Raw genomic sequence first — 144179 nt, 5'->3', positions numbered from 1 at the left:
GATGATTGTGGCATCATTGAAGAAAACACCTGCCAATACCCAGGATATTTGGAAGCAAGCTGAAAGGTCTGTTACAGCTGCTGTCTGTTCCCACCATGGATGCTCAGTGACATAAGCAGCTGCATCCCTCGTTCACGTTCAGGGGCCGCCTTCAAAGGATCTTGGAGCCCCTGAAGCCCCTCTATGGACAACAGTGAGCTTTGGTTTGGGCTAACAGCCATTCCACCCCCCAAAAGTTGTATTTCTGTTGCCTCTTTTTTTTTAGGAATTATTTAGCTGTTAAACATAGCTGTTCTATGTTAAACATAGGACACCCATGGATTCATTTCTCAAAGGTGCTGAGCACCTGCAATGTCAGTGGAAATTGGAATAAACTAGCATCACTAATAATCAGGCCCCTGAAATATAATTGCATATTTATGATTTAAAAAATGGAGGTTCTGTAAATTAAGACCCATATTTTCAAAGTGTGGGCTTTGACCTTTCATGCAGAGAAAATATACTTGACCTGGTTTTGTATGTACAATAAGCAAAGAAAAATAGAGTTGGGCAGAGTGGTCGCTATTTAAAAAACACCAGCTATTCTATAATTTTATTTTGAATACTGAATGGTTCCCTGTCCTTGCAATAGAAACCAACTCTGGCAATATCTAGCAGATCCTGAATGCCCACAAGTCAATGTAGAAGCATGGTAGAAAAGTAGGAGACTAAGCATGGCTGGCAGTGCAACACAGTTTGAAACCACAGCTCTGTCTTGAGTGGGAGTAAGAATGTATACCTAGACAAAAACTGTAGACAGATCAAGTCCTAGGTGTGTAGAATAGCATCAGAAGTAGGTGAACAGCATCTCATTATGTCTTGCTGCTGTAAGAAAACAGTATCTGGGAGAATCAGGATACAGATCCTGTATCATAAGAATTTTGAGCATATTATAAAGTGTTATTGGCCAACTATTCAGGAAAAGATATCAAAGTGTACTTTGGGGGAGATCAAGAACCTAGACCTATGAAAGGAGTGATAAAGGGGGATGTTAAATGCCTGCATGCAGACTGATCACATCTCTTTTGGAAAAGGTCTGAGAATCATTTTGATGTATTACTTGGCTGCTTTCTGGAGCAGCTGGTTTGAGAGCAAGAGATTTTTCCCACAAGAAATTCAGGAAGTACCTATAGTTGGTGCATTACATATATTGAAAACAATAAATAATCGGTGCCTCTTTACGTATTTATCAAAAGGAACAAATAACTATTTGCAATGAGAAATGTTGTTTGCAAATGGACAACATCTTTTTAATAGGACAATACCACAGGAAGCCGCTTTAGGAAAACAGTTTGATAACGTCAGTGATAAATTTGGAAAAACAAAATTTTCAGACACAGTATATTGCATGCTATAAAATTAAGTCCTAATACAGGAGATTGTTGCACATTAGCAAGAAGTCATGTAACTAGAATGGCATTAGGCAACAGGACTACTCAAAAGCATGTGAAATTCAATGTTTAAAAATAGGTTACTGCAGATAATGGTGCATTACTATAATTGGGAAGGATAATTTTAAATAATATTTGAATTTCATGAGTTTTTGAATGCTATTTTGAAAGCAGTGGTTTACCATCTCTAGACTACCACTAAGCCAAACTAAATGTGGCATTGAAAGAGATGTGCAATGAAAATAGATAAGACCTCTCAATCTCTGCTTATAAAGAGGAGACTAGAAGGAAGGAACGTGCTTTCTATATAATAAATAAAAAATAGTATAGGGAAGATAAGTCAGGCATGCTTATCTCCCCCTGCCTCTCAGTACAAGAATAATGGGACACCCAAGAAACTTGAAAGGCCATGTGTTTTGAAATACTTTTTTTTGTACATAAGGAGATTACCCCATACAACTGGCTGCTGCTGGTTTCTTGAAACCAAGAATATACAGGTCCTTTTAATGGATCAGAAATCTGAATGAACAGTGAGGATATCTGTTTTAACATTAGGTGGATGATGAAAGATGAGGGGATGCAAGTCTTCATGGTTTAGGGAATCAGCCAAGTGCACAGTGCTTGAGCTCGGATAGGAGGGGTGCTTGAATAAAAGCATCCTCTGTGATGCTTTATTCTGAACTGTCCCTTCTGAAGGCTCATGAGCCTTCCCTGACGCACATGGGGCACCTGAGCGGATGCCGTGGGGTTGCAGGCATTTGTGGGCTCGGTGGAGCAGTCCCAGGCCCTGGAGCCTTGCCGTGTTGCCGTTACTGTGAAGTGGTGTCTGGTGAGCAGAAAGGAGGAGATGTGCAATAAAAAGTATGATCAGAAGTCAGGTGTTCCTCCCATGAAAATATGACCACATAGGTTTTATTCAATCATTACTTGTCTCTGTAGCACAGTCTTATATAGCTCCAGTTGAAATCATACAGGACTTTTTGTGAATAAAGACTGAAACTATGAAAGTAGAGCCATCAGCAGTTTATTTTACCTAAGTTATATATTCCTGTTTCTTCTGAGGAGTAACTGGACCCTTAACTTTACAGTAACCATTTCTTTGAAACCAAGTTGCCATTGCACTAAAAATGTCCATGCTGAAGTTTATTTACAAAATTGTTGTAGATCTTATAAACCTGACGAGCAGAAGAAACAGATGCATATTTTGCTGTGTTACACGGACCTCCTGTAGAAGAGAAGAAGAAAATACTGAATGTAGGTTAGGTGAAACTGTATTACAATTAATTAGTGTAAAACTGCTGTGATGCAAACTAATTCAGTGCTATTGAAAGGGTAAGGGGAGATTTTCCAGGGGAGGTTTTTCAAAGGGCTTGAGAGGGTAAAACTCCTGTAAAAACAATCAAACTACCATCAACTGCCTTTTGAGGAAATTGCCCTCACCTCCTCAAACCTGTTGTTTTGCACTCTACAAATTCCAAGGCAATTTTTACAAATTCTTATTGACACACTAAATACTTAACTGGACAAGGTAGTGGTAGGACTTTCTATTAATTAATTTTAAAGTTCATTTTCAAGGTAACTCAGGTGGAGGGGACCTTTATGTCCCAGAACTAGTCAAACTGTTTAGTTTTTATCTCTTTAGTTTTTATCCGATACTATTTCTATATAAAATTCTTAGGAACAGATGCATATTTAAGGGCTTCATCAAATTACTAGTGTAGAGTAATTCTGATGATGACCACAAGATTACTTTTTTTTCCCTCGGTAGTAAGAGAAGTAAATCTGGCACAGTCCTCTATGTTTAAAGAACCTGCCTTTCAGCAGTAGTATTCTCTCTCATAAGTACATTGTTGCATCCTTATATGTAAGCTTATATACTAATATTTTAATAGATTCTATTCAGTAGACCAAAAAAAAGGAAAAAAAGAAGAATGCTTTCTGCAAGCTCCCCAAATATATCTTTTAACTAAACATCTAGAAAATCTTTGGTAACTCCATGTCTTTATAGTTTGTTACTTTCAAAAAGATCTGCAGCATTTTTTTTTTTTTCATTTAATTTCTTTGATGAGCATTTGCTTTACACTGAAAATTTTTCTCATCCATTTGCAGGAAAAAAAAAGCAAGTAAATTGCTGCTGGTATACTGGTGATATCTTTTTATCCTCAAATCGTTTAGTCCTGGCCATGTGATATACCATCATGTTTAGGTACAGACCTAGTCCTGGTTTCTCAAGAAGGGAAGCCAATACTAACTGCAAATGCTGAAGACTCCATCCTGCAGAGATGGAGGAGCCTTGCACTTTTGAGGAATAGACTGCAACAAATAAGATTTAAAATAATATGTATAAACCGTTATCATAAGCTCTCATCATAGTTCTTAAAAGGAAATAAGGTTTAAGGCAGAGAACTTAGGTAGTAATTATATTACATGCTAAGTGGAGAGAAAAACAGTGTCCTAGAACTGTATAGTACCCCATCAATTTAAGTATTATGAGAAACCATAATTAAATATCATTAAATATCATACATAATTATGATTATTTAATATACATAGTAAATATGATGTGTTGAATATCATACTCTAAGCATGCAATGTTGTAATGGTCAAAGTGTAGCTACTTTGCTGAGGCAGAGTGAGAGGAAGATGAATTCTCATATCTTTAAGTTGGGCAAATCCCACTACCAACTTTGGAATTACAGGAGCATCTTGTATGGGCACATCTCAGAATACAAAAAGGATGTATATCACTAACATGAGCCTATATAATAATTATATATTCCTATGCATACTGTTCTCATTTCTCTCTCTCTCTCTCTCTCTCTCTCTCTCTCTCAGGTGCTTTGATAACAGGACTCCACAGATCATGGGTCTAAACAGGAGTCCACATACTCCTGTGACACAGGTGCACATTTAGCATTGGCTGATGCTAATCTGGAGGATATTGCAGTATCTAAGAATTTCTATACGTTTATTTTTTAAAAGACATGCCAAATATACATTTGCTTCAGGAGGACACTCTAGGGAAAGAGAGAGGACCTATAAGATTTGGAGCCAAGATATAGAGATTTTAATGCATGGATTTACACCTAGTCCCCACAGAAGTTTCCCCTTAGAAGTTCAACATTTCTAAGATCAAACCCACCAAAACAATATGGAATTCAGTTTCTGCTGCTTTCAGGGAAGAGATATTTTTCAGCATGTAAATAGATGCAGCATGACCTGGCGCTCTTAAAATGGTTATATTGTGCCCTGAAAGGGATGTTGTGTTGCATCCCCGTGGGGCTCAGGGAGTCTGTGTGCACCATCCATTGGTTTTTGTGCTGCTCTTTGGTTCCCTTCTGACAACTTACTCCCTTGATATCTGAGCAACCTTCAGTCTACCCCACCCCAGGGGCTGACAAGAAAATGTCAGCACTGAGGTAAGGAGCAGCATGGAGGTCAGGCTTTTCTAGCAGTGTTAATTCCAGGGTCAAAGCATGGGGGTTTTGAAAGGAAGCTCTGCTTTCAGCAGAGATCCTTCTGCAGACTAGGTAGAAAATAACAGGCCTGCTTCAATCATATTTCAACTGAATTTCTTCTCCTTTGTTTTTCAATTCCCTGTTGATGTTAGCAGAGGCTGCCTTTAGGCTGGGAGGAGGGGAATAACTCGGTGCTGAGAGTTAGCGCATTCAAGTATGCAGCTTTTTACACAGCAGCTGTCCCAGAGCACGGTGGTTAAACATACAGTAGTCTGCTTCTGAACTCAGCTTGGTCCCACAGGTAAAATGTATAGGAGCGAGATGTGGTTTTCCAGAATTTGGAAACAATGTGAGTGATTTGTGCCAAAAGTGTGCAATGGATATTGCAGCTGAAGAGGCAGGTAACTTGCGTAGATTACATATACATCAAAATGTTCAGGCAGTCTCTAGCCCTGCTTGCCTGTGCTCAAATATATTTTGGATTGAAGCCGATAGCCCACGTATGTGCTGAGGAGGAGAATATGGGCTCTTCTGTTGGGCCTCAGCCAGAGCCCACTGAAGGAAATGGACTTTCTTCTTTTTGTCACTATTTCTAGAAGAAGCTGCATTAGATCTCTATCCATTTTGTATGCCTGCATCTCTTTAAGTAATTTAGGGCTAAAATCTACAGTAGTGTTGTCCTTTGTTTGGTCTCAGCTTTATTGTCACAGCCAAAACTTACAAAAGTTGATTGTGAATGTGCTTATAAATGAAAAGAAATTTTGTAGAATAAAAATGTTATAACTGTGCCTCTGAAATAAAGCTATAAAATTGTGTATTTAGCTCCAGACCATGAAATTAGAATACCCTGGACTAGTAGAACAATTTATAATTTTCTAGACTTACTAACCAGACCTTTACATTCTTTTTATTGCCAAATACAGTCAGGTATCACCTATGATTTATCATGGACATCTCCTCATGGAGTTCTCGGAGAGAACTTTTCCTAGGAAGCATCATACAATTCATGTAAACTCTTGATACTACTGACTGCTGTGTGGTCCCATCCTGAATTCCAAAATGTTTAGCAAAAGCAGCTGCATGGGGATAGTTTTCGCGCTACACATCTCATTAGGAGCCAGACAGCTTTAAACCAGGAATTTGAATTCTGCATGTAGTGCTTTTCATATAAGAACCAGTTACTGATTTAGAAGGTCAAGGCCTGTGGTTATTTCTTATACTAACTATTTAGGGTTTTTTTCACTTAACTGTGGTTGGAGTTTGAACCATAGCTTACCAGTATATAAAGTAATTTTAAAAGGAAGTGAAATATCTTTGCCTCAATTTCCCTTAAGATTAAGGCTTTGGATTGCAACTACAGAGCTTCTTGTTGTACACAAGATCATCATTTAATGCACTTTATTTAAAAAAAAGGCACAAATTATATTGTTTATAAAATGTTACAATTGCACTATGCTGTAAGAATCAGTTACTAAATATAAACTGTACAGTTTTGTAGTCAGCATTGTGTTTAGTCATAAATGATTGAAACAATTACATGTTTCAGTTAAATGTTAGTTTTATATGTGGTATATGTAACTATAAATAAATTTTCCTTTCTAAAAAAGAATGGTTGTCCATTTCATTCCATTGACTTTCACATTCTATTTCAAATAAGAAAACAGTATTCTTTTTTAAAAAATAAAATTAAATATGTTCCAGTGCAAAGAAGTGGCAAAAGACGCTAACTAAATGCTGGGGATTAAATTCAGATATGCAAGTTCAGCTGAACTTCTATAGATGTGCTGCATCCACTAACACCACAGAAGGACATCCCAGGCAGTATAATTTTCTACCAAAAGTCTGAAAGAAGAGTTAACACAAATTCTTGAATGTAGAGTTGTAAGTAAAAGTCAGAGTACTCTTCCAAATCCATATTTCTTATTGAAATTAATTTTCCTCCACTGCATTTCTCTTCTGACACACTGCCATGCATTGTCACTGTAAATGCTCATATTTGGTGAACAAATTTCAAGGGGGATATACAAGAGGGTCTAGATGGGTCTTGGAAAATGTTAATACTTAAGTCTGAGTTGATCATATTAACTGGGAGAGGTAAGAGTCAAAAGAAACTAAGTTAACTTAGTCTTTTTCTTGGCTAAGTTTGGTTCTCATCCTACAATTAAGTAACCGCAAAATCAGTTGCATGATCAGAGTTCTGTGTTTCAAATTTGACTGTATTATAAAGAGGCTAAAAGAAAAAAAACTGACTGATTTTCCTAATTAAATTTTAAAAACTGTTGTGTATTTTAATTCTTTTGAATGATTTTCTTGAATACTCAGCTTATTTTCTAGGCACATAAATTGATGGCAAGTGCTACATCTGTAACCCTAAAACTGACGGTTCTGTACTGTGGTCAGTGAAAACATGACTTCTGAAAGAAGTTGGCCAGTGACCGACAGATACCCAGGTAAGTAATGGAGATCAAGGCTGTTTCCTTTATAACTGTAGTCCTGCAGCTCAGGTGCATGCTGTGCCTACTTAGCTGGAGAAAATCCTCATGACCTTTACTTTACCCAGATACAGCTGTCCTCTCCACCTCTCACATCAGACTTACAGGCACCAGATACTTAATCTAGAGATGAAGAAAGTGGTATCATCGATCAGGGCTAGTGTCAGTTTGTCTTTCTGCAATAACACTACAGCCAAAAGGTTACACAATGGACTTGGTGATCAGGATGTACTTGATAAATGGTTTTTGCTTAACTAAATATGAACTGCAACTACACAGTATATACCCTTAAAATCTACCAGCCATCCAATCTACCGAACTGGAAACTGAATAAGAAATAATGGGAAGAAATACCAAAGGAGGGGAAGACATGCTCCATCAAACAGAGAAGTCACAACATGTTATAAAGCACATTACGGTGACTAGAAAAAACAATATACTAATATAGTAAACTGGATTTACTACTCCCATATCAGACATGCATTCTGTAAAGACTTGGTTCTTGATAATTTCATGCTGCTTTGCATATTTTTATCTTTCATAATGCTGACAGAGACAACAGGACAGGGAAAAGGGCTGTGATTCAACATATAACTATCCAATAAACACTCTGTAATAATGACTATTATTTATTCAAATTCAGCACTTGTAAAAGAAGAAAAGCTGTAATACCCACTACAACAGGTGTAATGTTAGAAAGGGTAACAACATAAAGATGAATACTGCTTCCACTAAAAGGAGCAGCTAAAAGAGTGAAATACTGGCAGGCAGCTAGGAGATTCTTTAAGGACCCCCCCAGTAAGATATGTAAAATAAATGTACTCTTCCCATCAAAAAAGCCCCTGAAAGGATCTCAAAAAGAGTGTGAGATTAGATAAGAGATGAAGAAGTTTATTAGAAACAGAGAAATTGTGTCCAAAATGAAAAGAACTTTGACTAGTTAAATGTATAGTCATAATAAGGCAAACTGGAGAATGCTTTGAGGGGCAGCTTGTGAAAGCATAAAAAACCTCTGATACAAACTGTCACAAGCAGGAAACTTGTTTTGAAATGATCTAGGACCATATGGATCTAAATAAAATTTTCTCTAGAATTGCTTTTAAGTCTAGCAGCTCAAACCCAATGCTTTTTTTGTTTTGTTTAGGATTGAAAGCTCATCCTCAGGAAAAAAAAAATGCCCCCTGGGGCTGTTACTCTTTGCATTCCACTGACGCTGGGCAAACTCAGTGTTGTAAAGCTTGTAACATCCACACCTTAATGGTACTTTGTTATTGAATACAAATCAGCTCTTACTTCAGCATGCTCTTCTGGTTGGGGGTTTTATTGGGTTTTTGTGGGGGTTTATGGGGGTTTTTGTTTTTTCATATCTGCCAAACTGTTTCATCCCCCCCATTTTGTGCTAAATGTTAAGATAGTGCCCTTTCAACTCTGGACATCCTTTATCTGAGAACAAAGGGGGTTGTTCATGTACCAGGACACTGTCTTCCCATCAGTGGCCTAGCAGAGCTAGTTTCATCTTTATCATGATGTGTGGGTCTAAATGATGCTTGACAGAGTCTCTATATAAATGTGTTTTTAAGATGCCTTGAGTTTGTCATCATCATCATTTTGAGTTGTCAGGCTCAAAAGCATTCTCTTATGATTTGCAGGCCAATGATCATCACAATCCAAATCATTCAGTTTACAGGGACTGTGCAGGACAGGCACGTGGAAGATGCAGAGGAGGTGGCAGGCTGTAGCTGCGTTAGGGTAGGAGAGAGCCATTACTCCCAACCCCTATGTCTCAGCCATTAGGTGGGTCTAATCCCACCTAACTCTAAAAATCTCCTCCAACTAACCTGAGACTCATGTCTTGCACCTCTGGGTGTTCTTACACTTTCCCCTTAACAAAAGAGAGGTGATAAAGCAGTGGCTGCTGTTTAGGAAACCTTCAGGTTTCCCCCATTCTCTCTTAAATATCTTCATCACTGCAGTTTCCTGTTCCCTTTTACCTGTTTCAAAGAGGTGGCCTTTATTGGTGGTGCTGCTGGCTGTGCAGGGCAAACATGTCCCTACAAATTACTATGTTCTAAATCCCCATCCTGTTAGCTGAATTGTGCATCTCAAAAGGTGTCAGGCAGGGGAGGGAAGCATTTGCTATTTGCCAGTTTGACCCAATGAAAAATTAGTTCCTTCCTGACACCAAAGGAAGCAGTCAGATAGACCCACTGCTCTAGAGAGAAAGAAGCAAGATCTAGCTTCTGCTTTGCTCACAGTGACCAAAAAAAGGGGAGACAATCAGAAAGGAGGGGCCAGTCCCTGCACGCCCTGCCGGGCCCTTCGTTGGCACTATTACATTGCAGATGTGGTTGAGTTTACTGCCTGGCAAGGTAGTATATGCTGTGCTGAGCCAAGGCCATGCAGCAGCAGATCCTGCCTTACTTGATGCTTTGGCTCCGTCTGCAGCCTAGTTTCATATTGAAATGGATTCCAGGATTTATTGCTGATGCTGGATTTCCAGTCCCTTCAGACAGCTTTCTATGAGAACTAATAAAGCATATCTGATTTTTTTTTTTTTTTAATTATTTTCAGTATTTGGAGTTCTCTGCACTACAGGTTTTGTTTTTTGGGTTTTTTTTTCCTTCTAGGGAGAAGTCACAGAAAAATGTTACGGCTTCTTAATGCTGGGTCCGTTTCATTCATCATGTTCTTTCTGGACAGTGCTAGTTTGCCTTCAGCACAGCATGGCTTTTACAGAACTACAGCCACCCTTGCCAATAGATGTCTCTGGCCTTAGATCACTGCAGACCCATGTGTCTTCTGCCACAGCTTTTACAGGATAGTTCAGGCTGGCCCCATTTCAGTAGCTGCATGGGCTGCATGTCAGTTTTGGGACCTCTCGCAAGCTGCCTGCTTTCCCCAGAACAGCAGCAGCCCTCCACTGGCAGCAGCAACCTCTCTCTACCCTCTGCAGAGGATTTGCTAAACTTGGCGTTTCTATGAGCAGAGTGGGGCTGAGAGGACGTTCCTGGGATGTGGGTTACTGGCACTGTGGTCACAGCTTCCCTTGGGCCCAGGGAGCACGGGGAGTGTGGGACAGAGAGGCTGATCTTCCTTCCCTTGCGATACCAAGCTGTGAACGAGTGCAGGAATAACTTTTACCTGCCCGGGTTATGTTTGTTGCTCAGACAACTATGCTGTATGTCCTGGAGGGAAAAGTTGTCAGGCTAGATGGACATGTGTCATAGGCTTTTCTCGTGGACATGCAGCTAGACTATGCTGGTAGGACCCTCAGCAGCTTTTCGGTTTCTGACTCTGGTCAATTCAGTATCATCTTCACATTTATACTTAACTTGTCTTACTAGGGAATGTTGTCATCTTCAGAAATGAGATAAAGTGTTAGTCAGAGCCCAGTAATTTTCCCTATTCTGTTTAGCATTTTTGTGCTTCTGCTTGATTCTATTAAAGGTTGTTTTAATGAGCACTCATTAAATATACGCGTCTCTCTCCAGAGATCTAAGCAGCAGAATCTCCATCATTTCCACTGCTTCACAAAATGATACAACGCTTTATTCTAGTCAAGTTAAAAGCAGAACAAAATGCTGCTGTTTCCCTTTCAATCTTCTTACCTTCAGTAGCGATTTGCAAGACTGTTGCTTTTTCTCCACTTAGAAGTTATTTTTTACATCATTTAAATGACAGCTTAATCATATGATAAAGGACTTTCCTAAGTGCAAGTCTTTTCCACGTGTCAAAGTATCTGTGGATGCCATATTTAACATCAGACACAGCTGTGTTGAAGCAGTAGGTGAAGTTTCCCCTGTGAATAGCTTGCATGATATTATATCACTGTGGAGAGCACTTCCTTTTAGAAAGCTGTTCTGAGATAAAAACAGGGCTCTGATCCCCACAGTGTAATCAGCAACAAAAATCCTAAACAGCAGCTCAGTACCTTTAAGGATGTCAGTGTATTTATAGAAAGGTAAGGCCATATTTAGAATAATTCAGTCCATTTATGGTAAGGTAGCAATATTGTTTTCAAAGATATGGAAACCCTAGTAGATGCATGTATAATGCTTGGTAGCAAATGGTGATGTGACTGGAAAGAGGTCATATCAAGTATGCAGAAAATACTGGTATCTGCTGCTCTTCTTTCTTGCTTCCCTGCATAAATGCTCACTATGAGAATGTGGTGGGTAAGAATAGCACTCTGTCACTGTGTGTTTGTGGCATGAGTGCCTTAGAGAAACTATCACATTGAATTTAACATCTATTTTAAAGCTTTGAATGATTTCCAGTCCTGCAAAAAGACAGGTTTCATCACGGTACCTTTATGCCTCCCTGTCAGTAGCTTACATAATTTAGCAGGGCACACCACCACATAGTAGTCATAAAACTTAACAACTTACTGTGTTGTCAAGCTTACGGTGTAAAACAGGCTGGCATCAACCTTCTGGTGATGCAGAAGCAAATGTCAGTGTAAAAAAAGTGTCAGTAACTTGAAAGGCTTCCAGTAATAAGGTTTGAGAAAAATACTGATGCTTCACAGATTCTGTAAAGTTTGGGGGGGGGGGGGGTCTGTGCACCACACCCGCTGTGCACTATAGACATGCCTCAAGTCTGAACTAGTGAAAATCCAAGTCACAGCAGTTGGGAGTTTCCAGTCAGTGAATCAGGTTAAAGACCGTAAGAGACCTATGTTTTACATTGACCAATTATATAAAAATTACAAGAAGCCTTGTCTCCAGTAAGGTTTTGCCAGATGCTTGCTAAAGCGGATGAAGAATGGCTTAATTTTTTCCTGGTGAGCCCAAGAGGTATCTTGCAAACAATTGATTCAGCTGCAGCAGAAGTAACATTTCCAGTAGAAAGGTCACAGGCCATTTACAGCTTTCTGAGTCAAAAATAATCCCTAAAACCCCAGCTAAAGCCCAACTAGCAACTGTGTAAAATGCTGTAATTGCACCTGGCTTGCAACAGCTAACTATAGGAACCAGAGCTGGAAACAAAATCCTGCTCAGGAGAGAGTGCGGGTTTGTTTCTGATGGTAAAACCAAAAGTCCAGAACCTGACCTCAGGCTGTTTTTGGCTCAGTGAAATTCCACTGCCGTTCAGAGAGCAACTGCATGAGTGGAAGGGCAGGACTGTACCCAAGTGCCTACATTATTGTGGCTAGACTTTTATGATATGGAGTTCAGAAATAAATGGGGTTATTAGCAAGTGTGTGTATTATGTGAGAGCCTGTCCTCTCAACAGCAAGCATCACAGAAGAAATCAGGAAATAACTTGGAAACCTCTTGAAAGCTCTGCTTTCACTGTAGTTCTCCATCAGGAGGCACAGAGGTCTGGGTAGCTTGTGAAGTACAATGATGGCATGTGAGCTGGCTGAGGTGAGAAGATGGGAAGTCGCCAGGGCAGCTGGGAGGGAGCCAGCTTCGACTAGAGGAGAGGAATTTGGTCTTGACACCTGTGCTTTAAGCTGGAGGGAGGGCAGAGGGATGGTGAGAAGGGGGCACAGTCCTGGATGTGCCAGTTGCCCCAAGGCACCATCTTACAAGTGTATAGATTCAAATTTAGCAGCAGAGAGGAATAGAGAGGAACTAATGGGGAGCTTTGACATTTGTATAAAATATACAGACCTCTGTGCTTTATTATGCAAAGGCTTTATAATACCTGAATTTTCACCAAGATAGTTGAGATCAGAATCTGATCAATAGATCAACATCTCATTGTACTGTCTTTTTGTGTGAGGGAGTTCATTTTGTAAATACACGAACATACAAGAAGTTTAATAGTACAGGTGAGTAACAGATGGTTCCTGTTAGCAGTGACTGAAGGAGCTGGGCTTGTTCAGCAGGAAGATGAGAGATAACAGGCACAAGTGAAACAAGAGAGTGTCAGACTAGACATAAGGAGAAGATAACTTTTTTCTCCCATGAGTTCAGTTAAGCATTTGCACAGGTTGCCTAGAGAGGTTGTGCAGTTTCCATCCTTGGAGGTATTCAAGACCCAACAAGATCAAGCCTTGAGTAACCATATCAGATCTTATAGCTGACCTTGTTTGAGCAGGACTAGAGACCTCCTGAGGTCCCTACCGACCCAAACTATCCTATGGTTCTTATGGAGAGTGAGGCACACCTGCGGCTGTCCAACCATCTGACCCATCAGGCTGTGATAGCCAGACTGAAGTATAAAATAGGAGAGGAGGCATCCTGAGTCATCTTTCTGGCAGATCTGACCGAAGCTGTCCCATGATGCACTAGTAATCATGAGTCAGAGACCCGGAAGATCTAGACCATGGCAGAGCAGTAGTTCATAACAAGGAGGAAGAGAGCAAATATGTCCAAGAGGCAACCTCAATAGCACTGGTTACAGCATCATAGAAATATTTAGATTGGAAGGGACCTGTGGTGGTCATCTAGTCCAACCCCTTGCTCCAAAGTTTGCACTAGGTCAGGTTGCTCAGGGCTGTTCCCAGTTGTTTTGAGATATTGACATACTGGAGTGAGCCCAGGGAGGGCCAGCAAGGTGGTTGGGGGCTGGAGCACAGGATGAACAAGGAAAGGCAGAGAGAGGTGAGTTTATTTAACCTTGAGAACAGGAGGCTAAGGGGGGAATCTGCTTACTATCTTCAACAGCCCAAAGGAGTTTAGAGAAGATGGAGCCAGACACCTCTCAGAGGTGGATAGTAGGAGGATGAGAGGCAACAGACACAAGCTGGAACACAGAAAATTTCAACTTGATATAAGGAAAAATTTTTTTTTAGGGTGAGGGTGATCAAGGACTGCCATAGGTTGCCCAGAAAGGTGGTGAAATCTCTAGCCTTGGTGACATTCAGACTTGACACAGCCCTGAGCAACCTGCTGTAACTGGAGCTGCTTTGAGCACAGGTTGAGCTAGATACCTCCAGAGGGCCCTTTCAAACAATGTGATTCTGTGAAAATCACCAAGGACAGAGACTCCACAGGCTGTCAGGGTGGCCAGTTCCAATAAAATTATTTTCCTTTACCCAGTCAGAATTTCCCTTGTTACAACTTGTGACCATTGCTTCTTGTCCTTTTTCTGTGCACGTCTGAGAAGAGTTTGTCTCTATCTTCTCTGTAACCGCATTTTCTTAGTGAAAGAAAGCAATTAGATCCTCCCTTACCCTTCAGGCTGAACAAACCCAGTTCTCTTAGCCTCTTTTCACGCATGCTACAGCCTTCTAAACATCTCAGTGGCCCTCTGCTGGTCCCTCTCCAGTTTGTCAACCTGTCTTACCTGGGCAGCCAAGGACTGGACGCAGTACTCCAGATGCATTTTCATGCATGCTAAATAGAGGAGAATAATCGCTGCCCTCAGCCTGCTGACTGTGCTCTTTCTAATGCGGTCTGCTATGTTGTTAACCTTCATCGCTTCAACTTGCTGTCCACCAAGACCTTTTCTGCAGAGCTGCTTTCCAGCCAGCCAGCACCCCCCTGATGCATGGGGCTATTTTACCCCACACGTAACACTCTGCACGTGTCTTTGGTGAACCTCCTGAGGTTTCTGTCAACCCATTCCTCCAGCTTACCAAGAAAGATCCCTGTGAATGGTAGCCCTGCCCTCTAGCATATCCATAGCCAGCTGCTCCCAGTTTGGTATCAGCTTTGAGCTTACATGTATCCTGTCCCATCGTCCAGGGTGTTGGTGAAGATGATATGCACTAATGGCCTCAGTATCAGCCTCCGAGGAAAAACACTTGTCATTAGCTATAAGCTGGACTTTGACCAATCACTCTTTGAGCCTGGCAGTCTTCCCATTTTTTTCACCCCTTACTCACCACCTTGTAAGTAAGTCCACCCACCCATTAATCCCTCCAGTGTGGCTACTAGTATCCCATGGGGAAACCACACAGAAAGCCTTACTAAAGTCAAGGTAAACAATACCTACTGCTCTTCCTTGTCCACAGAGCCAGTTACTTCATCACAGGTCAGGCACTATTCGACCTTGGAAAATACCCAGTCACCTTGTCTTTCATGGGCCTGGAAATGGTTTACAGGAGGACTTGTTTCATAACCTTCCTGGGGTCTGAGTCTGTAGCTCCCCATATTCTCGCCCTTTTTGAAAATGGGCATAAAAAATGTCTTTTTGTAGTCACTGGAAACCTCCCTTGATTGTCATGGCTTTACAAAGATGGTAGAGAGAAGCCTTACAGTAGCAATGGCCAGCTTCCTTGGCACCCTTGGGTGTATGCTGGCTGGGCCCATGGACTTCTGTATAACTAATTACTTAAGGAGTCTCTTAATTCAGAGTCGGTGCGAGGACAAGCATGGCAAATAAAAATGGCGCCACTGGGCACAGAGTGCCAGATCGATGGCATGCAGATAACTAGCAAGTTTCTGTGCTACCCATATGACTGCAGGGTGTGAGCTAGCTCATGGCCCATGTCTGTGCCTCCTGAAGAGCATGAGCAGCTTGAGAAGCAAAGCTGTGTAATGCCTGCAGGTTCCCCTGGGGTGCCTGATAGACACAGCTGATCAGCTGATCAGACCCCGCTCTTCCCACCACGCTTTAAAGTCAGCTTTCCCTGAAAGTGTGAGGATGCAGAAACCAGCCCTGGGAACAAGTAAAACCAAAGGCTTTTATCTTGAAGGCACATTTTGAGATTAAGAGCCCCATGGACTCATAATGGAGCAATGCTTTGGTCTGATCCGATACTCATTTTCCAGACAAACACAAAAAACCTCTACCCCATAAACTAGCTGAAGTGATCACCAGTGAGTAATATAGCATCACCAGACTCTGCCAGATAGGCTGCTGCCCAGACAAAGCTGCCTCAGAGCTGCCATATATCACAGCACCAGCTGCATAACACCTTCTGCCCCCTGCTCTAAGCCAACTCTTTGGAGCTAAGTCTGTAACACAGAGCCTTTCAAAGAGGTTTTATAATCTGGGAGTGACCTTCAGCATAAATAAGTCTCTCTTCTCTCTTTCTATTTGCCCAGCACAGCTGCCCAGCCTTGACAGGAGGTGTTTCTGGTTAAGATGATCCCCAGTCTGCACATTTGGTGCAGTTCTCTTGCTCTTTTAGGGCAAAATCCAATAAGGCTCTTGAAGAATTTTATTGCCCCACATCATTAAAAATTCAGCAAAATTTTGGACAAGCTGTCTCAACAGAAATACAGGGGAGACCTGGCCCATTCATTTTTACCCTGTTCATCACCAGAGGCTGGAGCGCTGCCAGGCCACCCTCACACAGTGGTGCTGTGGGCTGTCTGACCAACGTTCACCAGCGCCTCTCACTGCTTGCTTTCCGTTTCACCAACCAGTGCAAACAGAGGAGACCTCAGTTTGGGGCTGTAAGTCTAACTCACATAGCAGTATTCAAAGAAGGACAAACCTTGGGAATTCTTGGTTTGGGAGCTCAGACTGCTTTTTCATAAATTTAATCCTCAAATGAGAGGTGCAGCAAGTGGAGCTGGGAGACAATTTTTACCTTTCTGTGCATCTCAGGTAAGATTAGCACAGGAACATTGCATCCCAGTCTGTTTTCATGATTATAGAGGTATGCTGAAGAACTGAAGAGGACACAGGAAAGAGTCTGAAAAAGAATTCTTATGGACAATGGGAAGCTTAAAAGTGCAAGTTATTTTGCTTACCCAAAGAAACCTAAAAGGTGAAGTAGCAACTCATTTATCAGTGTCCAGATTATTGTATTAAATCATTTGCTAGGAACCCTATTCACAAAATGCTTTTGTATCCTATTTTAGGTGCTTGTCCTGTTGAAAAGTTTCTGTGGAAGCCTTGAACCTGCAACAAGAAATAGTTTGTGACTTATGCTTTAGATGCATTCTTTTAAATTTTCACACTCAAAAATGTCCCATTGAAATCGCTATATAAACCATCTGGATTGATTACAGTAGACCCACCACCACCTTGCCTGGCCAAAACCTGCTCAGACAGAGCAGCTTCTATTGCCATCAGCCTTGGAGAAAAACATTTTCCCAGTTCTTTTACCCAGTCCCAGGCATTGGAAACCCTAAATACTAACTCCTGAACAACATAATAGATCATTTTGATCCCTTCACCAACGTCTCAGCAACTTGCTTGTGGAAGGGTGTGTGGCTGCTCATGCAGGTTTACCAGTTCACTAGTTCAGTGTGAATAAAGCCGGAGGAAGGCTTGTCCTAAGGAGAATATGGATTATAAACGATGTGAAGTTTCACTTTAAAAGAAAAATATTATTTCCTAACTTTTTATGTTACCTCCCTTGGGGGGTAATGCAGGGACTGGTTGACACAGATCACTTCCCTCTCTGCTGGGCAGGAAGAAATGGGTCAGGCCAAGGCAGCCTCCCTGAGGTGTCAGCACATTGCAAGGGTCAGGCTGTCCATGCACAGGAAAGCATTGCATGTAGGACAGCAAGCAGTGAACCTGGTGGTATCTTGGCCACAAAATTGAATTATTGTGCCCAACTGTTACTCCTCATTAGCCTCTACTTTCAAAAGTACCATTGCCAACATAGTTTGATGATCAGCAGGGGATGCTTTTTGGCCTCTCTGCCATTACATTTAATTAGAAGACATGATTGTTTGCTTTGTTTCCACTCTCCTGCATGACAGAGTGATTTGCATTTCACAGGCAATTCTCAGACCTTGTTGTACATCTTCTACCTTAAGTGTGCAGCACAGAGAATCAAGCTGAACTACTTGGCAGCAGCAGCTGTGGCACAGCCAGAGTCAACAGCTGGAGCAACACCTGGAAAGCCCACAAGATGATTAAAGAGTTAACAAAAAAGGCAAAATACCAAACATACTGCTTATGAAGATCTAGGCTTGAGCTGTCAAATGTCAGTTCCCAGATCCAGAGAGCATCATGACTAGATGGCACACATTCAGAAAGGTGCACAGTCTCACACTGAGATATGGTAGAGATAGGGACCTTCAGTTGCTTTAAAATCGCCTGACACCACTCATCAGCAGTAGTATTTGCTCTTTCAAAGCACTGGACACTATTAACTTCTATGGGAGGCTTGGGTTTGATGCACACTGCCATTAGGACATACGTGGATATGCTGAATGCACAACTGTCCCATCCACACATTTCACACTGTGCTCACTGTTCAAGGTCCCATATGCGCTCTTCAAGCCAACCAAATCCCTCAACTCCTCTCCAATTTAGAGCAATAAGACTTTAATACCAGTTGTACACATCTATGGTCTTTGCTCACTGTTATGTATATCCCTGAAATAACAATTGACAGGGAATAAGGTTCTTAAATAATCATCTCTTCTTTGAAGAGAGCAGCAGTTGGACGGCAATTCAATATGCCTACCCCTTCCTTGTCCAACTGCACCAGTGCTGGTAACCAGAGCGAGACCTGCTACCAGATCTAGTGTTGGCCTTTCATGTGTGGCTGTATGGCTATTACAGGTGTATTCCAGGGAGGCATCAACCTGGTTTTCTAATAAAAAATACTGGGCATTGAAGATAAGTCTGCTCTGTGAAAGTGGAAAAAGACTAAAAAAAATAAGAGTCAACTATTACTACACGTGTGTGTAATGATCCAACCTAAAAACACCAGTCATGAATCTAAGGTAGATTAGACTCCTTCATTGACTATGGTGGTCCTTTAGAATGATCTACTCTTGTTCTGTTTGGTCATCAGAGATCAAAATGGCAACTTCATTTCTATTCATGAACATACCAGTATTAAAAAATACTCATCATTCTTTTTACTTTTGCTTAGTATTTGCATCACCAACATCATAACAAATCTTCTGCTCTTAGAGACTAGATAGTTTTGCAATACCATGCCCCTTACCAGCAAGTTAATAACACAGCAACTGTTAGGTCCTCAAACGAAGAAGATGACAGTTGAAAAGCTTTTGTAACATATGAAGTGAATCCAAAATTTTAGCAGTTATAAATGATGCAAGATTTATAGAAAAAGGTGACATTTTACTAAACAGACATATCTGGAAAAAAACAGACAAGCTTTGATCTACACAAGCTTTTCTTCTGGTCCATTCTTAAATCAATCCTGAACTAATAAGATTATTAGTGGGCCAGGAACAATTGCTATGGATGTATAAAATGTACTCTGCGCTAACCAGGCATATGTGTGTTTATGCAGTGTCCAGCACAGGGAAGCCTCTCTCATCAGAGAAAGTGGATTTTCTCTATAAAGTAATGAAAATGCACCAAAGCATGTACACTCTTGGCAGCAGCAAACCCTAAAAAAGATCCATTATTGGCAAGATAATATAGAAACAGAATGATGAAAAAAAGCCCGTTTTCTGCATTTTTGCCACCTGTCCACATGGGGGTTTTGGTCTATTTCACTTAAAGAAAGTGCAGTTATCTCACAGAGCTGAAATGCAAACATAAATTAAAATGTCAGCACTTTAATTTGTTTTGGCTAAAGATCTACAGAGATAGGAAGATAAGATAATTGTACAATTTACACAGTCTAAGCACTTCAATGGAATTATCTGTGAATAAAATGAAGTAAATTGCCTTGAAAGAAATCGTTCATTGAAATAAGTAATTAAATGGGCTGCATCCTTTAAAAAAGTATCAGAATCCACTCACTCTTCTGCAAAACATCAATCTATTTAATGGCATTTGCAGTAACTAAAGCTTTTTTCTGTATTTTATTTGTCTAGATAGGGCACAACCAAAGAAATCAAACAAACAACTTTCCCACAACAGCATGAGAAACAAGGAATGCAAAGTCAAAAAATAGTCTTTAAATGTTGCAGAATGGAAAGTTTTACACAAGAAATAGCCTGCCTATGCATGTACCTACTGCACACGCAGAAGCTGCATTACAGATGGTTGTTAACTGAGCTGGCTCAACACTGTTCTGCAAAAAGTTCTAGAGAGAAAACCATAGTCCAGAAAGGTCATAATTTTGAGCACTTAATTTGACAGCTATTATAATGTACTCTGAAAGAGGTAATTTCTCAAGCTGTTAAAACAGCCAGCATTTTTCCTTTGCCTGCCTTCTCCCAATCACGCTTGCTCCACTTGGGGCTTGTCCTTAAGTTGACTGTTTGTACCAGCTTTCTCCACTTTTGATACCAGCAATCCTACCTTCATCCTTTCAAATTCCCCCGGCGCCTTCTCTGCCAGCTGTAGTCCCCTTGCCTAGCTGTTCCCCGTCCCCGTCTTCTTGAGCAACCAACCCTATTTCTCCTGTCATATCATGGCTTCTCAATACATTTTCTCCTATTTGCCTTTCACCCACACGCATTTGCCATCTTCCTCCCTCCTTCAGTGTTCTTGCACCTGCTGGTTCTTCTTTCATCCTTGTAGGTTAAAGTATGGCAGATTAAGACAGACCTAACTTGGTTGTACAAAGCTGACCAAAATGAGAGGAGCAAAAAATGATGTAAAGAGTCCAGATACAGTTCATGCTGGGCTATTGACTGTATTCAGATACAAAGTCAGAGAGAGTGTCTGGTGAAAAAACAAAAAGTGAACTGAAATGGCAACTCTGACTTGGGGAATTCAGTCGCAGGGTGGCAATACTCTGCCACACCACGTTCACTCTGCTCTGCTATTGTGAATCATCATAAACGGCACAGTACACGATTTTATGCACCAACTGTGGGTGTTCAGTCAATTTTAATTGTATTTCATGTTGTGACAAGCCTTTGCAAAGAGACATTGTTCTGATGAAAATGTTTTCTTTCATTGTCACCTTTTCCTTCTATTCAAGATCAAAGCAAATTGTTGGAAAATAGAGCCTAAAGAACAGAACCATTGAAGCAATTGTTATATGGCTCCTGTCAGCTCTAAAGCAAAGAACAACAAAATCAAGAGAAAGCAATTCCTTTCCAAGACATGGTGGAGACTGATTCTGTGGTTATTTTGTGGTCAGATCCAGACCAGACTCTACTAGGAATCACAGCATTATGCTATATGAATGCATTGACAACATGGTCTTTGTGGAAATGAATTTGTTTTAATCTGAATCCACCCCCTACTCAATATTATTATACCATCACATTTGGTATAGTTTGGTCTATGGCAAATCTCTCTGTTCATAGGGAAGGCCCTTTGATTAAGAAATGGCCTAGGCTCCTGCTCAAGTAACTGTCAATTATCTCTCCAATTCAAGTTAGATTGCCAGAATCATCTTTTCTTTCTGTGTTTATGCAATACCTGGCATCATGAGCTGCTAGTCATAACTTCAAATACTAACAAAATGACAGTGTGTGCAACACAGACATTGTTCTGAAACAAAACACCTTAAAAACACCATTTGGAAACTGCAGATATATCAAGTTTATTGAGGAAGGAAAACCTGATCCTTTTTATGCTGTTAGCACTATTGACTTGTAATCTCTTGAAGCAGCTTAGTTATTATGGAGTTCCAGATTTAATATTCTGCCCAGAGGATGATATAAAAGCCACTATTGATTTCCATTCACCATAAGCAGGCTTCATCTTTATGTAAATTAAAGATTCTATAATATATTTTACAATATAGACTAGCTGTCATTCAAGTGTTGATCTATTCTTATACCAACAGGCTGATTTATTGACAACCTCCAGACAGTAACACACCTAAGGAAATCTAGTTAGGCCTTTGTGCATTAACATATGCATCTATTGACACATCATCAAATAGCCTAAGGAAAATCTGGGACAGATTTTTCACCAGAGAAAGAGTGACGCTGCAAATAGCATAAATCACCTTATTGTTTCAGGCTATGATGTATCCCCTTTCTTTTCAATAGGAGGTAGGGGGAAGATGCCCAAATGTCTTCATCTACCAACTTTTCAAGTCCTTTAAATATTTGGAAAAATTCCAAAAGAGAGAAAGAAAGAAAAACGCATTAAGATCTTTTGCACAAAACAAATCAAAGTATGCTTTAGAAGACATCCCAACTTGCTTCATTGGTGACAGCATGGCCTGGGGAGCAGGGAACTGTCACTCCGCCAAAAGCTCCGAGTGCCCCTGAGAGACAGTGAGTTTCCCATATGCACTGCCTTTGGAGACCCTGAAACATTCTGCTTTCTCTTTTTCAGGATGATGGTGGAGACAGTGGCAGGATGTAGAGGCATCCACAACTAATCAGTCGCTGCACTTTGAGAAGGGAAAGCTCAGTCCCATCTTGAAGATCCTTGTGACACTGGAAAAAAATTCTTACTGGAGGCACCACAGATGGGATCAAGCCCTGAGCACCCTGGTCTGATCTCACAGCTGACCCTGCTGTGAGCAGGAGCTGGACTAGATACCTCCAACCTGAATTCCCCTGTGACCTGATGAAAGAGGAAAGGCTCTCTGCTAGGACTCACTTCCACCACACAAAGAGATGCTGGAATTGAAGGGAACAGAGAGCATTAACTCCTGCTGTTAAGACATAGTTCCTTTCTTGGCTAAGAGATGGGTTCCCAACTACCTCTCCCTCCAAAACTGTGCTTGCTCAGTAAAGAAAGGGGAAATTAGACCAGCCAAACTTCACTCTGCCCCTCAAATCCTTTTCTAAAAGGCATCCATGAAACTCTCTTCCTCCTTGAAAAATAGTCTTGTCAAGTTGAACAAAGCCTCTCAGGATATTTCTCAACAGGCTGCCAATGGGAATCAGAAGATCTCTCAGCATGGCAAGATTCGCAACATATCTCCCAAGCCAGGCTGGAGAGGAATAACCAAGGTTTTCTCATTTGGGCATCTTAGGCTCAAGCATAAGCCCATCAAAAGTCTGACAATGATGAGACCTGCTCTGCAAATGCAGTCTGTACAACTGTAATTATTTTAATGAGGATTGTGATTTTTATTACCTGGTAGCTGAGAAACAGAACAACATATCCATTGCCAGCCATGCAGATTTCCCCAGTAAAAAGAGGGACTTCTACCATTTCCAACTCAAGCACCATGTTTACAGCAACACACTCTGTGAGCATAGATGCTCAGCTTCCCAAGAACTCAGACACACAAATTAATGAAAAGCTTAAAATGTTCAAAACTAAGCTGTTGTAGTTAACCCCACCCTCACCCCCAACTCTGAGGTAAAACACTTTAGCTTAAGTCTCTTTCATGGGGGTCTTCTCTTCATGGGTGACCAAAGTCACATCACCTCACAACTGGGGCAGGCTCAGAGTGTTTGTAAGGACATCTACTGGCAGGAGCTCAGCAAAGTTGCAGTAACTTCTTCAGCTGCCATATCTTGTCACTTCAGAGCTTTTAGCTTCATTCCTAGTTTACTTTCAGAGATGGCATCTGGCTTGTATTAGCTTCATCACAGGCCAGAGGTCTCTGAGCCTCCAGAAGCCAGCACAGCTGCACGTGCACTGAGATTCTGCCATTTCTTTGCATGCACACTTTTATCACAATACCTACTCAGTTAGGTATTAGGTTAGACAGGATGAAACAGTTAAAATCATCTCCTGATGACAGTTCCCAGTGTCTCTTTCTTTATCTTCTTAGAGCTATCAAATTAGTTGAGCATAGCTCACAATAGATCATGTCTTAATAGCTGTATTTTTCTTATTTCAGAAAGCTTTTCTGTGCTGGTCAGTGCTTCCACAAAAGACAGAGTTCCTCAGGGGGAAAGAAGTTAGAGAGATGCTGTTTTGTTGAGACAATCAGCAATTTTGAAGACACTGAAATCTCACGAAGTTATGTAGGAATAGGTACTGTCTGGTTGTATAGTAAAATTCAATAGACATTGAGAGTCTGGGGAGTTCTGAAGTGCATGGATCTCCATATCTTCAATTTCTTCATCTCTTTTCTGGATTCTCACATGGCTAAATTTTAATTAGAATAAACTTTTATGATTGCCCCATTTGTCCACTGGAGGTCAGTATCTTTTTACAGAAATACAGTTCCTCTCACCTGCTGTGATTGCAGGGGATGGTACTCTTACAGCAGCACCTGATCTTCCTGTCACAGAATTTAAGGCTTCTGGTACAATGGGCTGAAGACAGATGACTGGTACAAGTCTACCACAACCCAAGGAAGACCTGCCATCACATATCCATTCCCAACTAAGCTAAGGACTTAATGAGGTCACATGAAGAATTGAAAGAGCCTCAAATTCAGTGTTCTCCCAGACATTAAGCAAGCTCCAGCAAGCAGGGCAAAGGCTCCCCTCCCTCAGCCTTCCTGCCACCGTTGTAGAGCTGTAAATACCTTTCAGGAGTCAAATGTCTAGCTCCACTCTCCGGTAACACAATATCTACTTGAACAGGGAATTCCATAAGTGATGAATAAATGTGCTCAAGTATTTCCATGCCTACTGCAATATCTAGCCTTGTATTTTAATCAAATACTAAAGTGTAATTGCTAATGTTAGATTTTCCCTATCTAGTTAATCCTACTTGGCTCATTTTCTAGGATTAGTTCCAGAGAAGCTGCCTGTTTAGGCTGCTACACAAATTGTGTAGGAGAGCTGTGCTGCACTGCTCTGCTTTTGGAAACATTCACTCATTAGTAATATTTCTTCATCAAATGCCAGTTTGTGAGACATCCAGCACAACATCTACAGCTCTGTGCCTCTCCCCTAGTGATATATGACGGCCAAAGAATGACATAGTAGTGGACGAGAGTGAATGAGTGATTCTGTAGGTGGAAGGGTAAACAGATGCAAAATCAGAGGTATTTGGTAAAGTCACACATTTATCATGGTTTAATTATTCCTCCTAATCAGTGCCCATATCACCATTTAAGTTCAAATCAGAATACGCTTTTGAAGCAAATCTCCTGCTCATTCCCACTTGCCATGCTTTAACTTGCATCATGGAGCAATCTCAGAGTGCCTGAACTGGTTTCCTTTCAGAAGAAACTAAATGGAAGATACGTTCCCACTCTGAACGGTCATTTAGTTCCCAGGACCAGATTAAAGCCAGCACAAGGCATAACCCCTGAAACGTGGACAGTGGCAATCAGCACTCGCTGCTGCGTTCAACAGACTCACTATCTCCCTCTGAGGTGCACTTCTTGCTAACACAGACATGGTCTGATCTACTAGCTGACACCATGGCTGTTTAGACAGCGGTTTCACTATTTCCAGTAGCGCACTGGTCTTCCATATATCTCAAAGCAATTCCAGTGGAAGGAAAATAACATTATAAGCAACTCTTTTTGCCTTTGTCTCTCCAGTTTGGGTACAAAATGGAAAACCTGAGTTATGAAGTCTGATTAGGTGAGACAGTCCCCGTGACACATATCTAAAGACCTGGGACTTTCCAAATCTACATTATTTTCCTTAGCTTCTGTGGTAACAAATTAGTGACGACACCAATAACTTCAGTTCTATCCTGCCAAAAAGACAGATATTCTAGGGGGTAAATTTTGGCTCTTAGCTTCCCAGAACATTTCTGTTTCCATTCCACATATGCTTCTTGAGTCAACTAATTTTCCTATATTTTCTCTCTTGTACAGCACTGGGATCCCTGTTAGCATTCAGTAAACAGATGGGTGAGAATAAATGGTTGCCCTGAAAAAACAGGGAGAAGGAATACCTGCAGCAGGCTGGTAATTACAGCAACTGTGCAAAGTTCACACTTGGAAGCCTTAAAATAGAGCTGCAGTTAACAAGTATGCTTTACCCATATATTCCTTAAATCTTCCACTATCCAGAATATCCATGTTTTATTTTCTGAGCAGAAGACATTTCCAGTTTACTAAATTCCTTATTAAAATTCATGAATACAAGAAATATTAAAAAGATCAATGCACTATTTAAATGTCAACATAAGTCTATTCATCCTAATCAGGAAGCAAGGCCAGCAGCACCGCCAGTGCCATTTGTACTCTCACGTCTCTTCTGATCAGTGAAGGAAATACCAGCTGAAACAGGCAGATGGCTGAATGGAAAAGAAAGGTCATTGCATACTGGAACTGATAAGGTGAAGAGAATAAAATAGGGAAGATGATCTTCAGGAAGAAGACTAAAACTTAGCCTCACCACTCAAGAGGGTATCTCTGTATACAGATAAAATAAAGCATAAATACAAAGTGAAGTATCATCAGTTATTCACTGAAACACTTTCTCCTATTGTTTAGCACAGTAAAAAAACTGGCCTTTCTCATCTTTCCCATCTCTGTCCTAAGGTCTCTATTTTCCTACCTCCCATGTATTAAAGAGACAAAAGAACTCCACAGATCTGTGCTGTTATTCTCTCCATTTAAGTGAGTGTACTTAAATGGCTTTTCTCAGGTAATACAATAAGCAAGAAGCAATGTTACAGCTAGACAAGCCCCATATCTCTTATCTCAAATAATTCTAGTGGTTAGCAGCTGCCTCACAATTTGGTATGTTTTAACTAGATTTGAAAATCCCTAAAGTGAGGATTTATCATCTCTCTCAGCACAGTACGAAGTAAATCTATCATACCGCATAAATGATTCATATAAATCCTAGAAACGTAGCAAGGAATATAGGTCAAGAGGGGCACCACAGGAGAGGGACGGAACTTCCTTTACTTAAAGCATGTGGTGGACCTGAATTCAGTTTCTTAGACAAACTATGTCAATTTAAAGAATGAAGATGGCTCTTTAAATCATTTATAAAGCAAAGAGTGACTTGACAGTCACTGGAGGTTTTGAACAGAATACAGATCGGATGAACCAAAACATGATAGCTATTTTTTTTTTTCAGATAAGAATGTCTTACGTAAGTTAGCTGGATACAAAAAAGGGCAAAATAAAGGGCAAGATAAAAACAAAACAACCTTGTGAAAAGAAATGTAGTAGTGATTTTCAACAGTCAAGGCAAATCAGTAATCCATTACTGGGAGAAGCAATGAGCTAAAAGCAGGATCTACAGATTTAAGTACACTCCAAACATTCCCAGGAACTGCTGACATTTTATAAATAATCAAGAGCTGGGTATATGTCAGTATTTCAATGTAAACATTGAAACACAGCACTTAATACATTACATACCTTAATGCAGAGAAGTTCTATAGTCATAGTCAGATCAAATATTTTGATGCACCTATTCCAGAGATCTCAGCAATCTAAAAATTCACTAACTGCTGTAAGCACACTTTCAATTTGCTATAAACAGAAATCTCATTAAAATAAATTTGACAGAGCTTCTCTAGCCAGCCTAGAAAGTGTTACTTTGGTGGTCATTCTGAAAATACAAAGCACACAAAAGAACATCCTTCATACTCAAATAAGCAAAAAATATAATGGCAATCAGAAGTAGTTTGAAGGGACCTTAAGAAAAAGAAATTTTGCAAAAGTACACCAAATTTGGAAGGAAAACCAAAAACAGAAAACTGAGCCAATCCAGGTTTGGAAATGCCACCAAAACAGACCAGAGGAAAAGAATACAAAGAAATCTGAAAGAATGTCCCAGGTGAAGTCAGGGTAAGGCCTCACATTGTTGGAATGAACTTTGGAAAGATTTATGTTTCATCACTAAGTTAAGCCTGGGCTAATTTATCCTACTACTACAGCAATCATCCTTCCCAGTGGAGGAAAAAGACCCTTGTAGCTAGAAAGGGCATTCCTTGTAACATCCACTGTTATCAGCACAGCCACAGAACAAGAACCCATTCAAGGGAAGAAACCACAACCAACCAACCATACTAAACTGAAAACCCTGCTGAAGCAGTAAATGGGAAAATCCTTGGGTGGTAACATGCAAACTATCTATTTAAAAAAAAAAAAAAAAAAAAGGAAGTAAGAGAACCAAAAGAGATTGATGCAACAGGACAGGCTGCAGCTGACAAAAATCAGCATTGGGTTCTGGACCTCAGAAGAGCAAAGGCATTTTTACAGTGACTGGTGACTGCATCTAATTTGTAAAGATAAAAGGCAACGGACCCAGGCAATTTAACAAATTAGAAAAGGGTCATTAATAAAGAACTAGGAAGTTACATTTGCTAGAGAAATAGAACACTAACAGTAGAATTACTCAAAAAACTGAATAAGGAAGTCATCAACACTGACTGACATTAAGAGACTGTCCAATTTTTAAGAGAAATGGAGAAGACCTATTTAGATGAGTTCTGCCATCTCCCCCAGTAATACCTGGTAGGATTCCAGTTTACTAGTGTTCTTTCAAAGACAGACTGACAGATCGTCTAATATTAATTAGCATTAGGGTAACTCTGACAGATCTTTAGCCCTCTCTTCCTTCCTCTAACACATACAATGCATTGGCACGAGTGACTGCTGAATGTGGCAGACACATATGCTGCCTTTCCGAGTCACTCAGCATTTTCGAACACTGCCACGCTGTCATACCACATAAAAACAGAGATGAGCTGCTGAGACATCTCAGAAACAGTTGCCCTCAGCTCTAATCTCCAAAGCACTTTGCATATGACCACTAACCAAGAGAAAAGCACAGAAGTACTCCCAGCTCCAGCTAATCAGATAAGAACATTCTTATTTAACTCCAACATTAAGAATTAATCTCCAAAGAGACTACTATATTTAGCTAAGAATCTCCTGGAGGCTACTTGTTTCCTTAGGTAGCTGAAAAAAAGCCCAGTCCAGCACAAACATATGAGAGGGCTTTCCACACATATGAGCATTTACCTATGTCACCCACAGACATGAACACATTTCTCCAAAGAAATCTACAGATATGTGACAGAACATGCAAAACCATGCTTTGCTTCTTCCTATTCTTAGAGAAGGCAAAATACAAAAATCCTTCTCCATGTTTTGTACTTAAAGGACATTTTTCTTCAGGGTTCCCATTCTTTCTGCTCTCCTCTCTAATAAAAGACAATGGCTGATTGGAAACCTAAAGTCCTTCCAGGGTTCCCACACTTCTTTAAAAGGCCAAGAGAATTGAGCTTGTCATTGAACAACCTTCACAAATCACTCCTGTTTTGTGGCAGATGCCACAGCCCGAGGGATTCTAGCAGGGATTGTCATTTATTTCCATTCCCCCTACATCACTGAGCACATTGAGAGTGCTTAAGAACATGATTACAAAGCTGCATCAAGCTGCTGAAATCCTTGCGCTTGTGTGCACTGTTTTATATATATATATATGTACTGGTACGAGAAGTACTTAAAAATTCAGACTTATAATTAACAATGCAGTCAGGTTGACTGCCCTCCACGGGACAAGAAACTTTTCCCAAAGTAGACTAGACCAAATTGAACTCTTGTTTGTTTCCTTGTTTTAAGGAGGAAGAAGTACAATGTCATCTTTAAAAATCTCTGTCAAAGACATCTTTGGATAAGCTGTTCTAATATTTATTTTACCCCACTGCTAGGAAATAGTATCTGAGTCCAAGATTGAATCTGTGTAACTTCAGCTTCTAGCCCCAAGATTTTCACAAAATTTCCATTATTATCATATTTATATTCAGTGCAGTTTAATAGTGATATTTTAAACATTTTTGGAAGTACACATCTGTCATAACTTAAGCTGCATAGCTTCAAGCGAAAGGCAACATCTCTTTATTATTAACACACAATGCCTAGCACAACAGAGAAATAACCCTGCAAAATACTTCACAAGAACAGATTTCCAACAAAGAATAATTTCCTGTCCTCTCAACCTCATTTGCAAAGTGCAAAACCTAGTTCAATTTTGAGCTTGTTCTGAATAGCATACCCCTCTTGTTACAGTAAGATTTTTTTCTTCTTCATTCGGTTCATCTTAGTTAATAAGAAGAAATACCTAAAAATAAATACCTAAAATCCAACTGACATGTCAGTGTAGTCATATGGAAATAGATTCTTTAACATTCAAGAAAATAACCATTAAAGCTGTAGAAGGTAGTATGCTGAGTGATGTCTTCAGTATGATCACCAATCCTAACTCCAAGCCCAAATGATGAATGAGCATTTACATTGCTAAAAAGAAGAGACCAGCTTGCTTTACCATAAAATAGCCTTTGAACAAAAATTGCCAGTTCATTTATTCAGTCTGTATTTAGAATTGGTGTCTTTGTTCTAAATTACCTGAATTACATTCAAATCACAGATGGAAAATTTCAGTGAAATAAGAGCTGCGTGCCAGAGGGACAGAAATTTTCAGTTTAACAGAATAAAGATGAATTCATTTTCCCAGGGAACAACCAAGCCCATCTAAGGTGCATAAGTAACTCTGTTAAGTTACAACTGATTTGTGAGTTCTTCCCAGTATGATGAAAAGCCTCTTCTGTTACCACATGAGGTTTTAGCCTAGGCTTTGCCACTCTTGCCATGTTTTGCAAATAAGGTTAATTAAAAGATTTTTGTAGTGAACAGATAGACATGAGCTTGCATTTTACAAAACTGTGCTTGGTGTCATTAACCTACAAACGCCTCTTTCTTAAAAAGAAAAAGGGGCAGGGGGGAGCTTATCAGCTAATACAGCTGATAAATAATTTTTCAGTGAAACACATTAAACAACATCTTGGCTCCCAGAAAGAACTGGGCAGAATTTAAAACTACCCGTAGGGAAATTAATATCTGTTTACACCAACCAACTTCAACTTAGAGCTTGAATCAAGGTTGCAAAAGAAACAAGAACGAAGGAGGATGCAGGCTAAGAGGAGCTGCTACAGAAGTCTGGTTATGCAGACTCCAGCCAATGCCACAGTAAAATGGTGTTTCCTGGGGTCACAGATAACATTTGGAAGTGTTACATTTTCGTTTCTTTTATTTACCAATAAGGGGTAAAGAGTAATGACAAAATCTTACTAATTTAAGGAAAGAAAGACAGGCTCAAAAATGAGTTTTTATTCATATTTGTTACTTATTCACAACCCAAAGTAAGATTAAACTGATAAAATGGCCTAGAATAATGTTAGTTTACATCACTAAATTCAATTCACATTTTTATTGATAAAATACTGAAAGGAAAATGACAACAATCCAGGTTCAGAAAAACAGATTGGCTACTATGACTGAAAAATCTACACTATCTTAGCTGGTCACAACTGATCACTTGTTTTATGTTTATTATTTAAAATTAATGCAGATTACAAAATTTCAGATACACTCAGCTTCTGTGCTCATAAAATATATCTTCTAACCTATCAAATTTCAGTAGAATGGAAAGAATTTTCTGCTGGGATATTTCATTTCAGCATGTATCAAAAGGATACTGAGAGTACTCTCCCCACCTATCTAGCGATGTAACACTGCAGAGTTGCACTTTTATCTGACTTATCCAACAAATCCTTTTGGAAGCCAGTGTGTGAGTGTATCCTTATGACCAAAGCAAACCATCTCTCATACATTAATGAAAGCCATCATCAAGTTATAGCCTAAATCCTGTCCTTTGCTGTGGATACACATATTTCAGACTCCAGCGCACAAAATAAAGCAGAATTTAGCTCTGTATTTTAAGGCAAAGACAAAAACAGATCAAACTGAAAAGGAGATGAGCACCTTTAGCTGCCACTCATTAACGAGAGCTGCAGCTGCTCACCATCATGCAGAGATCGGTTGCACTTCATATGATAGATCATTAACACAAACATTGAGGTAAGCGTTTTGCCACACTACCAGAAAAACAACTGTCATAGATTGAAATAACATATGCAGATTAAACAGCAATAAAGTAGCCAATAGTTTGCATGCAAATATTGCATTAGACTGGTTATATTCTCAGGACTAAAACTGTTTACTGTGTAAACACAGGTTAGATCTTCCATTCCTTTTTTTATGTAATATATTTTTTAAAAACAGACAGGCCTTACAGAACAAAGGAGCTTTACCAAATGTTAGACCTGGAATTACACAGACCTCTGTTACAAAGATTAAAACTGTAATCTGGTAAGGAAAGAGCTCTTCTCCCTCTTATGAATACATTTTTAAAAGCCTCATTAGGCAAAGCAGCAGCCTGACTCACAGTCAAGAAGAAAAAAGAACATTTTAATACTGCACTGCAAAAAAATTATGACTTTTTTTTAAAGGAAAACAGAGATGATAGAAAAAGCAGACTGTATGGCAGCAACTTTTGCTAGAGAAAGAGAGAAAAGAGTGTGTGTATACATACATACATATATATATACACACACACATACATACACACACACATACATATATGGCATAGTACCTAAACAGCCGTTAAATTGTTTTAACTGCCAGTGTTACATAAATGGGAGGTACCGGGAGAGGAAAAACATTCAAAGTAATGGTAATTCGAGTAAGTATGCTACCAGAAACTGAAAATGATCTTTCATGACTTTATATATACACAAATCAATCAAAAACTTATTCAGAAACAATACTTGTTTAATACTTGTGAAATTTATCTGACTGCTAGACCTGTACTGACGTGGTTTCATTCTTTAGTAATAGCAGAGTAACTTCTCTACACTGCTATGATGGTATGGCTTCAGTCAGATCTACCATGAAGTCTCTGAATCTAGCTGATCCCTATCATAAAACTGAAAAGCTGTACAGGGATTTTAACTTTCATTTGTAATATGGACATGTATTGACTACCTACCTGAGACCTCCCAGGATTCTACCCAATAAGCAGCCAGCAACCAAGAGCTATTACTGCTACAAACTTTTCCAGTCTGCTCAAAAAATTAACTACAGGATCATGTGGATTCAGTTCTCAAAGCATACATTTCATCATCTGCTACATTTTTAAGGAAAAAAGAAAGGTTAAATTCTACAAATCCAAACCTATTTGCTAAGCTAAGCTAAAAAGCTAAGCCCAGATGTGATTAAAAATAGAGTAAATAGATATTTAGTTGCTATCTACTGTATTTTAAGGTGGGCATAATTAGCATCTAAAAAAATAAAGCTAAAAATCATATATTTATGCATCTCAACACTTCACTTAGTCACATAGTTAACTCTCCTCAAAGACTAACAACCAGACCACTTCACAAAGTAACCTAAGTTGTTTGCAAAATTTAAAGAATAAGATGCAAAGTCAAAAAAATATACTTTACACCTTGTAGACCAGGAAAGTAAAATAAAATGCTGGTTCTGTAACAGTGCAACAACTGCAGCATATTTTGCATGCAGCACATGATTTGCTACATTTAGTGGCACTTAAGTATTATGTGGTAATAAGTATTATGTGGTAAGACAAGTTTCAGATCTGCACAAGCATAATCACATCATTATTACCAGAGCTGCTAAGCTACAGCATTCTGAATAATATCAACTCAATTTTAATGCTTTAGTCACTAGCCTTAATGCAAGTCAACATCCTGCTTTACATTTTGCTAAGAAAGTGATCACTGAAGCCACATTTCATGAACTTGCCACTGTGCTTGTACTAGGCTTCAATCTGACCAATCATTTTCATCAAATTCTGAGTCATCATCAGAATCACTGTATTCCACAGCAATGCGTCTTGAAAGGATGGTGGCCACATCATTTCCAACAGGTTCTCGCTTTGCTTCTTGCTCGCGTTGCTCTTGCACCTTTTTCAGCTGAATTCCTGTAGAGACAGTTATTGTCACACAAAGTTCTCTGTACAAAAAAATTTTCATTCCACATTGTTGTGAGTTTTATATTCTAGCAATATATCCAGGAAGAAAAAAAAGAATCCTGAGCAACGAAGAGCAGTAAAGAGAAACAGACAAAAAATAAAGTAGATTGGAATTCATACTCAGAGACTAAGTGCTTCTAGTCTTCTAAAATTACCAACAATAGTTAAAACTAAACATTGAAGACTGTACAAGTGCTTTTGATCTGAAGAAGGAGGACTTCAAAATTGTGTCTGGAAACACTATAAGAACTACAGCTCTAGAGTCTAAGCAAAGTAAGAAATAGCCATTAGTCCCTGATTAAGAATGGCTTTCAAAGCTACATTCACTGGGCTGAAACCTGGTTTTGGATAACTCAGTTCTTCTGAAGAAACCAAGAATCCATGTACTTCTAATGAAGACTCCATATAATGAAATTAAGTACTGTTTCATTTGATTATGTTCACACAAACACTAGAATATATTTAACAAAGTTCTACATCTGGGAACATGAGGCTTCAGGAATAGGTCTGAAGTCAGGGTGGACAAGGGTTAGTACCCTGAAAAGCAGAAAGTGTTAGAATATGTCTGTGGTACCTGTGGTTAACTAATTCTCACACTGAAATTCTGCCTAGCTGGGAACAGGACCCCTGAACTCACATCTCTTGAAAATACAGTTCTTACACTGAAGAAAAGGAATTGCTAAAACTCCATGTCCACTTACCCATACGAATGGCAGCAAGAAGATCACTTCGCGCATCACTTATTGGTGGCTGTGCAGGTTCATGCCGCTTTGTCTCAGCAACTGGAGGAGCATGCATCGGGGAGGAAGAGAGGGATGAACCTGCAGCAGGGGGGCCTGGAGGGGGAGGAGGTGGGCCAGGAGGAGGAGGAGCCGTGACAACAAGCGCACTAGAAGGAGGAGGATGAGTAGCAACATATGTGGAGCCAGTCACCAGTCCAGAATGGGAAGCTGGCACAGGGAGCTGGAGAGGACTAACAAATGCAGTTTGTGCTGAAGGAATCATAGGGGGAGGGGGAGGAGGAGGAGGACCTGTAGGATTGTAATAATCCACCATCTGAGCTGGAAGCATCCTAGGTAAAAGAGAATAAAAAAATTTGTTGCATTGAAAGTTAGGACTTACAGAATCACCATCCCTTTAAACTGTTCTCCAACCTCAGCTAAAACAAAAACTGAAAGGAATTTAAACTGATGCGTTAAATACACAAATGATTATAAATATATGAAATACCAAATATTGAGGTAATATATTCTTATTTAAGGCAGATGACATATTTAAGGACAATCCCTTTTCAGCCCTATTCATATCAAACTACTCCACAAACAAAGTAAGATTCATCTTACTATTCCTACCCAGTTAAGTATACGGCCATATGTTACTAAACATTACTGTGTGAGAATAATAAGCACAGTACCTATGACTAAGAAGGGAGCAATAAAACTATTAGACTATGAGTATCACTTACACAGAACACAGGGCTTTAGAACAAATGTTAAGAAATAATAAAAGACAGGCATGGAGGAAAAGGGAAAGTAGGAATGGAAGGATTTACCCAAAGGTATATCATGCATCTCATGTGCTTCTTTAATCAAGTTTGTCAATTCAAATATTATTTAATTAAATTGATAAATTTGAATGATACTTCAAAAGAATAGGGAAGATCTAATTTACTTGGTAAAATGTCATTAACAGAATTGTTAAAAAGGAGAAAGGAGAATTAGAATAGGAATTCTGAAATAGGTAAAGACCTGTATAAAGGGGAGAGGGGTTATAGGGAAGTTACTAATGACATTCAGTGATACAAAGTGAATGGTCATGTACCTGGGGACTAATCACAAGAATTTCTGTTATAACCCGGGAAATGACTAGCTGGAAATAACTGAGAGAAAAAGCAGACTGGCACAGTCCATCATAGCATACCTGTGAGTCATCTACAGCATGATACAGTCATGAAAAGGGCAAATGCTATCCCAGGATGCACCATGTGAAGGTGAAAAGGCTTGGCTAGCCCAGCTTAACAAAACACAGGCAAGAATGGATACAACTGCACTGGGGTTACAACCAGAAAGTTTTAAGCTATTTAAGCAAAAGGACAATGTTGGCACAAGAATGAATAGGTACAGACTGGTTAGAAATAGATTCAGGATGGAAAAGAAATGATTTCTTCCTATCAGAGAACCAATGCTATGAAGCAAAACTTCCTTCAAAATTTCAGGCAAAACGTCTACATGGTAATCTGATAAATGTGTAAATGGAATTATGGAGATGTCTGTGGCAGCAGGGAACTAGAGTCAGTGTCTGAGGAGATCCCTTCCTATCCCATTATAAGCTCCTTTCCAAACCATTTCAGGGATGCAACACAGAGATTGCCACATCAATCACATTCAAAGATCCTTTTTCTGCACCTTTCTTGCAGTTTGAAATATTATTCAATTAACTATGCTGTAATTACTTTTCATTATAAAGGAAAACTGTCCCCTTTTTAATATTACATTAGGAATCTTTAATATTTTACAAGCATATTGATTTCAGTACATTCAATACACAGTTCATGATTTCTGCTTTCACCATTTCCTCATCCAAGTTCAGTTTATACATAAAGATTATATTAAATTTCCTCCGTCCTCCTCAGTGAGATAACTAGAGGGATTTGTTATTTTTGTACAATGTATGCACTACACGTTATGATGGCTATGAAAAACATGCATCCCTCTAGTTTTGTCAAGAATACACTGGAGTAAATCAGGAGTTTTACCCATATTCTGCTGGTACCACAGGTACTGAACTGTGCTGGCCATCTGAAGGCTGGGGTGGAGGTGGAGGTGGCTGCTGAGGTCTGTTTAAAGTAGCATGTCGTACTGTGGTAGAAGGAGGTCTGTATTCATGCTCATGGCTTTGGGGTACTCCCATATACTGTGGACCATCTCCTGTTCCATATGAAGGCATTGCTATCTGCTGATGGAGGGAATGATTCGGAGTAGCAGGATAAGAATAATCTGTAACATCAGATGCATGGGACCTAAAATTAAAGTAAATGGATGCAGAAGAACACATTATATGAGTGTGGTAGAATATTGTCTAAATAGCTCACCAGTAAAGCTAAAAATTGAATCATTTTTCTTACAACATTGCTCCCTAATTATGAAGCACCATTCCCTTGTCAGCCCATCAAAGACACAAAAACAAAAGCAACAAAAAATCATGGTTCAGTTTCACATGACTTGAAAATAAATTAGTCAGACAAATTGGCATAGGAGGACTAAAATTGAACAACTGCAATATTTTGGCATGTTAACTCTGCAGCAGAATGTCCTCTTATAGCGCAAACTTTAAAAAAGAAAAAAAATTAGAAAGAGCTTTCTCTGGGTTTGAGAGTTCTTTAGTAGCCACGAGGAAGCATACTGTTTTGGGGGATGGTTTTGACAGACCATTGTTTGAAATGATAACATTTATCACGTTGGCCTTAAGTTAACAACGGCAGCAGAAAAATGAAAGCCACATTGCAAGCACTCACGATTATGCAGAAGATTATATTTCACCAAAGCAGAGAGAACCAATTCCACCAAAGCAGAGAGAACCAATTTCAAAAGTTAGAAAATGCTTTTTATTTTGTTTGCACGAATAGTTTTGTTGGAAAAGCTTAGAGAAACTGAGAAATGTAAATATTAGTTGAGCAGAGAGTTCATAAAGATACAAAGTCTAGGATGCTCTGTCAAATAAGCCCAAGAGAGGGAGCAAAAGGATCTCTTCATCCCATTACTGCACAAAGCTGTATTGTATTAGTAATGAACAACCGTGCAGCCTGGCTTTTAGTGAACAGAGTAAACTGATGCACTTATCTCTAAGACTGGAAGCAAGGCAAGCAACAAAAAGCCAGGGCTTTGAGTAGAACAAAATGACAAACCCTTTGGGCATTTTGTCCTCTTTCATGCTTCCTGCCTGCTCCATTTTCTTTGCGTCACTCATGAACTCAATGCCCATTTTCCTTCTCTCCCACTCTTCTTTTCTTGTTCTTACTTTTCTCACATTAATTTGCTGGTTTCTGTTTGGATTCAGCTTGTGTTTCTCTCTCTGAAGTGCAAGTATAACAAATACATTGTAAATTGCCAGTCTGGAAACTTAGATTTCAACCTTTAATGCTTAAGTTCTACAATTATCAAACTAGGAGGAATATGAGCATTTTTTATTTGAACATAAAAAATCACGATATAACTACAAACATTTCCTTAGGACCTTATTTAAAACACAATGCTCACACAGTAGCTGTCAGCATAAGAATGTCTCTGAAAACAAGACCTCCTTCTACACGGACCATGCTCTTTAGGCTTTTTATAGCTTAGCTCCTACAATTAAGACTACACCAAGATAAAAACAGAAAACTTTCTCTCCACTAGTCACAAAATTAAGAACTCTTGATGCATGTAAAATAAAGACTTCAGGGTTCAATCCCTGGTATCTGATCCACTGAAATTTAAAATTCCTCACATATATAAACCTTTTAAGTTTTATAATAAGTACAATATGTCTGTCATACCGTAAAATCCATAGCTAACATAATGATGCATCTTTACAATTTCTGCTTAATGAAATGTCACAAATTGCAACTATTATGGGTATCTGCAAGTAATCAAACACATTTTGACACTGCGGGGAGATAAAAAGACAAATCGTTTCAATGTGACTCTACACGCAGGAATCCTGGAAGCAAAGTGTTAAGGCCAGAAAAAGACTTGAAATGTTTCAAAGACAGAGATCAGAAATGAAAAAAAAAATCCACATCTGGCATTTGATAGCTGGACACCAATGTCATCTTAGCAGATCAACCTTTGGAAAGCAGTCTTAATGAAACATTACAGACTGACAAAAAGGAGATTTGCATTAGATAATATAGCTCACTAAAAAAACCTGATGGTAAAGTACTTTAGATTGGGGGGGGGGGGGTCTGGACATATTACTGAAAGAGCAGTAGCAATTTCCCTGAAATTTTTTGTTTCAGTTACAAGACAATTACTGTTCACTGAGACCGAAACATTAGTTATACAAAGTTCTGAGCAGATTTTTTCAATAATCTCAGCTGGACAGTAGACTAAAGATATCAGTCTGCTCTTTTGCAATGGTGGCTGTTTCCTTATCCTAATTATTCAACAATTTAAATAAAACTAAATTGTGAAACAGTTTTTCACTAGATTTTGTTTATTCCTTACACTTCAGCTAGCAATTAACTATAACAAACAGAGAAAACAAAATAAGAGGGAAAATTCTCTAGTGAGACCAAGTTAGTGACCAGACTCAGATGTGCTGTGCACACCAAGACAGTGTATCTCCCACCAAGCTCAAAGAGAATCTCATACACATTTGGGGAGAAGAACAATGAAGACCAATTCTGCTGTGTGTCTCTAAGCAGCGATTTTCACTCAAAGTGATCTATTTCAAGCAATAATTTTGCATCTGGATTTGTAGCTTGCTTTATAGACAAGCAGAACACTGACAAAGCAGAACTGTTCCCTCTATGCCTGACTGAGTTGATTACCTGAATTATTTCTTGTGCGTTTCTTGTGTAAAGAAAAAAATATTTGAAGATCTCCAAGAGGCTAAATCCTGAAATGATTATGTCATTGTTTACAGAAAAATATTTATTAAGCTATCAGCAGCATAACATATGACAAACCATTGTTGAAAGAAGAGGTATTGATATTATCTAGTAAAGACAGATTTAAATACTATTGCATCTACAGCTACTCAAGATCAAATACAAAGCATATGTCATACACTATAGTGAAATAACTTTTTGCTAAATTATGATGACAAAATGCTCGTCTGAGGTAGAGGAAGAAAATTTTGATTAATTCTATAATTCGTTATATTATATATGCTTTAAGAGAATTTTGAGAAGAGCTGTAAAACATTTATTGTATATTTTGTCTATTATAACTGTTACATTCCCAACCTATAAAAACACCTAAATCTACTCAGTATTTCTGAATGTACAACTGCGGTATAACAAATGGCTTTATTGTAAACAGACCTAGTATCTGGGGACAGTGATCCCTCGGAAGATGCTCCATGGTACACATTTTGAGATAACCTGTTGTCAGGTCTAAGCTCTTTGTCATATGCCATCATATTCCACTCCTGGCGTCTGTTCCTGGCTTTTCTAACCTTTTTCACCTCACGAGTGGTGCCATCTATACGCTTTTGCTCCTAATGTTCAAACAAAAGAAATACAGCATGCAAAGAGAGAAAAAAAGGAAAGGAAAAAGCAGGTTAAAATGCAGTTAGAGCGCATGAAAATAAGACTAGGCTTACGGATGAAGACAAGTTTACATAAAATTTCTCTGCACTAAAGATGACTCCTTAAGCTATGACCTTCATTCGGAAGTAAGAATATTGCCTTGGCCTCTTTCCGTAAGATGTAGATGCTAGTGTGATACTGATCTACTATTTTTCCCCAATACAGACAGAACTCATTGATTTTAAAAGCTAGAAAGCTTCTCCTGACATTGTGTTTTTTATTTAGACCATCCTGAAGTGCTTTTAATTTCTTTCTCCTGTAAACCAATATTATGAGAATATGTTGAATTTGCTCAGGCCTTAGAAAAATATGGAAGAAATGGTAACACTATCCAATTCATTTCACATTCTATGCGAAATGAGTTTCGCTGTTCTAACTTACTCTCCCTTCTTAGATCTGATTGATAAACAAACCACCACAATTCCTCCCAGTTTCTCCTCACTCTTGCTTCCCGTTATCTTCTACAAAATGAATGACACTAATCCTCTCTGCAATGTGTCAGTAATATTCAGGTGATATATTACAGCTTAGTAGCTTCACGACAAATCAGTTGGTTTAGTTTTTGAAATCTTTCAATAAAATTTCAGGCCCAATGAATGCCAGTGTTTATATATCACTTAGATCTTCTAATACTGGGGTTCAATGCTTTCGCACCTCTGAAATGTCTCCCTCACCTCACCCTCACTACTCAGTACAAATAAAATCATACTGATGCTTCAGTATGACAATAGGCAAGTTTGCACTATCCAAACTCAAAAAGATATTCATGTCCTACTCCTTTTCACAATATTTACAAGAGTCTTGGATTTTCTGTTGGCTCTAGAACCCATGCCTTACAATACTACTTCATAAATAGGTTAAAGATGGTTTTTCTATCAATAATTTGGTATTAGACTTTTGGCTGTTAGAAAAATACAGTTTCTTGGAAAAGAATTATATTCCTATCTAAGAACTGCAGTAATATTCAATTGTATTGAGCAAGGAGTCCAGTAAAATGTCAATATCTAATCTTTTCCTTGTTGAATCTCTACCTTTATAGCAAGGCATGATAGCTGGAAAGCCACACAGTCCCACCCAAAATGAGGAGGAAAAAGGTATGTCACATGGATGAACATGCATATTTTCCTGCAACCATCAAATTGCACTGATAAATAATACTGATACAGTTTATTTGGCTTTACACCACTAACAACTATCAAATGGCTTGCTTGCCCTCTTTTTGGATCTCTTGCTTGTCCCATGCATGTCCCTATGAGGGACCTGCTGATCCACATCTGTTAGCATTAAGAATGACAGAAAAGCTTTTTGAAGTTAAACATCCAAATGTTGCTAACAACGCTTGTTGATTCCTGGACCCTGCAGTGAATAGATTTTTGATGCGATGAATGTCAAATAAGAGTCATTACTCCGGTTCTTAATTGCCATCTATTAATTCTTTCTCTTCCCCAAACTTCTTTTAGAATCACCCTCTTCTGTGCTCAGGTTATGTAGTGTTTTACTGTCTCCTTTAATATAATTTCTTCATACCAGAATTTCCCAATGTAGGAAGTGGAGCAGAAGGGAAACAGATTCAGTCATGCTTTATTTTGAATATATGAAGCTTTGCTAATTTCCATTGCTGAATATATGCCTGCTAAATGCTTTACATCTTTTTCATTTGATCACTGCAAAATTTAATTTGTTTTAATTTCCGACTTTTATCCTGGTTCATTTATTTAGATTTTGTTACCTATTCATAATAGATTTGAGAGGAAAGTACTAAAAATCCTTTAAGTTAATTGAAAGTATGCTTTAGTTTTTTCTTCTCACAGATTAATAACTCCATCCTCTAAGATTCATTAGTATCATGTATTTCTTGTAAGTTTTCAGAAAAAAGAAATATCGGCCTTTTGAACAATGTACTGCTCTCTGGAAGATAATGATTTCGATACAACTATGGCACAGTCAGGAGTGCTTATGTGACTGTTTATATGTAATCACCTATTTAAGATATTTTTAAGCAATCATTATGTTTTTATGGAAAAGATAAATACATATATCTATATATGTATGTATAAATAAATAAAACCATGTAGGTATGCAAATGAATAAAAATGTCCTTTTTACTTGAACAGTACTTAACTCTACTTTTTTATTTATTTTTAATCTACTTTTTAAAATTATTTTTAAACTACTTTTTCTTTGGTTAAATATTATAGAAACACATCTCTAAAACATTTCATTTCTTCCAAATTAATGAGGCAGGCCTATTACTAGCAGCAGAAAAAAACACACAAGCCTGTAACAAGGTAGTTTTATCTTGTTTCAGTAACAGTGAAGGTTTTTATTAGCACTTGTATACTGGACAAATAATTTCATCACCTTGGCAAACAACAGTGACAGCTCTAGTTTTAAGTACTTAGGGCAATGACAACAGAGTTCTGGGGGAGCTGAAGCCTTTAAAAATAACTACGATTAGAAATATCTTTCTCAGGAAAGCTAAGTATAAAACATTTACTTCTTTATAACTGACAGGTAGTAGAAACTGCGGTAGACAAATGGATGCTGTAGGTTAGGCTAGAAAACAGGAACACCGTTCAGCTATTGGCAGGAAATGATTTCAGTAAACGCAGCAAACAGAGTTAGAGCCATCAAACGGGTAAGTTTATTTTATTTTTACACTGGCATCAAGAGTTAGCAAATGATATTTAAAGCATTTTAATAAAGAACAAGAGCTGATAACAGAAAGTAGCTTCAGCAAGTATTTGCAATACTTTCAAAAAACTGGAAGTGTGAGTCTAGTGTATTTTCTTGACTTTCCAAATTTCCCATTCTACCAGTCACAAGTCATCAAGAATGATTTTTGAAATGCAAGTATACAAAAGCCAAAAATTAAAAAAATTCTAACTATTTAAATAACTGTAATCATTCCTCAGGAAAAAAAAAGGTGAACAAAAAAAAGCAAAGTAGAACAACTTTGTTTTGGTTAACAACTGGTCTAAGGTTATCCAGTTCAGAATACTGCTGATATATGTAAAAGTTAAAACCAGCCACACTGAAGTCTTACCCACAGACCTACTGAAAGCTTACCAGTAAAGAACAGGAGACTATCCCATAGTTTTTAAATTTACAAAGAATTAAAATTACAATGTCTTTGGAGAAAATGTTCATCTGAAAGACCCAAATCAGAGAAAGTCTGTATTAAATTTCTCCGGTTAAACTGAATACTGAAACAATAAATAAATATGATACTTAAAGGTAAGAGAATGAAACACCTCACAAATTTCCTGTTGCTCAAACGTGTAAGGCAAATGAGCAAAATGACACCAGAAAACAAATCCTCTGAGGCAAGGAATATTCTTAATCTTCACTGACCACACAAGCAGTTGAAGCTAAAAACCAGCTATATTTGGTCAGCTGAGTAGGACTGCATCTGGATATCTAGTTTATAACACTCTAAACAATACAGATTACTTCATCTGCCCACAGTCTCTCAATGACTTGTGTATTCTGTGCTTCTGTAAAACACAAATTTTTTGAGGAATTCTCAGTTAGTAGATTCAAAATGTAACTTCAGCCACAAAAAACCATAATAGATGCCCTGGATTCATTACCAGGCAATGCTATTGTAAGGACAAGAACAAAAGAAAATGAGAGTCCGTTAAGCAGCCTATGAAACTAACAGTGTCCCTGGGACGTTTCATCCACCTCCCTCCAGCTCTCTCAAGCTTCCAGACGCAAGCTTGCACACCAGCGTCTGCAGAGCTAAAAGACAGATTTCCACCTATCACATAAAGTCACACCAACCTATGCAAATTCTGTTCTTGTTAGGTGTTTTTTTCATATTTAACCAAATTCTATACGATTGGGATTAAGAATATTTTCTATCTATTTTGTATACCATGATAAAATGATTAAAATCTACACAAAATATACCACGGACGGAAACAAGTGAGATGTATTATCTAAAATATAGTCTGAAAACAAGTTTATAAAAAAGTGGTTTTATGAAAATCTTTCTAACACTATCAACATTTTTTCAAGTGAAACTTGGTTCCAGAGGTGGTCTTTAAAAAACAGTTTTCCAATTTTTCCCTAGCTCTTTTGCTTTCTAATATCAAACCAGAATGAAGAATTTAGTTCTTCAGTTGATAGTTTCTTTTTATTCCTCTCCCTAGTGACAAGCTCTAAATTGGAAAGGAAAAAAAAAGGCTGCGGAGAAAAAAAAAAAAACAAAGCTGTAATTGTTTACATTTTTTTTTTCCACAGAGAAACGCTGAATGACATTAATAAAGGAACAACTAAACTGGAGAATGAAAGCTGCTTTAAAATTTGTCATAATTGTTTTCCTATCTTTCAGTCACCTCTGTGACTTATGATACTGAGAATATAGTGGGATTATAACTTTGCGTACAAATTTGTACACAATTATACCAAAAAACAAATGAATATTTCCCAATATTTTCCTTCAGACTGAGTTTCTTCTGCTGAAAATGCTTACTCAGCTTTTTCAGCTCTATTTCGTATTTCAATACTGAGACACCTGTCAAAACAGAAAACCTTTTTGAATCGGAGTCCGATCAGGAAGATCTGAATTAATTTTTCCAAAACTTTTTAAAACGTGAATCCACTAAATGCTTTGGTTAAACCAAATCTTCATCTTTTGCTTAAAAATGTTGTAGGCAGAAAGTTTTGTCTAGCAACAGGAACAAGGAACAAATTTCACTTAATAAAATCAGAATATTAAAGCTTCCCAGGCATGTTCTGTATTTTGATTTCTAAGCTGGTATTGTATACATTAGCATATTTATATTTAGTGTCTACCACAAAACTATCTTCTAATTCCTTTAAGCAACCTGTTCACCTTGTTTGGAATCCTTTTATTTTTAAATCCTTTACTTCTCACCAAACCTATCTAGAAGGGCAGCTACCTGCCAGATAAGATAGACAGTTGTTGCTTCATCAAGCTTTCCTTCTTCCCTTTTTCTTAGGATTATCTTCAAGAATCTTATGACTCTGTAAGATTTGATCAAAAAAAAAAAAAAGACAGCAAAAAAAGCTGCAGAAGTACACAGAAACAAATTTTTTATTCAAAATTAAAATCCACTTTTAAAGTATCTTGAGAGCATCAGAATATACATCTCTGATCAAACTGCTGAACAGACTGCAGAAGGACTAAAGACACTTTTCTATGAAAAAACCTTAATTTTCTTTTGTTTTTTAAACTTTGAGGAAACAAAGAATATTTCTCCTAAAGTACATCTGCTCCCATTGCTGAACTGCAGAATAAATTTATTATCTGTTATCTATTACTAACTTCTAACAGGTTTAGAAAAGCAGAGAGTTACTATAAAGGAATTAAAACCCCAACAGAATATGCATTGCTGAATAAGTCCACGTTTTGCTACAGGAGTTGATGCTGCTGGATAAAAAAATTATGAAAATAAAGAAAACTGTAATTCAAATTCCTTTTTTCTCTAAATCATACAGTTTTTTCTTTGAAGTAGAGCAGGGCTATTTTGCTAAGTATTAATAAGCAGATACTGGCAAGGGATTAAAGAAGTTATGTTGAAAAATAACTACAGTTATCCTAACATTCAATTTGCCAGCTTCTTAAAATAGACAGCATGAACTATAAAAACTGAACCAACTCTAAATCTACAGCCACGTCTAAAGAGGAACTGCCTTTCCACACATATAAACTAAGTAGGACCTAGCAATTTTTATGTCTGGACAAGTGTACATGAAAGTATAATATATATTTCTTCTGTTATGTTTTTGCTTTTACCTTCTGTCTCCTCTTCTCTTTTCGCTTATCTTCAGTATCTTGTAACATTTTTTCTTTCCAAAGATCAAAAAAATAGGAGGGATCAGTATAGAACTTTAATCCATCTTTCTTATCATCCCTGCAAATACAGTAGAACACAAGCTAAAATGATATGAATTAGTATTTTTAAACTAACAAAGCTCACCTTTGAGGATTGTTTAAGCTTAATCTTTTTGCGCTATAGGATGACAGCATGGCAAGTGTACTATACACCACTCTTGGTAATTACAGTTTGTAGTTTGCTTGGTTCGTGCCAAGGATTTCAGGGAAAAGGGGTGGAATCTGCTGCCTTTAGGGAGGCATGCTTTCAGACTGTGCCTCGGCAGACCTCAGCAGGAGCTGTCTGGGCTCCCGCACTGGAGTGAAATTCCCTGATGTTGCAAGAAGATCAGTCTCGAGACAGGATGTGCAGGGGACAGAGCAGCCTCAGTTATGAATGCAACCAACTGATTCAGAAGGACTAGAAGAGGAGGATTTGGCTAAATCCAGACAGGGTTTAGGATCTGAATTTGGGAACAGGGTAGGCCTGAGAACCTTCGTCCTTATGACAGGAAGAACAGGACAGCACTACTCAAAATGGGCTCTTCCAGCTCAAGAGGAGGGCTAGGAAGGGGGTGGAGAACAGAAGACTGAATTCCACTGCACTGTCCTAGGAGGGTTTGTGATTGAGCTGATTTGGGCTTGCTGGCTGCACTTGGCAGCAGGGAACCACCTGGAACCAGGGTCACCTAGGCTAAGGAGCCACTGAAAGGGTATGCTATCAAATTGGAGTGGAATAAATACTTGATGCCATGGTGTGAAAATAGGGAATCTTCTGAAATCCTACATGTTCAGGAAGGAATGGGGGCAGAGGGATTCAACACAGCAGGGCAGCTGGCATGGTCCAAACAGCATATGACAGTGATCCCAGTCTAACTTCTTAAATTGGTGTCCTTCAGTGTCCCTTTTAGCTGTGGATCCTAATTTCTTCCTACACAAATTCTGGTGGCAGCTGAACCCAAATTTCTTCTTGCAGGATCAACAGTGATGGAGATCCAACACAGGGAGACTGTGCAACTGCTGTCTGATGATACAGCCCTAAGTCCCTTACATTTGGGTGTTAGATCTCTTTTCTACAAAGGTCTGAGCTATTGAAGGGGTTATTCTTCTACCCCTCCAGCTTTGGTCAGACTATAGTTTGAGTTTAGTTTAAACTTAGTACTTTTTTCATCATAATAGTGGCAGGGCAAATACAAATAATTTAACTTCAACAGATCTAAAAGATTTATCAAGAAATATAATTTAAGTATATTTCACTAGTGCATCCCTAATAAAACTGGAAAAACACAATAAATCTCACTGTTACTGTCATCCAGATACATATTAGGACATAACTGTGCAGAACAGTTGACTGACTCGTATTAACTGGCCACCCATAAAAAAACAATCAAACACGGTTGTATGTAGCAGTAGGGAGAAAAGTATACTTCAGCTATAAATCTAACAATTTTACCTTCCAAGTAAAAGCTTGCAGAAAAATACTCTGCAAACACATTCCTATGTCATTCCTAAAAAATTTTACACATAAGTTACCGCAAATTGAGTCCATGCTTTACACAGATACCTCATGAGATAAATATTAGGCTTCCTATTAAAGCCGTAACCGATGTTAATTATATTGAACTATCTTCCTTAGTCTTGTAATCTAGTACCTCCCCAAATTTAAGGGACACAGTGAAACACGTTGTTCACACCCTTAAAAAAAGACAAATGAGACTAATTTTGCAAACAATTATAAATTTAACAGAAACTAGAAAATGAAGTCCTGCTTGCTGCTGTTTTCTTCACCAGTCAGTAGCCAGGAAAAAGAAAGGTAAAATGTAGGTGTGGGTGCGGGTGTGCGCAAGCACAGGGGAGGAGGGAAGAAAAAGGAATAAAATCCAGCTTTCAAGATAAATAAACCAAAGACAGTGTTATTTATTGTATTATTAATTTTCTTTACACTTTTCACATAATCAATGGCACTTGCCTTCAGCTCCCATGCTGCCATGTAATATTATTATGCTGAAATATGATGATTTTTGTTAGATTGCAGGGTTAGGTACAACTTACAACTGTAAGTGTGATAACAGCATTTGTTTTCATGAACAGAGAAATCACTGAAATATTCAACAAAGCAAATCTCAATAACTAATACAGCTTTTTCCCTTCTGCTGTAATCATTCTCCACACACAACTAAGACATAAATAGCAAAGTACAAGAACGTATGCAATTAACGTTTCCATACCTATAAGGCGAAAGAATATTCAGAGGAGGTGGTTTGTCACTCTGATTATAAATATCAGCCACTGGGTTAGGAATACTGTTCTTTGAAACTACCTGCTGATCTTGAATCGTTGAACTCTTGAATGCCTTTTTCATGTTGATATCTTGTAATGATACTATTAGAAATAAAAATAGATTTCTCATAGGTCATACTTTTCACAAATGAAAACTAAAATCCATTCTATGCTAGTTATTTGAAATGTTTTCAGCAAACTATATAAGTAAAACCGAAATATTTATTTTAGCTTTCATAGATAATCATGATATTTAAGCACAACAGCATATATATATATATATTTCAATAACATATTTTTATTATATGTGTTCATGTACATGATTCTGGGACAAACAATGCCAGTCTGTTCAATCTTTCTTCTCAAATGAAAGATTTAAGTTACTTTTAACTGTTTCTGACAATTTTAGCTAGTCTTTCTTTCATTTTTAATATAATTTTCCTGAAATGGAGTGATCATTGCTAAAAGAAGATCCAGATAATGTTAATCACTGATTTAAAAGTGGCAGTAAGCTCTCCATGCTCTCTTCCATTTTTAGGCAACCTGCATGGGTTCTTGAGTGCAGGTGAACAAAGAGCTGAAGCCTTCGCTGCCTTGTCTACAATTTCTTGAACTGTTACAACTCTTCTGGAACACTGTAAGTCATAGGAGTAGCACAAACATTTTCCTCCCAAATGCCCTGCATTGCTTGTTTTCTTTTTATATCTATTGACATTTCATCTAATATTACTTGCCCAATCATCTAACTTATCAAGTCTCCAGAACAAACTGTGAGAATTTAGCATATTAACTGAACAATAACGGCAAAAAGTTAATGTATAGATGATGTGTAAAAGGAAAAGGCACCAAGTTTTATGTACAAGTTTTATGTTATCCTTTGTCATGATGAAAGCTGAATCCCACTGAGACTACCCTCCCAAATATGTTTTAGATCTGTGGTGAGGCCCTGTCTCTCATTCCAAAACCACTTAGATTCTTCAGTAGCCTTTAAAATGATTAAGAATTAGAAATAGAGTATTTCATTCCAAGTCCTCCTTTCCCTGTTTAGTTTCTCTGAAGTATGAAAACGCCATTTTTGACAAGTAATTTCTGTTTAAACCTGACTGTAAGTGAACCAATAAGATAAATTCAGGCAGTTTTTCAAATGTACATGTTTGAATTGTTACATTTTTGTTTGAAGGAATACATTCAAAAGAGCATAGATTCCACATTTAAGGGAGCTTACGAGTGTAAGTTTTTTATATGCTTTTGAGATCTTAACTTCAATTATTTATTTTAAAATATTTTTTTTCAACTGCAGTATTAGTTACATGAATTTGCTAAGAATGTTGGAAAACACTGATGCAATTAAATCTAAAGGTTTTTTAAATTGGCCTAGCAAATTATTTTTTACTTAAATGACTAAGCTACCCAGAAATATAAATTCAGAATTACTGACAACCAACTTACAGTGAGTTATTATAAAAATTTCAATTTCTAGAGCCAAATAGCTAATTAGATTTCCTACTGACAGTAAAGTCACATCAGTTTGTCTATATATAGCTTATTAATTTGAAAGACAATTAGCAATACAGGAATAATAACTGAGGTCAATTTAAAATAAAATCTTATGAAAAACTCAGTCCCTACACACATTTCCCCTTTCAAAAGACTGTTTTTAATAACTCACTGAAATCTAGAAAATAACCAGAAAGTATTCCATAATACAAATGAGATGTTAAAAAAACAAACCACAGAAAACCCTCTACTGGGTTTCTACATTTCCAAAAATGTTCTATTTCAAAATCAGGAAGACTGACTTCATCCATCTCAGCATGGAACAAGTCCAGTAGGAATATCATCTATTTTGCTCATGTTACCACCACAATGTGCCTCAAAACCTAAGCTGAACAGCAACCCAATAATAGCTTAGTTTCTGTTCCCATATAGTTCTTGGTGTCTTTTCTAAGGTGGCAAAAAAAGGTGCTAGTATCAACCGTGGCACTGTACACTACATCAGCTCAGAATTACTTTGAAAAGTCAGAGATTGCTGTGTAATTAAATACTGTGGTCTTGTCAACATCACTTCTGGCTCAATGCTTTCATGCAATTACCTACCCTCTTCTACGGTTGAATCCAGCTGGGTAACTTTGACAGCAAGGCGATCAATTCTGTCTTGAAGAGAATTTGCTCTGATGTAGAAGCTGTTGGCCTCATTAAACAACTCGCCAAATATGTCTTCAGCATGTTTGCCTATGGAGGAAAACAGACAGTGAAATCCCTTTGTTAAAGACTTACAAACACACAAAAAATGACTTCAGTATCATGAAGTTATAATAAAACACACTACATAACGGATTATAACAACACTGCTCTTCATTCAGCAAAATTTGGGGCAATAGATTCAGACAAAATCTCAATGTATACCCTAAATTCTGACTCAAAGCTATTTCCCTGAACATCTTGGTTGGTCTTCTACTTAAAAACAGGGAGACTTTCAAGTTTTAATCCTTAATTAGCTGAGCTGCTGCCAACAGACCTCCATCATTAAAACCAACCTCAATGACTAAAATAAAGACTCATCAAAGTTACTGCTATCTTTAACAGCTTCTGAAGTTAATTCTGAAAACTAAAATCTAACTATCCATAGTTGCTAAGATTTATTTAATTATAGGCTTGAACATAAGCCAACACCAAAATGAAGACAATGTGAAACAGGCAATAAAAAAATGGATCCTCACAACAGACTGCCCACTTATATCTCTACAAATGCTCAGTAGAGACGTTGCTCTGTCCCTGAAGTCATTTGTGAGATTGGGTAAGACCACACTCATCACTTTTGCCCAGGGCCACTCTGGACATGACATAGCACTGAAGAGGAGCCTACAGCCTTTTCAGCCTCCCTTTCAGCAGTCATATTTTCATAATCACTGCAAGGGTGGACAGTCCAGTGCAACAGCAGCCTCAAATCATAGTCAAAAGGACTAGAATGGACAAGAGTGACACATGACAAACCCAATCCCCTCTTGGTCCAGAGATCCTTGTGCCTGCCCATTCCCTCCCTACAACTCCCTCTTCCCAAAGTACACGGCACTCTCATCCATCTCTCCATCTGTCGTAGGCTGAATCTCTCAACCACCACAAATGAGAACCCCCAATTTAATACCTCTCCTGTCCCAGAACTTCCCCTACAAATTTCAAATTCCACACAAATTCATTGCTTTTGGTCACTAAAATCACAGTACCTGCACCTACTTGCATCTCGGTCACTCCTTCTACTCTACCTAAATGTTGTTGCTGCTGACTTCATTTAAGATCTCTCCCTCCACAAATGCTCTGCTTCCTGTAGCCAACATCCCTCTCACAACATCTACGCGCCATTAACTCTCTATGCAAAAGTAAAATCCTTCCTCCTGCATCTAACCAAGCTTTTAAAACAAAAACAAATTTAAAAAAACTGCATATGATTTAAACTTATTTTGGTATATGAACTGTAAAGAGATGAGCCTGAAGAGCAGAAATGGAGGAGAGGGGGAAAGCGAACCTTGTCTGATATTTGGAACAATATGGAATTATCTATTAACCACCTAAATGACAGTGAACTCCAAAAGAATAATATTTATGTTGGAATTTTAAATTGAGTCCTGTAACCAACCTTAACACTTTAGATGGAAAAGTACAGACATTGTTATGGAAAATTAGGCTCGCCGGCCTCCATAACAGGGTCTGACCCTAGGTTCCTGCTGAGGCAGAAGTTCAAAGTCAGATTGGAGAGAAATAAAATTTAATGATACACGTGTGGTAATTACAGCTCAAGCTGGGTGCCTCCGAAGAGGGACCCCGAACAAAGAAATTCCTGGACAATTATACCCTTACAATCTAAATTCCCCACCCCTTAAGCGATAGTTTGGACCAATAGTAATAGTTAGGTCTGGGGTCTTCCCCTTCTTCACTGGGCCCCTCCATTGTCTCTAGGCAGGCTGCTTCTTTTCTTATCTTCAAGGCTGGCTGCTCCTGCTGTCCATGTAATTTCTTTATCCCTCCAGCTTGAACCGGCTCTGGGGCCCCCTTTTACTTATCTAAGTAAAAGTTCACAGCCTGAGGCCTAAGGCTTCAGCAAATTTAGCTACTAATGCTAAGCAAGTTATGCTAAGCGATTAATTCTAGACAGCTTCAGTCCGATATTCTCTAACAGACATAATGAAAATTTCAGTCAAAATCACACCCTTTGAATATCTGGAGATCACAATACAAAGTAAAAAATACCCATATTTGGGAATGTAACAGGATATTCCCCCTTCCTGGATCATTTATTTGGGAAAAACATCCACTAAAAGAGCATCTGAAAACACTGTTTCTGAATTAGGAATGAAAGAACATTCATTTTAAATTTGATTTGATTTTCTTACTTTGAGTGGAGGACTTTTCCAGCAAGGGATTCTTCACTAAATGTAAAATCAAGCTGATAACTAATCCAACAGGTTAGATGCTTTGGTACATCTAAGCTCTGCTTCATACATATGTGGAAGGTAGAAGGGAAGGGTGTGCTGCCCATTTCCTCCTGACCTCCTGCCCCTCAAAAACAGTAGTCACTGACCGGGATTCAGTTATAATCCCTATTTGATTTAGCTGCTACGAATGAAGAGGCTACTGCCTCCGAGCCATGGAACAAGCAAGCTCTTTAATTCTTCAGCTAAATCAAGCAGGTATTACATTCTTCAGGCACCAATGTTCAGAGCTCAACAAATTTTAATGGATTTTAGTTTATGTTAATATATTGCGATCAGCATGCCGAGCCCAGGACTGCTGCAATCTAGGATGAAACACATTACCCTTAGAGAAATTACGCAGTGCAGAAAGGTGCTTGTCAATTATCCTACAAAAGGCAAAATAAGTCATTAAAGTTGATTTGTGAATATACTTCTTTTAATAGGTTTTTTTTTTTTTGAAAACAACACTGGCTAAAACAAGTGAAAGACGGATTGTTAATTTCCTGTCAGTAAAAGAAACAATGACATGGTATAGCCAAGCTATTCAGATTAACATGAGCATTTAAATTTTAGAAAAAAGTAATGTTCTCTAGTGTTCTGAGTATTATTACCTTTTAAATTAGTTTTTTAACAATGCAGAAACAAGCAGAAAAACTATTTGAAGTTACAAGATAATATCTTTCAACTTACAGAATGATTTTGATACAATAAGACAGCCATTTAAACAAAAAAAATCAGCTGCTGCCCAACATATAGGCAATCTAAATATTCATTTAAAACCACCGAAGGAATTATGCATTTCAGTATTCTAAGAGTCAAGCTCCAATCTCCTATTCCACAGTTGTTACATTTGGATCAAAGTTTTTATAAGCAAAGGCGATATAACAGTTTTTCATTCTAAAACTCCCTCCACCAACATAAATAGTTGAGGGAAATCTGGTCATGATCCTGTCTCCCCAAATCCCTGTCCCAAATAGGTTTGGGTATCAATTAACAGCAACACATCTATCTAGCACTTCCACAGATCACCTTCACAGGACTCTACGTCTGATTGCTTGCAAAATCCATTTCCAAGCATTGTGAGACATTTCTGGAGATAGTATTTCACAAACAACTGAAATCATAATACCTCTGCTCAAGCTCTACAGTAAATACATGGAACATCATATTGCAGCATCACTTACAGCATGCCTAGTAGAGACTAGACACAATCTGAATTAATTACAATTGATTTTCACATACTGCACAAAAAGATCTGCATGAACACACTGAACACATTGCCCCAAAGCTATCTTTTGTCAATAGTCAAAACACTCTGTGCTGTAACAAGAGAAATCAAACAATGGTGCTGTTTTTTTCTGAAGACCAGAAACCTAACTGTTTATTACACTGACTATCTCCTTTTAGCATATTTGAGTCTTAAAAGCACAGCATTCCTTTGCATCTGTTAAGGATCCTGGCATAGCACAAGTACATGGAAGAAGAATTTGAAGTTATAGAAAGATTTACAGTGCATTAAAAGGGCTACAACTTTTCTCACCATGAACATTCATTATCAAAGATAAAGGTAAGCAATGCCAATACCTGGCATTCAGGTGTCAGCTTTAAAAGACACTGAAAGAAAGATGACACTAGGGCTGTCCCCAAGTGAGTCAGTGCTGCATTAATGCTCTCCTCGGGATCCAAGATAAGGCTCTGAATGGCCCCACAGAGCCAGCTGATGTTTTGTAAGTTGGAATTCATCCAGGACATGACCATTTCATCAAAATATGGAGTAGGAAACAGTGATCCAACCACCCATTTGTAACTGGATTAATCGGCATCAGAACCATGCTGTGGGGTTTGTTTGTTTGCTAGATCATCAGCAAAAGCGGTAGGCTATTACCAACCAGGTCTTGATTATTACCGACCTCACAGCACCTACAGTATTGAACCAATGCCAAAAAAACTAACTTTATAACTTGGTCCAATTTAGCTGCAGTAAAGAGCAGAGTCACACAAAGCAGGATACAGTATGCTCAGACCTGTGTGTAAGCTAGGGAAACTCTGAGTTGATGGCCAACCCACTGAAGAAAGTTGATGGACATGGCTCTCTGCATGAAAGAAACAGACTTCCAAATCCTCACATATCATGCTTCCTCCCTTTTTATGCTGAACAGTCACTAGCGGTGCAAAAGACTTTTGGTATCACTTGCATGTGAGTCAAACAAAGGTGCTCTGTACACACATACTGGACACAGTTTATGTCCATCTAGAAATAAGATTTTAGCCTGACAGCTAGGATCTAAATCAATGGATGAGAAGCCACAAAGAAATAAACATATGAAAGGTAAGAAGTCAAGGACTGGTTCATTCAACAATTTGAAATGATGAGTACGTTAATGTACAGGGAGCATGTTAATGTACAGGCTGAAATCAGTTTAGGAAACAACCAATACAGCAGTGCATTCACAGCTTTTAAAATTTAATTTTCAAAGATAATCAGATGCAAGTTATTGTTTTTTCCCCATATATATACATATGCAAAACTCAGGAAAACAATATGGTGCCATAAATCCTGTTGCAGAGACCATCTTTTTTAATTGGCTAGGGGCCTGCTGTCATCAGACTGAACTCCACTGCCAAAAGTTAGGGAGTATTTGTGGAAGCTGTTGCTTCAAAGCCTTTGTTCCACAAGTGTGTTCAGCACGTAAAGCATCACGATACTTACAAATAAGGGATGAAAAAGCTCCCAGGCTTCCCACACTCTAGAGTCTCTTCTTCTAAGTGGAGGTAAAGCCCCAGTTAATATTTGCTTTATATAAAAGTGTGGTAGGTCTGCACAATTTCATACAAATCTCTGCTCACTCTGCCTGTGCTACAAGCCAGCTGGCTGTGAACAAACTCAAATCTAAAGACATGGCCAAAAATAAAAACCCACTGACAGCACATTCCATTTGGAGAGGAACTTGCTCATGTCTCCTGAAAAGAGAGCAGAGACAGAAGCAAGCCAAATTTGTATGCAAGTCAGATTTGCCAGTTTCAAAATCCACACCAGACTTACAATGCAACATTAAAAACCCGTATGACTACAAGACAGACCTGTGCTTGCTCTCTCTGTGCTTCAAGCTGTGGGAACACCAGCCAGCTCTGATGCTCTCAGCAGGACATACTACATTAGCTAAAGCACAGCATTTCTCTATTGCAATTCCTTGCTTCCAGTTGGCTTGAAACACAGGCAAAACAAGAGCTGTCTGCAAAAGCTGTGCAAACATGACAGTTTTTACTGATAGACTATGGACAAGTCTGCTGGCAGACTTCACTCATGTTAAAACCACATATACAAATGTTAAAACAAAGGACACATCATTTATTTGCACAGATCTTTAACTTGGCACTAACATAGTACATTAGGGTTGTCTAAAGAGACTTCTGATGACCTGCAAAATCTGCTACAGGAAAATAGTAGGACATAAATTGAGTAAGTAGCCAGTTCCTCAGCAACAGTCACAAGAGAATCTGAATATGCAAGGTAATACACATATTTGCCCCAAGACCCAACCCGGAGAAAGGAGAGCTAGGCCTTCCTAGCAAGATTTTATAGGTCAAAAAAAGTCAAAGTTGTACTATCCATACTTTGGTAAATGTTGTATAATAGCAAAAAGATGTTTTATCAGGTATTCTTGGCTGAATGTAAGCAGGAGATATTAGCCATGCTTCTCACAACTTCCTGAAACTTGAAGAAGGATGTCAGTACTGAGCAACTGACTGACAAAATGGCAATTGAAATTCAATGACACAAAGTCATACACATGAACTACAAATATCTTTAGATTCTAAATTAGCTACTCAAGAAAGAGCTGAGAATCACCTGGAAACTTCTCTGAAAGTGTCAACTCAGTATCTAGCAGTAATCAAAATTTTATAAATTCTTAGGTAACTAATGATAAAACAGAAAATGTCACTGTGACAATATATTTTGATTATGATGTGAAGTCCTCAAGACTCCACCTAAAAAAAAAAAAAAAACCCTCTGACTTAAAGATCCAATGCAGAAATAACAATGATCAGAAACACAAAATGGTTTCTATCCAAAAGAGAGTTTTAATAGATCGGGACACTCCAGCCTGGAAAAGATATTGCTAGTAGGACATGATAATGATTTATAAAATCACAGATAATATGGAGAAATGCAGAAGGAAACCACCTTTCATTATTTTTCGTACACAAGAACTAGAAGGAATCTAAAGGAAGAAACAGAACAACTTACGTTGAGGGACACTCTGCCACCAAGTGGCTATCAGCACAGACAACGACGGCTGATTGTTCAACACTGAGGAAATCCCTCTTCTTATTCACTGAGAAATATTACTTTTCTTGCAGGCACCCCCAGCCTGTTTCTAGACTGCTAGTTGTTCAATCTATCAAAATGCGTACCACTGAGGCTGTTTCGTAAGGAGCACTCAGGTGCCAAACGCCACTGATACCAACAGTATCACTGATGCTGAAGCTGCCACCATACCAGATCCACCAGAACCTCATAATTTCCAAAAATAGAGAGCCACAGCAGGAGCTGGCCCTGTGCAATGTCTTTTCAGGTGAACCACGTTGCTGGTGATGATACTCAACTAGGCTCCTGAACTGCACCACAGAACTGGGCTGATTAGCTTCAAAACAGGGTCTCATCTAAACTAGACATGAATATTGCTTTAGTTTGCATACCAATGACACACTGATTCTCAGCTAAATAAATACAGATACATATATTGCATTTTGGAAAGTCTCTCCCTCTTATTAAGAGGAATAACCCAACAACACAAAAATTATCCTGGAAAACTTTGCTTGCCCAGCATACACAAATTTTAAAAACAGTCGTCAAATATGAGCTTTGAACAAGGCAAAACCAAAGACAGTCTAGGTATAAGCAGTTATTTGTAAACTGACAACTAATATTTCTAACAGCCTTAATATATGCAAAAAACAACATAGCATAGAGTCTCAAAGGAGATTCTTTAGACAAAAGGAAGACAGCAACAGCTTTACTGATGCACACCCTAACCAAATATCCAAAAAACAACTAACGCTGAGTCTATCCCTCAAACGGAGAGATACGTACTGAAGAATCTTATACTCAAAAATGCCCTATAAGCAAGTGGCATGGTATTGCATAGTTCATGGGTCAAGTTGTTTTGTGGGAAGATGAGAGGATAAAGCAAGTTTTCCTAGGCAATTTCGCGTTCTATTCGTCTGTTGGCCAAAAACCACTCTGTGCTGACTTAACAGCCTGAACAGGTGTGGTTTTTGGCTAGCTGGCTACTGCCAACCACTGTGTTAACAGCTAAGTTATGCCTATCTTTTCTTCAGCATGAATATTAATTTAATCTCTGCCACTCTACCTACTGGCAATTTTCTCAAAATTTAAAATAAATAATTATCTTTGAGACTTTTATCCCTCTTTTAAACATGGTTGAAACTGGCCACTGGGAGACAGAGCAGTCACAGGAGATTTGTTTCCCAAAAACAGAGGAAAAAAACTCTGAAACACCAGGCAGTTTTGACATCTCCTCTGATGTCAATAAAAGAACTAAATTGGTTCAGATATCCAGTCCTTCACACAGAACCAATGATATTGCCCTAGCATTAGGATATTTGCAAAAAAACACCTCTTTCTATCAAAGGCCAAAGTAATAACCCTATGAAAAAACCTGCAGAGCATATTACACATTTTTTTCACTTAACAAAAGCGTAGAAATACACTACACTGTTCAAGACTAGCCTCCAATAAATAACTTTTAACGCCTTAGTGTTCATTAAGTTCAAGTTACTTTTACGGAAAAGTCAATTTCCCTGCTAAATTCACTTTGATGTATGTGCTTAATTTCATTCATATTAATGGGTCACACGTATATGAAGAAAATGATCAAGAAACAATAACATCTTAAGACAAACTGAAATTATTTCAGTCAAATGTGTCATTTGATGCCAAGAGGCAGAAGAGCTTGACTCATCTCGTACTGAAAGGCAAGAACCCACAACTCAAGTGCTAGTCTTGTTTCCTGCACCAATTACTCTCACCTTAGAAAAATCACTGAAGTTTTCTATGCCACAGTTTCAACCCCTGCAAATCTTAGAGAATCTCTGCTTGTTTAAACTACTAAATACAGAATAGCACAAAAAAAATGAAGTAGCATTATATTAGCATATGACATAAGTGGCAGTGTCCTGTACCATATTTTGTTTGTTAAAAAACAGCCATCTTAAAGCCTTTCATTTATTCAGTTTTTCATTAATAAACAAGCATTTGCAGGAAGTTGCAGGTACTTACTTAAGCTGCTTAGTTGGCGTATGATAGCAGCAAGGGTACTATTAGTTACACATTCCAGCTCACTGGTAATTCCCTCAGGCAGAGCTCCTCGGCAGAGGTGCCTCGGTTCAATGTTCCTTTTCACCAAAGGCATGGCTCACAACCTGGAATTCAGAGAAAAATGTGTTATATTTACAACAACAGAATGAGAGCTATAAATCTGTACAGAACATGTTCATTTATTTGCTACAAAAAATACTTCACTGTCTTTATTTTCAAACAGTTGCTTCAGTCTCCCTGTCATAAGATATTACACAGTTTCTACAGAGGCACTGGAGCCGTTTGCCCAAGCCAGGATATGACAAGATTTGTAAGCACTGCAGATGAGCGCAGAAGATATGGTTGATGTAGGTATGTGCACCAAGTCCAAGGCAAAACGTGTTGTTTTACCGCGTACCCAGATCTGTTGTATAGCGTACCTGTGCTGTACAGGATCACTGGACTTCAGTGCACATTTGCATTTATTTAGAGATGCCAAGTCCCAAGGGGGCCGCAGGGAAGCACCCTGCCTGGAACAAGGTGGGTCACTGCCTTGGCAAGGGGGTCTGATCACAGCCACAGGCCAATTCCCCTTGCATTACAGTCCCATAACTACGTCAGGTATTGACCGATCCTTGCTCCAACGAGTTTTCCATCAAAATGGTAACTCGTCCAACAAATAAGGGGCTAGCATCTAACCAGTATGATGGAGGAGAGAAGGGAACAAGTTACAAACTCAGTATTGCACAAGTGATTAGTTGAAGGCATTAGTACCTGCACACCCAGAAAGACCAAGTTTCAATGGGGCTTGTTGTTGTTTTTTTTAATGGTGTGAAGAAGACGGTTTCCCAGAGATGTTGGTGAATGACAATCTGAATTAGGTAAGAGCGTATATTTAACATATTTTGCAAACATATGCCAAACTTAGGAAGAGATATTCATCACAGAAAACTAAACGCTGTTAGGACTGGTATTCTTGGAAAAATAAAGACTATGATGGGGAAAACAAATACATAAAGAGAACTTAATGGATAACAAATGGGAGATAATGGCATTGAAAAAACTACCCTGAAGAAATCAGCTTTGGAAGCAAGGATGCCAAGTTTGGTTAGAATTCTCCAAAAAATGAAATAAAATTGTATAATATAAACACTTTTTAATGCCATTTAAAAAGAAAACTGCTTAACACAGTTATGAGACAACTAGATTAGGGTTTTTTTTTGAACATTGACAATTCAAATGCATAGACTATTTGAGAATAATAAACTGTTTAAAGACATTGCAGCACCAATATATCCTGGAATGACAAATTCACAGTGTTGGCATTCAGAAGACTTAATTGAAAATTTCTTTTTAATTGCATTAAAACAATTAAAGTAACCTTTCAATTTCTCTAATTAAAATCATATTAGTAAATTAAAAAGACCTTTTTGCTTTTCAGATGTTATATAATAATTTTAGTACTGACTTTTTCCTGAAGGTTTAAAGCATTTTCTTCTCAAGAATAATTCTAAAGAATATTCGTGAACTCTTAACTGGCTACTAAAAAAGCAAATTAAGATGATTTCAGAATAGGCCAGGGAGAAATGGGCTCACAACTTCTGAACAGTAGACTTGAATTTTACTTTATACCTTTCTTAATATGAGACAGTTTATTTGAATATGTCATACTTTAAAGCCAGTTGAGTCTGATGATCTTTAAATAATCATCAGAGGTAATACAGGAAAACATTTTTTTCTTCTGCAGTAGACCACTAAACATACCTTTTATTTCTGTTTTTTTGTATTCCTCTACAAACAGATACATTTAAAAAATATTACACAGTATCCAATGCAGTCAGTTTTTTTGAACTTGACCAAAAAATAGGTAACAATTGAAAATTTATAATTATTAAAGTGTACACTGTCAACAGGGTACAGCATTGCAATTATGGAGGAGATAAAAGTTATTATGAGGAATTATTTAACTGTGCAAAGAAATGCCCATAAGCATAATTAGGGAGAAGTAAATCAATAGCAGCATAAATCAGCGCTATAACAGCCAATTCCAAATCTTAGTATTAGTCCAACACACAGGATACAATTTTTATTTTTCTCTGTAACAACATTAATAACACCACCATAAAACTAAAGAGATAAATACTCCCCCATAATTATGACAATAAAATTTCTGAAATATTGATAGGCGATTTAATATACCTCATAAAATTGTCTTTCCTAACATGCAATTCATCAGTATAATGCTTTAGTGAACACAGCAACCATTCCACTTTTTTTTTTTTTTCTTTTAGGGAAAAACCAGGAACCACTAGGAATTTGTTTTGCTACACATTTGTTTCTCACTCAATTTCTTCTTTTAACTGAGCTTACTTAAATGACTGTATGAAAAGATGAGATCACCAGCAGGATAAAATCTGCTGTCCTGCGGCTTTCTGCCTAGCATCCTGCGAGCTGGGCGCCCGCCTCCCCTCTTGCAGGGCACCCAGCTTTTCCCGCTGCCCCGTGCAACACGCTGCGGCCAGCCGAAGCCGCGGGCCCACCGGCGCCAGCTGCCTGCCACCTCCTGAAATACCTACCGCGCTGAAGATAATCAAAATCCCTTCCACCAGGAGCACGGATTTGAGTCCCTTCTCCCCATCAGGTTCCTCCCACCCTCTAAACCAGACTCCAGTTTGCAGAAAACATACACGGGTAGTCTGAGTGTTCCCTTTTCTCCTCAGTTCTATACAAATTGTCCGATGTGTTCAAAAGCTAACAGGGTAGAGACAGAGCGACCCAAGAGATTTCATTTCCTTAACAACACAGGCTAAAACGCAGACTAGTTCTAAGAGTGTGGAAAAAACAAGTTCCATTTTTGAATGCGTGATTTAAATTATTAATTACGCATCCACCTCATATCAGTGTGAAGTTAAATTCCAAAATGTAAACTTGACACTGATCATTAAATATATTCAACAGATTAAGCAACGCATTATGATTTAATGCTTCAAAATCAGAAAAAAAGGCATGAAATGGAGATTATAATTTCCTCTAATTCAAAACCTACAGCTGTTTGAATCAGCACTCACAAAGTTATTCAGCTTTAAAGTACACATACCATATTTTTTAAACTTCTGACCTTAACTACCAGATAGCAATAGTAGCAGTTATCACCGTGTTACAAACTTTTCTACTGGCCTACTAGAAACACATCTGACCTTCACATTTATTTACCATCTTAAATAAAAGTGAGGTAACAGACAACCCATTGGTAAGTAAAAAATCTCTTTTATTATTTCCTTGCCATTAAAGCACTACCGTCCTTTTCTCCACTGTACACAACTCAAAGAACAGTCTAAAGAAAATCTTACAAATTCATCAGAAATGGGGCTACAATCTTTTCAAAATACATATAACAGGAGGTGGAAGACAAAATAAGACTCTGAATTACAGGGGCTCAATTCAGACTGGGGTGACAAGTATGTTGCCAGGTACAGAAAGAAAACAAAAGCATTTCAGCAATCATGTAACTAATTATTTAATGCAGAATGCCAGGTCTTTCCATAAACAGAACTGGTACAGCACCATCCTCAAACCAAAAAGAATAACCCGATGGGAGATAGGGATTCAAAGATAAGGCATTTTCTTTAGCTCTATTTTATTGTAGATTCCAACCAGCTAGAATAAAGCTTGCTGGTAACTCTTTTTACACTTAACAGAATTAGTCATTGTATCCAAACAGTAACAAGATTATTCCTTACTAATTTGTATATTAGGAGTCACTAAGCAGGCTAGGATATCACATTTCCCAGGAAACGGAAACCACACAGAGGGATTCCTTAAAAAAACATATCAGGGAATTAAAAAGAAACTTCCTTTGGTCTGTGTTACGCAGTGAATTAGGTGGTTATGACGATAGCTCTAGTCTTACAGTTTCTTAGGTCTTATGAGCTGTCTTCAGCCGTGTTCCACATTTCTCTTTTACTTAAGTCACTCTACAGCCTCAGCTTATTAGTAGTAGCAAAGACTTCCCTAATGAAGCCGACACTCTCTGTCCCTGTATTAAATACACTCATTCAGATTTTTGATAAATCTTAAGATTCTGCCACATGGAGCTTCTTCCCTCCCATCCCCAAACAAGCAGAAAAAGCAACCATTAGTCATGCATTTATGGTTACTTTCAAAACCTGCACCAGTTCACAAGACTGTGATCAGTCACAGCTGACCAACGTCTTATGTATTTTACTCTGGCTAAATAGATAGTATGATCATAGACTTACAGACAGGATGAATAGGTCAAAGCTTCAGTCCGACATCATACAGTTCCTAATTCAGAAAAATAGCAGCATGTCTGAACTGTGCATACAATGTTAGTCACACTGAAGACATGAGTTTACACATCTGCTTCAAGCTAAGCCCCCAGGAGTAGCCACGGGAGAATGGGACAGGCTAAGCAGAGGCACAGCAACACTCAGACACTCGGGCAGACGCTCCTAGGCCAGGCCACATGTGAAGAATCTCTCGGGTGTCCAGGCACAAGGGCCACTGCATCCAAAGGCTGTGGTCACACCGGGCAGGCGGCTGCATCCTGCAATCGGTCATTTCCAGGGTGGAACCATATATGCCAGGCGCAGCTGGCCTGAAAGCCACCAGCTACATCTGGCACAAGAGATTAATGGTCTGGAAAGAAGCTGTAGGACTGCACCAGAAACGAAGCAGCTGTGGTGCTAACACAAGAAAAGCGGGAGCAGGAGTCAAGGGTGGGGGAAGAAAATGAAGAGGGTTAGATGTCACCTAGCACCTCACTAAATGCATGTGCCCTATGTGTAATGGTGTGTGGGACCAGGTGCAACATCTTGCTGCACTGAATTGTGATGCTCTGGAGGCTGGTTTGGAGCACAAATGGATGCTGCTTTCCAAACCTTACAGACATCAGCAAGTGCACAGTTAATTATACATATTTTGAATTTCCATGCACATTCTAAAAGGACAGAACATCCAAAACTGGAATTAGCCTACACCAGTCCATTAAAAAAAAAAAATCACATTAGGTGTGTTCCCTCACTATTCTCACTTCCCTTTTTCTTTTTTTTTTATAACAATTTGCATAACTGCCTTTTGTTTAAAATTAGAAGGCACTTATCCAGCAGTTATTGCTTTAATATAAGAATGGTAGAGAAAGAGATAACTGATGAATTTTTGCTTTTCTTCCTATGCTTTTCCTGCTGTTTTAGGAGTATCATTCCAGAACAGCTCAGACCACCTTTCTGTGGGTAACTGTAAAGTATGCAGACAGTTAAACTACATGTAAGAAGTATGACATTGCCTTGGCAAGCCAGATTTAAAAATCAAGCAGAAAGCAGATGTGCAGTAACAAACAGGGAAGAAGCTGAACACAATGTCAACTTTTCTAAAAAACAGTAGGCCATGGCTATTATACAAGGCAAGCTGAGTTTTCAAGGATTTTCAAGTATTTGAACAACTGGCAAAAACTCTGATCAGCAGCTGCTCCTAAAACCAGCCTTTTGCCCTTCACCTCCCCCCAAAAGGCGCTATAATTTACACTAAAAACATTCCTCTAGCATTAAAAATATATAGCTAAATTTCACAATTTTTATAACATTAGAGTTCTTTACACACTCACTAATACTACAAAATGAATTCCAATTCATTACACAGCCCCCTATCATGAATGTTTCCTTATGACATTTGCTCAAAGATTTTGTTCAATCCCTTTTTTAAACCCTCAAGAGGAAGTTTTGTCTGTATATCCCCTAGCAGAATATAACAAAGCTAAACAGATTTACCACAAACCAGAGCTTTCCATATATTCACCTCAAATTCTCTCTGTATACTCTATTATTTTCAGGGTGCTTTAGAGTTTTTTATGGATGAATCTCAAAGACCTCTGTAAAAAAGAATAACTATCATAATTCTCTTTTTACAGAGAAAAGAAACAAGAGAGAGAGATTAAACATGTGACTTGTCAGAAGTGATGTACTGAATGGGATGTCATTCAAAATTTAAACACCTAAATTTACATAACTACACAAAAATGAGTTTGGTGTCCCTCATGAGAGCTCAGTAGAAGCCAAGAGAGCAACAAAAACACTCTATCTATTGACTGCCTCTGTAAGAACAGTAAGAGGAGCTCAAATTCTTAGGTCATGTGCAAGCACCCTTATGCATTTTCCCAAATGTAGAAGTCTGAATCTAGAAGCGAATTCCATCTCATTAAAGAGGGAGAAATGTTACTGGTCTCCCTACTCCTAGTTCCAAAATCAAATTACACTACCTCCCACTAAGGATACTGTCTTTTTACCTGAGGTATTTCACTCCTGCAAATTTTTGCAGACAGTTAAATTTTCCCATACCTGATGTCTTAACACTCCTGTCAACACCCTATATTTTCATCTCTGAACCACACCCACTTTGGTAATACTGCCCATTTTTCTACTCAAGCTTGTAATTCTAGACACTCTGGAATCATCCCACATTCAATGTATATGTATGCAGTGAACAGAAAGGGAAAGGAAAGGTAAAGCAAGAAGATGGAAACACCCAAAACCCTGATTTCACAGATGCTCTTCATCCCCATTTTTTATTTTTATGGAGTCACCATCAGCTCAGATCTTCCTCTTCTCCAAAGGGCCTTCCTCCTTCACTGCAGGGCACAAGGAACGGGGTGCATGGACAGCAGACACTGCTATCTTCTTAGCTCAAGGGAGGGAAAGGAAAAAATGACCCTTTATGCACATCCATTTGCATTTTTTCTTTGTCCTAGAAAATGATGATTAGGAATCTGATGTTTGGGAATCTTTCCTATTTATTATCGTCTCTGAAAGTCATCTACTTCTATCTCAATACGGAAGACCTTAAAAGCAAATAAAAAACTTGAACTAGCACAGAATCTGGAAATCATTATTTTAAGTTCATGATCTGTATAATGTCATTCATCTGTACTTATAAGGCTTTTTTAAACTGGTTTCATTCTAAGCCAAGTTTGAATCAACATTTCACATACTGCAAAAGAATATAAAATATTTAACATCCAATTAGTATATATCACTCCCTTAAGCATCTAAAAAGCATATAAAATATTATCCGGAGTTGTCTTATTTTGATAGCATCTTCTAGTTGTTCACAGTTCTAACAAGCATGCAACTATTCTCTTATCCATGTTATTATGGAAAAAAATAAAATAAAATAAAATAATAAATTGTTTTACTAAGCTTCATTACTAAACTTCTATTAGAGATATCAATTTATAGTTTAAGGAAAAACAGGGTATTTATTTTTAAACTGGAGCTTATTGTATTAGTTAGTATACGGTTTCCTCATATTTCACCTATTTTTTAATTAAACTCCCACAGATTTTTATACTGAATTTTTTGAAAAAAGGGCAGGCCTTTGTTAAATATATGTACAATGTCTAATATAATTGTGTTCCTAAAGGATAAGTAAAAATCAAGAACAACCAGAATTCTTTTCTTATCCCCAGCAAGCCACATCTTTCAGCAAGACAGTACATGTCCAGAGAAATGCCTAAAAAATGTTTGTCTCAAAAGAATAGGTAGGTAAAAATTAATATCTAATCAACTCTTTATCAACAGCATTTCCACAGATCTTCCTCCTGACTGACAAATCTGCCTGAAAAGAAAGGCATGACCGTCAAGGCTGGAATGAAAACAGGTTTTTTCTTCTTAGCATCACACCAACATTTCTGAACTTCCTCTCATTTCATATCAATCTGAATATTAGTCTTTATGAAATTAGCACTGATATCCCTAAAGCAATTTTGTTTCTTTAGTAGTGGTCTTATGTTAATTTCTGTTGAGATAAACTATTTCTGAAAGTTTACAGACTTAGACTTTTTTTTTTTAATTTGGCTGGGTTTTTGTTTCTCCTTGAGCTTTTCAAGGTGGATTTTACGGTACAGTGATATTATGAAGGAAATCAAGACATTAAGTAATGCACAAGAGAAAAGAGAACATGGGAGGGGGTGTTGTCTGATTTGGGTTTTCTTCGCAACATAAATATGTTTTATGCGCTCAGGTTTCCCTAGCCAACCCTCTGCATCTCCAAAAATCCCATGAAAAGTTTAACAAAAAATGTGAGCCAGTAGTTACTCCTACTAACACTGTAGGTCAGCGACACAAAAACTTTACAAAACCATTAATAAAGGTGAACACATTAACTCAGAAACTTCCTCTTATTAAAAAGTCTGGGGAGAAAAGCATAAATGGGTCTCCACAGTGCTGAACAGTTTATGCAATTAGTTAAATAAACTTAGTTCTCCTGAGAATTTCATACTACCATTAATTCTAAAGAAGTGCAAACAGATGACATTCACTTACACAGGAAACAAAAGCCCTAAGAGTGATTTAACCTGAAATTTATTAGATAGTGTTTCCTTCCATGAAAGCATAGATTATAATATAAAAGAGGTTTCAAAACACTAGCAACAACTCTGAAGACAAGTTAAAAGCCTGCCTTATTTTCTCTCATGTGTGTCAGACAATATTTTTTCTGCCTTTGTTCTAAAACCCCATTTTTGCATTACCTGTTGACTGTGGTTCAAAAAGATATTTAAATAAGTGCCATTCTGTAACAGTGGCAAAAGGCTCATCAGCTTCCAGCTACCTGCTGGGGTTGGCAGCTGCGCACTGGAGAAGCACGCCGCGCGGCCCGAGCGGCACGGCGTGGGACTGCTCCCCTCGGCTCTCCTGCCCGACGGAGGCTCAACGTTCCAGAGCTCCTGCCCTCACATTGCCTTTTCTCCATCACAACCTTTGCCTCTTCCCCAGCACTTTCCAAGGACATAAAAATCATATATCTTTATGAAGTACACACAGAGTTTATGATAAAGATTAATCTTTTGCTCCAAAAAAGGGTAATATAAATCTCATTCAATTAAACTATTTCACCACTACTAAAGGAAGAAATAGAAGTTACTTCTTGCTCTCCGTTAACTAAGGCACCGTACAGACGATGACTAGTGTAACTGGGGCCAGTGCACTGTTTATCTCCATTGCTGCAGACCACCACGACAGTTCTTCTCAGACTCATAGAACATTTTTATGGAATATCACTATTTCTGTATTAAGTTTTCTCATTGTCCACATTAAAGAATTTCACAACTTATGTATTTATATCTGTAATTTTGTCACTGACCCATACACAAAATACTTTGCTAGTAAATTAGTTCAGATTATTTTTCTCTTAAATCTTTCTAAAGACGCTTTATTATTCCTGTGAAAATATAGAAAAATACATACACACTATTTTTTCATGTTGAAGTAGTTATTTTTACAAATTTAATACTGCAACCATTTCAGAGACCTTAATTTCATCATTCCCTTCATTTCTGCAGGGATCAACTTTCCCCAGAATATCTGTGAACATCCCTCAACTAGTTTTAACCTTTCCTTTTCTTGCATGCTTATCTTTCCTCTGAAAGCTATCCCAGGTATTTGTTTCGTTGTGTCACCTCCTCCTGATTCACACTGTCACCTACAGTAGCAGTTTGGGGCTTTAAACCTCTAATTTTCAAGCAGCCTCCCTGCAACTAATGTCAGATTCCTGTGCCTAACAGTCTGCTCACAAAAAGAAATAAAACAACTGAGGAAACATACTGTGGTCCCATTGAAGGCAGTTGTTAAACTTTTAAAAATATTAAGATTTGTCTTTCATGAATGCATTTTAATCTTTCTTGTTACACTCAACGTTACTAAAATGTCTATTTAGGAAAAAAAATTGCTTACCTGCAATTTAATATAGCTTCACAAATTGCACACTAGCTTGCTGTACTGAATGCCATCGCTCTGCCAGTATGCTTTCCACCCTCCCCTTTCCCCTCATCCCGTATCAGAAAACAGATGATCCAGGACACCTTCACACCTGACTAGAGTCTCTCATTTCTAGATCATAAGCTGTCCTTTCTCTAATGGACCTCTTATTCATTAAGCCAAATTCTTTCTCTCAAAAGAAAAAAGACTAGAAGGTACTAAAGAAATCAAACCAATTAAGCTGGGGGGCATCTACATGGGGTATATTTGTTGCTGGGAAAAAATCAGGTTAAAAAAATAAACCTGCGACACAGGACGCCAAGAGTGTGCACTAAAAACCTCCAGAAAAATGCAGAGAGAGGCTTTTGCTGAACAGGTGAATTCAAGTCTGATTTAACAGAACAATATGCTACTTGACAGAGTGCTTAAGGGTGACAGGTTGCCATCGCTTCACTGTAGTATGCTGGAGGGGAAAAAAGTCAAACTGTGCCTGCATGGGCTCAAATACAGATTGACCGTCATTAAATTTATTAACTGCTCTATACACAATGTGATTACTCTTCTGTCTTCTTTCCCTGTGCACATGTAGAGTTGCACACAACAGCAACACACCTTGTAGCTCCCTCCCGAACAAAAGGAGACCAGTTTAAAGTGCCCCCATGTTAACCTTGCCCTTCCTGCGATGGCTGCTCACCCCGCGCGCAGTCCCCCCAGATGGCTCAGGGTGGAAGGGAACGGTTGGTGGAGGCAAGACAGAATACGCCATACTGTTCCGAACATCTGTTCAACTGACTTTATACATTAAAACACATGCACCCTTTAAGGCCACTATCAATTTTGCTATACCAACCTAACAGTACTATGCTAACACCAAATACAGTATAAATGTTGTGAGAATACGAGAGAAAGAAAAAATGTCTTTTCAAATAACATAATAGCATTCGTTTAGTTTTTGCTATCTTAAAAATGGACTTGTTTCAATAGCAAGTACTTGCACTGTGCTGAAAACTGTTTTCTTTCCTATGACCTTTCTCAAAATCTTTATTACATTCCAAGAATTTATTATTGTCCCTTCTCCTACTCAAACAAACAGAACTGAACTCAGTCACCATTTGTTTTCCTTTGTTTTTATTTCTGTTTGTCTTTACTGAAAAGATACACACTATGCATCTGCTGGAGTTTGTTCAAATTCTATTCCAGCAGTTTTGTATAGTAGCTCAAAATACTTTCTTTGTGCATCTGCAAAAACAGTGGCAGCTTTCTGTTTTTTAAGCACAGAGTTGAAGGAAATAAATGCAAAGATAAACACCCTATTATCATATACAGTCAACATCTCAAATAGCACTGACCCTTTAAAAACACCATGACTTCAAAAAGAGTGCTCAGCCATAACAAGGAGAAGGAACTCCAGACTGTGCTAAGCAGCGGAAGAAGTGCTTTGTCCTACACCACAGGAAAAAAGACTTAGACTGATAATCTCTCCCCTTTTGTATCATCTTTACATGTGTGAACTATACTGCTGCTGAATTCAAGTTATTCAGTTCTCTTCTGACTTTGAATAACCAATGATTACATATATGAAAATTCAGAATTACTGAAAAGAACATTGATTTTAAAAACAGTATCTTGTAAAATCTAATTTTATTTTAGCCTTTATATGGTATTCTGTTAATTCTAGAAGGGTGATATTCAGTGAAGGGTATAAACTGGATGAGGTCAGAAAAAGCAAAATCATAAAGCAGGGGAGAGCTAGCTATAAAGCCAAGCTAATTAGGTCACGAATAGTCACTAACAGGTCAAAATTGTTTTCACATGTCATCAGGCTTGGATCTCATTGCGTTAGAGCAGAGTTAACTGCAGATACAGCTGCACAGTTCACACTCCACTGTCGAATGCAGCAGCCCAGATTTCTGGAGAAGTGACTATACCCCCTTCTTCTTTCCCTAGCAACCAGCAGAAGTATTCCCATGAAACAGCTAAGATGAATCTAGCCTTAAGGCAAGGTATGGTTCAAACACCTTGCAGCGTACTTACACTAATGATTCCCACTTACCCAGTACCTCTCAATTTCTCTAGCATATGCTGTTTCTCTTAGTACAATAGGGCAGTACATTGAAAAACTGACAAAAAAGAGAACTGCTATTTAACTAATGCTATTATTTACCTAAGTCGAGCATACCAGGAAATTTTCCACTTAGAGGAAGTTCCTTTCTTGTTCAGACACAGTCCTAGCACCACCTGCCTATCGCAGGACCTGACAAGACTACAATCCAAAAAGCATCATTACAAACACACAAATTCCCACCTCATCAGTCTGAGGATTAAAATAAGAGCGCATACAGAGTGGTTTATCTCTTTCCAGTTTAAGAGGCTGTTATAATAGTCTTTCAATAAACTGTCTTGAATGATGGACGTACACATCTTAGGCATCCAAAACAGATTCAAAGCAAGCACTCTAATGTATACCCTAGTAGTTTAGCTCAAATTATGAAAAGTTAACTTTTTATCTACACTACAGAAATGCAGTAATTTTCAATACAATACAACGTAATACAAGAACATAAGTAACATCATTACTGTATGGTACATGTTTTATGCTACATTAGACAATTTGATGCTATAACAACTTCTGTGACAGAGAATATTAAAAGTCTGCAACTTTAAACACCTTTTCTTAATGTTTAAACTACAATAATATAGACAGCGTCTTCCTTATAGCTTTTAGAGACCATTTAGAATGCATTTACAACAGTTTTCCTCCTTCACAAACAGTAAGTGTATCAGAAGCCAAAATCCCCGATTATTTAAAAAAATGTAAATTGCAGTTACGCCTTGCTGACTTACATTGATCCCATTTAACAGAGCCTTATTGGATTTAAAGTGCTTGAAATATCTGTCTGGGTCACAGCCCATGTGACAACTGCCAATTGTTAAGGCCTTCAGGATCCAGCCTGCGGTAAGAATATGCGGTTCAAATCCTCAAGTAACCTTAAGCTAAAACAGAAGCAAATTCAGTAATTTGTTTCTTGGAACTCCAATTAACCTTGAATTGGAGGGAAAAGTAAGAAAGTGATGAAGGATCCCCTTTGTGTCCAATAATATCAATTTTGTGGTAGTGCACAGTATTCCCCGTTTCTCTTGCCATCTAATATTTATTCACAGTTAAAATCCCTTCAGAACACTATTTTTCCAAAAAATATGTGTTCTTAAACTCTTTTTTTTCCTTCAGCAACTAATCTAATATCTAAAGTGTCATGGGGAGGGGAAGCATTAAGTTTTCTCACAGCTCTCCATAACAACACAAAAAATAAAAAAAATCCTATATTATTTATATACACATATACACACTCACACGCACGTGTGTGCGTGTGTGTGTGTGTGTATAAACATATTATATATATAACATTCAGGGATGATGGAAGAGAGCAATAGTGAAGTCAAACCCCAAAAGAAAAACATTTTCTTTGAAGACAACTCAACATTAATCTTTGTCTGCCTAAACTCCTAACGTGCCTGCTGGACTCCCAGTTCAGGTGTCCTCATTCTTCTCACCAGGACAGACTTTCCCACTGGGAAACAACTGTAATGATACTTTGTCAGATTTGTCATGGTTGGGCTACCACAGTATATCACTATCCATAAAATACCTTGCAGTCAAGCAACTTTAATGCCTGCCTGAGCAGCTAGGTTCTTTGCGACAGAGGCATAAATTTCTTGGCACATGTCCCCAGCACACAGACAGCCTGTAAAGATTTAAGTAAAGCCAAAATAAATTGACATCCCTGAAATTCTTCAAGTTGGCGCTTCCCCCATCCCCAGTGAATTACAGCACTAAATTCAGGATTCCCCCGAGTCTCCTGTTTATGAAGCTTATGTCAACATTTTATTTTCCCTATACATCAGAAAGCTGGAAGAGGGAGCTAGTCCACATGGAAAAAAACACATATATTTTGCCTGCATTTTAAGGAGAAAATGAACAAAATATTTTGTGTTTGTACCCAAGTATTAACAGCTGAGTCTAAATGAACCAACATAAAGCTTCCCAACTACTGTCAGCCTGAGCCAAGCAGGCCATCTGTTCCCGTGAAGTCCATCTTCTGGTGACTAACGTACTACAGCATCCCACGACGTGCCACGTGACCAAGGACCGGTACCCATATCAGCAAAGCCCTTGGGAGTGATGGAAGTACAACGGTCACACAACAGTGGCAAAAATAGAGATGCAAGCAGTCCGCTAGAGCACCCAAACTGATGCAGCCAGGCATCCTGCAGGTTCATGTGCTGTGATTATTTCACTTTGGTGTCTAAGGAGGCCTGAGCTCCAATTAAAAACCTTCCTGGAAGGAGGATACATATAGGAAAGAACTATAAAAAGCATTTGCCATGTTTGGCAACTTAGGCACCAATGCTGAACTTGCTCTCCATCAGGCCACCTCCCTCTCTCTTACACCTGGCTACCATCTTCAAGATAATCAGAGAATCCAATCCTCTTTAATGCACAAAAAACTAGAAATTTAAGATTTTAACTCGTTTAATGGTTGCATACAAAACTAAATTCCTGAGACATTAACACGTCTTCTTTTTTGTGGCTGGCTTTCTCTAGTGAAAAAACTTAGGCGTTTGTGAATTTTCAATACTCTCTCCTCCTCTTCCTATTTTGTCCTCTCCTATTCACAATTACGAATTTGGCAGAAACTAGGTAAAAGTAGCAAAAGAATAGAGGTGACCTGACAACCATCTAAATCAGTTTTTCAAAATATTCAAAATGTCCTTACGCATGTAGTTGAAGATACTGGAGTAAGTAGCAGGACTATTTATTTTTACATTTTCATTCTAAGAATGTAAAGCTCTGCTTTTAAAATTTTAATAAATAATAAAAAATTAAATTTACATTTACTTTTAAAGTACAGCTAAAAGTAGTCAATTTTCTTAGAAAGCTAATTATGCAGTCATTCTGTATTTTTTTACACTAAGTGTAGTGTACTCTTTAAATATTTCCCAATTTAACATAACCTCTAGGTAGCATGATAAAGTGTTTGCAAAACTCACAAAACATCCCGCAAAGAAGAAGTATTTAATCCAAGCACAACCAGTGAAATAAGTTGTATATTAAAAAGTCTACTAACGGTCTTCATGACTCAAACACATTTCCAGTTTGTAAGCAGTTTCAGTACAGTTCTGTGAAGTCCGTATCTATTACGAAATTAGGAAAAAAAGGAAGATAAACTAGGCAAAGTCAGTATCCAAGAAGCGGAGAATAGAGACAAACATCTCTTAAAACTGTTTACATACCAAATCATTCAAGATGGAAATTATATCAACTCAATTAAAATAGTAATAGTTACAGATGACATGGCAGAATATCAGTTATCAGAAGCACATGAGCTCCACATACCCTTAGAATTCAATTATGAGCAAATAACAGACACAGGGTCCAACAGAAATCAAACTGGATAATGCTCCCTTCCTCGCCTCATCAGTACTCAAGACATTTTTCAAAATTACATTGTTCAGTTACGTGATAAAAGCTCAGCTCCACGAGCGCAAAGGAGCACAGCGAGACAACGGCAGGTGGAGGAACCTGAACAGCACCTGCCCCGGCTGCTCCCAGCCCAGGAGAGCGCAGCCCAGCAAGGGCTCATCCCCGCAAGTGCGGAGGCACATGGGGGAACCCGAATTACCTACTCGGAGGAACAGGCACCATGTCTGGTCCCCTCCCAGGACTGTCCCAAGTGAGCATCACCCCCTGGGCCAGGTCTGACACCCAGCATGATGAGTCAACGGGGGCAGCTCTCCAGGGCACCGTTCACACACTGAGGCAGGGGTATTGCCTGGGGGTGCAGGACACACTGCGGGATGCTGGGGAACAGCCTTTAGGGATTGCACAAGACTTGCCATGGGATGTTTAGGGAAGGAATCATGTGGAGAAAGGGAGGATCTGAGTGATTTGGGGAGGAACAAATGTGGGAAACTAGAGAGATAAAAAGGATCAGTGGCATGTAAGCAGGGCTGGCCAGTAGGCTTGTCTGTGCCTGACCACACAGTCTGCCCTGTCTTCTTATTAAAATCCTTTCCAACTATTTTCCTGGGTGAGGGCTCTCTATTCTCTGCATGTGCACGTGTATGCATGCATGGAGGTCTAAGTGTCAGCAACTGGAGTCAGACCACAGGTGAGAGGGCCCATGTGTCTGTGGTATCAGCAACCAGAGTGAGTGAGGGTGTGCAAGGGAGTGTGTGATCGCTAGCAAACATCAAGCCAAACTAGCCGGCCAGCAGGTGAAATGACTTGGGAACGAGGCACGTGTGCGTGTGTCACTAAGGGTGAGACCCCAGGGGAGCTGGCTACAGAGAGACCAGGGAGTCCCGGCTCATGGCCACAGAGACTGTGGGGTCTGGGCCTCAACTGAGACCCACTTGTACATGTGTGCCTCTAGGGGTGAGGGACCTTGAAGATCGAGGATCCAGGACCAGCTACAACATGGACTGCGTGTCCAAGGCCAGCTGCTGGGGGAGCCACAGGGTGTCTCGGGCAGTGTCTGCACCAGCAACAGGAATGGGGCTGCAGGCCCCAGGGGCTCATATGTGCAGTTGCCAGCAACGGGGGAGACTAGGGTTGGCAGGCCGGTTACTGGTTGGACTGAATGTCTAAGCCCAGCTGCTGGACGGATCCACATTGTACTTATGTATATATGTCCCACTAATGGATCTTTCTCCTGATCAGCCAGAGAGGGGAAGAGGATGAGGCCATTGATGGTAGTCGTGCGAGTGCTGAGTGTGTCTGTCCGTACTGATTTGTGTGGCCAGCTGTGTATATGGATGTTGTATATGTGTGTTTGCGGGGGTACCTACTGGGAAAACATTCTCAGCCTTACTGCTGGTTGGGCCTGGGGACACAGAGCTGCAGCAGCTTCACCCCATCAGGCCACCAGGTTCAGCCTCCTTAGCTAACATAAGTCACACGGACAGATACTCATTTATATCTTTCAGCAGGAAAAGAAAACCATGAGAAATAAAACTGCAGTAAAATACAAAAAACCTTCTGAAAACATTTGAAATATTATTATTTCATTAATATATGAAGCATAAGACTGAAAGCAGCTACATCTCTCCAACTATAAAACGTTACTTTCCCTTGGTATTTCTGGTTTGTTTTGTCATAGATTCTCCCTTTTACTAGCATCCCAAATTCAGACATCAGAAAGTTTTGCCCAATCTACAATCCTTGTCTCAGAAGTTTTTGAAAATAAAACCTAAAATGAATGTCAGGCATTAGTAAAAGTAACATGTTTTGATATCATAGTATTGGCTTACAATGCCCCATTTGCAGCATTTAAGAGATTTCAGCATTACAAAGACAGTAACTCCCATTATGAGACAAACAAGCTTCTATAAAACCATAGTAAGTCTCCGACTGAATACAGCAGTTAGTCTTCTCTAAAAATCCCCTTTCAAAACTTGAAGTCTGAAAAGCTTTGTTCCATGAAATCTGGGATTGTATCAACAGCTCTCCATGGAGCTGGCAGGGTAGAAGTGTTCCAGAAACCAGCTTCAAGGGGGGGGGGGGGGGGGGGGAAGGCATTCTCACCATATATATTCAATCACTAAAGAGAGGTTTAAGCAACTTTTTTCCAGTTAAGATCATTAAATCTTAGCTGAGATTACTGGAGATGCACAGCTTACCAATGATAACACTGAAAATTTAAAAAGTCAACTTTCTTCTAGCATTTCAAATAAGTGAATTTAAACATCCTTTGCAGAACATTTTTAGATACATGAGTAAAATCTTCTCTTTTTTAAAATCAGTTTTGAAAAAGTAAACATTGTTTTTTAAGAGTCTGTGAAATTTCAGAACCTAACACTGAGGATTTGGAAGCATCATACTGATTTACAGCTATCCCTATAATTCTGCTCTTTCAGTCAATGCCAAGTGCAGGTAACTTGGAAGGAAAAGAGAACAGTAGAAAATCAAATAAAAGCAGAACTGAACTAATTAGATGGACTCCACAAGAAAGAAAACATCACCATCCATCAGTGGTTTTCCACTTTTGGACCACCAGGGATGTTCACAGACTTCAAAAGGAATTAGCAAAACAGTAATTATGGCTAATACTACATTAGCAAATTCTGTAGTACAATGGGAGCAGACAGACCTGTAGAGCAAAATAGTTGATGCTGATGATCCTGTGTCAGTATCATGCATGTTTTTTGGAAGGTGAGGGAGGAATTTATTCCAAATTAGCTCTAGTCTGGCCTCATGAACTGAATGCCTATTAGATGCCGAACACCGTCAGGTATGCTCGTAGAGAGCACCATTTGGTTTCAGATTCACCGAAACAGAAAACAGTTCATGTACTTGACAATTGGGAGATCTACATCATAAACATACTCCTGATCCAAACTACGCTAATAGTGTAATGCACCCTAAAAAGCCTTAGTATGTTTTAATTCAGTACATAAAAGTCTGAAAAGAAGTGTTTTATTTTGTTTTGGTATTTTGGGGACAAGGTAGAGGAAAGATTGGTTGAAAACCCCCATCTTCTCAAAGGCTGAAAACCTGTCACAAACTACCTTTGAATTACGGCTTCCTCCAACATTTGTGGATCAAGGCTCCACAGGAAGGGAGGGAATAAAGACACTCTACTCTATGCACAAGAGTCACAGCTTCATCTATCTGCTCTTTTCCTACAGCATACTCAGCCACCAAATACTTAGGGAAGAATATATAGCTAAGATCTCATCTTCTCCACTGGCTGGCACCCATCTTGGCAACACGGCCAGTGAAAACACACTGAAGCAGCAGTGGCTTGCCAAGCCTAACAGGGTTACTATTGCAAAACAGCATCAGAACACCTACTATAGTCAGATTGCATAGCACCGGTGTTACTCCAGTATGTGTACACTTAGACATTACATTTACCCTCCAAACTTGACAAAGGAAAGTAACATCTCAATTTTATAGTTGCGAGGCACAAAGTTCTTGTAATCATGCTTAAAGGCACACAAAGCCTGTAGAAGGACCAGAAATTGGACCTAGATCACACCAATATTTAGCAACAAATGCTTCAACCACAACATGAGTTATGTTTCCTTCTCGGAAGCAAAACCCAGCTATTGCCTTAGGATCCACTCACAAAGCTGTGCTTTTTAACTTAGCTGTAAGCCAACAACTCCTTGATGCAATTAAATGGATTCTTTTCCCCATTCCCTGCTTCAGCATTTCTGCTATTATAGCTGGTCCTGGCTGAAGTACTTCCAGGACTGGAATAAGTTGTAAATGAGCAGAAATATAATCCTGAGGAAATAATTCAAAGTTTTTTAAGGAATTACTGCCCTTGTAAGTGAGACCATGTAAGTGATAGTGAAAGCATTCAATCTGCTTCAATACAACAGAAAAACAATGGTGATTCAAGCTAACCCCTCACTTCATACTGAAGTAGAATAGAGGCATTCAAATGGTCAGTTATAACCTTTAGTTGTCTGGGTGACCAGCAAGCTAAGCAAAAGAAATTACTTAAAATGAGGTAACAAGATCTGAAAGATACATTGGCCTGGGAGATTAATAGCAGCTTTCTACCAGAAAGAAACAGCATCAATACTGTTGCATGAAGAGGCTTTAGGTCTAGTCCATCTCATGGGTAAGAATACAAAACTATGCTAAAAACAGTTCATGGTCATTGCAGTTTTCTTTGTCATCCTCCCCAAAATTGCCAAAAAAACCCAGTAAACTCAGAAAAGGCCTATCAATCTCATAAAACAAAACAAAGACATTTCTTATCTATTTATTACTCAGGCACAAAGGCATCTGTCATGTTTTAAGGACTATATTACATGACATTTCTCATGCATGCATTACAAATTCTAGTTACCTTGTTAGCCACATTTTTATGACTGCATCATTTTCATCTTTTTCATAAAAATAGATGCTTTTGGTGAATGCTAAGTTGGTATATATCAGTTTCTGTGGTTTCCTTTCAAAGGGAAAAAGCAGCATATACAAATGTTTAAGATTAATTTTAGTCAATTAAAAAAGCGTAAAGTATTAAAATTAATTTTTACAATACATAGTATTCTGAAAGAGGAGGGAGATAGAAACAGCAGAAACTGTGATGCTCTGCTCCTCAGAAACAACATGTCACTGGCAAGATGAAAGGCAGCATCACATCCCAAGAAGGTCTTTTTTTTCCTTTTCAAATGAGAAAGATTGAATCAATGATAAACCATACCAAAAAAAAAAAAAAAAATCAAAGAGAACCCACTTTCTACATGTTTCTAGATACATAATTTCTCAAAACTCTTAATTCTTACAATTCATAGAGAACAGAATATTTTACATATATTCCTACGCATAACTTGTTTCCCATTATTTTAACTTTAAATGTCTTAAAATAGTATATGAATGTATTAAATTTTGAACTGATCGCATCTTTCATATTCTATACTTTTAGAGGGAAGCGCCCATCTATCCAAATTCAGTAACTGAACAACTGAGAAGAGAAGCCAATCAGTTTTATACTAGTTCCTGAACTTACGATGCCCTGGCCCACATTTTAAAGTAATAGCACAACTTTTCCTCCCTTATAGGAGCTCTACTGACAGCTCTTTCTCTTCTCCTTCACTTCTAGGACCACTGCCTTCTTTCTGCGTGCCTACTCCAGTTTCCAATACAAGAAAGGCTGCTGTTGTGCCCTACAGCTTCTTCGCTCTACCCGGCAGAGTTTACTAGCTCAGACCGTGCTTTGCATGCCTCACTGTTGGCAATGTCATCTCTCACTACTGCTTTAGAAGTTGTTGTCTGGTCTCAGCTGATGTTATCGGAGGGGAGAGGTATAACTAATGATTCTCCCTATCCTCCCTTCCTCTGGCTCTTTCTTAAGTATTTTTATACTCCAATGTTTGCCTGCGAGGCCTATTTGGTTCAAAATCTTGTTCTTTGCACTGTATCTGACTAATTTTTATTACAAATGTTTACTAATCATAGACTGATTCTAAAGACTGTTTCTCATATTAAAAAAAAATTACATAGGTAGTTGCTCCTCCCCTTCTCTTTTCTATCCCCTCCCCATACCCTTCTCGAACTCCCCTTAGACCATCTAGGATAAAATATCTTGTTCAAATACCACATTCTTATTTAAACACAAAATCCCCTCAAATAGGCCATGTAGTATATGCCATCTCTTTTCACAGAAGAGAAAAGGAAGAGAAAGCAGAAGTAGATGCAGCCTCTCCCCAAAGCATGGGCATATGAACCCAGCTAACTGAATACTGGCAGACTTCAGTTCAGGCAGCTGCCTGGAAAGATTTTCAGTGCTAAATTAATCCTTTTTTTAAGGTCTCATTAATGCCTATTTTTGAAGTGTTTTAATGTATAGCTGAGGCTGCTACATAAAGAAGCTTTCTGGTCACAGCCAGCTCAACAACAGAGTTTAAGAGTATCAGTTTAATCCTATAACACACAAACTGCACAGAAAAAAAGAGGAAGTTTTACAAGCTAATGTTTTATCCACAAGAAAAGACATCTGACTGCAATGAATTCCGATGAAACACGTTTTAATTTTACACTTTGCTCCTGAAGTTAAAAAGGAAAGAGCAACCATCTAGATCTTAAAAATCACTGCAGACTCTTGAGAACTTAAAGAAAGCAGTTTAAAATTAATTTTGAACAGCAATCTGCAAGAAAACTGTCTGATTACCTTTTCCCACTCCAGTTCCACTGCGGTTAGTTCCAAAGTTTGCCATGAATTTGCTTCAAAATATTTTCCTTATTAGACCAAAACATTTTTGATACTGTTCTGACATTTAATTGTTTTAAACAGAAGAGTTTTCCTATAAACAAATGTTCATTCTTAACACCAGTAAGTAGATTATTTTGAATCTAAACATGCTGAAGTGACACACTGAAAAAACAAAGAAATCAAATTCTACAGTGTTGATGTCTAGGACATTTTTGTTTTTCTTAAACCACCACACTGTAAAAAACAAAAACAAAGGAAGATACAGAATCCTGAAGTGTGCTTGCTATAAACTTGGCCTTTAAAACTTTTTTCCCCTGATAGTTAACCACTTCTTCATTTTACAGAAAATGCTCTCATTTAAGATGTTTAATGACTTTAATTTGATTTGCAACATCAACAGAAGTTTGACTGTTCTGTGCTTATGAGCTGATGCAGATTTGGGCATTACAGTAGAGATTGCCTCTGTGTAGCTTTATGAAAAAAGTGAATATATATACACACTAACAGACACACATTCACTGGAGTGCCTATCAAATTCTCTACTTCTAATATCTCGAAACACCTGAAAATTAGGTATGTCTTCAGTACTCAATACTGCAAGCAGTGAGACAAACTTTTTTAAATGTGCATTAAGATTTTATATTGTATTAATTTTCCGATAAACAAAACATAACTAGCACTTAAATAGCAATTTAAGACTTGTGAAAAAATACAGTTAATGGAAAATACTAGTATTTCTGTAAGTCTAAGCTTCATATTATCCTACAGTTTTCTTCTCACAGCCCAGAAATATTTAATCTCTACTCAATCATATCTGATATGATATATCACAGCTTTCCTTTACTCAGCTGACCTCCTATGGCTTGCATCACTATATAAATCCCATAACAGAAAATTTGTGATTAAGGTGTAGAAATAGTTTCCCCTTAAAAGTGAAATGCATGCCTTCTAAAACAAAAGTTTCTCAAAAATGATGCAACATGATAATCAGCACTTTCCCCACCCTTTTCTTCTTTTTGTATACCATGGGCAATCATCTCTATTTTTTAACTGTATTGTGCATCTATGCTCACTTCCCCCAAACTCTATTCTCTCATCTTGCCCGCATTTCTAAACAGCTGCTTTCAGTCACTGCTTGTAATAGCAGTACATTTCCACCTTCACCACCTGGGTAAAACACATTTTACAAACTTCATGTCTTGCAACCCCATTAGAGATTTCAGCCTTCCACTCTCCTTCCAACTATTTAAAAAAATAAAAAAAAGCATGAACAGTTCTAGGAACAGAGGGCAGAGGCCAGGACTCCCCTCATCAACAGGCAGTAGAGTCAGGTCCTCCTCTTTCCCTTCAGCCAACGCATTCCTGACTTCTCAGCCTCAAAGTCTGGAGAGTGCCCCCCTCCCAGCACTGCTGTTACCCTGCTGAGTAACATAATTTTCCCATGGGAAATGCTCTATTAGTTTAAATCCCACTGAATTGGAGAGGCCCCACAATCCAAGAGGAAGAGATTTCGGGACAGTGGCTCCAAGCAGCTGGCTGCTGAGGAGTAGGACAACTGCTGCAGCCGCACCTGTGACGAGGCGCCGCGAGGCACCGCTGTGCTTTGCGGGCACCCTGCCTAGGATCCTGTTTGAGAGTCACACCAAACTGAGCAAAACTTGTGCACTGGTGACCAGAGTTTTTGTGGACTGCTACATTAACATTAGGCACATACAGGCATTGACCCTGATTCTCAGAGAATGTAATTTAAATAAAGTTATCTAAAATTACATGCACCTTCCCCACTCCCCTCCAAATTATGTAACAAATCAATCAATACTTACATTGCTTTAAATTACACTTTAAAATAGTCAGTCAATGTAATCTACAGAGACTACATGCTGCATGTATGGAAAATCAAACCATTAGAGACTAATCTACATGCAGTTCAAAAAGCAATTTGACTACATCAGTTAAATTTAGAAACTGATTTAGTTAATCATTGCAGGCAACCAAGACTTAAACCTCATCTTCAAACAGATCCCTACACACTAACTGCATAATTCAGTAGGGAAATCAGTACTATGCCAATCACAGTCTCAGAAAAAGCCCAGTTAAGAGGCCAATGACTGTGTTTAGTTGCAGTATCAAAGTGGAATTGAATTGCCCACGTAGCTTCAGACAGTCATAATAAAGAATATTTCTGCATGTGTTTCTATTGCTATTTTGAAAAGGATGGGCATAATAAATCTCTCACTGCATAGATGCCAGATTTACCAAATTACTCCTCCTTGTGTACTAACATCAAATCCATTTCGTCAGGCTGCGATTTAAAACTTTGAAGCCACTCAACTCCAAGCATCAAAATTAAAGGCAGACTGAACAGAGTTCTCATCCAATATAGCCAATAGTTGAACCCAAATACTCAGTCTCTTCTAATATGAAAATCGGACAGGAAACAAAGGACGCTCAAGGAAAATGCATGCACCTCTCAAATAAGACTAGAATCAGAGATTAGGCTTCTCCATCAAATTTTGAGTCAGTCTCTCCCAAAATCAGCTCCACCGCATTTTGACTTTAACATTTGTACAATGCAAGGATCCCGGGATACTTTCTCTCTCATGTGGCTTTTATTTTATTTTATTTTTTAAGCCAGAACACCATTTGGGATACCCTGTTCTGCTTCTTCCACCCACTCCCATGAAATTAGTGCTCTTCAGCTTTTGGATGGCTGAATAGTCCAAAAGCCTCCTAACCATTCTCTAGAAGTCTGTTTCTCTCTCCTGCCTCACCTTTCTTTCACATTCATTCTCTCCAATTCTGAAAGGCTTCTCTCCCCTTCTGAGAAAATCCAAACTTTAGTCCTCAGAAGAAAATTTGAAGGAAATGTTTCTTAATTGTTTGTTTTAAATCAAGGATGCAAGTTAATGAATCATTCTATGGATCTGCCAGCCACTAAGGATACAGGTTATATGATTAAACAGTCACATAACACAGGCAAAAAGTATACAAATAAATTTGGCTTAACCATGACTAAAGATATCTAATTTGCTTTCATGACAGAAATATTTCTAAAGACTGGAACAGTTTTATCCACACAGCAACCACAAATTTAGATTTAACTGAATATGTGACATTTGGCGCTTACAGGTAGAGTCAAACTGTAACCACGTATTCCTTCAAATTGCTTATGTACGATGACAAAGGAGCTCTTCAGCCAGTCTAGTACATTGACATTTCAGGCTGGTAAACATCAAGGTGCTTTTCCAAGCCCTAATATTTGATATTTCTTTCCTGACTACATGCTAACATTCTTTGAGGTAGACGTTTGTTGTCTAGTACTGTATGGTTACAATAAAGGTTTAGAAAAAGTAGTGCAGAACTTCAAGCCTGGCTATCTGGCTATATAGACAACAATCAAGTTATCTTACTATTTAACTATATAAATGCATACACACACACACACACGCACACACACACTCTCACTGTATAATTACAGAGTGAGCAAGAGAGTAAATGGGTTTTCTTCCATCCTTTTCCTTCCACAGCTGTTGTCCACATGACTCTTCATGTGCCATATTGTTTTCTCATACCTTCACCCCTCAAAATAAAGTTTCTTTCAGCATGCCCACAAAAACAGTTACTTGACATTGTAAATACATGCACATATAGAAGAGTTTTCCAGAACTCCTTTCTTTCGAGTTTTTCCTAATTTAAGCTGCAACTTCTTTCAGGACATACGTTGATTTGCAACTGGAAAATCATCAAGCATACGATCAGAACTCAATATCAAAATAAGCAGATGTGAATTTCTAAGACAGCTGAGGGGACAGAGTGCGCCAAAGGGGTCATAGCCAGGGTCTGCTCTCGAACACCACCAAAGACAACAGCATCTTAAAGCAGTACTGCATACTTGGCTTATTTCGGAGACCTTGAAAGTAAGGCTGGCTGCTGTTGCTGCCAAGGAAGGCACTGTAGTGCAGTGCAGAAGGAAAGCGGTTCCTCCCACAAGTAGCTAATACTACTTTTAACCTTCTCATCCTCTCAGGAGCAAGAACAGCAAACCTGCTCTTCAGGTTCTCCCCTGCTCACAACGTTTCTCTCCTTCCCTTTGCAGAAGAGGACAAGACCCAGTCCTTTATGTTCAGTGGAAGGGGGGGGGGGAAAGCTTTACTAATGCTAACTAACTAAATTGTCTGAACTTTGGCAGTAGCCCTCCATTAACACCATCTAGTGCAATGCACATCTTTTATCACGTGATGATGGGAGCACTAAATAGCTGTTCTCACTCTCCCACCAACACAAGAGTTATTCCTCCATCTAGAAATCTCTGGGGTGTGTGTGTGGCAGCACAGTGGGAAGAGTAAGGGGCCAAGGGAAAACTTGCCCACACAGAGCTTCTTCCTAATCACTGATTTCATATCAATAAACATAAGAAGTATAACTGATAAGAAGAGGTTTGAGGCAAACAGTCAAACATTTAACCTCAGCAGATTTAGTTTAAATCTCTAAGAAGACATGTCAGCAAAGTACAGATTACACAGGACAAAAGTAATTAACAGATGCAGATTTTAAATCCAGTGTATTATGGACATCCAGAAATAAAACAAATTTATTTCTGTTTTCTGCACAATAAGATTAGTGTTTAAATGGATACTGGTCTCCTGGTCCAGCAGAGATTCTGACATTGGTTTCAGGGCCTAAAACAGAAAATCTTCAACTTCAGAGAAATAGAATTCTCCTTCCAAATCTTAACTCAAAACTTCTGGACAGTTTCCAAACTTCATCATTTAGTCTTCAGTTTAAGGACTTACCACAATTTTCAAAGTTATTTGTGAGAGATTCACAAACATGAACTAAATGACAAGGTACGTTCAATAAGAATAGGAGTTCCATTGAACAACTTACCATTAAAAAGATCAGGGAGGAGAGAATATCCTTCCTGTTTACAAGTTTGAGAAGACAGCTGATCTAAAACTTGCCAGCACGCTCAAGTGGCCTTACCTGCAATCAGAAAAACAAAATCATCAATATAGATTTTTCAGCTTAGCTCTTCAATAATAGAATGGCAAGCTAAAGAAATGCAAAGAAAAAAAATCAGGATCAGTGGCCAGTTAAAAGAAAAAAACCACTAAAAACATGCAAGAATTTGTACACATACTTTAAACTGTTTGGAGCTAGAAATTAATACCGTGTTAGAGCTTAATTACAGTTTTTGAAGACAAGCAAGAAGCTTATGTAATTTTAAGTAAATGCCCGTGCTTTTAACTGGAAATATCTGCAGATAAGGTAACACTCACCCACTTAAAAACTGCGGGAGGGGAAAACACAAGACAATGGCCTATAGTAAAGCATAATAAAACACCAGGTTTGAGTCCCACTGAGATACTTCACAACAGATCAAGTTTTACTAAACACCACAAAACAAACCCACTAAAAAAAATAAACAGAATCTCTGGCAAAAATTAAGTTTTGAGGCAAGTTTCCATAAAAATATTACAGCTCTTAGGTGTAATATATGTAATCAAGAGAATAATTATTTTTAATTTAGAGATGAATACTTAGTCATATATATTGTTTTAAAACAAAGTCCATGTAGTAGATTTAAATACAGCAGTCCTTTCTGCAAGAATTTGCACAAAGATGATCTCCAAAATACATGCTGTTTGACCATGATAGACTAACAGTACAGCCATATTTTAAAAGGCTGCAGCTATACGTTCCTTGACAGGACATGACTAGAGTCTGCTTTGGTTAACACAAATTTACAAGAGAGGTTAAAAAAAAGTCTCTGCTATTGCAAGGACACGTTTATTAAACAGGCTTTTAAACAAAGTCAAGGCATCTAGAAGAATAAGACACTTTAAAGTCACCACACAGGGACTTCTCAAAGGAAAACATCAAGGTCCTAAACAACACCTCGTCAGCTGTCACCACTCTCCCTAAATTTCCTTTATCCTCCATCAAGAGATCAGAACTCTAACATCACTGCGTCCCCACCCCAACTGCAGAAAGCTTTCATGCAGTGGTCACCTATCCCAAACACAATACTGCCCTCAAATTAGTATGCCACCAAGCTTTACCAATTGGTCTAGGGCTTTCTCACTTAACTGCTTGCATAAGGAATTGCTAAGGAACATTTTAAGAGGCTCAGGTACATTAGTTCATTCACACTCAGTGCTCTGCCTCTCCTATCAGCAGGACAGGTGCACCGTGCAAGGAAGATGGCATCTTCCAAACACAGCTTTACAATACTGACTAAAACTATGTCAGACATGATCCTATTAACATAAGTGATTTGAATTAAGGCTCTGATTTCTTCAGTCATACCTGTGGCTCAAGAAACAGTAAATCTACTTTAGCATAATTAGTACTATATCAAAAATACTATAAAACAGGTATCGTAGAGCATTAACCTAGTACAAGGTGGCTGGAACCTTATAAAGACAGACCCTTAGTAGCATGCTATCAAGATGCTGAGGATATATTTACATATTACATTAGTCTTGGCAGCAAAGGTAGCTTATGAATTTCTCAGTTCACCACCTCCATGAATTACATAAACACAACTACAGTGCTGCACTATACAATAGCTATCCTAGATGTATAGGACCACTGAACCTATCCTGTGATGAAGAAACTCCAAAAGAGACACTTACTCTTAACTCAGATCAGTAACATGTATGACCTGTACAGGGATGGGGAGAAGTCACGAATTGCAGCATGGATGAGAATCTTGGACAGTTTTGGTGGTGAAATGAGATTAATTACCCTGACATATATTCCTGGGATTAATACAAATCCTTACGTGGCATCAAGACATGGCCAATATCAAGATATTAAGCAGCTTTATACATTTTTTTCTTGAAAGTAAAATATTAAATAAAGACCATGGATAAGCCAGAGAACACGGAGAGGGAATGAAAAGAGAAATGCTGAACTGTCCCACCACATGTTCTATATTTAAGACACACAATTATGATGAAAAATATATTGCAGATGCATGCAACATGAGATACAGACAAAGGAAAATAAAATTTCAGTTCACCATTAACACCCAAGCAATGTCTATTTATTGGCATAACTGTGAATATACACATTCCCTTTAGAATGGATTCCTCCTTTCCCATAACATATTCATGGGGAAAGAAACCTCAACAAAAGTCATAATAAAAAAATTCTCACTTGTTACCTAGTATATCACTGACTCCTCTGCCAAGTGCCCCATTTGACTCATAGTCACTGATTAAACTACAGGAAGCACTAAACAGTTTCCACAGGATAAGATTGCAGAAAAGCAGAGAGTATAACACTCACTTCTGGTTAAAAATGTATAGCCAGCTGAGTTTTGTTTAAAATCAATGTTTTGAAACTTTCTAAACAAGATTCCTAGAAAGGAGATGCTATGAAAGCAAATTAACAAACAAGCTATCTGGCATACAGATGATTACTTCAGAAATCCACAGGAGAAAGAAATACAGGATTCAGTGCAAGACATAACTTTTAGACAGACTGAGGATTAAAAATATCCAAATAGGCATTCTTCATCAAAATATTGAAAAAAAGACTTTACTTATTTGAAAGTCTGCTTTCTCAGGTTGGGGGAGGGTTTTTAAAACATGGTTTCAGATACGGAGATCCAAAGCTTACTATTATTGTAGTTTGAATTAAAAATAGTAACTCTTATCATACATACACACAAAAAAAGGAAGCATTTTAAACCTCCAATACTGATTTGCCCTGTTACCTTCCTGAATACATTCAACCTCAAAAGCATGATACTAAAATCTTGCACACTACTGTAGTACTACAGCAGTAATTCAGGGAACACAAAGCTGGAGTCTTTGAAGAGCAGAACCATGTGCCAGTTATCCCTTAGGTCCCACTTGCAATCTTAGGTACTTCTGTAGTGGGACAAGGGGCTTTTGGAACACCCTTTTCTGTAAAAGGGTCATAAATCAATTACTCAGAACCATTGGGCTTCTTGGTAGTCCCTCCTCAGCAGCTGAAGAAACTGAATCCAGGCTTGGGTAGACCATCTACAGGTATGGTCTGTCTTCCTAAATCTAGTGGAAGAACAAAAATGGGTAGCAAAAACAGTAGTCAGCATGTCTAAAAGACTTGGTCTGGTCTGACACAAACTTTCATGGATTGAGCAAAACAACTAGAAAGATCCTGATCTCTAGACTTGGCCTGTTCCAGATCTCAGGCTTCAACTTTGACATATCACAGTAGCAATGCAAAGGAACACATAGCAGCTCTTGTTTTCCAAGTGCTTCTTCATGCAAGATTCTTTTTCTCTTGTCCAGTCCAAACTCTGAGGCTCCACAGACATGCAGAGATGCAGACTTAGCTAGGACATACATCGTCCTTGGAGTGCGGAGAGCAATCTGCCCTCTCCTTCCACTGTTCCGAGCTCTCAAAGGAAAACTGCGTACTCTGCACTCTTCAGAGAACCACTTTGACGGTCAGAGACCTGGTGACAGCATCCAGTGTGTCCATTGACACCAATTCCTTACAGAAAAGTTTAAATTCCTGCAATTCTTCGTTAAAACACAGGAAGACAACTAAGTGTAAAAATATCCAATCTCTTCTGGAACACTTGGCATCTCTTTTATTCATTTTCACTCTTTGGATTATGGTACAAATATTTGCAGTCTGAGTATACTAGTCCTTCACTCTTGGATTGAGGAGATCTGTTTAAACTGGAGACTGGCACAAAGCTAGACAGTTTGTGGAATCCATCTGAGGTTAAATTCTCCATCTCCAGAGATTCCAGTCTACAAAAGACAGCCCACCAAGGCTATGAAACCATCCCATAAGAGCCCTGGTATGCCAGATATTCTTGGTGTTAAGCATACTAGTATTGATCTCCCCCAAATCTCACCTCTTTGGTACTCAATGGTAAGGGACAAGGACAACATTCTCTTCCTTAACGGTCAACACTAATGCTTTGCTGCAGATGAAGCCAAGTCTAACCATAATGCTATACCACAAACAGGAGTGTCTTCTAGGTCTTTTACTAGAGTAGTACCAATCGCAATAGGCAGGAAGTAGCTCTTTTACTCTACCAGCTTAGTTCTAAAAAGAAAGTATTCTCCAGTCACTGACAAAGAAATAAGCCTAACACCTCTAAGAAGGAACAATTTCAGCTGGGATGTCAATATTAAGATGTTTTCAAACACTCAAAGTCTTTACTGGCAATATTTACTGTCCCTAAATCTTCACAGGTAAAAATCCTGATCTCACAGTACAAGTCGTCTGTACTATAGCCTGCTCCTTCCCTCAATACAGCCAACACTCTTCTCCAGAGAATTTGTAGTATGTATCTTTATGGAAAAACAGAGTCCCCTCTAAGCGCCACACTCAGTGCCCAGAGATGTCTCCCTAGTGCTCTGCTTAAAAGAACGGTGCTGGCTTTACATCACTCTGGAGACCCACTTGACTGACAACACTGATCATGGATCTTCCTCAGCAGTCTGCTTCTCCGTATTACCAGCTGTTGCCAGTCCATCCAGTGAGGGTGTTACATAGCACACTGTGTCTGTTAATAAGATTTTAGAACATGATCCCTAAAATCAAAAAGTCCCGTGAAATTCTGCTTTCTGGAGCGTTCAGCTTCATATCTTGTGGTTAGCAAATATTGCTACAAAGCATGAACATCCAGAGGGATGCTTGGTACACTTAAGAACCCCAGCCAGAAAGGAAACCTGTGGGATCATTGCAGAGATTACTCCAAGGCTGTCTGGGAAAGACAAGAGTAGGAGTCTAAGTTTTAAATCCACCATTAAAGTAGTAATGGATATGGTGACATGAGTAACACAAAACAGTCAGATATCTAACAGTCAGCATTCAAAGCAAATAGCAGATTTTTTTTCCCCACCAAAACTAAGATTTTGTTTAGATCAAACTCCTCCATAAGTAGCAGCGGGTCACGCAGCTGGTAACCCATTGCTACATAACATTAGAGAGAAGTGACAGAAAACACAAAGCATGAAGCAGCACAGGACACAGCGCCCCACTGAAAAATGCTAGTCAAAAATATGATGACACGAACACATGTGCACCCCTAAAATGAGATCCCTCACAAATAAGAATGCTAGATGAAATGCAGAAGGCTGCAGAATGTCTAAGAAACAAAATGAACAAATCCCCCCCAAAACAGAACTGATATAATATTTAAAAGTGAAAAATAAATAAAATGTATGAAGAAATGCAGCAGGAAAGGAGACAGCAACAGGGTCTTACTAAATGGTATCTTACTCAACATGGCCCTGGAAGATAGCCTGTTCCAACTCCACGGAATCAGGATTATGCAGGTGGTTACAGGCTGCATCAGGAAAGCAGCTGTTCTCCCTAGCATGCCCCATCCAGGAGCAAGACATATTCTTACATCTGAATTTGGCTAAAAGTTACTGCTCATATCACTCCATGGCTAATTCTCCCACAGTCTGGAAATAAGAGAAGTGGAAAAAAACAGAAAAGCGTACAGACTTCAGCAATGTTTGGAATATAGGAGACACACCCTTCCCCCTAGCAGGCAAAAAAGTTATCCACACAAACCTCACAGCTGCGTTTATCACCAATATGAGTATACTAGAGAAGAGACCAGAAGAATAAGCAAGTTTTCTTTTTTTAAAAAAAAAACCTACTCATTACTTTTCTTCTTTTCTATATATAAGTGCCTTCTAAAACACTTTATGCTTGATAAAGAAATCTCTGGAAATTCCTTCACTACATTTATTCCACAATTTTAGTAACAGTTCACATTATTTAGAATCCAAATTAGTCACACTGGAAGATATCTGAAAAGCGTAGTTGTTTCTTTTTCAGTTTGCAAATTTCAAAAAAATCTTCACTGCTTTTAGACAGACTTATGCATCATACTGATTAATCAGTAAAGAGCCACCATTTATAAGATTGTATCTCAGCAGAATAAAATGGTTAGTGCTTCATCAGAGTTGAGCTATGAGGATCAAGTAAGGGCATTACTATGTAAAGCAATAAGGTGGGGGGAGGAGGGAGGGAGGGAGGAAGGAAGAGGAATGAAAGCATTTAATAGGTGAAATATTTGGATATTTAACTTTTCTTTTTACACCCTAGCTAGAGAGCTATTCTTGAGAGACAGATTAGCACACCCTAATATTAACTATGATTCAAGTTCATCCTCATTTCTCGAGGTTTTTTTTTCTTCCTACTACCGTTTTTAAAGGGTCAGATGAACCATGGCTTTTGTTTGCTTCTGTTGGGTCCTTTTTCTATCAATATTTCTGCTTATAAGCCTGTTAAACTAAAGCCATTTTGCATGGATCTATGCCATCATGAGCCTCACTGAATGCAGAGGAGTTTAGCAGTTCATGAAGATCACACAAGTCACAGAAATTCAGAAGTATTTGAGGTGAAGTCCATTTTTTCCTTCAATAAGATGGCTGAAATGGCTTCATAAACCATGTATGCTGTTACCATAAGATTTTATGGTTTTAATAAAAACCTGTTTTCATGAAGATGAATTTTAAACTATTTCTGCTTTACACTGCTTAAAGTAGGATAAGAACAGAAAAGAAAGCCTGTGAACTTCATTATCCTAATCACCAAATCCCTCCAGGTTCTCTGATGCTTGAACATCAGCCTCAACACCAACTAGTTCTCTTCCAAATACTAACCCATGAGATTAGATTTTCGTGTTCCCCCTGAGTATCTTCATAAGCTCAGTAAACTAAGTTTTATTAGTATCATTTTCACAACGCTTAGTATTTTCTATTCCGTTATCATCACCAGCAGGAAGGAGACAGTCCATGCTGACACCAAATCGCCGTGATTTTTATCTGAAAGCCAGTGTGCACAAACTGCTTACAAGTTTGCACACACTTTTAATCTTGTATTTCACTGATGACATTCATAATAGATACATTGTCCAACTGTCTACATTTACTGAGTGCTTACATGCTTCAGGTTCCTCTATGTCTAATTAGCCTTAAGAACGTGCAGTCCAGAAGCGATTTCTTAGTTTCTATAGAGTAACTGCCAAGAATTTTATTTTGGAGGTTTAGGCATTTTTTTAATTTTACTTCAGAAGTAAACAAAACCATTCCCTTCACCAAATTCTACTTCCTGGCAGGGTCTACAGACAGTATTGCTGAAAAGTTTGTGTAAAAGATATTTACTCCAGATTTCCAAGACAGCACTTGCAAATAATCAGATTCTTGATACAAACAAAGAGCGCAGCTAACAGAGGCAGCGAACAGACACAGCAGTTTGCACAGCAGTTTGCGCAGAAGGGTGCACGAAGGTACCTTCGTTCCTGTTCCCTGTGGTGTACGCTTCCTCAAGTATGGTTGTGACACGCCGCACAGCGCGTTCCCCAGTGGCTGTTGGAGTTGCTGTGTCAGAGGCTGGGACCCAGACCGACCCTCTGACAGTAGATGCAGCTCTCCAGGTCTCAGGCTGCAGGGAGTGCTTGGGGCCTCTCCGGGAGGCCTGGGCTGGCAGTCAGCTCTCCTGCAGGAGGTGTGCTGCTGTTGGCGAGCTGTGTCATCAGGTAAGGGAGTTACAGGAGGAGGTCAGTAGGCTGCGCAGCATCCGAGAAGTGGAGCAAGAGAAGATAGACAGGGTATTCTCAGAGACTGTGCAGCTTCGGGAGTCCCAACCCCTCACAGCAGTGGAGTTGCCAGAGGGCTCTGTGCCGTGTGAAACGGTACATCATAACACCACAGAAGGAGGCTGGAAACTGGTCACTGCTCGTGGGAGGAGAAAGGCTCCTACTCCTCCCAAAGACTTGCAGCTGAAGAACAGGTTTAGTGCCCTCCAGGATGAGGAGGAGATGGGCATGGCTGCAAGGGAAGTACCTGGGACAACAGACCCTGTGCCTTGCCGGAACCCCCAGAAGAAGCGGCGGGTGATTGTTGTGGGGGACTCCCTGCTGCAGGGGACGGAGGCATCTATCTGCCGACCTGACCTCATGTCTAGAGAGGTTTGTGGCCTGCCAGGAGCTCATGTGAGAGACGTCATGGAAAGACTGCCAAGGCTTGTCCACGCTTCAGACTATTACCCACTGCTGCTCTTCCATGTGGGCGCTAACACCACCAAGGGCAAACTGGAGACCATCAAGCAGGATTTCAGAGCTCTGGGAATGGTGGTCAAGGGTCTGGGAGCCCAGGTCATCTTCTCCTCAATCCTGCCAGTGAGGGGGATGGATGAGAGGAGGAGGAGATGGACTTTCCAAGTTAACGACTGGCTGCGCCACTGGTGTTGGCAACAGGGTTTTGGTTTCTACGACCATGGGACCCTGTTTGAAGATCGACAACTGCTGGGGAGAGATGGGATCCACCTCACGAGGCGGGGCACGTGGGTCTTTGCCAACAGGTTGGCCAACCTGGTAAGGAGGGCTTTAAACTAGGAAGGACGGGGGAAGGGGAGAGTTATAGTGCCAGGGTAGTTGGCAAAAGACAGCTCAAGTCAGGACGCCTCCAGCAGGTGAATGCAGCCAGGGAAGTGCGCATGGGATGTGGCTATGGAGGACCCTCTTGTGTCCCTCCTGGGAAACCTGCATGCTCGATCACCTCTCTGAAATGCCTGTACACCAATGCACGCAGCATGGGGAACAAACAGGAAGAACTAGAGATGTGTGTGCGGTCGCAGGGCCATGATCTCATTGCCGTTACAGAGCCATGGTGGGATAGCTCGTGTGACTGGAGTGCCGTCATGGATGGCTACGTGCTTTTTAGGAAAGACAGGCCAGGAAAGCGAGGTGGTGGAGTTGCTCTTTATGTGAGAGAGCAACTGGAATGTATTGAGCTGTGCCTAGGGGTGGATGAAGAGTGAGTCGAGAGCTTATGGGTAAGGATTAAAGGGCAGGCTAGCATGGGTGACACTGTTGTGAGTGTTTACTACAGGCCACCTGATCAGGAAGAGGAAGTCGATGAGGCCTTCTACAGACAGCTGGAAGTAGCCTCACGATCCCAGGCCCTGGTTCTCATGGGGGACTTCAACCACCCTGATATCTGCTGGAAAGACAACACAGCTAGGCACAAACGGTCCTGGAGGTTCCTGCAGAGCACTGGTGACAACTTCTTGACACAGGTGGTGGAGGAGCCAACAAGGAGAGGTGTGCTGCTGGACCCCTACTAACAAACAAAGAAGGACTGGTGGAAGATGTGAAGGTCAGGGGCAGCCTTGGCTGCAGTGACCATGAGATGGTGGAGTTGAGGATCCTGCGAGGAGGAGGCAGGGCACTAAGTAGGATCGCAACCCTGGACTTCAGGAGAGCAAACTTTGGCCTCTTCAGGGACCTACTTGGAGGAATCCCATGGGTTAGGGCCCTAGAAGGAAGGGGCGTTCAAGAGAGCTGGTTAATATTCAGACATCACCTCCTCCAGGCTCAAGAGTGGTGCATCCCTATGAGTAGGAAGTCAAGCAAAGGAGGCAGGAGACCTGCATGGATGAGCAAGGAGCTCCTGGCAAAACTCAACCAGAAGAAGGAAGTATACAGAAAGTGGAAAGGGGGACAGGCCACTTGGGAGGAATATAGGAACGTTGTCAGAGTATGCAGGGATGCGACGAGGAAGGCTAAGGCCCATTTGGAATTAAATCTGGCAAGAGATGTCAAGGACAACAAGAAGGGCTTCTTCAAATACATCAGTAGCAAGAGGAAGACTAGGGAAAATGTGGGCCCTTTGCTGAATGGGGTGGGTGCCCTGGTGACGAAGGATGCAGAGAAGGCAGAGTTACTGAATGCCGCCTTTGCTTCAGTCTTTTCTGCTCAGGCCAGCCCTCAGGAATCCCAGACCCTAGAGGCAAGAGAGAGAGTCTGGAGAAAGGAAGACTTTCCCTTGGTCGAGGAGGATCAGGTTAGAGATCATTTAAGCAAACCTGACACCCACAAATCCATGGGCCCCCATGGGATGCACCCACGAGTGCTGAGGGAGCTGGCGGATGTCATTGCTAAGCCACTCTCCATCATCTTTGAAAAGTCATGGAGAACAGGAGAGGTGCCTGAGGACTGGAAGAAAGCCAGTGTCACCCCAGTCTTCAAAAAGGGCAAGGAGGAGGACCCAGGGAACTACAGGCCAGTCAGCCTCACCTGCATCCCTGGAAAGGTGATGGAGCAGCTCATCCTGGAGGCCATCTCCAAGCACGTGGAGGACAAGAAGGTGATCAGGAGTGGTCAGCATGGCTTCACCAAGGGGAAATCATGCTTAACCAATCTGATAGCCTTCTCTGATGGAATGACTGCCTGGGTAGATGAGGGGAGAGCAGTGGATGATGTCTACCTTGACTTCAGCAAGGCTTTTGACACTGTCTCCCATAACATCCTCATAGGGAAGCTCAGGAAGTGTGGGTTAGATGAGTGGACAGTGAGGTGGACTGAGAACTGGCTGAATGGCAGAGCTCAGAGGGTTGTGATCAGCGGCACAGAGTCTAGTTGGCGGCCTGTAGCTAGCGGTGTCCCCCAGGGGTCAGGACTGGGTTCGGTCTTGTTCAACTTCTTCATCAGTGACCTGGATGAAGGGACAGAGTGCACCCTCAGCAAGTTTGCTGACGATACCAAACTGGGAGGAGTGGCCAATACCCCAGAGGGCTGTGCTGCCGTTCAGAGAGACCTGGACAGGCTGGAGAGGTGGGCGGAGAGGAACCTCATGAAGTTCAACAAAGGCGAGGGCAGGGTCCTGCACCTAGGGAGGAATAACCCCCATGCACCAGTACAGGTTGGGGGCTGACCTGCTGGAAAGCAGCTCTGCGGAGAAGGACCTGGGAGTGCTGGTGGACACCAAGTTGACCATGAGCCAGCAATATGTGGCCAAGAAGGCCAATGGTATCCTGGGGTGCATTAGGAAGAGTGTTGCCAGCAGGTCGAGGGAGGTGATCCTCCCCCTCTACTCAGCCCTGGTGAGGCCCCTTTTGGAGTACTGCATCCAGTTCTGGGCTCCCCAGTACAAGAGGGATGTGGCACTACTGGAACAAGTCCAGCGAAGGGCTACAAAGATGATTAGGGGACTGGAGCATCTCTCTTGTGAGGAAAGACTGAGAGAGCTGGGCCTGTTTAGCCTGGAGAAGAGAAGGCTGAGAGGAGATCTTATCAACGTGTACAAGTATCTGAAGGGAGGGTGTCAAGAGGATGGGACCAGACTCTTTTCAGTGGTGCCCAGTGACAGGACGTGAGGCAACGGGCACAAACTGAGACACAGACAATTCCATCTGAACATGAGGAAAAACTTCTTCACTGTGAGGGTGCCAGAGCACTGGAACAGTTTGCCCAGAGAGGTTGTGGAGTCTCCTTCTCTGGAGATATTCAAAACATGCCTGGATGCGATCCTGTGCAATGTGCTCTAGGTGACCCTGCTTGAGCAGGGGGGGTTGGACTAGATGATCTCCAGAGGTCCCTTCCAACCTCAACCATTCTGTGATTTAATGAAAAAGTAGTATGTAGTGGAGAAATATTTATCCACTGTATTGTTACTGTTGCAGGAACTTGGAAAGTTTCATTTTTGGACTACTTAACTGTATCTTTGTGAGCTTAGTTAAAAGAAAGAGGGGGGAAGATGTTTTGTGTTTGTGGGGTAGGTATTGTGTGGATTCCCATTGCCACTTCAGTGTGTAATAGTCTCTATTTTGGGTTTAAGTTTCACAAGAACAAGTCCTGACCCTCCTGGCAAATTCAGTTTTGTATGTAGCAAGAAGCTGGTGTGGGGAAGAGTTTTGTTTGCCCCTGGAATCCCATTGCCCATTTGTCCAAAAATTTGTCACATTGCAGTACTGTTTTGCTGTTCTTCAAAGGGTAATGTCCATTACTAGTCATTAATTACTTGAACAAAATCAGAGAGAGAGACTCGCCAGAAGAGATAAGATGCAGGGAGACTGATGGAGAACGGGCTTTGAGATTAGACTTCTGCTTGATTAGTTGTGTAATCCAAACTAATTTCTTTGTTACAGACAACCTGTGATTTATCTGCATGAAAAACAAAGCAAAAATGTGAAACTATAGTGGAGGACTACTACTGATGGGTGGTGGGTTTTTATTTTAATTTTGCTTTTTTTTGTTTTATGGTTAGGGGAAATATCATTATTTTAGTCTACAGTAAGATTATATCTAGAAAGTTGTCTTGGGATCCAAACTGTAAAAACTTAAACCTCAATTTTCCAGTGATCCTCATTAGTTCGAAGATTGTTGTATGGATACCGGTTATTGTTACCCTGACATTTACTGGAAGGATGCCTCCCCCCTATGATTGCCCGCTTAGTCTTGATGATTATTTGCTTTTTAAACATTTGGACATGGATCTGTTGGCTTGTACTAATAATATGTTGTTATCCTTTTTTGAGTGCACTTTAAAGTTGCAAGATACCCTTTTAAAGTAGTACCTTTGTTGCATATTTTTTAGTATTTATGTACTAACCTGATAATACGCTACTGCTGAATAGAAGTCTCTCTCAAGGGCAGGGCAGCTCTGTACTACTGTCATGCTTGAAAACGAACTCAGTGGAACATTTTGTTCCCTTCAGTTTTCTGCCGTGTATGCCTGCAGCATGGATAAATACCACTTTCTGGAAGTCACTTCAAAAAAAAAAAAAAAAAAAAGTTTTGAAGACATCAAGTATATAGTTAGTTGACTAGTAAAACTTCCCGACAAGTGTATCTAGATGCCAGTTGTAGCTTCCATTGGTGTGAATGTCCCAAATATGTAAAGGGAGGAAAATTAAAGCTTAATTATTTGCAATTCTGGGAGCTGGACTTGAATCCTTTCTGTGTGTCAAAAGGAGAGTGAAAATCATTAATGAAACCTGATTGGAAATTTTTTTTTTTTTCTAAAGTAGACCTGCATGGCAGGAGTAAAATTGGTGGAAGTGAAAGCGTGCTGCCAATCATTTATGTGAAAATACCATTATTTCTGCTGCTAGTAACTTGAAAACATGTAATCTTAAAAGCTTTTGGGGCAATAACCTTGGGAGGGGGGAAGGTAGAATTCCTGTGAGAATCTGTAACAAGACTGCTAAAATAAGAAGCCAGTATGCACCTACAATGTGTTAAAAGAAAAATTGTATTATGTGGGGTCAGGTGACACAGTGGTTGCCTTATAAAATGCTAACTTAAAGCTTAAAAAAAAGTTAAAATAAGGTTCCATAACTTCTAATTTAGTTCATTGTACTCAATGCAGAATTTGCCAGAAATTTTGTAATCTCTGCGATACATGAGGTCAGCCCAGATGACTGTGGTGGTTATACTTCCTCACCACATTTTAGTCACAGATTAGGCCTAGAAGGAACTTTCTGAACACTTCAAACCAAGATCACTTGTGGCAGAAGGCTAAAGATTTGCTAAAGTGTCAAGCTGTTAGTTCGGTATGACTTCACATGCTGGCATTCTCAAGCTGCAGGGTGCGTGCCTGTGTTTTTGAGCAAAAGCTTAGCACACTTGATGTCAGCAGTTTTCAAACTTGTGATTGAAGCTCCCTTCTTTTCTGTAGGTTTGTTCCTCTGCTGCTCTTCCTCCAGCACCCAGCAGTTGTTAAACAAAGGGAGAAAGAGGAAGCAGTGGGTCGCAGCTGTGTCACTGGCCCTGCCTGGCGAGCGGAGCTGGAGCCCCGAAGCATCTTGCAGCTCTTGCTCTCTGGTACAGAGATGGGAAGAGATGGAGCTGAAGCTGTGCTAGACTCCCTGCCCATGCTTCCCTCCCCCAGCGTGGGGTGGTCAGCAGTAACCAAAATACCTGCTTGCTTCCATTCCCGGGCATACGGCACGCGCTTGCTTTTGACCTGCCAGCTGCTGTGGGGACAGGCGTAGTATTACGCCGGGCACGTGGGGACTTTCTCGTGATGCATTCTGTGCCACCACTCCTATCTGCATGGTAGGAAAGAGAGTAGCTTGTGCTCTTCACATGACAAAAGTAGCGTGGATTTCTTGAAGGCATGTGCCTTTTAGCAACCAGTTGTCACTGTTTCAAAACTTTTAAAGGATCTTTTCCAAACTCAGGATGTCTGCATCTTTACATGATGTAGGTCTACATTTAATTCATGAAAATCATCCACATTTTTTGTCCTTTTTAAAATGTGCAGTAGAGGAATAAAACGTGCACTGGGAACAGGATTTGAAAATGGATATTGTTACAGTGGTTGGAAGACTGCGGAAGGGACATAGTCAAAAAGCTGAGGGAGAACAGGATAGCATACATGTAACCATATTAATATTTGAGCTGTGAGGAGGGTTCTGGAGTATACATATTAAGACATTTTAGGTGTTCTTTCCAACAGTGTAACACTAGACTTCATTGTCATATCCCTTTTTTTCCCCCCATTGTTTTAAATCTTATTTTAAAATAATGCATTTGGAGCAACTGATTGCTTACTCTGGTGTTTGGGGTACTTAAAATATTGGTATAGGGGGTGAAACAGGCACCTGAAAAACTTGTTCTTGAAGTGGAGAATGGAAAAATAACATTTGCTGTGATAGCTTTTTCTAAATTTAAAACGTTAGCAGTCAGCTGACGGTATTGAGGAATATGTAGTCAGTGGAAATCTTCACTGGTCCTACTGGTGACATGGGTGACTGGTGTACATGGATTATTCAAAATTTATACAGAAGCCACAAGATTCTTTTTAAAAGGAAAAAAAGAAAGACTTGTCCGACTAATTAATCCTAATACTGTCCCTCCCCTGTCCCCAGGTTTCACAGAATCACAGAATGGTTGAGGTTGGAAGGGACCTCTGGAGATCATCTAGTCCAACCCCCCCTGCTCAAGCAGGGTCACCTAGAGCACATTGCACAGGATCGCATCCAGGCATGTTTTGAATATCTCCAGAGAAGGAGACTCCACAACCTCTCTGAGCAAACTGTTCCAGTGCTCTGGCACCCTCACAGTGAAGAAGTTTTTCCTCATGTTCAGATGGAATTGTCTGTGTCTCAGTTTGTGCCCGTTGCCTCGCGTCCTGTCACTGGGCACCACTGAGAAGAGTCTGGTCCCATCCTCTTGACACCCTCCCTTCAGATACTTGTACACGTTGATAAGATCTCCTCTCAGCCTTCTCTTCTCCAGGCTAAACAGGCCCAGCTCTCTCAGCCTTTCCTCACAAGAGAGATGCTCCAGTCCCCTAATCATCTTTGTAGCCCTTCGCTGGACTTGTTCCAGTAGTGCCACATCCCTCTTGTACTGGGGAGCCCAGAACTGGATGCAGTACTCCAAAAGGGGCCTCACCAGGGCTGAGTAGAGGGGGAGGATCACCTCCCTCGACCTGCTGGCAACACTCTTCCTAATGCACCCCAGGATACCATTGGCCTTCTTGGCCACATATTGCTGGCTCATGGTCAACTTGGTGTCCACCAGCACTCCCAGGTCCTTCTCCGCAGAGCTGCTTTCCAGCAGGTCAGCCCCCAACCTGTACTGGTGCATGGGGGTTATTCCTCCCTAGGTGCAGGACCCTGCCCTCGCCTTTGTTGAACTTCATGAGGTTCCTCTCCGCCCACCTCTCCAGCCTGTCCAGGTCTCTCTGAATGGCAGCACAGCCCTCTGGGGTATTGGCCACTCCTCCCAGTTTGGTATCGTCAGCAAACTTGCTGAGGGTGCACTCTGTCCCTTCATCCAGGTCATTGATGAAGAAGTTGAACAAGACCGAACCCAGTCCTGACCCCTGGGGGACACCGCTAGCTACAGGCCGCCAACTAGACTCTGTGCCGCTGATCACAACCCTCTGAGCTCTGCCATTCAGCCAGTTCTCAGTCCACCTCACTGTCCACTCATCTAACCCACACTTCCTGAGCTTCCCTATGAGGATGTTATGGGAGACAGTGTCAAAAGCCTTGCTGAAGTCAAGGTAGACATCATCCACTGCTCTCCCCTCATCTACCCAGGCAGTCATTCCATCAGAGAAGGCTATCAGATTGGTTAAGCATGATTTCCCCTTGGTGAAGCCATGCTGACCACTCCTGATCACCTTCTTGTCCTCCACGTGCTTGGAGATGGCCTCCAGGATGAGCTGCTCCATCACCTTTCCAGGGATGCAGGTGAGGCTGACTGGCCTGTAGTTCCCTGGGTCCTCCTCCTTGCCCTTTTTGAAGACTGGGGTGACACTGGCTTTCTTCCAGTCCTCAGGCACCTCTCCTGTTCTCCATGACTTTTCAAAGATGATGGAGAGTGGCTTAGCAATGACATCCGCCAGCTCCCTCAGCACTCGTGGGTGCATCCCATGGGGGCCCATGGATTTGTGGGTGTCAGGTTTGCTTAAATGATCTCTAACCTGATCCTCCTCGACCAAGGGAAAGTCTTCCTTTCTCCAGACTCTCTCTCTTGCCTCTAGGGTCTGGGATTCCTGAGGGCTGGCCTGAGCAGAAAAGACTGAAGCAAAGGCGGCATTCAGTAACTCTGCCTTCTCTGCATCCTTCGTCACCAGGGCACCCACCCCATTCAGCAAAGGGCCCACATTTTCCCTAGTCTTCCTCTTGCTACTGATGTATTTGAAGAAGCCCTTCTTGTTGTCCTTGACATCTCTTGCCAGATTTAATTCCAAATGGGCCTTAGCCTTCCTCGTCGCATCCCTGCATACTCTGACAACGTTCCTATATTCCTCCCAAGTGGCCTGTCCCCCTTTCCACTTTCTGTATACTTCCTTCTTCTGGTTGAGTTTTGCCAGGAGCTCCTTGCTCATCCATGCAGGTCTCCTGCCTCCTTTGCTTGACTTCCTACTCATAGGGATGCACCACTCTTGAGCCTGGAGGAGGTGATGTCTGAATATTAACCAGCTCTCTTGAACGCCCCTTCCTTCTAGGGCCCTAACCCATGGGATTCCTCCAAGTAGGTCCCTGAAGAGGCCAAAGTTTGCTCTCCTGAAGTCCAGGGTTGCGATCCTACTTAGTGCCCTGCCTCCTCCTCGCAGGATCCTCAACTCCACCATCTCATGGTCACTGCAGCCAAGGCTGCCCCTGACCTTCACATCTTCCACCAGTCCTTCTTTGTTTGTTAGTAGGGGTCCAGCAGCACACCTCTCCTTGTTGGCTCCTCCACCACCTGTGTCAAGAAGTTGTCACCAGTGCTCTGCAGGAACCTCCAGGACCGTTTGTGCCTAGCTGTGTTGTCTTTCCAGCAGATATCAGGGTGGTTGAAGTCCCCCATGAGAACCAGGGCCTGGGATCGTGAGGCTACTTCCAGCTGTCTGTAGAAGGCCTCATCGACTTCCTCTTCCTGATCAGGTGGCCTGTAGTAAACACTCACAACAGTGTCACCCATGCTAGCCTGCCCTTTAATCCTTACCCATAAGCTCTCGACTCACTCTTCATCCACCCCTAGGCACAGCTCAATACATTCCAGTTGCTCTCTCACATAAAGAGCAACTCCACCACCTCGCTTTCCTGGCCTGTCTTTCCTAAAAAGCACGTAGCCATCCATGACGGCACTCCAGTCACACGAGCTATCCCACCATGGCTCTGTAACGGCAATGAGATCATGGCCCTGCGACCGCACACACATCTCTAGTTCTTCCTGTTTGTTCCCCATGCTGCGTGCATTGGTGTACAGGCATTTCAGAGAGGTGATCGAGCATGCAGGTTTCCCAGGAGGGACACAAGAGGGTCCTCCATAGCCACATCCCATGCGCACTTCCCTGGCTGCATTCACCTGCTGGAGGCGTCCTGACTTGAGCTGTCTTTTGCCAACTACCCTGGCACTATAACTCTCCCCTTCCCCCGTCCTTCCTAGTTTAAAGCCCTCCTTACCAGGTTGGCCAACCTGTTGGCAAAGACCCACGTGCCCCGCCTCGTGAGGTGGATCCCATCTCTCCCCAGCAGTTGTCGATCTTCAAACAGGGTCCCATGGTCGTAGAAACCAAAACCCTGTTGCCAACACCAGTGGCGCAGCCAGTCGTTAACTTGGAAAGTCCATCTCCTCCTCCTCTCATCCATCCCCCTCACTGGCAGGATTGAGGAGAAGATGACCTGGGCTCCCAGACCCTTGACCACCATTCCCAGAGCTCTGAAATCCTGCTTGATGGTCTCCAGTTTGCCCTTGGTGGTGTTAGCGCCCACATGGAAGAGCAGCAGTGGGTAATAGTCTGAAGCGTGGACAAGCCTTGGCAGTCTTTCCATGACGTCTCTCACATGAGCTCCTGGCAGGCCACAAACCTCTCTAGACATGAGGTCAGGTCGGCAGATAGATGCCTCCGTCCCCTGCAGCAGGGAGTCCCCCACAACAATCACCCGCCGCTTCTTCTGGGGGTTCCGGCAAGGCACAGGGTCTGTTGTCCCAGGTACTTCCCTTGCAGCCATGCCCATCTCCTCCTCATCCTGGAGGGCACTAAACCTGTTCTTCAGCTGCAAGTCTTTGGGAGGAGTAGGAGCCTTTCTCCTCCCACGAGCAGTGACCAGTTTCCAGCCTCCTTCTGTGGTGTTATGATGTACCGTTTCACACGGCACAGAGCCCTCTGGCAACTCCACTGCTGTGAGGGGTTGGGACTCCCGAAGCTGCACAGTCTCCGAGAATACCCTATCTCTTGCTCATCTAATGATACTAAGCAACTTAGAAGAAACGAGTTTAACATTAAATATTGTTACCAGATGCACTTCTGAAGAAAGAGGAAGCAAAGTAAAAGGGATTAGCCAGAATTCAAACAAAAGCATGTAAGAACACACAAAAAGCATGTTTTTAGATTGCATGCCCCTTTGCAACTTATATTCTGCACCATTTCTTTCTGAATTACAAAACAACACTGATCTCCTGGCTGGAAGTGCTATTATGCTATCAACAGGAAATAATTTTCATCCCCAAGTGTAACCAGCTCTAGAGCAATGTATTGATTCATTAGGAACAAAAAGTATTAAAAATACAGAAAGAGTGGGCAGAAACTATTACAAGTCCAGCTGAGTGATTTATGAAGTCTCTCCCTGGCTACTAAGAAACTCTCTGGCAGAGACTGCACTGACAGTGTAGGGAGCCTCACTTTCTCCTAAGCCTCTAGAGTATCAGTATCTGCTCCTGGATAAAACTGCCGCAAAGTTCAAGCTTACACAATACAGTTAAAACAGAAAAACATTATTTGAGTGGGAGGGCAAGGGGGCAGGCTAGGGAAGGATACCTGCAGCAACTTGATCCTTATGGGTCAACTGCTCCATAAGTCATATTCTCTTCTGTTCAAGATCACCAAAAGCTGTCTCAGAAAAACATACATTCCAGACCACAGAAAAACATAATATTCTAGCTTTCCAGTTTTAACACCCTGTAAGAATTAAAGTCAGTAAATCCTTCATGCTTTGAACCACCAAACAGGACCAACACTTCATGGTACACCCATGGAAATGAGCAAAAAGGCACAATTTTTGTATTTTGTGAAACACTCTTAATATCATACAAACCAACTAATTCACAATAGAATTTAGTTATTTCTTCCATTTTATCCTTCCTACAATTTTGGTTATTTAAATATTTTGTTCAAAGTGGATTTAGAAGATTCAACAACACACTTCTGACAAAAGAATACCAGTTCTTCAAGCTTTATATTTCAGTCAAGTTTTAGTTGCAAGATTTCCCCCATTCATTTTAGTTTTAATACCATGAGGTTGAACATCTTAAAGAGAATATAACCACCTTCTATAAATCTTAGTTAACTTCACTGTTTTTATTCCTCCAGATTCAACATCTACATTCCCTCCCCTATTTCCTCTCTTCACAGTTAAATCTCCCTAATATTCCTACCTAGTGCTAAAGCATGTTATTTTTCCCCATTCTCACCCTACCCCTGTAACTGAATGAACCTAAACTAATTTCTCTGGATATCCAAGACTGTTACATGCTATATCTAGGGATCTGTAATAAAGCATAAAGAAAATTGACCAAGACACCAAAGCTGTTCACTGTTTAGACAACCATCTTTTAGGTACCAAACTTTCTTCAATATATTTTCTAATACCTCATTTTCAAAGACATTAACAGCCATAGTTCTAATCAAAATTAATAAAATTGGGGGTGCTCAAACTACAGATTTATAGTCATTGGTTTTCAAATTAACGATTATAACCACCATAAAACGAAGCTTTATTTGTTTACATCTGAATCTCAATATTTAAATTTAGCTTTGAAAATTACTAAGAATTACTACAGACTGACGGTGTTCTTCTCCAGAGGCCAGTAACTTAGCTGAGGAAAACTCTTGCCATGCTATGAGTAGCACTTAGGAGCTTACGGGCTAACTCTGCTTGTTGTTTTAACCCTGACAACTAACTGTAATGACACACCATTAAATTTAAGCTTCCAAAAGCATTTAACATTTGATTCTGCTGAAAATACAGTTTTACTACATGTTTTGATAATAAAATCACTTTTTCCCCTTGTAGAAATGCATGATGATGCCAGACATATGCTTGTTTTCCAAACAACAACTGTTTAGAGGAAAGAATACTCCTTCTGATGTCCTTGCCAAACACAACATTCTGTGGTTTAAAGAAATCTGATAGTAGGCAGTTCACTGAGCTGAGAGAGTAAGAGGGGGTAAGAGGGGGTTACATTTGGCAAGGCATTTCATGTCTTACATCTACTTCCCTCCATTTTAAGTTTCTATTGGGATGAATGTGGCAGGCAGAAAGAGTATTTTACATCCCTGAGCATTTCCAAAAAAAGCATCCATGGGTTTAGCAGGAATTAGATGAAGCAGAAGTTTATCATAATGCATTTTTCCTAGGAGAATACTAGGCTATAAAAGAAAGTTTGAAAGAGAAGTAAAAAAAAAAAAAGATTTCAGAAGAAATACATAGGAGAGAGTTTGCAGAATGAGGAAGTGAAACAGAAAATCCACATGAGGAAATAACACAAAAAACAGCTTCTTTTTAAAATTCAGGATAAGGAGAAAAGGAGATTGTATTGGGGTTTTCAGCTGCTGTTGCCACAGGCAACAAAAATACTATCTGCCCCCTAAATGTGCTTCTTTCACTGATGCCTCAATAGTTTCAGATTAAAAGCAGAATAGGTAATATTCACAAAGACTGAACTACATACATCATAAGACTATCGTTTCTATATGTTTCAGTATGTCACAATTCAAGACTATTTCAAGCTACTAAAATATTTTACTTTATCCCTCATTAGTATTTCTGGAAATTAATTACTCACAGAAAGAGTAACTGGATCAGTTTACTAAGTAACATAAAATATTCAGTTGTTCTGAAGCAGCTTCTAAGACAAAGGAAGTTCTGCAATTTCCCCTAAATATGGGATTTTAGCTAATGTTTTCCAGCAGTTCTTGCAAATAGAGTTATGAATCCCACTGAACAGAATCTTGCCATCACATACTAAAATACAAAGATTCCTGAAGGCTGCCAAACCTGTTCTAGCATCAGGCCAACTAGTGAGACAACAGTTCAGCCAGCTATGAGTGACCAAGAAAAAAATATTTTCTTCTACTTGACAGTGGGATGCAGAGCACTATGAATTCAGAGGCCCTCAGAATTCGCAGGATGGCAAACAGAATAATGTTATTGCAAAACTTTACCTTCTCCAGTATTCTTAATACTGAACAACTGAACTGAACAACATGGCAAACTTTTTAGAAAAATAAGGTCACAATCCCAAAGATCTCACAGTAGCATTTCAGATGCAGCTATTTCAGGCTTATAAATATCCTGAAGATAAAAACCCAGCTGCTTGTTAGTCTGCCAAAATGAAAGTTTTTCCTGTCATCAGTAGTGCAAATCCAGCATAGAAATTCAGCAATTAGATAGGTCTGTCTTTACAGCAGTACTAGCTTGAGGTATAATTCAGTGTTGCTCCTAATCCAGTCCACACAGTTGTACAGAAATACCTAGCCTGAGTCAAATGATCCTTGAAATTTCAAGATAGGTGGTTCCTCCAGACTGTGAGCTAAAGCACAGTGTTTGACAACATATGCAATGGTTATAAAAGCTACAGTTCATTTGAGGACTGGAAGACTATACCCCAGTGCATTCCCAGATTCTCCTCTGCAAGGCTTTTGAATTTCATCACTTCAACATTCAGGTATTTCGTGCTTGTCACACACAAGCTCACCAACTCTTTACTTGTCACAGCCACTTAAAGTGGCTGCTGCTACGAAACTGTGCAAGACCGTTCAGATCTGCAGAACGGAGAGCTTCACGTACAGCAGCACAGAAGCAAGCTGGCCAAGCTGGAGGAAAACAGGAGCCCCATCTAGAAAAAAAACCAGCTGCGAGAGAAGCACTAGTTCTCAATTCCTCTGTAAGGAGAAAGGCAGGCAAAAAGCAGGTGGTTTTCTGTATACCTACAGGTCTTCCTGTCTAGGACAGCCTAGCAAATACCCTTTTCCTATTATGTTGCTGGATAGCCTGAAACAGACCCCGAACCACTCGTACAACAGTGGCAAGAGGTCCTGTTTAAACATGATTCAGAGCTAAGTGCCACCTCATTTCAGCACCCAAGGTGGCACACACAGAGTTGGAAGTAGTTTCAGTATTCAAACTGTGTGCAAGCAAGCATTAATACAAGTCAGAAAATGCCTTCACGCTCAGTATAAAGTTGAAACAATCAAATACAGGCTTCATATGAAGTGATGTGTTATCTCCTCCATGCTTGCAGCTGTTTAAGCATTCAAAGCAGCAGCCAAACTTCAAAAACAAACAAACAAAAAAACTCAGTATTTTCCCAGGAAATAATTCTGCAATAAGCCTCTGCTGATACGAATTCCAGAGTCCAAAATTCTCTAGAAAACAGAGCAGCAAGCTCTAACTGCCAAAGAACTGAAAAGACACATTTTCACTAAAGCCCAACTTTTAATTCAGAAGTTCAAATTCCTTCATTCACATGTAATGACGCAGAAGGACTTCTCAAATAAACATTTCCAAGGCTGTTTCAAGTTTCAAAACAAAACAAAAGTTTCCCAGGCCTTTCCTTGTAGGACACCAGTCCCCAGTGGTGCTTGTTGTTCTGTTAGGAGAGAATCAAGTCCATGGCAGATGAATGTTTTTCCTCAGCATCATGGAATATTGACCTGTTCCACAAAGGGTTTTCAAAACAAACTCTAAAAATCAATATATCAGTCCCAACATTCATTAGGAATACTGTTAACATGTTCTGGAACATTACTTTTTACTAATATAAAGCGGTTGCCACTAGGAAAATACACAAGATTCCTGGGATCCATCAGCTAAAGAGCTGAGAGCTCAGGTTATGAAGAAAGCACATGTCCTACTGTAATTTAATTTTCCATGTCATAGGAATGTAGAAGAGACTGTTTTCACCTGTCCTGACTCTTCTTCAGAAAGAGTTCTGCATATGAGGGTTATGTACTGCTCACTTGCTTTAAAAGGACTCCCTGGTCAACTGCACACCATTGACCAAAAAGCTACTGTCCTTACCAAACCACAGGGCATCAGAAGCAGAAGACAGAAAATAAGGGTTAGTTAGCCCTTTGGTCAAATGTTTATCTTTCCAACCTCCAAAGGAAGATGTAGCAACAAGAACAGCAGTTCTAGGCTGCAAGTGAGAATTTACTGGAGAGGGGCAAGTGTGCAACAGCTGCATACATCAATTATGACTGCAGGATAACTACAATTTACAAGTACTGTAACAGCAAGTTGAAAAAATTAACAAGTTAAAAACAAGTTAAGTTAAAAAAGTTAACATGTTAAAAAAAACCAAGTTAATAAAGAACAACAATCGAATAAGGGGATGTTCAAACTTCTGCTGGCCATTACAGCCATCAGCATCAGCTCAAACAAGTTGCAGCCCCAGATTCATTTTGAAGCCCAGCTTCTACCAACAGCCCCTGCCAGCGCTATCTCACTCTATACCCAGTGATAAGCTGATAACTGGTTAATCAGTCCATAGAAGAAAGTGCCCATGGTCACAGTTTATGTAACATTCTCCATATATAAACATGACAGTGCTCCAGTAACTCCCAACTTATGTTCATTTTTCTTTACGCACAGCCTTCCACTATGTCTGCTTTGCACTGGCAGCTACACTTGCATAGGATACTTTTTGATAAGATTACACAGGCTTTTTGCAGCCTTCACTGATGTGGTTCTTAGCTCAGTTTTAGTTTCTATGAATACACAAACAATAAGAGGAAATATTTTTACATCTGCCTACTACAGGCAGATGATTTTTTGTTACATTAGCACAATGTACTGCTTCAGGGATCTCAGAAAACAACCTCACAACCCAAGGATACAGACACACAAGCATCCACTAACTCTTTAGTTTCCCATGTCCTATTGAAAACCTAATTTGGCTATCTGTACTTGGCTTCTAAATGCATGGGATCGTCTCTTCATGTACATTGTATGCAGCACATAGAGACAGCAGCGTTTAAGAAACCCTTACTGTCTTCAGTTGGCCAAGCACATGTGGTAAAGCTAGTCTCAACTGGCTTGGAGTATGACTGAATTTTCTTTTGTCAGGTATTCAGTTGCACAAGCGAGGCCAGCCGACTAGAGTCGTCTCCTGCTGAAGGCAAACACCCCACTAACATCCCTAACACTGGAAAGAGAAGATGCTAACATGCTCCAGATCAGAAGCTTCTGATTTCCAAATTATTCTGTCATCATCCACACTGCACATGTCACCCCTAAGGCCTGCCCGATGATATTATTACGTTAATACCTTTGATGTTACACATCCACTGTTGATGTATTTATTCCATCAATGACAACAGCACAACTCTGGAAACCTCTGCGTCTAACTCTGTTCTCCACCAACACATTAGGAACATTGAACAGGCTTAATAATGAAGTAAGCAAGCTAATTTTACCCATAATACTGTCATGCTACAAGCAAACTAATTACCCAGCAACTTAAAAGGACAAGACAGTAAAGAAGCCTTTTCTGACGAACAGTGCCAGCAACCGGCAGATACCAGCAGAAGAGGGCAAGCTCCTCGCAGTTCCTGAGAGGTGCTGACCCCCACAGAAATTACAGCCCCACTGCTAGTACTCCTAGCTATGCATTATATTAATATGCATATTAAGGCCCACTATTAAGCACCTGTGACCATAGTCTTGAAATTCCAGTACACATACTGACATGATAGAGCTCTATTAATTTTTATCACGTATCACCATTCCACACATTGTGTATAAGCCGCTAGCAGAGTCTCCTCAGGAAAGTTCATTACTACCTTCTCTGGGTGACTGGTTGCTACTAAAAAAAAAAGGATCATTTTTCATACCTTGTACATCGTTTCTGTATTCAAAGATAACACGTTAAATATATCACTTCATAACATGAGCAGAAGTAGAGGATTACCATGCCAAGAAAATACGCTATCAGCCCAATTCCTACCAAGCAGATAGAAGTGTTCCTTGAACAAGGAATCTCTTCAACATGTTAACAGCAGGACAGCAAGACAGTGTTAAGTACTAAGAGGCTTCTACTCATACCAACCCAGCAATAAGACTACATAAAGCATCCTTTGAGGCACGGCCATTCAAACAGAACACCAAGTTAAGTCATAGTAGCCTCCACACCTTACTAGCATAGCCCCAGTCCAAACAGAAGCCTGTTTTAATATTAAACAGTTCAGCAAACAGCTTAAATATAAACAAAAATACAAAACCAAAAATAAATATAAACAAAATACAATTAAATGTGCTCACAGATGAGCCAGGCAGGTGAAAACATGACAACAGTACCTTAGAAAGACTGAAGGAACCAGTTTCAAGAAAATGTTAAAGTAAAAAAACCCCCAAAAAACAGTAGATTACAGGAAAATACTTCGGTATTCTTTAAATACCAGACAGCATCAAATACAGACTAACTGAAATTTCAAATGTCTGAAAAATTATAGTCATCAGCAATACTTGTTACCAAGCTAGAGGAAAAATTATTTTATCTATCAGTTTCATTTAGATCATGCATTAAACAGTATTTTCACTATTTACAATATACTTTCCTTCCCAGTTTTGAAGTCCTATCAGCAAACAGCACAAGGCTGACAGAGGACTTGGGAATCACTGTAGTATCTAAAACTCTAAAACAAATGCATATTCAGAGACAAAAAACATTCATGGACAGAAATTCATAATTACAGCAGCCAAACAAACCTTAAGGCTGCTGTTACAACAGGAAATGTATAATCATGGCATACACGTCAAAAATCAGTCTCATTTAAACTTAATGGTGATGAATATTTATCATTAATGTGAATTTAGCTGTGCATATCACTGTAAATGAACAATGCTCGAGATGTTCAAAGAGTGAAAGAAATTACTTTAAAGCTTCTGTATCAGACCAACTTCAGCAATAGGGATCTGCAACAAAAGGTCGTGCTGAAGAAAAACCAGTGAAATAGAGTTCTGATTTATGGAATTAGAAAGAAAACAAGTCAGACTGTAATTCTCTGCACATTTAAACATCTCTCTCTTTCTTCTTCTCTTGTCCTGGAGAAAAACACACTTAAGTCAACCTAAAATTCCGGTTTTGACAGATTAATGGAAGTTAAGACTGCCTTAGTACAGACTACTCCTATTTTTAATCAACCATGATAACTACAAAATATGAACTTAGAACAGATTCAAATTACCACTGATATCTATACATACTTTATCTATGCCACTTAACAGCATTTTAAATTTGTATCATATTCTGAAGACTCTTATAAAATCTAAATATCTGCAGAACATAGGATTAATTCAAGAACTAAAGCAAAAATATTTGTACAATGGCCATGTCCAAGACAAAACAAACGCTTAGCCAATTTCTAACTCAGCACTCAATAGTCTTTGTGCCAGTTCTTTCCAATACTTCTGATAAAAAAAACAAAAATCTTTTGCAATAAAAGTTGCAATTATGAATGTTCAGAAGAAAACATACACATTTGAAATATAATCTGCTTTGTAGCATGCAAGCGATGGGGAAATATTCTGCTTTACAATGTTCCTATGTTTTCAACAGACTATCTTCTGAGTTTAAAAAAACACCAACATAAATCAAGTTCAAGTTGAATACCCCCCAATTTAAAACATAAAAGATGATTAACTCAGTTACAATATGCCTTCTCAAGTAGCTACCAACAGCTATTCAAAAAAGATGTTTTATAAGTTTGGTAGAAAGACACTTAATAGAACCACAGTTCGTCCTATATCTTGACCCTTATGGCCTTAATTTGGCTGTCACGCACACTGATGACAAGAAAAAGATAGTATTTATAATCAACAGGTAAGAAAGAGCTACAAAAATCCTGAAAAAGAATAAGAAAAATTCCAGCAAATGGAAAGGTCTACCAAAAAACCCGAACACATACAGCAATTGACTCTAGACCCTTGGCAAACACTATTAGATATAAAAGAATATATTAGGTAACAATAGTTTAATGGCAGAATATTTTAGTTTATGTCAAACAAACTGATTTGTGAAGTTTGTAAATGAAGAATACTTGTAAATCCCCAAGAAAAATAACTTGGGGTTTGTTTTCAAAAAAAACAAGCAAACTCAATGCATAGCTACCATATTAGCAAGCCTTCAACAAAAAGTTCTCCAGCAACCTCATCTGCCAAAAATAAATAAATAAAGCATGCTGAGCTCCTAGTTTACACTTTAAATGAGCACAAAGACTTCCATTTTGATCTTCAGCTGTCTTTACTGACAAATTTCTTAACTTTTTCCCAAATGCGCTGTTCCTCCCTTTGGCAGAGATGACATCTACTAGCAACTAAAAATGTTTCAGCAATCTGAGTTTCAAATAGAGGGGAAAAAAAACACACTCCTTTTCCAGCTAAAAAAAAATCCCAGTGCTGTATTTCAACATCTTGTATAAAAGGCTGGTTTCTGAACTGTTAGATCTACCAATTTCCAGCAATTTTTAAATAACAGTAAGTGTGAAGGAAAGCATTCACAAGTTAAAGCAAGTCAAACAAATAAATCTGGTGTAGCTTCATATTATTTCATTATAACCTCTAAACACACACTAAATTCTCAGAGAGAATGTAAGTACTACAGCAGTTCTACACAGAGCTAAGACTCAGGATGCCTCAGTGTAATTCTTAGCCCAGTCACTGATTTTCTTTTACTATAGGTACTCTGTATCTGAGTGCTCCAAAGAGATCAGAAATTAATACTCACCTTTTACCTCTTTCTCTGCCTGTTCTAATATAAGAATAAGCCCTTTGGGGCAGTTACTATCTATGACCTGTACCGCTACGCATACAAGGAAGCTCCTGAATGCAATACACAATTGTACAGACACTGGAAAACACATACTTGTAAGCTGATCCTACTAATGATCTTCATACACACTTTAAACTGGAGAACTAGAACATGAGCATGAAAAAAAACAACTTCTCCCAATCAGTACTGTAAAAGGACATCTTTCTGCTACTGAAGCAGCAAACAAAATTCAGTATCATTTATAACAATTACCCACTGGACACGCATCGCCTAGTTAGGAACTTGCACTAGCAGTGTAATTCATCTGACCTACATCCTATCACTCCACGTCCTATGCAACAAAAAAAAAACATAGCTATGACCATGAGAAGTCCTGATATCTTAATTGGTGCCACATCTGAATCAGGAAGGTACTGATGTAACACCTTTGAAATAAGAAAGGCCAAAAAATTATATATCACACAACCTATCTCAGATTCAAGTTCACTTAAAAGACTATACTAAGTAGATACCAACTAAAGACAGGCCTGCAAGAACAGAGTGCAATTAACTGAACTGCAACAACATTTCCTGCTCATTCTTTGCCAAAAGCAGTCAAGAGCTTTGGAAGATGGTGCGATAGGAGGGCTCGAAAGAACAAAGATTTAACTGCATATATATTTTTTTTAAATCATGAGCCCTCTGTGCAAATCTCTCAAAGCTCTTTCCTACTCCAACTACTATGAATTACACTAAGATCTAACTGTTCATGCAGGAAACTTAAACCAAAAGGGAAGATTTTTAAAGGCATGAAAGCTAGTTCACTACCCAGTTGTCACTGTTTTAACGAGTCAAATGCTAAACCACCATTAGCTCTTTTGGGCATCTTCTCCAAAGTGTCTACTCTACTCTAGTTTGGTTTGTTTTTTTAGGAATATTGTCCTACTAATCACCGTAAACAAGAAACTTCAAAGCAATATGACTAACATCTGTCACATGATGGATTTTCTTCCTTCTTCCTCCACAGAGGAATACCGTTTGCAGACACTACTATCCTTACTTCATAGAAACAAATAGCCTGTTCTTCAGTCAGAAGATTCATGCTATATAAACCTGAGCTAAAGTAGTCACACCAAGGAGCCACTGGTTGTAAGTTTACATTATCACTCCTAAAATCCTAACCCTTCACTACATGTTGTACAGACAAGGCATACTCTGAAAAACAGAACAGGTTTATGCTGCTATCAACCATAAAATGTCGTAAGTGTTGAACTGTATAAATCAAACACAAAGCTTGATAACCTATTCCTCTTCTGAAAGTCCCTTTTTAAAAGCGTAATCAATTTCTGACATATAAATGTCTATTTCTGGCATATAAAAATCATCTTTTATTACTTCCACGGACAAATAGAAAGATTAGCAAAGACTATTTCAGTAACTATTGTGTATAATCAAGGCTATTGTTTCAGTATCTGTTTAATTAAAAAGTGTTTTCTATTTTTTCTTTATTTAAAGAAAATTGATGTGGAAAAGGAGAAGAAAGAGGACTGCCCCAATTATATATTATGCACAACAAAACCTTGCGTTCATCGCCTAATAACTATATTCACATTTCCACTAGCCATAGAAACACAAAATCAACCCTTCAGCAAGCAATAACAAAAGTTTGCTTTGCACAACTCATTCCAAAAATTCTGTTGGAAATAAATCCAGTTTCCATACTGCTCACAAGAAATATGGAAGTTGATGTTCTGGTCTCAAACCGAAGAGCTGCAGATGAAACATCCTTCTTACTGGACTTACCGAAAGTCACCTTTTAACAAATTAACAATGACCTAGGGTCTTTATTTTTGTGCAGAAAGAGAACTCTCCTTCCATCTTAGTACATTATCCTCCTCTAATGAGGAAATGCAAAGTGAGCTGAACATAACACCTAACAAAACAATATAGGGTTTCATCCTTTAATCTGGAAGTCTGCAAGCATTGTAACTTGTAGGTTTATGCTAACAGGTTTCCAACTGGGGTATGCATACATCATGTTAACCTCTGTGTATCAGAGGCCACACAACTGAACATCTGAAAAACAGATTACTGTGGTCTGGGAGACCAAGCTGGAGAATCAGAAATACAACCTGGCCCCATTACTTCATTCCCTTCTTCAAGCACACGTTATTAGCTACCATGGGAAATACAGTACCATGCAAGGTCAAAACAACAGTCTGTCTTGTATAGTCATAATGTATTTTTGATTCTCTATGTAAAACTTAAAAAATAAAAAATAAAAGCCAGTCTTACATGACATACAAGGCAAAATGACCTTCTCACTCTCAGATTTAAAGTCTCTTAAAGTTCCTGGCTGCTTTCATAATCTGCCCTCATCTTTTTCTAATAGGAATACTTTCCCCTCGTTGCCTACAGCTTACAGAAAAAGCACAAAAAAACTGCAGCCAGTCTATTCTTGCACAAAAACAAAGTGCAAAAACTAAACCTTCTGTCAAGTAATCTCACGACTGCATCCAAAACCCGTCACTCAAGTACTGGCCCCACATCACAGACTGCTGCTAAGACTGAAAACATCATTCTCCCCTTAGTCGTCTGCAATGATTACCAAACTGTATCAGAAACTAGAAGGAAAAAAACCCACAATTCTTAATCATTGTTCAGATTGGGTTAGACATTCAGGAGTTGCGACACATCCCTGTCTCTCCATGCCTGCAACCACTCAAACTCCCGGGTTTGTTTGTTTTTTCTGTGACACATTCACTTAAAGAAAAGGAAAAACAATTAACAGACATTTATCTGCAAAAAAACGAGGGGGGGAGGGGGGGAAAGAGGTTTAAGAAGTTCCCGAGCTGTCAAGGACTTCCAGCGTCCCGTAAAGCCGAAGACGAATATTCTTCGGCACTTTAAGGCCACGGGACACCAGGGGAGACTTGCCGGTGTCACCCGGCGGTCGCGGGGCGGGAGGAGAGAGGCCACCGGCGATGAGGGATACGCGTGAGCCGGCCGCGAAGGCACCCCGCCCCCCCCCCCCCGGGGGCTCCGGCCCGCCCGACCCAAGCCAACAACCCGCCACCGGCGGGACGGAGCGACCGCCGCGGCGACGGCAAACACCGCTCCCGGCGCCCAGGTCCGCCACTTCGGGAAGCCGCTGCCCGGCCCGAGAGCGGCGCCGGGGCGGCGGGGCCGGGCCGGGGCTCGCCGCCGCTCGCCCCCCGCGGCCGCGAGGCGCAGGGCACCGGCGCCGCCCGGGGGCTCCGGCCAGGCCGCGAGGGGGATTATCCCCGCGGCGGGGAGCGCTGAGCGGCGGCCGGCTCCCCCCTCGGCGCCCCTCCGGGGGGGCCGGGGCACGGAGCCCCGAGCGCCGCCAGCGGTGCGCGCTGTGGGAGGCGGTGGCGCAGCCCCCGGCACCCACCTGCGCCGCGCTCCGCTCCGCTCCGCTCCGTCCCGTCCCGTCCCGTCCCATCCCGTCCCGTCCCGCGCCGGCCGCCGGCCGCCAGCACCGCCGCGCGGGCACCTCGGCGGGCTACGCCTCCGCGCCACGCCACGCCCCCCGGGCCGCCAGCCCCGCCCACTCGGGCCCCCTTTCCCCGGGCTGGGAGGGGCGGGGCAAGTCCCGCCAATGGGAAACGTCGTCTCGCCGCCAGCACTCCTGATCGACGTGGAGAGTGCCCAATAGGAAAGCCAGGAGGGCGGGGCGGGCCGTCAATCAACGGCCGCTGCCCGGGGTCTGCGCGATGGCGGGCTCGGCGCAGGGGGGAGGGGAGTTTCCTCCCGCGCTGCCCGCCGCCCGCTGGCCGCGCGGCCCCGCCGCTCGCCGCCAGCCCGCTCCGCCCTCTGGGGGCCTCCTCTGCCCGCCGGGGGCCGCCGCCGGAGCCCTGCGGGCGTTCAGGCCGCCGCGGGGCTGCCTCCCCCCGGCACCGACCCCTTCCCCCGGCGCCTCGCGGGAGCAGCCGCCTCCCGCCCCACCGGCTCTTCCCCCGGCGCCACGTCGGCCCCTTCTCCGCGCCGGACCGGGGGCGCCTCCGCTCCCGAAGAGGCGGCGTAGCACCGCAGCCGGGCCGCGGGGGCACCGCACCGGCCACCCCGGCGAGCGCGCCTCCCCCTCGCCTCAGGCCCGCCCGCAGCGCCAGGGGGGCGCAGCCGAGTGCCAGCGCCCCGCGGGGCCGGGACAGGCCCTGCCCCGCACCCCGCGTGGGGTCGGGCGCCCCCGCGCGCAGACCCGCCCGTGACGGAGGCCATCTTGTGCCTCCCGCGTGCCGGGGCCTGTCCCCCCGCGGCGCCCCTGCCCAGGCCTCGACAGCCGCTGCCCCCCAGCAGCCACGACCCTGCCTCTGGCCCGCCTTCGCGACCCCCTTCCTGAGGAACCCCAACTTCTGGGCACCAGGGCCCAGACAGGTTCAAACACTCACACACTCGCTCACGCTCTGCCTAACGCAAACGCGATGTGCCCGACTTGCTTGGTGAACAGTGGCAGGGGCTGGCGGGTCTCGGGGCCTTTGCCCTGCCGGGCAGATGGCGTTGTGAGAGCTGCAGCTGCTGACATGGCCCAAACAATGCACCCCGTCCTCCTCCGCTGCGATTTCGGCCTTTGTGGTGAGGCCTGTAACTGGGGCTTTTGTTTCTCCTCGCAAAGCCTTTAGAAGAAATAAGTCGGACTTGATCATGTGAATACGATTTTGGAGCGGGGGGGGGGGGGGGGAATGGAACAATTGCCAAATGAACCTCAATGGCCCGGGGCACTTCAATAGGTAATAGCAGTTGAAAATAGAGGTCACTGAATGTGATCTTGAGTCAATAGGTGCCCAGTCCTGTCTGGCAGTTTACTGAACTCAGACAGAGTTCAGTAAACTTCAGAAAGTTTACTGAACTCAAGCCCAATGGTACCACTGGCTCCATTCAGTTAGGTACACTTTGCATTATAGGGAAATAAAGCAAAGGCATAGGCTTGTTCGCAAACACCTCCTTTTCACAAAAAAATTGAATATTGCTATTAATTTTAGAAAAATGATTTGTATTTAAGATACCAACATCAACAGTGCTAAGAAGCAGCAGTGGAAAACCACTGCTGTAATCATTCAAGGTTCATGGCAAAAAGCAATAAGCAGAGTGGTTTTCTTACACTGTTCAGTACAGATGGTGATAGTTTTAAGATCACTAGCAAAGCAAACAGAAAAGTAGAAATCATTAAGCAACGCAACCCTAAAAGAAGAAAGCAGCAGTCTTTTCTTCAATATAAGGGCCCGCTAGGACAAAAATCGTAAGAGAGAATAGTCTCTAGGTTTTGAGAAAAAGCCATTCTAATCAAAAGGAGATTATTTTCCCTAGCACACATATGCAGCAAGAGAGAAGAAACTCTTCAGAGACTGTAAAACAAAACTGATGGAAAATGACCTAGCATTATTAAAACACTGCTGCATTAATACTCATTCAGTAATACTTTTTTCATACTGAAGATGAGATCTTGAGGTCTGAGAAATACTAATTTCAAACAGACCCATTACTACCAGTAATTTTTTTTCTGCTCCATCGCTACAAGTATCCTGTGTGATGCAGAATATTAATGAACATTTATTTTGTTCTACCTGCCTTCCAGTCTCTTGGATCCCATCTCACCTTTATTTTTCTCCTCTGTATTCGTGACATTGTGACACCAATAGCTATTTTAATAATATCTAAATCTTGTAAAAATGGAACTCAGGCAGAGTTTTATTACTGCTATTTTGACCTTGCCTTAGAATTTGCAAATAAGGCAAATCTGCCAAACCATTTATATTTAATCTGCTTTAAGTTTACATTAAGAGACAAAAAAAAGTGCTTAAATTATCTGTAATGAATAATTCAATCAGCTTTTGTCCTAACCATTATTATTTTTAAATGAAATCATGTCTTAGAGAACCAGTGGATTCAGGATTGGACTGACACACCAAGAAGTGGCCAGGATTGATCTTTCTCCTATTAATTTCACTTGGAGGCAGAATCAGGCTTGAGAGGATAATGAAAATGCAGGGTTATTGGAGACTGAAGTCAAGATGAATTAGCAGAAGTCAACATGAAATTTTCATAATATCTGCTCATGCTATCACTGGCTTAGGTCAAATTTATAAGGACCTCCTTTTCTTGAATAGTTAATTTCCCACCAAAAAAATACAGCATAAAAAGAAATAGCATTTTGAAAGTCTATTATACATATTGTTGCTGACTACTGAAGACCTGATTTCATGATATGGAAATCTTTTTGTCTTTCAGGATACACAGCATTGCTGAGTAATGTTAAAATAAATAGTCTTATGCCAACTGATTTACAATGCCACCAATAATCATTACAGCATCTCTGATTATAAATGGAACATTGATAGGTCCCTGAAGAGTTTCTTGCTGAATCAGCCTTTGAAATAAATTGCTTTCCCTCCAGCCATAGCCGCACCCTATAAAAAGGGCCTCCATGTCTTGACGGAGGTAATTGATTTAGGCCTGCTATAGTATACATGCAATGCACAACATAAGATGCTTTATGGATTACTACATTTCTGTTAATGGAGTTTCTTTTCCATTGCTGCAGAACTATTTAGCCTTCATAAGTCTGTGTATGTATTTCTCATACTATTCATATTTTTAATATTATATTCATTATTGATATTTTCATATTTTTCAGGAATATTTTCCTGAGACTATTAACTATTCTGCATTTTTCTGTTTTTCCTTTTAACACACGTGTTGTTGGAATACTGAAAAACTAGCAAAGTATATGAAACCAAGATGCAAATAGATCCTCAAAGAAAACATTCAGTGTAAGTTCAAAGAGGCACTCTGTGTAATCAATCTTGTGAAAGAAACGCAGAAAAACAAGAACAAAAGGAAGGCTAATGACTTTTCAAGACAGCTACTTTCATCAACTAAACAAGAGTTGTAATTCTGCCAGTTAATAGTAAGGTCCATTAACTGCAAGTCATAAAAAGTATTTGCCTTGTAAAACACTCATTTTTCTTTGCTGGCTCTGACACTTTGCTACAGCAGTATGTTAGGATATCATAAGAAGGACTGGTGACCTGTAGCAGGAGTGAACATAGATTCTTCATGGTTTTACAGCGTTGTTAGTTGAAGAAGCTCCCTTTTTAAAAATAAACACACAAAAGACATTACTCCAAGTTCATGGGAATATTAAAAAAATGAAATACAGAAAACTGTAACCAGTAATGAGACTGATGATTTAGCAGCTGTAGTATGCAGGGTACAGTTAGGACTAATGGGATGAAACTAAGAAAGGAAAAAGACCGAATATCTAGTGTGAAAATGTAGAAGGGAAGGTAAACTCACAAAAGTAGTTGGGACTCTGAGAATGGGATTGGGTGGATTGTTTCAGAGTGTACTGTCCAGGACACTTTTCCATCAGCCAAGGATGAAATAAATGCTATTTCTACTGTTATGTCTGGATTCACTATAGAAGTACACTTTTTATAGACCCAGCAGTCATTTTGTAAACTTCCAGGTCTTACTTCCTTCCACCTTCTTCCACGTGTTGTGACCACCAGTAATAATGGAGATATAATATCAAAGGAAAAACAAACAAATCTCTTACTAGGTAGAAATAGGTTCTCCCCTATAAAAATGAAAAAGCATAAGGTTCAGCAACATTGCTTAGTGTTACAGGGTTTATGCAGCTCAGTTCTGGGAAGTCCCTAGCTACTTTTTCACTCTACTGAATGAAAAAAATGACACAGGGATGATACATGGAACTGACCCCAAAAAGCGTGTTTCAAAGCTATCTTCTCCTTGGGGTATTTTCCATACAGCATCAATACCAACTCTCTCTGCACATGCAGAGAATTATCTCAAATTATCACAAGTTTTCCATTTCTCTCTCAGCTTCCTTTTTCTTCTCCATGCGCAAGACTTTGGGTTTGCTGTGGCTGATGAAGTTATCAGTCAAGTGAGTCAAAAACTACAGTATTGCCATTTTTTGAGATTCAGAACAAGAGCCCTGGGAAGGTGCAGCAGGGAGCCACAGGGATCAGAGATACCTTGGTTTATCCAGCAAGATTTTGGACCCAGACCCTTGTTCAAGATCTTGCAATGTCATGGCAGAATCCAAGCTCTTTGGACATTAGCTTCAGTCTATGGTGTAAGATAGGCTAAAAGAAGAGTGGTGAAGGAGAGAGCAGTGATGGCAGAGTTAGCTATGTTAAATGGTTTTCCCTCTTCCTTTTTATTCAACTATAAAAATCACAGTGGGTGCCAATAAAAAAAAATTCATGGAATTTTTGGGAGACATATTCTATAGCAAGGAATCTTGGAGAGTACCATCAAAAATTTAAAAAATATATACAAAATGTGAAGGACTAAATAGTTTCCCCATGCTTCAACCATAAAAGTAAGCATAACTCACCCAAAAACACCTGTAATTGGAATCTTAATTACTGACCTCAATGTCTTCCTCATAGGAATCAAATTCTAAACATGCATGATCATTTGTAGCATTGCCATTAGATTACAGTCTTTTCATGGCAGGGGACAAATGTGTGTATAAGTTTGCACAACATCTAGCAAAACACTACCTAACTTTCCCTGGCCCCATGTAATAGGCCCCTTAGGAGTCCTCTGACAAATACACATCCTGTTATATGACAAGAGAGCAGCAATGACACAAGCGTGTATGCTTTTACAATAATAGTATGACATTGTTGAAAAATGTCTTGTGAGACTTTGACTTGTGACTTGTGACTTGTGAGTCTTTGACTTGTGAGTTGCTATAACCTCAACATCTTTTTCAGCAAAACTTCTGCCTAATCAGCTGTTTCCCATCTTGTATTAATGCACTTGATTTTTCCAGATTAAATGCAGACCTTGCATTCTCCTTTTTGAAGTTCATCCTATTTTCCGGACCAGCTGTCCCATTTGTCAAGATCATTTTGACTGCTACTCCACCAGGTTTGTGACATCTGCAAATGTAATAAATGTACTTTCTATTTCATCATCTAGGTCACTGAAGAAAATTTAAAAAAAAAAATAGCCAAGGCAGGACACATCCCAGCCAGAATCTCAGCCAACAGTTTTCTAGTGTAACAGTGAACCTTTGATAACTATTCTCTGATTACTGTTTTCCAACCAGTTTTCTCTAGCTTGCTTGGAATGTCATCCAGTCAGGTTTTCTCCAGCTTGTTTATATCACATAGCAATGTAAAAACCCTCTATTTATGCCAGCATTTTCAAGAGGACTGAAGTTAAACACTTTTGTATTATTCATATAATATATTTCATATATTAAAGTTGATTACTTTCCTCTTGCATCTAGTATACAACACATATTTGTACAAGAGACACAAAATGATGTTTTAGAATTGCCAGTGAAAGAGCTGGGCAGTTCAGACACCAGGAAGGCAAAGGTCGATTTGCATTCACATAAGACCTTTAGATTTTGAGCATGCAGTAAGTAATTGATATTTGAGTGTTTGCCCACAAGACTGAGGATCAATATACATAGACTGGAAGACCTCCATTTATCTCTCATACTCCAAATTATCACTGCCATATGCTTCCTCAGTATCCCTCAATAATGTATCTAGCAGTATTGCATTCATTGAAAATATTGGCTTAGAGATGAGCAATGAGTTAGTTGACCACATTTTGCTCAGACTTCATAAGGAGTATGGACTGGCCAGTGATATCTGTATGAGAGAGAGGGACGTTAGCAGACTTCAGGGAGCTTCAATATTTCCCTCACCCCCTCAAACGGCTGTATTGCTCTAAGGATTCTTTCCCACCATAAGCCCTCCAAAGGGTTCTTTCTTTGGCAGCTCCAGACACTACAGACACTTTTTTGAGCAGCTCTGGTAAAAGAAGGTGCCTCGAATAGGGAAGAGCTGAATGAAGATCAAGATTAACAGCAAAGCTATTTCCTGCTTCAGCAATACCAGTGACTGTGTTTTGATCAAAAAACACACTAGATATTAATTTTGGAACATAATCAGAATGAAAGTTAGATCTTCATCAAAGTATTAAAATAGTTGAAATGCTGTCAGTTTGAAAGAACAGCTTACTAAAAATAAAAGGAGATAAGATGGGTATTTGAAAACCACCAACTTTTTTACAAGGCAAGGCTTTATGCATAATTAATATGTCACTGGGGAATTTTTCAGCAAATAAATATAAAGCTAAACTGTTTAATTAACAAGAAATATTTCAACTACTTACTACTGCTTCTTCTAATAGGATAGTCTTCTTCCCTAGTAGTCTGGAATGCTACTGAAATTAGCTAAGGTTGAGATGAAGCTGATAGTTTAAAATGTAGAGCTTTAAAACAGGGAAAGGGGGGCTTATTTTCACAAATAAACACACTTTTAATCTTGAAATCACAATCTTTCTTTGCAGTGGAGTTTAAGAGTACTATATTGCTCAGATTTGTTTTGTGAAATGTATTTTTAATTGTCCTTAACAACAAACATAACTTTATCATTTAAATTCCATACCCTTTATGTCACTTTTTGGCTCAAGCTAATACAATTTAGCTATGTTTAACATCAGAAATCATGCACTTCCTGAAAACACAATGCACATTTTAATATGAGGAGCTGAAAATAAATCACCGTGTTAGCTATCTATCTTGCACATATCCCAAGCCTCTCATTGATTCCAATTACACTTGCGTACCCACAGAGCATGAGGCATCAATCTCTTCAGATATCAGTCATGAGTTCACTGCAAAGCTCCCTCACCCTTCTGCTATCTTAGGGCCTTTGGTCAAGCTACTTGTGGGATTAAAGTTCCACCAGTACTTTCTGGGTTGATATGCTCAACTCTTTGTAGGATTAAACTTTACATTAAAAAAAAACATGAAAGGCAGCATTTTCTGTGGGTCATAACTGTGCCTGCAAGCTGCATGGATGCCTACAGTCTTCAGGAAAGAAAACTACATTCCCAACTCCATTCCCATATACAATTCATATACAATTGCTCCAATGTGCAAGCAAACCCTGCCCATGTGCATTCAAACTAGAAAAGGCAATAGGCTTTGCAGTGCACTCCAAGAGTGCTCAGTGTGTCAAAAGGAACAGGAGCGCAAAACACCCTACAGTAATTAAGCCTTACTGGGAAATCAAGCGTATGTCATATACAATATGCTGGTCTCTTCCGTTTCCCTTCCCCCTCCCCCCCTCCCATTTGGGGTAGAAAGGAATCCACAAATGGAATAAAGGGAAGATTTTAAGAAAATCTTAACAGCAGATTTTCAAATGTAGAAAAATCTGTTGTTTGGATAATAACATTGGGGGAGGAATCCTTAATTGATACAGGAGAGAAAGAACTAGCAACCTCAGCAAGACAGAACAAAAACCTGTAAAAATACAGAAATTCTAGTGAATCCACAGAAAGGGTGATTGGGAAGCTCTATGAGAGACAGAGAGCAATGAAATGTAGATGCTCAGGGAGGCAAGGCGGAAGGGAGGAATAACGGCTATTTGCTCATTTGGTTTTAACTGGAATCTGAGATGGCCGTCTTTCCTACCATACATCAAATTGATCTCCGGAACTCAGGAACCAAAAACAGTTCAATATAGACTGTCTGCAGTTATGTCTTTTTTGATCCTAATTTTTCAACCCATGCCTCATGGGAAACCTTACCAAAAAAAAAAAAAAAAAAGTCACTTTAGAAACAACTTTCATTACATAGCATATTTTCCTTATTATAAGGCACTTTAAGAACAAGAAAAAGCCATCTGCTGTAACTTGGCTGCCCTTTCCATTTTAGGTTAATCCACATTTCTGGCTTTTTCATCATCATTCCCAATTAAATCTTTCTCCAATACAAATTTAGATGGTTTTACAATTTTTATTCAAACCTTTGTATTTAATTCCAGTTCTCCTGGCAAATCTGACAAACTCATCATATCTTATATGAATTACATCTGCCTAAACTTTCTACACATATGTAATTTTCCATCTTTAAACTGTTTGGAGGAAAGGACTGCAAACTCCCATGTGACTAATAGCCCCAGCTTTGTGCTGGATGCTGAAGCACAAAGGCATCATAGCACACTCTGAATTTTAAAAACCTCCTCGTGTGGAGGTCCTGTGTGGAGCTTTCTGTTCACTTCTACTTTGCACTTTGGAGGCTACTGGAAGGAGCTGTCACGTTCTGCTTTGCGCACTCGGAGAACTGCACCGTGCCCTGTCTCTTGGGGAGACATCTGATTTTTGTTCTGCCTAGTTCTCTCTGTCGTCCCTTAACCTAGTACAGAAGTATCTGTGCGGGGAGCGGTATGTCGGGAAGTGCTTGCCCTGCAGTTCTAACACTGCCTCTCCTATTTCAGTCTTGTTAATGAACAGCAAAACAAAAAAACAAGCCGACAAGTCTGACCTTCTTTTAGATATCACAGCAGGCACATGGCATGGCTTCTCCCAGGCATACTGATCGCTTTTACCACATTTATAGTACTCTCATAAATACTTCTTGGAGCAGCTCCAGGCAATTGTAATTAATTCTCAGTGGGATGCTCATAGTGGTCACCCTGAATCCGAAAGGTCAGGACTTTGTCTGTGCCTTTACAACATCAGTAAAAATTAAATACCGCTTTCCCCAAAGGTCATCATAAGGCGAATACACATAATGATCAATCTCAATCAGTTGCCTGGTCCCTGCTGGTTCTCGTTATTTCTGCAGCCATCCCCAAAATTAAAAAGAAATACATAAAAAGACCGAAACGGAAGCCATTTTTCACTGTTGATTTAATCCTCCATCCTGTGCAAGCAAGTGATAAAGACAACACAGCAGAAGAGGGGTAGAGAAGAGGGGTAGCCCCCGCGAGCACGGGCAGAGCCGCTCACCCATGGGCACGCTGGCATAAACTAATCTCCCTGGCTTCCCGGGACGGCTAAAAGAGGAATATCCAGGCTGGCAGACATCTGTTGCGCAGCAGTTCAAGGAGAAAGCCCACGCAACCCTAAGGAAAATGTCACGCCAGGATTTTCTCTGTTGGCGACGAAATGCGCCGCGGCGGCAGGCGGAGGAGCCCGGCGGCTGCCCCGACCGCGGCCGCCGCCACCGGCGCCTCAGCACCACGGACAGGGCGCGCCCGGCCCGGCCGCGGCCCCGGCGGCAGCCGGCAGCTCCTCGCGGAGGGCGGCGGCGGCCCCGGCGCCCCCTCCCGCCCGTCCCTGGGGCCGCGCGGCTGGAAACGGCCGTTAGCGCCGCTCGCGGGGCCCCGCGGCGGCCCCTCATGGCGGTCGCCTGGCAGCCCCCTCACGGTGGCCCTCTCATGGCGGCCCGCGGCCCTTCACGGCGGCCCTCTCACGGCGGCCCCTCAAGGCGGCCCCTCAAGGCGGCCCGCGGCCCCTCACGGCGGCCCTCTCATGGCGGCCCGCGGCCCCTCACGGCGGCCCCTCACGGCGGCCCCTCAAGGCGGCCCGCGGCCCCTCACGGCGGCGGGAGACGCCTTGCCAGCCTCGCAGCGCGCCATGAAGGTCAGCTGGCCGCACGACACACGTCTTTATTTACTGCATCGGTTTTACAGCCAGTGCACCATTTTATTCTCCGTAACTGCCATGCCCTTTGAAAAGGGCAATCTGAAATTGGTTGTGGGTTTACCTTTTTTTTTTCCCCTCCTTTAATGCTGCATATCTTGCAGCCTGGCAGCTTTAGAAAGGGGGAGGAGGGAGGAGATGTGAACATGGGCAAAGCACAAAAATAAGGGAAAGAAACAGGGCAGTGTGCACCCAACCAAGGAAGGAAGAAGCCTCAACCAGTGTCATGTGCAAAATAAAACCAGTTCTGGACCGCTCAAACCACTCAGTTACTCAAAACTACCGTCTCCGTGAGGGGAGAACATCAATAATCGAGTCAAATTTTTCTTTCAGCTACACTGGTGTAAATCTAGGTACCTCTCTCAGTATCACTGGTCTCTCTTTCCAGAGCTGCATTAGTGCCAGAGAGGTCAAATTTGAACCTAGTGGTTTTATAAAGATTTTTTAATTTTATGACAATTTTTTTCTGCTTCTTTCACTATATTGTTCCTTTATCTGACAGATGTTTCTTTCACTAGCCCTGGAGAAAATCCTGAACATGATTTTGCTCCTTTCAAAAACCATGTAATTTTGCATGTAAATATCAAGTGCTGTTGTTCAGCATGGGAAGTGCCAGCTTCAGGGCCAAGAAACCCAAGGTGGCTGAAACGAATGCAAGTAAGAGTCTCCAAAGATGGTCAGATATTGGGTGTCATTGTACTGCTCATTTCTCTTAGGACGTTCTCCATCTCTGCTCATAGGCCTTTCACAAAACCATACGAAGTCTTCATCCCAGCTTCACTCTCCTTACATGAATCTCTGCCTCATTCTCTCCTACCCTGTCCTCTCATATATGTATCATCTTTCTCAATTTGTTTTTTCTGTTTAGTCATTCTGCACCCCAATTAAACCAGCCAAGGAACAGAAAATTAGCAAGCCTATCAAGCTTTTCCTCACTGCCTCGCTTCCCTCAAGAATTCATGGAGCCAAACTAAGGTGAAAAACATCACATTCTTCATGATGTTTTCAAGGTCTCTCTCTTTATGTTTGACTCATCTCGACTGCAACTCACTGAGCCAAGGACTGTCTCCCAACAGTACAATCTCTGTAGATCTTTGGCTACTGAGAAGTACAAATGAGAAGAAATTATCCGTCTTCAACTTGCACACGAGATAATTTCAATTTCTATCAAATAGCGATTTTGTAAGAGATGTAGACAGATGATGGGCTCTGGCTGGTGTTTATTATAGGAAGTGTAACAACAGTTAGGATGCATCTCTCCTACTCTGCTCTATTTATCTATTGATTCCCATCATATAATTAAATTGTGAACTCTGAAAGGGAAAACCATCTTTCCTTTCGAGTACTGTACGATGTCTACCCCACCAAGGCTCTGATCCCTCACTAGATCTCTGGTAATACTGCAATGCAAATAGCAACGGAGCTGCATCTGCCTGCTCCCTTTCCCAAAGACTCCAAGCTAGCTTAATGCAGGGGATCTTATATATGCAATAATACAATAGCCCAAGTGACAGATCATTACAGTGCTATTGTGCCCTGCCAGAAGTGTTGTTATGAGTATAACAGATTGAGTTGGTTATTAATCATCTCAAAGCATTTTTACATGAGCACAAATATAAATCACAGCATTCCATCCAGTTGGTAATTACATTCTGCCACAATAAATTCTTTCTGAAATTTCTACCAATAATAGTATTTTTTGCTTCCAGTCCTAATCTTTGTGCTTCATTGCTTTGCACTGTTAAATAGCAGATATATTTCTCTTCTGAGGTGATCAGTTTCCTTTTATGGAAATTCAGAGGTACAGAGAGCTGCATTATATGCTTCATGTAGCTATCAAAGAACTCTATAAAGCCCCTTTTCATATTAAATTATGTATAAATGCTAAATTTTCTTACTCTAAAGAAACTACATTAATGCCATTTAACAATTGAGCTCTTAAGGCAGCCTTTTCGAAAGCCAAAATAGTAAACATTGGCTCCTAAGTCATATTTATCCCATGATGTCATCAAAGCCAAAAGCAGGCATGAAAGGGAGAAAATACTCTAATCTCTTCTTAATGCACACTTCACAATTTCCACACAATTTGGAGAATTCTGAATATAAAATAACAATGTCATTTGCAACTGGTTACTTATTATTTATTACACATAGCTATGTAACTGTGCATTCCTTTATAGTACATGAAGGGAGCTTTCAATTAGTAAAGCACAGAAGATTTGGCCCTTTAGACAGCCACGCTTGAGAACATTTGAAAAGCAATTTCTTGCTGAACCACAGTTTCTGAAGACCTGCACCATTATTCATAGCTACAATTTAGGATTTGTTCCTCAGGGAGAGCAATTCTATTTTATCCTTTCAACAGCTTTGTGTCCAAATGAAAATGGCATATTGGATCATGCCACGTTGGTGGCATTGTGGATCGTTTCCCTTATTCTAAAAAAAAAAAAACAAACAAACTTGCCAGTAACCTTACGTAAGCCTCAATACACTTTTTAAGAAAACTTCCAAAGAGAAAAAATATGCAACATCTTTTTAAAATAATATCATAGTCTTGAAATTATGTATAGCACCTGATATCATCAATTGTGCAGCTGTTTTTGGAAGCCTCTCTGGTTCAGCAGCAAACTAAAGAGATAAGCAAACACATACAAGGATCTGCATCGTTGCTTGGAAACAATCAGTTTGGGAATGGCATAATCATATTACCCTAAAGAAGACCAAAATATTAATAGACTTCATGAAATTCAGATGCAAACTCTTCCTCTCAAATTAAATTTTGCTGTACATTTGTAATGGGTTTCCTCTTTTTTTCTTCTTCTCCACCAAAAGGCATGCATAAATGCCTCTTGGTATGCAACAATGAAAAATATATGTGCTAAACCTTTATTGATTTATTTGGCATTCCCATAGACTCCCTACTCCCAAAACATATGCATTCCATTATATACTTCATGTTTGCAGTGTGAAAAGTAGATTACATTAAAAAGAGAAGACTGAAGAGCTTAAAGGACTGGTAATGGAATACAGAGGCCTGGATTATTCAAGCTGGGCTTGGCACACAAGTGCGGCTGGGAACACAGGAGGGGTGCTCATGATCATGCAATTTTAGGCAACTCAGTTAGTTAGCATGTCTAATTAGACTCCGACTATACTGAGTGGAGAGACACCAGCTTCTCCCAAAAGTGAGCCTGAACAGGAGTCTAGCTTATTGTCCTACTCTTTCTCCACTGATTGCGGAAGGAGTCTAGCTAGCTAAAAAGATGACTGTGAGTAGAGCAGCCTCAGGCCTACTCTGATTTATTTTCAGCTGTTTCAGAGGCAGTTTGGCACCCTGGGATTGCTACAGCATAGGGAAACCCTAAGTATATGCTGAAGCTGCCAGCCTGGAGGGTGCTGGTGTATAACCCAGTTCACCATCTCTGAGATTTAGATAGTTCTAGCTAAATTTCTGGCTAAATTTCCAGCTTTGAAGTGGTGCAAAATTTCAAGAAAGAAATGAAGTCTTCTGTAACTAGAACTCCACTTTTGGAAAAGTACTTAAACACACCCTTAAATCCATCCTTATTCAAAGGAGCTCTCATATACAGGCAGAAATCCCATTGGCTTCAGCAGAGCAGAAGCATGTGTAAAGTATAACGTACACTTAAATGCTTTCCTAATAAGAAGGCCTTCTGAATCATGGTCGTGGTTGCTGGTTTAAATCCAGCCAAGGATGATAGTCATCTAACCTTACTATCTAATGAGTATTATTGTGAAATTAGGTTAAGGGCCATGTGCTGCACTCTCTAGACAGATAGCCGTATCAGAACCATGATGACAACCCAAATTAATTTCGTACCTGCTCAGCAGAAAGGCCAAGGACTGGAACAACCTTACAGGCAGACCTGCATTTTCACTCCAAGATACCTCTTTTTGAGGCAGGTTGATGCACACAGAGCAGGAATAATGCAGAGACCACTACTAATGTTGCCTGGTCTTAATTCCATTCTCTTAGATTGTCAAGCAAGCCTGTGCTTTTAATGGGTACAATATTTCTATTAAAAGGATGAATTGTAAAAGTACGAATGGGAGATGATTCTCAAAAGGGATTCTCATAGCCAACAGAAAGCTTCATGCCAGTTGCTTAAAAAGCCTTTGAAAGTTTTCCAAGAAAGCACAACAGAAGCACAGATTACTCCTACCAGTTTAGCTTTGTAACTGCCTTCCCTTTCAATACCTATTTTTATCTACAGAAGAGTGACTCCCCCCCAGGTCCCTTCTCACTGCCAGCATCCTTGAGAAAGGGCTGAATAGAGCTTCTCTTTCCACCCCATGCACAAGCAGGGCTGTGCCACAGGTTGCCATGGGCAGAGGCACAAGGTGGACTTACCCTGCGGTGCCTGAAAGGACTTCCAGCATCTCCAGCAGAAAGCAGTAGCAATGAAGTCCAGCTCTCAGGGGCAGCGCAGCTGACTGCCAACTCCTGAAACCTGGAGTGGTTGTGGAGCATTTGACAATTTCTGCTTTGCCAATATGACTCTCATGAAGTTTAACTTATTCTGTCACCTGAGCACCTATATTACCATCTGACTAAAGAAAATATTTGTGTCTCAGCCAGCCCCTCTAAGTGTTCTGTTTTAATGAGACAGGTTCCTGCAAGTAATTTGAGTAAAAGATCACATCCTAGACACTAATACAAGTTCCTAGGGTTTCTCAGAAGCCTTTTCTTGTGTGTGTAACACTTGTTCCCAGCCAGTGTTGCAGATCCAATGAATTTTTGAATGCCGCATTTTGATCAGAATTTTTCTAACTCCTTTGCTGCCATGTCTGTGCACTTTGCAGAAGAGTTAATCTGATCTGAGTTCTCTGAGAGTGTCCTAGAGACCTTTACTTCTTTATTAACTATTCTGATGGTGTACTAGACCTCTTGGGCACTTGTGCTTCCACTTCTAGAAGTCTAATGGTCCTTGGTACATCTGCTATCCTCACTCCTACATCCAAGCACTGAGAAATTCCTCAGCTAGCTGCTTCAGAAATGCAGATCAATGGACAAAAAGATAATAACCTTTTCTCAATTGTGTTTCCTGAACTACTTTGTCTATTAGAAAAATCTTATTTTTCCCTTGTCTTTGCTACTCCTTCAGCATTCAAATGACTACTCAACTTCTCATTTCTTCCTCTTTGGATTTTTTATATATTGCTAACACGCCTTCATTTTAGAAATGGAAATTTTATTATTATGTTACTGTTAGCTTGCTATAATATATCTACGTGGTATGCAACTCTTTGTGCACCAACCTGGTCCTGATAAGCATCTTTTGTTGTGGAGAGGTTGACACAGCATGAACGTGATGATTTCAAAGTACTTCTATACCCATCTTTATACCACTTCCTACTCTGGCTTGTCATAGCCAAAATCTGCAAGAGCCTTTCTACTCTGAAGATGTGGGCCCACCTTCCAGTCTCCGTCCCATGTAAGTGTAAGGAGTCGCATAGTCTTTCCACTCCACGTGTGATCTGAGCTCTTTTCTCTGCTAACCCCTCAAAGGAGCCAGGATTTGGGATGGCCGTGAATGCAATTCACATGGAAATGTCTACAGTCATTGCAACCTATGCTTTGGGAATCCTGGGCAAAAATAGGGAGCAGATGGAAAAGGATGACATCAGCAAGGAAACCCAGAAAAGATAGCAGCCAGGAGCCCATTTGGGTGAGAAGGGGAGAAGCCAAGGAAATGAGCCTGGTATTACCAAGGAAAAATCTGCCTTTCCAGTAAGGTTCAAGGCAGCAGAATGTGGCAAAAGGCAAGCGTCCACATACTAACAAGTTAACAGCTTGGGAAGGGACTGTTTATCACAAAGGACGATGAAGCCGATGATGAAGAGTGAGGCACATGCACTAAGCTTTCCTGAGAGGCTTAAACATTTCAAGTACCACCACATGTAGCCCTGTAGCATAGTAAATGCAGTATTGCCACAGTTAGTAGCAGGCCACAGGCTTTCTACGGAGTTTACAAGGCCTCAGGACTGAGGTTCATCAAGCTTACTTTGTATGAACTTGTCTTAATTCACTTGGAACTTTGTTTTCACTTGTTTATCTGTATTGGCACTTTTTCTGATAACCAGTGGCAACACCTAATTTGTTTTACTTTTGCTTATCTTTGTATGGTATAACCATAATATTTACATCAATAGTAGCAACAAATAGTTATTCTGCGTAGAATGACATATTTTTGACTAACAATGATGTAGTGTAGAGGAATACAGGGCTGATGTGATAGCAGAGGTCTTGAAAGCTGGGACACAACACACAGCATAGAGGAGTACGGACATGGGATGATAAAAGAAGGGCACAGGCTGATATGGCAGACCCGAGGGCGACAAACAACTTACCAATGGTCAGCTAAAGAAATACCAACCTGAGAGCTGGACAAAACATATTTTCAGAGTAGCAAAGAGAGCAAAGAACAAGTATCTAAAATATGTAATACATACCATATATAGTAAATTCGGATGTAAAGTGGAGTCGCAAACCAAGGTGTAAAGCATATAAGCAAACATATAAAAATGACTCTACCTGGAGCCTAGAGAGAGAAAGAAGAAACCATCAGTTTTACCCTCTTTCTGGTGAAGGACTTGGGAATGATGGTGACACCTCACCCACACTGAAGTCATCCATGTCAGGACCCAGAGAGGCAGTGGAAGGGACTGCATAGCACTGGAAAAGGGGCTAGATACTAGGAGTGTGTGTATAATCATTTTAACTGTAGTATTATTATTAGGACCTTTTCTTTAACAGTATTCCTTGCTTTTTTTTTTCTTTATTTTTCTGTAATATTGACATCTGGACTAATAAAAAATCCTTTGATTAGATTGTTAAGGTTTCAGTTATACTAGCAATAAATTCTTAGCTCTATATATAAAGTGTGCTTCCTTTTTGCCTGTAACAAGATTTTGAGCTTAAATCATGTAATAAATCCATGATGATTTGGGGACTCAGACAATTTCTGATTTCTCTCTGTCAAAAATTATGCTCACCAGCCACCTGAAGGCACTATTATCACTGTTTTACCAGAGCAATGCAAGTAAGGGAGGGAAAGAGACCCTTAGCAGTCACAGAGCGTCCATTACATTCACTCAGCCAGAGAAGCACCCTAACTGAGAGCCTATATAATCACTATAGTATAAAGGATTGCCAGTTCCTGCAAGAAGCATTACTCTTTCATGTGACTCTGCAGTGCATGTGAGTAATTCCCATGGACTATTGCCAGCTCTGTACTGATGAGTTTTAATGTGCACTTCCTGCTTTTCTGAGTTCCCTGTATGACAGAACTAGGTTTTGAAAAGCATGAGATACACCCCAGCATCTTCATTTCTACACTGTGGCAAAGTGACTGAGCACTTTCTCAAGATAGTCTTCAGCCAAGCATCACAGAGCACAAGAAAACCCCAGCTGATATTGGACATAGAGGATCCATTACACCAGTTTCTTGCTCACAGAGGCAAAGAAAGTTCTTAACTACGCTAGTTTTATAGTTATTCTGCCTGAGTAAGTAACTTAAAGCAGGTGCAGCATCACCAAGAAATGCAGCCAGTGGCCTGGACTTTCAAAGGGATTTGAGCATCTAGATGCAAATATAGCCTTACTGAAACTACCTCACGCTCCCTGGGATACTCGAGTCTTTCAAGTTGCTTTTCCCCTGATTATTGCAGCACTTCTGACATTTGCTGAGAAATTTCCAGACCTTTGCTGAAATTAATAAATTTGGAAGATGAAATTCCAGCATCTCCTTCTGTAATCATCTAGATAATCCGCTGGATTTCCACAGCCATTACCTGCAAGTCACACTTAATCTCAGGAGCTCCAGTGGGAATTCAGTACCTCTGAAAGTCCAGCTGTGAAAAAACAACAAGCTACAGACAATCAGGGGAGGATAACAGCAAATGAAATGAAAGAATAACTCTGAGAGATACAGTATCCCCTGGAGAAGAGGATGTGAGATCTATCTGCTGCATAGATTTTTAGGTTAGTTTGAAAAAATGTAATTACTAATATTTTTTAAAAGTTTTCATTGGCAAATTAGCCTAAATCCTTTTCAGAAGTGAAACAAAGATGAATTTGAATGAGGAAAGGATGGTTGTTGGCCACAGAGGAGCCAACCCCCTATGCTCAGTGTATATGCCTCTATGTTGTACATGTATTTTACTTGTGTTTCCCATCTTTATATCTGCCCTTTAATTTAAGGTTGCATGTTCAAATAGTAAATAACTCACAGCTGCAGAAAGGACATTGCAGACAGTCTATAATTTACTGCCAAACATGATTCTGAAGAGGTTTGCAATTTGTGATAATGGTATTGTTATTTCAATTCTTTTCTTGTAGATCATCCTTCATGACACATAATACTTTACAAAGCTTTCTGTGTTTAGCAGTGTTAGCCCCTCAAGCAAGAGATTACAATAAGAATATTCAAAATTTTATTACTACAGCTATTTTTTATGTCCCTAGCAGCAGTAAATACAAGGTATGAGTGGGTAGTGCCAGGAAAAATCATTTTTGTTTGTTTTAGGCAACAAATAAACTACATATGTCTAATATGATTTGACATAATAAACCCTCAGTACAATTAGTGCTTAGATTAGTAATTTTATAATTCAGTTGTTTGGCAATGACTCAAACCTGTTGTTTGCCATCTTTCAAATAACTATATAAACTGTTGTAGTGAGGAAAACGGAGACCTGTGATTCATTGTCTCAAAATGTACTTTTGCTTTCCAGGTCTCAAAGCTTTGTTCTGAGAAAGCTGTCTGGAGATGATTTGGATTAAATGGACAGTCTTTACCCAAAGCAGTCTAAGGCTCAGCTAACAGTATATAATCTGTTTCAGTGCCAAATGAATTTGGAAAGTGTGCCCTCTCACAACAATAGGCCATTTCTCTGCTAAAGAATTTGCACTGTACTGCTTTCCAGGCAAGATATGCGTTCTCTCTTATCTCAGAGGAGGGGTGGGGGTATGCAAAGAGCATCATCGCCCTTTTGCAGACAGGATTCAAAGCAGAGGGGTTTGCTGTTTCTGTAGGCTAGAGGCTGAAGTCTGCTTCTAATTACCATACTGCTCAAACCCAGCTAGGATTCTGATCTGCCAAATCCAAGGTTTTCTGTTAATTTATTTTGATTTGTGATATTGGTCTTGCTGAGTTTTCCCATCAATGACTCCTTCCATAAGCATTACTTTGTGTCATCAAGGGCCTCTTGAGGAAGGGGAAGCACTCAACTATGCTGCAAGGCTATTATTCGCAGACCATACGCAATTGCTCAGGATCTGTGAAATTGTACTCGGCTCCCAGATTGTTCGTGTACTTCTGGAATGTATCAGTACTGAATATGTCATCTGGAATGTTATAGTCAAATGGTTACGCTTTTCCTCTTTTGCGCTCTGGTATGCTTGTTTCTTTTCCCTAACAGGAGTACACTTTCCGCTAGAAAAATAATTTCCAATGCTTCCAATTTTTCTTGTACTATGGAAATACACTATTTCCTTTTTGAAGAGCCTGTGTTTTACCCTAACATATGATTTTATTCTTTGGGTTTAAAAACACACTTTATACTGTAGCCCAAACTCCACTGCCTTATATCCCATGTCTTTCTTTTCACCTTAATGCTAAGAGAAAGAGGGGGGGTCATACAAGCTACACCACTCATCTGACCTCATGGAGAACTTCAATGCAAAATGGTAGATAGTGGGTGGTACTCTAAAACATGGCCTTTGTTAATTCTTTGCTAACTCTTCTAATATATATCAAAAGGAACAGGGCTCTTGAGAGGCCACAGTGGTAAAATCTGTATTAGCTGGTAAAACAGAAACAGGAGTAGGAGTGATTTACTTTTGATGCCAATTAATAGCTATATGTAGCTGAGCAACAGGACAATAAAGACTCGTAACGTACTAATTTCTTTGAGTGGAATGAACGTAGACTGGGCAATCGGATTGCTTGATATGACATTTGTGAATTTGGGTTTATTTATCAATCAGGACTGATTTTGGTAAGATATTGTAAAGTTAATGTGACCCTAATGATGTTAAGTACAGAAGCGATATAATTAGAAGAACGTTCATAGTTAATCAATATTGTAAAAACTTCCACATGCTTTTCTGAATAGATTATTATATATATAGTTTTAAATAAAAATACTGATGAGAGAGTCTCATTTAGAAAAAAGTCATATTTGCAGAACAATTCTTTGGCTGAAAAATTCTTTCAAAATGTATTGCCATCTTGTTCTGCCAGGCCAAGAACTTCAACAGCACAAAAGAGAGAAACTGAGAGCAAGACTGTGCTTTGTAAGAGTGCGTAAGAAAATCTAGCAGCAGAAAATCCTTGCTTTGCTTTGTGAGTTCTTCTTAAAGAAACTTGTAACCTCTTTTAATAATTTTAGTGTGACTGACCAGGAATAAATGTAGCAAAATGTTACCCAGGCTCTATCTCATTGCAATATAACAGAAGTAAGAAGTGTCCTCTGAGTGGTTTTTTTTCCCTTTTATTATTAATATTTACACGTAAAAGTCATTTCATGAAAACAATATACTTTATTGTACCTCTAACATATCTTGAAAATATAACTCTTTCTCTGGTTTCTTCAGGATATAGTGCCCACAGTCTTCTCAGTTCTGTGGCACATGCAGCCAAGTATACCTCAAACATCTTTGGCCGGCCAAGTCTGTTTCAGCAGCCCCTATATTCTGACTATTGCCAACCCTTCCTCAACTTGGAAAGATCTTGGTAGCAGCAGGGACCCACAGAAGAAATCATGGAACCTACATGAACAACATATCCAAAAAAAAAAAAAAAAGAGAGAGAGAGAGAGAGCTGCAGAATAATTACTGTCCTTTCTTTCCTCCTTGCGTGACTGGCCACACAGAAGCTCTTTCTAGGGGCCAGCGAGCAATGACCTCCATCTCCTATGTGAATAAAGCTTGCAGCTATCAGAGCTCCTCAGTGAAACAATAGCTCTCAGCGAAAGACAGACTGACCCTCACAATGGCACCATGCAAATCTCTGAGATTGGGATGCACTTCAGAGACGTTTCAGCAGACCTTGTTTCACAAGGCTCTGGACTTAGGGGAGCATTGAATGCAGTTTACTCATAGCGTGACTTAATGTGATTAGATAGCCTGACACTTCAGGTTTAACGTTAACAATAGGAGCCATTTCAGCTACTAGCTCCTGGAAAGGGAAGGGAGGCTGGGTTAAGAGCTTCATACGTACTAAAAGACAGTTTCCCCCCAGAACTCAGCATTAAGTGATACCAGCCCTAACAATGGCTTTTTGCAGATATTTTGTCAGTCCTTAGGGACCCAATCACGTCAGGGTCAAGGCTTCCTCTCATCTGTCCTCTACCTTACTGAGTGTTATGATATCTGCAAATTAGCGCCCCTGCCTCACATTGCCAAACCCACCTCAACAGTAAACAGAGCCACCACAAATGAGACAAAGCAGGATTTACCCAGCAAGAGATAAGGTTAGGTTTTAGTTAGAAGATTGTAAAGTAAATTACCAGCAATGCATAAATACACTTCTAATCTCATCCCTGCAGCACAATGTGCCTCTATTTGCTTTGACACTCTTACCTAGCACATTTCTCAGCTGTTAGAAGACACCTTCATTGTCCCACTTTCAGCAGACCTTTTCCCCAAAACAGCTCTGATTTATAGACTGGAGTCAGAGCTATAAAGGCAAATGCTGAGGAGAGTATTTAAAACGAGTCAGTCTGGGTAAGAAAATGACATTAATTGTCTACAGACCATCTTTCCTCATCTCTGGATTAGATAACATAATGCATTGCTATTATATATTTTATTTGTCATTGATCACAGGAAAAAAAAAAAGTGAAGCTCGTGCAAATTGCTGCATACTTTTAACTCAGATATCCATTTAAATGTTGTCTTATTTTATTTCTTCTCTTCTCCAGCAAATGTTACAATCAGTTGTCAGAGCTCCTGAAGATCTTGGGTTTTTTCTAATAGTATGAAGTATCCCAAATAACATCAATGGGCTGCAGCTAGAGGGCATTGCTAGGGAGGAAAATTAGCCCAGTCGAATAAACATGGATCAAATTTGGCTAAAGCCTCAGGGTGAAATCTCTAGGTCACTTTGACTGAAAATGATAATATGTAATGGGTCAGCCATGCAGGCCTCATCTCCTCCTGTCTTCCAGGCTCTGGAGTAAGTCTTCATAGACTAAGCAAGCCAATGTTTTTCTGACAGCCCAAAGGGGTTAACTGGCTCTGGGAGGGCACAGATGGGTGCTGCAAAGGAGAGGGGACAAGAGTGCACCATCCTCATAAAGGGTGCAACAGCAGAGAACAGGCAAAGAGGGATCAGGGAGTTCTTGTTTCAGCAGCGGTGAGCTATTGTGGCAGCTCAGTTGCACCATCTGACTGTGCCCCAAGCTCTCTGCACAGTCGATAGAGAGAAATAGTAATGTTTTGAAAAGTTTGGTTTTAACAGACAAAATAAACTTCCTGGCTGACACTTCCGTGGTAAGTGTGTATAAATTCCCTTAGATAACATGCAGCTCAAAGAATTACAGGCTCTGAGTGTCTGTATAAGTTTTACTACTATGATTTTTGTAGGTCAACTAATGGTCATGAAATTCCTTTCCAGCTCTTAGTCTGAACACTGAATCCACAATTTAAAAGTGCTTACATGTTTACACCTGTGTTAGAAAAAGAGATGCTACAGGGGTTGTATCATATATTATATTGCTTGACGCAGCTAGAAGGGTTCCAGAAATGTTTTTTCATCAGCACAGATATAATCTTCAGTGAACAGATATACAGGATAGCTTCTCCAGCATAAACCAACCTACAGCATCAGGAAGAATAAGGCTCCTACTCTTGTAAAGATATTAGCAGCAGCCAACACAGCACTTATTGTTTCTGTACATAAGCTCCCTTCTGTATCTTTGCCTCTCTTACTACACCAGTTTCAGGCTACTGAGAAACCTCTCAGTTCCCAAATCACACTCAAGCTACTGTAACCCCTGGATGCACTTGAAAGCAGCTGATTCTGGTTTGTTTTTGTTCTATTATTTCAAGTTTACGCCCTTGACCTCTTGAAGAGATACCATTCAAACACTCTGAAAAGAAACTCTGACTTGCTGTTACATAAACTTTCAGACAAAAGTCATGAATAACTAGATCACCCAATTTTGTGCAGTAACAGAATCCTTATTAGCAGACAGCAACCCTAGAGAACCAGTTTTTTCTTAACCAAAGCAAAATTACTGTGCTTTGAGACTTTGTAATGCTGAGAAAACTTGCGAAGTACTGATCTACTGCACTCTTATGACATAATGCTGTTAATTAATGGACTCCAGAGACTCTTCTTGGTTTGGCTTTGTCTACAAGCACATTTAAATAAGAACTTTATATAACAAAAAGATAAGAAATAAGAACTGCCAATTCAGCATAATATTTGCTACAGAGACAGACACCCTTCACATACATAGAGTAAAATAGCTCTCCAGCAAAACAACATCATCTAGGGTCATAGGGAGTTCACTCAGCATGGAATAATGACTTGGTAGTCTTCTCTATTAGTGATGGAAATCTGTCACACTTAGGCTAACACTAGACATTACACTCATTTGCACAAAGTGAAGCTAAAGCTCAGACAAGGATGGTAATAGTCACTTGGTTGTTAGACAATTGCTGTTACAGCTGAACAAGCTAACCCAAGCTTCAGGCAGACCAGTCAGTCCAGACAAAGCCTGACAAGGCCATTGTTCAGTTACTGCTAAAGCCTGTGGCCTACTAATGGTCATGGTGATACCCTATTTACTAGGCTACATGGCTGTCATATGCAGTGGACAAGAGCTCTTGCTGTTTCTTCAGGGACAAAGAGCAGATTGTTTCTCTATGACTCTCCTGCTCAGACAACATCAGGAGAAGCTGACACCATCCACAGGGCAAGCGGACTAGTTATTGTCCAGATCCCAGCCACAGTTTTGGGCTGTGAAAGACTCATGCACCTTCATTTAGGAAAAGGTCCTCTCCTAGGGGAAAAGAGAATGGAGGCAAGGAAAACTATCCTGGGAAGCTCAACTCAGCTGGAAGGATTCTAGTGCCCTTGCACAGGTACAGCATGGTGTCTTCAGAGGGTTTGAAGAGCATGTTTTGTTCTGGTCTTGCATCATTTCAAGCGCATAGTCAGAGTTGTTCAGAGTATTCTGTGTGAAAGTTGTAGGTGCTCTGGGTGTGCACAAAAGGATGAGTTGAAAACACAGCTGGAACCAGACGTATGCAATAACATGGAGTGTTTAGTGTGAGGGGGATGGCCTAGGATAAAGTGCCCACCCAAATAAAAGCCAAGACTTGCACAGAATGGTAGTGGTGATGTTTAGGTGTAGATCTTGACAAATTGTTGAGGAAGCAACTGCTCATCTGCCAGATAGCTGTGCTTGGGTTTGGCAAAGCATTAGAAAAGGCTGCAAAGAACTTTTCTTTCTTGTCTAGTTCCATTCAAATACCAGAAATCCTGATAGACCAGAAATACGATTATCTGCCAGCTGCTGGGCACAGCAACCTGAAACAGTTTCTCTATGATGCAGTATCTGACCCATCTCACTATTACCCAGAGGCAGCCATTGGCAGCCTTCTGCAGAAACAGCTGCCAGGGGACAGGTCGAAGCCAATCCCTGCTTCCCCCATGGTAGCAAAACAAAGATGCCACTGCTTGACTGGGTCAGGGGAATTTCATGAAGAAGTGCTTCATTTTTCTCCCTAAAGAGAAAGTGGAAATGATGCAAGATCATGTACTTGTAGTTTTGTCAAGAAGCTGGCCCCCCTAAAGCTCCATTCTGGACAAGGAGAGTATTTTGCCACGGTGGGATATTTGGAGCTGAGTTTTGAAAGAAGAGTCAAGATCAAAATTTTTATTCGGACGTGGATAACATAGGCTACACCAATGGCTTTGCTTCAGATACGGCAGAAGGAAGTATCCTCTACAGAAGCTTTCGGAGCCAAGCCATTCCTGATTTTGTTTTATAACATAGCATATTTCTGTACTGTCATGGCAGCTTGAAGTTCAAGGTTGCCTTTGAACCCAAACATCATAATCACCCCTACTTCCCCATGCTGTTTTTCCCTCCTTTTCTTGTCTGTAGCATGTATCTCTAGCAGGGAAACTTCCAATAGAGTGTGGGGAGAGGTTTGGACGCTTCTGGGTCCTCTCCCCCAGTCAGCATGATGCACCCAGCAGGAGTGACAATCCCCTTGGAGCAGAGCTAACACAGGTAAAAGACACCTGGTCCCAGTGCATGGCAAGGGGCATTAAAGCCTATTCCAGCTTGCAGGACCCTTTCTTGCTTTGACTGGCATGCCAACAGATTCATCATGGCAATGCAATATGCTTCAAGTGAGCGAAGTAAGGACTCATGATATTTGGGTGTTCCCTTGCAAGGGATCTGTGAGCAAGGTGCCTGATGCTCTTTACAGCCACGGTATTTCTAGTAAATACAGTTTGCAGATATCGAAGGCAATTCAACACCTCTTAAAGTAGACATTTAACTTAGCTTGGCTTAGCTAGTTTAGATGCTTAGTACCTGCGAAGGATGTGTCTATACTAGTGTTTTAGTTTGGATCATGAATGAGCTTAACAAACAGCCGTGTCATTCTTAGAAAGCTGTACACTTCCTCCTGTGAACCCCATGGCTCTCAACTCAAGCAAGGGAAGGGCTGACGTTTTTCCTCAAGGACATGAGATAAAGCCCGGGGTCACCAGAGCCCCAGTCCAGCTGACAGATTATTGAGCCACTCTCATGATTCCTTAACTGGGCCAAGGGCAAAGCTGGAAAGGGGAATTCAATGTAAACACTGTAGCTTGCTGAGAAAGTATTGACTTCACATTGTGTTTTATTTTTGCATAAAAATTTGTCAACTCCCCTCTTTTTTGGCAGAAAAGAGAGAGTTTCAGTGGGCATTCCCCTGGATAGTAAAATGAAAATCTTTTCCTCAAAAGAAATTTCATTTCTTTGGGCTCAAAACATCACTGAAAATTAATCTGCATTCAATAAAAAGATCAGTGTCAAAAGACAAAGGATACTGAATTTTAGATTTTTTTCTGTGTGGGTGTTGGAGGGGGTTCTTCTTCTCCCTTTTTGCCAGAGGGAACTGATGCTGGGACTCTACATGAGTGCTCTGACTGTCTGCACCAAAAGGTCAGTCAGCTTCTCTCCTCATTTCCTCTGTAAAAATGATTCAACTTTGTGTAAAAAAACAAAGCAGTGCCTGGTTGAAGCAAGCTCTTCTGTCTCTCACAGAAGCTTCGGGCTGGTCCCTGCCATGATTTGTACCAGTAATTCTATCTTGAGCGCGTGTCCTTGAAAAGTATATATTTCTGTAAAAGAAAAATGGCACTGTTGTTAGTTCCCAAGCAGCTCTGTCTACAGCCTTCATCTTTCTGGTTCTTCAGCAAGCCCCTTGCACGTACCCATGCATTGCCCTTTTCATGTATGCATACTGTAAGCACCCTAGGTTAGGGACTCTCTCTTTGTTCAATATTTGTACAGCACCTAGCACAATGAAGTCCTGTTTTTTCTTTTCAGAAGGGCTCCCAGAAAGAAATACAAGAAGAAATAAAAGAAGAAAGAATGAAGAAGGTGATGGTATTACACACCAACTGATATAAGGTCTTATTCCATGTCATCATAATAGTACTGCTGAATTTAAAAAAAATTTGAATTTTCTCAGCTGACTATGGAAATAGAATACAAATGTGAAGTCAGTATTATCTAAAGACTTGTGACTTGATATAGTCAGATCATAGAGTGCCAAGAAGATTATTCTAATCACCTAAATCAAGGAATCGTGTGAGCCAAAGGACTAATCAATCCTGATTTCCAATGACTTTCTTCTGCATAAAGTCTCCACTGTCTAATAAGAGGAAGGTTGTTAATTTTTCCTTCCAGAAAGGAAGGAAACTCACTCAAACCACTTTAGACCATTTCATCTCTGATTCCTGAGATAATCTGGGAGGGGCAGGTAGATCTCCCTGGATGATCAGCAAAATTACCCCAAGAACTTCCTGGAGGAGCCAAGGGAAGCCAGCATACTGCCTAGAGTTGTACTAGAGTACCTCTTTCTAGTAAGCTGCTCGCTCAGTCACTGTCTCTAACTAGGCACTAGGAATGGATCTGCCTTACTAATGCCAGTTTGTAGCTCTGTAGAACAAGTGTTCACAACTCTA

At 40.1% G+C, this 144179-nt stretch overlaps 1 protein-coding gene across 4 annotated transcripts; it reads right to left on the bottom strand.

Moving 5' to 3' along the window:
* Positions 1–32422: 32422 nt before the first annotated feature.
* WASF3 (WASP family member 3) lies at positions 32423–116876 on the bottom strand. Of its 4 annotated transcripts, none has more exons than XM_067290638.1 (10): positions 116852–116876; positions 85302–85397; positions 58898–59040; positions 50222–50356; positions 48073–48226; positions 45767–45884; positions 39733–39908; positions 36463–36726; positions 34409–34779; positions 32423–33656 (listed from the first exon to the last, which is right to left on the bottom strand). In XM_067290638.1, exons 3-10 carry the CDS (start codon positions 59028–59030, stop codon positions 33499–33501), a joined length of 1509 nt encoding a protein of 502 aa, XP_067146739.1. In that variant the 5' UTR covers positions 59031–59040; positions 85302–85397; positions 116852–116876; the 3' UTR covers positions 32423–33498. The 4 variants fall into 4 exon arrangements, with proteins under 4 accessions (XP_067146739.1, XP_067146766.1, XP_067146757.1 ...); XM_067290665.1 differs by lacking the exon at positions 39733–39908 and adding an exon at positions 37612–37778; XM_067290656.1 differs by lacking the exon at positions 85302–85397.
* Between the last annotated feature and the right edge of the window lie 27303 nt (positions 116877–144179).

This window comes from Apteryx mantelli, chromosome 1 (genome assembly GCF_036417845.1).
Source record: "Apteryx mantelli isolate bAptMan1 chromosome 1, bAptMan1.hap1, whole genome shotgun sequence".
NCBI classification, from domain to species: Eukaryota; Metazoa; Chordata; class Aves; order Apterygiformes; family Apterygidae; genus Apteryx; species Apteryx mantelli.
Note: the sequence above shows the minus strand (reverse complement) of the source record. Positions and strands in the feature narration are given on the sequence as shown.

What these genes read in the sequence shown, in the direction of transcription:
- WASF3 (XM_067290638.1), bottom strand. Translation starts at nt 59,030, where the DNA reads ATGCCTTTGGTGAAAAGGAACATTGAACCGAGGCACCTCTGCCGAGGA. An exon ending in GGATTCAACCGTAGAAGAGG is followed by an intron (nt 48,227 to 50,221) that starts GTAGGTAATTGC and finishes TATTTCTAATAG; the next exon opens with TATCATTACAAGATATCAAC. An exon ending in AATATTCTTTCGCCTTATAG is followed by an intron (nt 45,885 to 48,072) that starts GTATGGAAACGT and finishes CTGTATTTGCAG; the next exon opens with GGATGATAAGAAAGATGGAT.